The sequence below is a fragment of the Anolis sagrei genome, chromosome 2, assembly GCF_037176765.1.
Source record: "Anolis sagrei isolate rAnoSag1 chromosome 2, rAnoSag1.mat, whole genome shotgun sequence".
Taxonomy (NCBI): Eukaryota; Metazoa; Chordata; class Lepidosauria; order Squamata; family Dactyloidae; genus Anolis; species Anolis sagrei.
Window position 1 is genome coordinate 61,132,734 of NC_090022.1, and position 127,892 is coordinate 61,260,625.

A 127,892-nucleotide genomic window follows, 5' to 3' on the forward strand; every position below is an offset into this window, starting at 1 on the left:
CAAGCATTGGTTTGCTGGCTGATATCTGAATAGAGAATGGGCCAGAGATGTCAATGCCTTCACCCTTTCACTACAGTAGAGTCTCGCTTATCCAATCTTTGTTCAGCCAGTGTTCTGTATTATCCAACACAATCTGCCTCCCGCTCAGATCCACGGAGAAAGAAAGAACCCTTGTCTATTTTGGTGCTGAATTCATATAGTAATTACTACATAATGTTACTGTGTATTGAACTGCTTTTTCTGTCAATTTGTTATAAAACATGATGTTCTAGGGCTTAATTTGTAAAATCATAATGCAATATAATCATATTTTATTTATTTACAGTATTTATATACTGCTTTTCTCATCCTGAGGGGGACTCAACGTTTTTTTGTATAGTTCTAATATTTGCATTTTGTAAGATTTGTAAATTGTATAGCTATTCAGATGGTGAGCCACTCTGGCTCCCTGTTTTGGGAGAAAAGCAGAATACAAATACATAAGATTATTTATTTATTTATCATGTCAGAAGAGAATTGAGAATATAGTTATAAAAAACCCCACAAAGTTGAAAACTTGGGATTTTGCTAAATTTCCTTTGGCCAGACGCTGGCCACTTGGGAGTGCCTCTGGTGTCTCTAGGATAATGATGGTGATGGCGATTATGATGAAAATGGTGATTTTGACGATGGTGACAATAATGAAGGGAAAGCCCCAATCAGCTGCGAGGCGGACCCTCGTTCAGGCTGAGAGCCAAGTGTGGCCGCACTTCCCGCGCGCGGCCTGCAGGGGTCGCTGTTCGGAGCCTCATCCGGCGACGCCGCTCTCGCCCCCGCAGCGCTGCGCCGCCAGCTCCTTCCTCTCCTCCCAAGAATTCCTTCAAGAGGGCAGGGCCGGCTCCCATCGGCTGCGGCTGGCCTCCCTCGCTGTGCATTGTGGGAAGGGTAGTTCCGAGGCCTCGGGATAAGCTCGCCCGCTAAGGAGCGGCGGACTACAACTCCTACAATGCCGCGGGGCCAGCGCCTGGCCGTTCCTTTTGAATGATTTCACTGCGGTTTCCATTCCCAGCGAGAAGCGCCGCAGCAAGGGAAGGAAGCGGGCAGGCAGGCAGGCGCCGCAATCATGCTCTGAGGATCCCGCGGGCCAGCCAGGAAATCCACTCGATCCCTTGAATGGCAGCCTGGGCGAGGAGGGCTAGAGGAAAAGGAGCCATGGCCGCACGAAGACTGGCGCGGCTTTGAAGCCTGCAGAAAATCACACACACACGCACACGCATCCCTATTTTGGTCTATGTGGCCAGCGCGGGCTCCGTCTCGCTCTGCCTGCGCCGCATTCCCTCCCCCGCTGGTGGAGAGCGCCGCCGCCGCTGCTTGCCGCTGAGGGCAGCTCTGCTTGGGCGAAGATGTCGGCGTTGCCGGACGAGGAGGAGTACGCGAGGCTGGTGCGGGAGTCGGGCCCGGAGTGGCTCCGCGCGGAGGTCAAGCGCCTCTTCCAGGAGCTGGGCGAGACCACCCGCGAGAAGATCCAGGCGGCCGAGTACGGGCTGGCCGTGCTGGAGGAGAAGCAGCAGCTCAAGCAGCAGTACGAGGAGCTTGAGCTCGAGTACGAGACCGCCCGCGGGGAGATGGAGCAGCTCAAGGAGGTGAGGGAAGGGAAGGGAAGGGAGGGAAGGGAAGGGAAGGGAGGGAGGAAGAAAGGAGGAAGAAGAAAGGGAAGGGAGGAAGAAGAAAGGGGGGGGGGAGATGGGGGGAGAAAGAGGAAGGGAGGAAGAAGCAGGAGGAAGAAGAAGGGGGAGAGGAGCAAGGGGAGGAGGAAGAGGAGGAGAAGGACAAGAAGAGCGGGGAGGAAGAACAGGAGAAAGGGAGGAAGAAAAGATAGGGGAGGAGGAAGAGGAAGGGAGGAAGAATAGAGGAGGATGAAGAGGTGGGGGAGAAGAGGAGGAAGGAGGGAGAGGAAAAAGAGGAAGAAGAAGGCTCAGGAGCAAGGGGAGGGGGATAAACAGGAGCGAAGAGGAAGCGAATGAGGAGAAGGAAGAAGAAGAAATGGAAGGACAAGAGGAGGAGGAGGAAGAAGAGAAGAAAGGGGGAGGAGGAACATGGGACAGGAGCAAGGCGAAGGGGTGGAAGATAAGGAGGATGAAGTGGTGAATGAGGAAGAGGAGAAAGGAGGGAGGAAGAAGAGAAGAAAAGGGGAGGAAGAAGAAGGGGCAGGAGCAAGGAGAGGGAGAGGAAGAAGAGGGGAGGAGGAGAGGGAAGAAGAAGAAAGGGAAGGCCAAGGAGGAGGAGGAGACAGGGTGAGGCAGAAGAGTCAGGAGCAAGGCGAGGGGAAAGAGAAAGAGATTGAGGAGAAGGAAGAAGAAGAAAGGGAACCATAAGAAGAGGAGGAGGAAGAAGAAAGAGAAGGGCAAGAAGAGGGGGAGGAAGAAAAGAAAGGGGGAGGGAGAAGAAGGGTCAGGAGGAAGCCAAGGAGGAGGAAGAAGAGGAAGAGAATGAGGAGGAGAAGGAAAAAGAAGAAAGGACAAGAAGAAGAGGAGAAAGGGGAGGAAGAAGGGGCAGGAGCAAGAGAAGGAGGAGGGGGAGGAAGAAAAAGTGCTGGGGGAAAGAGGAGAAATAGGAAGAAAAGAGAGGAGGACGGAGGGAAAGACAAGGAAGAAAGGGAGGGGCAGGAAGAAGGGGGTGAGGAAGAGGAAGGGAGGAGGAAGTAGAGGAAGAGAATGAGGTGAAAAGGAAGAGGAAGAAGTATTGGGTGAGAGAGAGGAAGAAGAGGGGGAGGAGTAGAAAGTTGAGAGGAAGGAAAAGGCAGAGTAGAGGAAGAGGTGAAGGAAGAATAGGAGCAGGGGGAGAGAAAGAGAGTGAAGAAGAGGGGAGGAAAGCCTACTTGTCCTCTGGGCCCTGGAAGTGGAATGATGAGTGGGTTGCAAGGCAGGAAATATGTATGCATGCTGGAGAGATACAGATTGCAGGGGGGAACATGGGCTAATGCTTACAGCTCTGCCAGCCTGGAAGAGTCCTGCCAGCCAGGAATTGAGTGAACACTCACACACAGACACACATGTTTCTAAGTAGCAGCTGGTGTGGAGGAAGGCCAGGCCTTCTTGTTTTCCTTTATTCTGGGCCCTTGGGGTGGGCTGGTTGGAATGTAATGTTGTTGGGTTTGTTTTTTTTGCAAGACAGGGCATTCCTGCAGGAGATCTATAGCATGAGCCAGTGTGGATCAGGTCAGGCTGGAATTGAATATGCTGGAGATGTATAGCATGCCAGGGGGTGGGTGGGAAGCACTAGCCACAGTGGTTAGAGCAGCCTGGAATTTAGAGTGTGTATGGCAGGGTTGTTTTGTAGGAAAGACATAGGGACCCCCTTGCACATGCCAGAGACATACAGTGTGTGTGTGGGGAGTATAGGCCAGTGGTTGGAAATCCCCTGGGGATTCTGGCCAGGCAGTCGGACTGTGCACTTGGCTGGTGATGATGGCGAATAATAATAATTAATTTGTTACCGACCTCTCCATAGATAAAAACAAGGCTATTAAAACACATATATTCAAAGACATAGACCTGAGATTAAAACACACTGAAATCACAATTCCTACTAATAAAACGTCAGTTCAAATTCACAAAAATATTAGGCCATTGAAACACACACACACACACACATATATTCAAAGACATAGGTCTAAGATGAAAACCCATTAATATTGGTGTGAATGTGTGTGATGTGGAAAGGAAGCGACTCCTTGCCCACCTTCCCTAGGTTTGCACATTGGCAATAAAGTCACAGGAGAAAGGCGCCTTGGCCTTCCTTGTTTCTGCTGGCGCAGTGCCTTGCCATTCCCTTAAAGGGGCAGCTCAGTGTATTCCCTTAATGCACCGTGCCGGTCCCATGACATCTGCAGCTTTCCTCCACACTGCAGGGAAATGGCCAGGACAGTAGATAGGGTGCATCTATACTGTAGAATGAATGCAATCAGACACCACTTTAATTTCCATGGCTCAATGCTATGAGATCATTGGAGCTGTAGTTTTACAGGTCTTGAGCCTTCTCTGCCTAAGAGTGCTGGTCTCTCACCAAGCTACAGCTTCCAGGATTCATTAGCATTGAGTCATGGAAATTAAAGTGGAGTCAAACTTCATCCACTCAGTTGATGCATTGCCACTAAAGATGCCTCTACACTATAGAATGAATGTAGTTTAACACCACTTTAATGGCCATGGCTCATTACTATGGGATCTTGGGATTGGTAGTTTGGCGAGAGGCAGCTAAAATACCTTGTAAAACTACAGCTTCCGGGATTCCATCGCATTGAGCCATGCATTTAAAATGGCGTAAAACAGCATTATTCCTACACTGTTTATTCAACCAAAGTACTGAGGTTAATAATCAAGTTATTGATTGAAATCTGGTACAGGCATCTACAAGAACTGTCCCCTTCCTGGCCTATTTCAGGTTGGCTCGATGGAATTAGCTACTTAGGTCTAAATTACATTATTTAATTGCCTGCTGCATTGTGTCTTCAGATGCACAATTACTGATATTTGGAGAGTGTGGGAGGCATATTTGCTTAACCAGAGAAATGAGTATGCATTTTCAAACAGCTAATAATTAAGGGTTCCTCGGGGCAGTTTTGTCTGCTGGGAGGTTGCAGTGTTAATGCAAATAGATGAACAGTTTATTGAAAGCAACAGAACAAACTCATGGAAGTTCATGGAAGCTCGGAAGGCAATAACTTTAACTTCTCCCAGTGGTGTAAAAACCATTTCAATTGTTACTCTGGATTCTGGAAAGTGTACACCTGCCTAAGAGTTTGAGATATTATTTCAACTATGTTCAGGACTTTTCTTTTGAAGAAAGAGTCCAAAACAGCCATTGTGTGCTCGTGACTATGAAGTATTTGGTTTTCGTTGAATAGGTCTTATGACCACAGTTTTGCACAGGTAAATTAATTTATTATGAATATTTCCCTTACCAACATAATCATCCATTTTTCCCTGTCCCACAATGTGTGCTATAATAGAAGAATGAGTAGCTATGGTCTCTCTTTATTTGGGTAGGTTTGATCAGGTGACTTACTTAGAGCACATCACCTGATTTTTGCTTTTCTAGGTTTTTAACCTCTCATTTTTGTTTTGTTTTTATCACTCATATACCTGCAGCTGAATTTCTGAATTTTACTGATTTTATCCAATGGGTTTTGTGTAGTGAGATATTCACGTTGGTTGTTATTGTTTGATGTTATTGTTTCTGCAATTTTTGTACTTTATGTGTTTGCACCTCTGGGAGATGGTGGCAGGGTATAAATAAAGTTTATTTTATTATATTAAATTAAATAAAAGGATAAACTAAAACATGGAAGCCCTCTCTTTGGTTTTGATTTGAAGCTGTTTAATTGCAAACAGCAGAACTGTCGCTTGGCAGCTGTGACAGTCTGGATGAGGGCAAACAAATTGAAATTGAATTCAGACAAGACAGAGGAACTCCTGGTCAGTCGTAAGGCCGAAGAGGGTGTAGAGTTACAGCTTGTGCTGGATGGGGTTACACTCCCCCCACAGTTTCGCAGTTTGGGAGTGATCCTGGACTCATTGCTGAGCCTAGAACCCCAGGATTAAGCAATGGCCAGGGGAGCTTTTGCACAATTAAAACTTGTGTGCCAGTTGCGCCCGTATCTTGGGAAGTCAGACTTGGCCACAGTGCTCCACACTCTGGTTACATCGGGAATAGACTACTGAAACATGCTGTACTTGGGGTTGCTCTTGAAGCTTCAAGTAGTCCAACAGGCAGCAAGCAGATTTCTCACCGGAGTGGGGTATGGAGAGCATACAACTTCTTTGTTATGTCAGCTCCAGTGGCTGCCAGTCTGCTATCAAGCACAATTCAAATTTCTGGCTTTAGACTATAAAACCCTAAACGTTCCAGCCCGATTTACCTGTGGGATCCTGCCTGAATGTATCTCCCTCTATGAGCCAGCTAGAAGGTTAAGATCATCTGGGGAGACCCTGCTCTCGGTCCCACCTCCTTTGCAGGCGCGACTGGTAGGGATGACAGGCAGGGGCTTCGCAGTGGTGGCCCTCCCAAATGAAATCAGATCAGCTCCCTCCCTCCTCACCTTCAGGAAAAAGCTAAAAATGTGGATGTGGGATCAAGCATTTGGTTAGTAACCCATTAGAGAATACGGAATAGTGCAATGACAATCTGGAATGGCCATGGATTATGATTTTGGATATTGTGATTTTTAATAAGTGTTTTAAGGTTTGATATGTTTTTAATGACTATTTTAATGTATATGTTTATTTTATTATATATGTATGTTTACATGGCATTGAATTGTTGTCTATATATGTAAGGCGCATTGAGTCCCCTACGGGGTTGAGAAAGGCCGGCTATAAATATGGTACATAAATAAATAAATACATTTAATGGACACAAGAGAAGCTGGTTTTTTAAGGTGGCATAAAACATTACAAATTTGCTAGCCATTGGAACAATAATGCAGGCCCAACTTCAGTATTTACTTAACAGAGGAAAAATGTTTAATTAAATAGTGCAAGTCTTTATGATGGCACGGTTTGTTAATGAAGCCTGTTCTCAACCAAGGTGCTTAATATTATCCTCACCGTTTAATCAAAAGAGTTTTAGGAGGTCACTATTAATTATTTTTCAAGGTCTTCTTTAAATCCAAATCTATCTTAGTTTCTGGGAAGACGTATCTATGGAGTGATGTCCATCGCCTGGAGCAGGCCTTACAAATGGTGTGTTTGAACAGCAGTGTGATGCCTTTGTGCTCACTGTTCTGTGTCCCTCCTCTTCTGTGCCATGTGCAAATGTGACAACTGCAACAATCAGCAACATAAGCACAGATGAAAGGCATTTCTGTGGCTTAACTGGGAAGGAGGTGGGATTTCCAATGATCAGATAAGATGAGAATTCAATACCTTTGGATCTTGTTACCCCTTCCTTTGATTGCAAATGCTAAAATGTTATGCTAAAAATTAAGCAGATGTTCTCTACTTATAATTGGGAATCTATACAAGGAGCAGAATCTATTCCATTTTTCTTTGTGTGGAATGTTTTGAGCTGAAACTACACATCATTGGTAGAGAGCCTGATTACATATGGACTGGATTTGGGAAAATTATAATTCTTTACAACTTTGTTGCTATGGGGAAGTCTGGGTCTCATTAGGGACTTCCTAAATTTTTTGCAGATGTGCAGTGAGCTGCCTGAAAAAAACAACTCTTAAATTGCTGCTTATACACAGAATCACAATGGTTAAGCTTGTTCAGAAGAGTTCTAGTCTTTTCCTATGTTTGGTTTAGTCAGAAATAAGTTCACTGGATCTTGATGGGATTTACAATATAAGCTGTTGGAGCTAGGCTTAAGAAATAGCATATTTTTGTATGCCATCTTTCTCCTGATCAGGGATTTAGGGTGGCTAAATGTATAACCATAGCTTCAGAGCTAGCACATAGTCTTTCTCAAATACAATTCTGCATTGGCTTTTTTTATCAGTATCTAAACAGGTTGTATGTATTAGAATATTTTTCACTCTTATTCTTAGTTACACACACTGATTTGTATCCAGATGAGCCATAAAACAAAAGTCTATGCAAATGTACAGTACTTATAACAGCAGGAACACAGTGATTGCATGTTGCTAATTATTAGCATTTCTGTTTAGGCAAAGGCTGAAAAGGCTGCTTAATATGGGAACATGCTCTTTTTCTTTCCTGTTTCTCTATTCTAAATAGCCAGCTTATTTGAAAGAAAAAATATTGTTATGTGTGAGTCTGTAATGTCATCTCTCCATTTTTGTGCCCACCCTGTTCTGGGATCTAGCATTTTTGGTAAAATATTGAGCTGTCAGAAGAGGTAGAACAATCCTGTGAAACAGATTGCATCTTGATTGTTTGTCAGATAGTGATGAAAAATTGTGTAATGAAGAGGAAATAAACATTGCTCGGAGATGCACAGTTATTGTAATTTTTGCTTCCTGCCATTTTTCTTAGACTAAGTAGAGGGATACAGACAATACCTATTGTCTCCTCCACCTGAATTTATATGGTCAGGTGTGCATCTTAGTTAAGCAATGGGCACAATGCCACATTTATTTATTTATTTATTTATTTATTTCATATACTTCTACCCCGCCCTTCTCAACCCCCGAGGGGGGACTCAGGGCGGCTTACAAAAAGGCACATCTTGGTGCCTGCACAATACAATAACATATAAAACCAGCAATTAAATGGTCAACAATTAAAACAATTAAAACAACAATATATCACACAATCAATAGCCAATCTCAGACACAACGTTCACCAACTCAGAGTTCATATTTCGTTCCACCTCGTCCAATTCCTATCCATCGTCACAGCCTTTATTCATCTGCCAGATTGCCCAAACGCCTGGTCCCACATCCATGTTTTTAATTTCTTTCTGAAGGAAAGGAGGGATGTTGCTGATCTAATCTCCCCGGGGAGTGAATTCCATAGGTGAGGGGGCACCACTGAGAAGGCCCTGCTCCTCGTCCCCGCCAATCTCACTTGTGACAGAGGCGGGGCCGAGAGCAGGGCCTCCCCAGAGGATCTTAGACTCCGAGATGGGACGTAAAGGGAGATGCGTTTGGACAGATACGCTGGGCCGGAACCGTATAGGGTTTTGTAGGTCATGAAAAAGCTTCCATCTCACTGCTTCCAATGTGACTCTTGGAGGAAACGGTTGTTGTGTATTGCTCACCTTGGTGGATGTTTTACACAAAAGAGGTACTGTTTGGTGGATCATAGTGTGTGTGTGTGTGTGTGTGTGTGTGTGTGTGTGTGTGTGTGTGGAGCTGGTGCTCAACCCCTAAGTCAATGGTTCTCAACCTGTGGGTCCCCAGATGTTTTGGCCTTCAACTTCCAGAAATCCTAACAGCGGGTAAACTGGTTGGGATTTCTGGGAGTTGTAGGCCAAAACACTTAGGGACCTACAGGTTGAGAATGACTGCCCTAAGGGGTGTTCCTAGGCATGATACTTATACAATATGATCTCTTTATCTATAGAGTCCATATTCACTGTTTCACTTACCCACACCTCCAAAAACATTCCCTTCCAGAAGTGTTTGTGGATTTTTTAGGTCTTCCACTGTGATGCTATGTTATGCCTCTAGCGCAGGTGTAATCAAGATATAGTGTTTGCAATTGTTGACAATATGTGTGTCTTGGAATTTACTGTGACACTCTTATTTCAGGCATGGGCAAACTTTCTAACTTGGGGCTGCATTGCAGGCTGGAGTCGGGTGGGCGAACTGGAAGGGAGGGGGTTCTCCCCAAGTCACTTCCCTGCCCTTTCTTCCCCTTCTCTTTTGGCGGCAGAAAGTGAAGGAAAGACGGGAAATGTTTGGATCCCAAAAGGGTTGGCCTTCGCCAGGATGAGATGGTGGACGGGAGAGAAAAAAGTGTAGCCATTAGATCCTGTGTTGCCTAATCCTGATATATAATCCTAGAAACCTAGCGCTGGAAGAGACCCCCAAGGGCCATCCAGTCCAACCCCCTGCCATGCAATAAGGCACAATCAAAGCACTCCCAGTAAACAACCTCTGCGGAAAAGCCTCCAGAGGAGGAGACTCCACCACAGTCTGAGGCAGCCTATGCCACTCTCTAGCAGCTCTTACTCTCAGGTAGTTCTTCCTAATCTTTTCAGTTGAATCTCTTTCCCTGCCATTTGAAACCATTGCTCCCTTGTGCCCTGGTCTCTAGAGGAGCAGAAAGTCAGTTTTCCCCCTCCTCCTCAATGGTACACCCTTTAAAATCTTGAAACATTGTTCTCATGTTCCCTGTTTACCTTCTCTTCTCCCAGCTAAACATCCCCCTTAGAAGGAAGGAAAGAGAGAAGGAAGGAAGGAATGGAAGAAGAGAAGGATGGAAGGAAGTGTTGAAGGGAATGGAGGGAAGGAAGGGGAGGGAGGGAGGAAAGTAGGGGAGGGAAGAAAGACAGACAAAAGGAAAGACAAAAGGTAAGGAAGGAAGGAAGAAAGGAAGGAGAAAGAGAGGGAAGGAGGGAGGAAAGAGGGAAGGAAGAACGGAGGAAAGGGTGGAAGGGAAGGAAGGAGGGAGAGAGAAAGAGGGAGGTGAGGTAAGAAAGGGAGCGAGGGAGGAAAGGAGGAAGGAAAGAGAGAAGAAAGGAAGGATAGGATGGTGAGAGAGAGGAGGGCCTGAAAAAAGAGCCTAAGGGGCCGCATCCGACCCCTGGGCCTGGGTTTGCCCATGCCTGCTCTATTCCCTCTTCTGTCCTTTTGACTGTAAATGCTGTCTATCTTGTCAGATGCTTGCAACAAAAGCCTTTCAGTTTAAAAAAATCTTTTCATTTATCATTCTAACTCATACCCAATACCATTATTTCTAGGTGGCATTACCTGTCTATTAAGGAGATATGCACTGGACCACACACGAATCAATATTAGAAAGTTGCTGCATAATTATTGCATCATTCTGATGGAATAATAGTTTTTCTACATTCTTAGTGAGGGATAGGTTGGCAGACAACTAGGAAGAAAGAAAAGACTGGTTTGTGGTGCAGTGTCAGTGTAGTCATTTGAAGAGGGAATGGTGGGACCCAAATGCTATTTGGTATGTTCAGTGGAAATTCCGTCTGAGTTTCTGTTGTTTACTTCTACATAATTCAGACGGTTAAAAACACTATGAATAAAAACAGCAAATGGGAATACATATGTCTTAGCATCATCATCTAAGGACTTCACATATGAACATAAACTATATTAGCCTTGATTAGATTTAGTTGTACCTCATCACCTTTGCTTTTGTTCTTTTGCTTTTGTTTGAATGGAGAATTTGGACTCTCAATAAATCAGCCTTTACCAGAATACACCCAGACATTGGAAATAGTTCTGTTTAAAGCAGCATTACTACTATAAATGAGGATTAGGTATTTAAGGTTTTACCGAGTCAACTTTGGCTTGAAAATGGAGATTGTGTGCATAGCCTAATTGCTGAAGGTTCTTGTAGGGAAAATGAGGTCTACATTACCTACTTCAAAGAAGGTTATCTGCTCTGTATGGTGCTTTGATCTGTGTTTGTGATGTCAGCTAGTTTTATAGTGAGCAAAAAACTGGCTGTTTCATTGGACCTGCTTTCTGATTGGCTCATGAGGCAGTGGCTGTCATTCTTGCAATTAAATTACTTAGTGCAGACAGATCTGAGAGTACCACGAATTATTTATTTGTCTTATGCAAAAGATGTTCCATTCTGTCTGTATGTGCACACGCTCTGGAACCGGTTTTATTTATGTTCCACAGTATATCAAAAGATCTCAGGGTGGCTTAGCATAAAATGAATTTAAGACAATTAATAACAATGATATAGGAGACAACAATGTATTGAAGTATTTTAAACGAAAAGAATTGTTTTGAATTGGCATCAAATTGGTATCTGTTGGATTTCTGAGGTGGCCACAGGGTTATTCCATAACCAGAGTGACCCAGCAAAGATGGCTGTTAGTTGCTGAAAAAGAGTAATTTCTTAAAAACCCAACTTCAACCATCTTTATGCAAAGTTAAGTACATTTGGCTTTGCTAATTGCACAGGAGAAACAGCCGAATAATGTTTAACTGGTCTAATTTTAAAACATTGACCAAAAGATCAATTAGCTAAAGGTTTGGAATCATGTTCAGCAAAGAAATGCAGTAAGAGTTCTTCTAAGACTGAAGATTTATTTCTTAATCCTCTTCCCCAATGTAAAACTGTCAGGCCAAAGCAAATGGTTCTAGACTAGATTGAATTTCATTGAAATAACCCAAGAAAACCAAAACACCTAGTGAAAGCTCCCAAAAAGATTTAGCTGGCAGTTGATAGCAACACCATTGAAAGAAATGGCAGCTTCAGAAGAGCATTATAGAGAAGGGTTGCTTGGTTGATTGTCCTCCATGTTTAGATATGTGTGGAATAATGATTTTAAATATTTTCCAGATTGTTTACAAAATAAATCTCAAGACAGTAACAAAACAATTAATAAACAAACAGTAATCTCAAAAAGGAAAAAAAAATAAAAATAGCAGAAACACAAAATAATATATGAAGAACAGTTGCAATAAAACTAACTGTGAAATGAACCTATTTTATTTTGTCATGCCTTCTCATAATGTGGCCACATTTAGTCATCTTATCTTCTAGGAAGATTTCGGGCTCAGTCTGCTCCAGGACTTAAGTGGTTTGTCTTTTTAGCAGTCCATGGCATCATTCTAACTTCAGTTATATATATTTCCATGTTAGGCTTGTTTAATTCCTTCATAAATGCTCTTTCCAGTCCCATTTTTGTCCTAATACCTTGACCTCAACCTCCATTCTGATTGATGTCAGGGTCTTCTGAAATTCTTTGATGTTTTCCATTATTTCATTCAACCTGTGTTTGCAACATGAGCCTTCATGCCTCTTCCTTTCCTGAACCCACCATGGGCATTGGCGTTTCTGATTCTATATATGTTAAAAATATTTCTTGTATAATTTTGAGCATAACTTTGCTTACATGGGGATGTAATGTAATGGCCCTGTAGGTACTGCAGTGTCTTTCCTAGAGATTTCGAATGTATATTGAGCATTTCTAATATGTGGGCCATTATCTCTTTTTTTCCATTCATTGATTTTAGTTAGAAAAAGAGTAGATTCTGGCTCTGTAACTTGAAGCAGGCCTGCTGTTATACCATCGGTTCCTGGTAATTTATTTCCTCCAGGTGCTCTCAACCTTTCATCTCTTTTATATCAGCAGGGTTTACTCAGGAGAATTCATTGGTGGGCCAGACTGGTGCTGTTTGTGCAAAATTAAAATTGTAATAGTATTTTCCTTTTGTCTTAATTGTTATTGTTCTGTGCCTTCCTGTCATTTCTGACATATGGTGACCCCATCACTGAGTTTTCTTAGCAAAAGTTGTTCAGAAGCATTTTCCCTTGTCTCTGAATTTGTTTCCATATACTTGGTTTCGTTTTTAGAAACCCTTTCTCTTAGGTGCAGATTTATTTCTGGTTTTTCTTGTTGAGAACATTAAGAAGAACCAGCTAGACTGCATAAGAGAACAGCTTTCTTTTACTGTATGCATAAATAACATTCTTGAGCCTGAAATCCTTGCACTTTCTACCCTGGAAGTAAACATCACTGACTGCAGTGGGACTGAATAGATTTGGATATGTTAAGCATGTTAAGATTTTTGAAATCCTGCTCCTCCCTATATTTTTCTCCATCTTCTTTCCCTGTTCCCATCTGTCTTGCCATTCTCAGCTCTGCAGTTGTTCAGAGGTCCAGAGGTGAGACAGACCAGTCCAGAAATCCTTGGAGAGAAGCTGTGGCTGCAACCTGAGCAGCATCAAGAGGAAGTACAGGGAATTTGCACTTGCATTGCAAACATAGTCTCAAGCAGAGTTTTGACACTCATGTTTCATCTGTCATCTGACAAATGCTTGCTATCCCTGCTGTGCTGAGATATTCTGAGTAGCCGCTCAATATCTTATACTCATATTTAAACTCTCCTTCACATAAAACAGGTTGGAGGCTGAATGACAGATCTGTCCCATTTTTTTATCATGTCAGAAGTGAATTAAGTTAAGTTGCTTCTGGTGTGAGAGAATTGGTCATCTGTAAGGACGTTGCCCAGGGGACACCCGGATGTGTTACCATCCTGTGAGGGTTCTCTCATGTCCCTGCATGGGAAGTTGGGGCTGACAGAAGGGAGCTCATCCAGTCTTGCGGATTCGAACTGCCGACCTTCGGATAGCACTTCAGCCGGCACAAATGAAATTCTTTGAACCAAGCCCTGGGTATTGTCAAAATTGCATCTTCAGCTCTCTGCATATTTCTCAAGAGTTGGATTTGACTTTAAGGGGTTACCATTTTTAAATAAGCTAAAATCACATGATTTGAAGACTGTCCTCTCCTTAATAATGGTACAGAGAGGAACTCATTATGCCTGAGTGAATGGCTTCACTGCTTCCTTTTCCTGCTGTACTGTATGTGAGGTTATGACTAATCGGTTACACTGCAGGGCCATAAGGCTACTTCCAGGGGGTGATTCATTCTCCAGGCATTCATCTGCTCTTTCTCTCTCCACTTCTGGCAGGCTGCAGGGACGTATTTGCTGGTAACCGGGCAACCAACGAATCTAAGCCAGGCCATGGAATATGAGCTATGAAAAACTTAACACAGGGGACAAGAGGCACAAATAAACACTGGCATCTAAGTAGTTCTCATAGCTCGGTGCAAAAAGGAAGACGGCTTTTCAGATACAGCAATGTGTATTACTTTTTATTACCTAGGACCCCACTCCTCAACTTGCCTCCTAAGTACAGACTAGAATCTGGTTGTGAAAAGCTGCTGATCTTGTTGTAGAGGAGGGTTTGATGTGGGAGGAGAATTCCTCTCCCTGGGACATTCTTCTTCTGGCCTAGAGGTCTTGCTCTGTCTCATTCTGTTTTGCTGACAGAGTTTTGCCAAAGGCTGATTTGTTGCTTAAATTTTTGTGTTGCGTGAGTGTTGGGGAAGGAGAAGAGATGATGCTTGAATTCCCATTGGATTTTTGCATATGTGCGTCTTATGGGTTGCATGCTAACTTATGGAAACCTCATGAAATCCATAAGATTCAGAGGTGATTTTGCCGGTTAATTTCTATGAAAATATAGACCACTGAACTTGGTATTTGTTGGCCATTTCCCATCCAAGCACTAACCAGGGTTGACCCTCATGGGACATCTTCAAGGTTATTTTACCTTGTGAAATCTAGTACATTATTGTATAATTTTTTTTTTCTGAAAAGCCATTATTAGAAATGTCTGTGCAAAACTGTCAGGAAAATATTTCCATGTAAAACCTAAAGTTGAACCAGTGGGATTTACATATGCATTGAATTGTCAAGACACAATTGATGCAATGGTTGTACTGTAATTTGCATTGGTTTATGCTTAAGGATATATTTGTGCTGTTAGTAATCCCCCTGCCTTTCAATTTGAAGGCCTCAGAAGTGGCTAATAATAATAATAATAATAATAATAATTATTATTATTATTATTATTATTATTTATACCCCACCACCATCTCTCCAAAGGGGACTCGAGGCGACTAACATGAGCCCAAGCCCAAAAAACAACACAGCAAAGTAAAATACACAGAAACACAAATAACATCAAAATTAAAAAATATGAAATAACAAACTAAAATAAACAGTTGCAAAATAACATGGTAAAGAGATAAAGAGATAAAACACAATGGGCGGGCCAAATGTTCAGGATAAAATTGATAAAACCCTGGTTGAGATAGTAGTGGGAGAGTGTTTCTGAGGGAGGAGCTTTTCTTGATTCTTTGTTCATTGATGTACAGACTTTATCCTACCTCCCTTTTTGGTAATTTTTTTCTGAAAATTTGCAATGGAATAATCACAACCAAACAAAAGGTTTATAGCTTGATGGAATACATTTTGAAAAGATGGTTTAATTTTGGAATCTTTATGTTTTTGCAAAATACGGCTGGGTAGGAGTTGTAGGCTCCTAAGCATTGCTGTTCTGTGCCATTCAAGTTGTTTCCAACTTATGGTGACCCCATCGTAAGGTTTTCTTGTCAATATTTGTTCAGGGGTGGGGGTTTCCTTCCCTCTGAGGCTGTGAGATTATGATATGCCCAAGGTCACCCAGTGGTTTGCATGACTGAGTATTCAGATCCATATTCCCAGAGTTATAGTCCAGTGTTCAAACCGCTATATCCCACTGGCTCTCACTCCTAAGCATATTGCATTGCAGTATATTCAATGAGACTTCATCTCTAATAAGTGTGTTTAGGAGTGGAGCTCAAGGGAATTGTTTAAGATTATTTGACATTTCACTTTGACAGACAATAGAATTAGTTTGAAGCAGAAGATACCAGGATGGCGAGTGGCTGTTCATAGTTGAGATGTTACCCTTATAGTCATTATACTTCCCTGACACCAGCGTAGTGTAAGGCTAAGGTTTAAAGACCTGCTCTGCCATGGATATCCACTGGGTGACTCTGAACAAACTTGCTCTGAACAGATCTTTCCAAGAAACACCCCTGATAGGTTCACTTTCAGGGTCACCATAAGTCAGAAATTATTTGAAAGCACATACCAATAAGAATATTTTCCAAACTAAGATATGCCAACAATTACGAAGGGTACTGTGCTACATTTTGTATAGAATGGATGAGCCATTGTTTTTGCAAAATAATGAGCGGATACAAATCTGACACCAGAAATGGCTGTATTTGGGGGGAAAAGTGAAGGGACACTTTACCTTTGGGTGAGCCATCTTGATTCATTAACTTCAAACATAGACCCTAATGGAAAACAGCTGGAAAAGAATACATGAAGTTCAGCTCTTTTTGCCAGTAGTCTGCATAGGGATAAGGGCATTTAATTACAAATAGTTTGGGCAGATCTTATTAGTTACATTCTCCGCCCACCAGACCTAAGATAAACTCTGTTTCTTATAATATGGATTGAACAAAGACTTTTTATTACCATACATGTGCTTATCTGTTTGCTTATGGTCAAACATCCCACCAAATGGGTTGCTGTGAGTTTTCTGGGCAGTATGGCCATGTTCCAGAAGAATTCCCTCCTGACGCTTCGCCCACATCTATGTTAGGCATCCTCAAAGGTTGTGAGGTCTGTTGGAAACTAGGCAAGTGGGGTTTATATATCTGTGGAACATCCAGGGTGTGAGAAAGCACTCTTTTCTGTTGGAGGCAAGTGTGAATGTTGCAATTGGCCACCTTAGTTAGCATTTATGTATTTATTTACTGTATTTGTATACCGCCTTTCTTGCCAATCGGTGACTCATGGCAGTTTCCAACAAATCAGTACACATAAAATCATAATACAGATTAAAACATTAAAACAGTATAAAACACAACAAGAGCAAAAAAAGCACAGAATAGCCTTGCAGCTTCAATGTCTGGCTGTTTCCTGCCTGGGCAATCCTTTATTAGGAGGTGTTAGCTGGCCCTGATTATTTCCTGTCTGGAATTTCCCTGCCCACATTTGCTATCCGAAGAAGCCATGCTTTGAAGAAAACAATGCCAAGACTGAAATCCCATGAACTTGATTTTGATCTTGTGATTCTTTGTCCTTCTCCCAAGATTAAGAAGTGGAGGCTCCCAAATCTTCAGTAACAGGAATTGGACATCTTAGATCTGTCTCACGCTTTGTACCTTAGGATTGGATTAGTATTTAGTTAACATTGCAGTTATGATTTCAAAAGCAACTAATTTCCTTCCCATCATTCCAAAGTAAAATTACTTTTACTTAGGCGATCCCTCGTTGGACGAGTAAGATGGTCTTCCATCATGGGTTTCCTTGTGGGTCCGCATGTGGCTGTGGAGCCCTATTCTTGCTCTGCATCTTCTTCCGCAGTGAGGGCATTGGTTTCCAGGTGGAAGGCGGTCCCGGTCGGGGTTGGCTTGACGCGCCTTCCTCCTGGCACGTTTCTCTCTTTCACCCTCCACTCGTGCCTCCTCGAATTCTGCAGCACTGCTGGTCACAGCTGACCTCCAGCTGGAGCGCTCAAGGGCCAGGGCCTCCCAGTTCTCAGTGTCTATGCCAGAGTTTTTAAGGTTGGCTTTGAGCCCATCTTTAAATCTCTTTTCCTGTCCACCAACATTCCGTTTTCCGTTCTTGAGTTCGGAGTAGAGCAACTGCTTTGGGAGACGGTGGTCAGGCATCCGGACAACGTGGCCTGTCCAGCGGAGTTGATGTTGGAGGACCATTGCTTCAATGCTGGTGGTCTTTGCTTCCTCCAGCACGCTGACGTTTGTCCGCTTGTCTTCCCAGGAGATTTGCAGGATTTTCCGGAGGCAGCGCTGATGGAATCGTTCCAGGAGCTGCATGTGACGTCTGTAGACAGTCCACGTCTCACAGGCATATAGCAGGGTTGGGAGGACAATAGCTTTATAGACAAGCACCTTAGTATCCCTACGGATGTCCCGGTCCTCAAACACTCTCTGCTTCATACGGGAAAATGCTGCACTTGCAGAGCTCAGGCGGTGTTGTATTTCGACGTCAATGTTGACTTTGGTGGAGAGGTGGCTGCCAAGGTAGCGGAAATGGTCGACATTTTCTAATGTTACACCATTAAGCTGTATCTCTGGCATTGGAGAGGGGGCGGCTGGTGACTGCTGGAACAGCACTTTGGTTTTCTCGATGTTCAGTGACAGGCCAAGCTTTGTGTATGCTTCTGCAAAGGTGTTGAGAGTGGCTTGTAGATCTTCTTCTGTATGCGCACAGACGACATTGTCATCAGCATACTGGAGTTCTATAACAGATGTTGTTGTGACCTTGGTTTTGGCTTTCAGTCTGCTGAGGTTAAATAGCTTGCCGTCTGTCCGATAGATGATTTCCACTCCGGTGGGAAGCTTCCCATCAACAAGGTGTAGTATCATGGCGATGAAGATGGAGAATAAAGTTGGGGCAATAACACATCCCTGTTTGACACCCGATTCCACCTTAAATGGGTCACTTTGGGAGCCATTGCTATCCAAGACTGTTGCTGTCATGTCGTCGTGGAGGAGCCGCAGGATGTTCACAAATTTGCTTGGGCACCCGATTTTTTGGAGGATGGTCCAGAGAGCGCTGCGATTCACTGTGTCGAATGCCTTTGCAAGGTCGATGAATGCCATGTACAGAGGTTGATTTTGTTCTCTGCATTTTTCTTGGAGCTGTCGTGCGGTGAAGATCATGTCCACAGTTCCTCTGGAGGGACGGAAGCCGTTCTGGGATTCTGGGAGGGTGTCTTCTGAGAGGGGCAGAAGGCGGTTTGCAAGGATTCTTGCGAGGATTTTCCCAGCGGAGGTTAGAAGGGAGATACCTCGATAGTTTCCGCAGTCTGTTCTTTCCCCTTTTTTGAAGAGGGTGATGATGGTGGCATCCTTGAAGTCTGCTGGGATTTTCTCGGTCACCCACACTTTTTCTATGAGCTGGTGGAGTTGGTGTGTCAGCGCAGGTCCTCCCTCTTACTGTCATGGACAAAGTAAAATACTTGTATCTGAATTACCTAAAGCAACAAACTAAACAAAAACACAATGCTATAAGCTGCTGGACTGTGCTAGAAAAAAATAGTAATGAGGATAAAAGAATCAGACCATGTAAGAGTAACATTATGAAACAATAGTAATTATTCCTCCAGTTAACTTAGATGTATTGTTGTTAAATGTAGCTTGTTATTTGTAATGAGTTAGTCCCAAAATTTGATTATAACAGGCTATTGTCAGTGTGCTCCTTTCAAATCTTTCAGTCTGTATTCACATCTCTTCCTGAAATAGGCAAGACAAAAATCTGGTAATGTGCTCAAGACATGGGAAGCATGAGAACCAATTTGAGAGTGTCACCATCTCTGGACAGGTTCTGCAGGTGTTATAATTAAACAGGGCCCTGAAATACATTTTGGATGAAACAGTTCATAGAATATTTCTGCTTCTTTGTCTAACTTTTGAGAAGTCAATACCCTCAAGAAAAATGTTCATTGCACAATGTTTGCTAAGAACTCTTTTGATTTTTTTGGTTGCAATAGCATGATAAGCTTTGTAATCATAACACTTAATCACACCAACTTCTACCAATATTCTAAAGATCTCTGCTGAATAATAGGGAACTTAGATCTGAATGGATTGTGGTTTCCAAGATAAATAAATGGTGACCTTCCGTACCACTAAATAATACAGACATGCACAAAGGTTTGTTGTACAGTTTTAAAAGTTGTTTTACTGGCCAACATGCTATTTTTATTTGCAAATATTAAAGTACTTCTTTGTTTGTTCATTTTTATATTAGCTGGTTATCTTAGCTGTTAGTTTAGAACACATTCATTTATCCATGTGGTTTTATCCCCTTCCCTAGAATGAATAACCTTTGCTTAAATATATCTGAATTTCAATGTCTATATACTGGTAATAGACTCTGTAAATATGTTAGAGTACTTTAATTTGTGACATCAGAGACTAAAAGACAAACAGACTATAAACACATCTGGTATCAAGTAATATTAGTTTTGTAATGTTGTCATTTAAAAAAATATAAATGGATTCAGCTGCTAGGGAAAGGTGTTGACATACTCTGGGTAAATTGAGATTTGTAGATACCCCAAAAGTCCAAGAGGAACAAGGAAGCACCTGGTGCTTTATTGAGAATCAAGGAATGAATGTTGAATACACTTACGGGGAACTATATATTTAGTGTGTTCGGAGCTGGGGGTGGGATAATACTAGAATAATGTAGTAAATTCAGAGCTCCATATTTCCTAGGGTTAGGGACTCAGAATTCCTGCAGAAGTCAATTAAAAAAACTGTAATATGTTCTCACTTGAAATTTCTATGTTTCAGCACACTTGTATAGCCAACTCTAGATCATAGAATCACACTGGAGAACATACAAATGCCTGGAAAAGTATTCTCTGTAGAAATCTCAAAGGACCTTCAGTACATCTAAGGCAGAAGTTGACCACAGAGTCATGCTGTAGGATCTATAGATTCCTAGAGAGAATGTAGTAATCAAATCTTCAAAACTGAACCCTACAAATTGACTGTAGTTGTAATAATTGTTTATAATAGTTAATATTTGTAGAAATAATTATTATAGCTAACAGCACAACCTACGTATTTCTGCTTCATGATCCAGAATAAAGCTTTGGCTTACATAGCTGGAGTACTCCTGGAAGTATAACAAAACTCTTTAAACTTCCATTAGGTTTTATTTTATTTATGTATTAATCCGAAAAGACAAAGTCTGAGATTGCATTACAATTTGTCCATATGAGTCATTGTGGTGGAGTTGTTTCTTCAGAGCTGAGTCTGAACTCTGGCTAAACCTTTGGTGTAGATGGGAACTTCAGCGCTGGCAGTGGTGCCTCTCACCTCCCACAGAATCTGAGCTGTCCTTGTTTTTAAAGCTTTGTTTTTAAAGCTTGTTTTTAAAGAATGAAAAAGGCATTGTGCCCCAATTACTCACAAAATTAGAGACTTAATGGGAGCACAAACTCTGAAATCTAATGACTTGGAAGGCAGGGTTCATTTATCTTAGATTTTGGCAAATACATCTGTCTTGCCGAGTTGTATGCTGAAACACCATTTCTGTATTCAGTAGATGAGGTGAATAAGTCTCCATGCTTTGGCTGTTTTTGTGTGTGTGTGTGTGTGTGTTTTTTTTTAGGAAAATGCAGTTTTTCAGAATTAAGTCTAATTGGTCTTTAACACAGAAGTTGTTTTTGCTCTGTCCGCTTCTCCCCTCCTCCCACATATAATTCAGCAGCAGATTTTGGACAGGAAATAGGAACTTCTGGTTCATACACACAGCTGGTTTAAATAAATCTTACACTAAAGGAAATGTTGAGAGCAACCCACCCCCAACTCTGTCCAAGAGATGCAGATTATTATACCTTCTACTGGATTATTTGTTAAAGCTGCAGCCCTCCTTGAAGGGTGTTAACATTTTAAATGCTCCTTCCATTTGTAAAAATGACTGCAGTTGTTTCTAAATTATGGACGAAGATAATAGCATGGTGTTAAAACATGACAATTCAAAATTCCTCTGAGAATTTAGAATGATATAAAAAGAATATGGATGCTCTAAAGCAGGCATTGGCAAACTTTGGCCCTCCAGGTGTTTTGGACTTCAACTTCCAGAAATGCCAGCCATCTTACTGACTGTTAGAAATTGTTAGTACTTGAATTGGTAGCTGCTGATGAATTCCAGATGCTTTAGGCTATATTTCAGAAGAAAGAACTGGCAAAACCACCTCTGACTGTTCTTTGCATAAGAAACCGCTATGAAATGATCCACTTCAGAGGTTAAGATCGTCCGGGGAGGCTCTGCTCTTGATCCTGCCACCTTCCCACGTGCTTCTGGCAGGGATGAGGGACAGGGCCTTCTCAGTGGTGCCCCCCCTCCCCGTCTGTGGAACATTCTCCCTAATGAAATCAGGTCAGCTCCCTCTCTCCTATCCAGGAAGAAATTGAAATCATGGCTGTGGGACCGAGCTTTTGAGCAGCAGTAACAATTATAAAGGAATCATGTGATTGACAATGGATTAATTTTGAATTATGACTCTGGACTTCAACTTGGATTTGTCTCTTTTAAATTGTCTTTTAAACTTATGATGGTGTTTTAATTACTGTAACTGTGTTTTTATTATTGCTGTTGGCATCTAATGGTTGCCGGTTGTAAGCCGGCCTGAGTGCCTCTCCGGGAGTGAGAAGGACGGGATATAGTTGTCTGAAATAAATAATAAATAAATTCATGGGTTTGCCGTATTTTGACAGGCGAATTGAGGACACATCTTCCTGGAGGGTATCAACTATGTACCTGATGTGGCCAGAAGCAACATCACCTCACTTTTGGTTTTGCCTTATTTTAGGATTATTTGGGGAAAGGGCTTGGGAGGGTCAGGCATAAGCAGAGGTGCTCCAGTGTTGAGTTGTTTTCAGCTGGTTTCAGCGAAATCACCACTGATTTTTCTTTTTTTTAAGTAGCTCTGTGGAACTTGGGAGATGCAAAATGGGGTCTGTGAACCACACTTTGGTCACCCTTGAGCCAAGACATGAAATAATGTTTCGGCCAAATCACCACTGTTTTTTTAAGTAGCTCTGTGGAGCTTGAGAAATGTAAAGTGGGGCCTGTGGACAACACTTTCCTCATCTTTGAGCGAAGACATGAAATGACTGTGTGCAAACCTGCTGTCCTCCCCCCCCCCCCCTTTTCCTTATGGTGCACTGTAATTAAACCTGAGACTCTCCAAATAATTCTATTTTTGCCTTTTACTGGACTGAAAAGTTTGGCTTGCTGGATCCAGAACAAGTTAGAATCTTAAACCTTAGATTGTAGTTGAACAAAAAGAAAACAAAAATGAAACAATGGTTATTCAGATGCTTCCATGTTTCATTACTGTGCTTCAAGAAGGGTTTGTGTGAACAAATCTTGTTCAACATCATGTGAAGTGAGGATGAGGATGTGGATGATAATAGTGATGAGAGGAAGATGATGGTAATGATAATGATAAAAATATTTATTTATTACCCTCTTCTCTTTGTGACTCAAGGCAGGATACAACATAGTTAAACAGCAAGATAAAACAAAACACTATCAAAATACATATAACAAATGTACACGGATGAAATACAGATTAAACGTCCTGCAAGTTAAAACTCACAACTTAAAATTAACTGGGTAGGCCTGTTCGAATAGATGGAAATAGATGGTAAATAAATTTCAGTTGCTTCTGAAATTCCGACAGCTGGTGTAGTAGCTATTGGAGCTCTTCCAGCAGCTCATTCCACAGTCTTCTTGAGGCAATTTATGAAAGGTCCTCTGAATGACAGTCGCCAGGTTGGAGTAGCTGACCCCCAAAGGACCTAAGTGTGCGGGATGACAATCTTGTAAGTAACCTGGACCCAAACCACGTAGGGCTTTAAAGGTCAAAACCAACACTTTTTTATGGTTTCTGTGTAAGAATATTTAACTGGGTAACCCCCTCAGTCAGCAGTTATGTGGCAACCTCAGCACTGTTGTTATTCATTTATTATTATTTACTTAATTTTTCTCCTCATAAGTACTCAAAGTGGCTAACAACGACATGACAAAATAGAATATAAAAGCAAGGCAAATGCATGTTCCTTATCTGTGTAACATAGTTTTATATCTGTGTCAGCAATGTTAGCAATTCTGCAGGGTAGTGAGTTCACCTCATTAAATCTGCAAGAGTGCAAATGGAAGGAAACCAATTTTGTGTGTGTGGCTGTGCTGGAATTTAATCCTAGATTTCAGATGGTTCATTTAGCTCTTTTGAGAGATTATAATATTTAGGGCGATGAATACCCAAGGAGAGGAGAACTGCATTTGACAGTTGGTTAAAAGCCCTCATTCAGAGCAGAACGTGAGTCAAGAAATGGCATAAATAGCTCTCACTGATTGCCTGAACTGAAGTCTATTATATCAGCTGCTTGGGCGTGTGTGTGTGTGTGTGAAAATGTGCATGTGTGTATTGATCCCCCATGCTCACATCTGTGGTGCATGAAGGCAATTAAACCCTGAGTTGAGAGGCATAGCTAATTTAATGTGACCTTGATGTGAACTACATTAAGAAATCTCTTTGAACACAACATGAAACCCAATCATTTTAAAAGCATCTGTCCCCACTAAACACAACTGGAAAAATGTGTCACTTTAAACATATTGGTGCTGCTGGAGTCTGCAGTTATATAAATGATTTGGAATCTTGCAGCTGGGAAGTACTTATTTGTTTGGAGAATTTTTTATTGTGTTTTGGCAATGTTCCTAGTATTGTGAATGTTCCCTTTAGATGTGGATTCTGAATGAATTTTCTTTTGTTTCTATATATTTTGTGCGGGTGGATAGGGCAGTGGGAGCTATGATGCAAAGCATAAGAATTTTTGTGCAGAGACTTTTGGAGTATTTTAATACATTAGCCTTTTGGGGATTATCCATATTAAAAACTCCTTTCTTTTGAAGTGAAGCTGTTCTAGGGACAATACTCCTCTTACTTTATGGGGTTTTCATACAAATAGGAAGGATATTGAACATAATGTACTGGTTCTAAAGTAGGTGTGTTTCAGATAGATCTGATACTGACTTTTCACTACTGAGTGGGAACAACGCAGAGAGAGTATCTTACAGACTCCTAAATATATAACAGTAACCAGTCCAGTTTTGTGCTGTAGCATACCAGTTTGTCACTTATATTATTTAGATTTATTTCAATTTTCTGCTGGGGCCTGTTTTGACAAGACACTCACATACCCACTTCCTGTCCAAAACAGTGGGTTATTGTATGGAGCTGACACTTGCGGTCAGACATCGTTCCCCTGTTTCACAAAGCGGAAAGGCAATGCCAAGTAAGTATCAGCAAGCACTAAAGTTCATTTCCAGCACAGATTTCTGTGATACTTCTCTGTGTGTGAACTGACCCATCCTGCTACCTTGAAGAGTGAAGAAAGATGCCTTATTTTAGCTTGAATTCTCGACCCCTCCCCCACTTGTCTTGTTTTTGAATCTATTCTTACATCCCCTAACTTTAATTTTCTGTGTATATAATTCATAGGTCCCAGGCTGGGTTGGGATACTACCATAATTAGAGTTTATAAAATGAGAGAGAAAGAGATAGGGCCATAAAAGTAGCTAGAGCACCTCCAATAAAGGCAAGAAATAGAAGAGTTAGAAGCAACCCCATTTAAACCTCTGTAACCTAGCAAAGAAAACTGATAGCCTCAAATATTTTGATTAGCTTGATATTTCACACGTTCCTGTGTAATTTTTATGGTCTAACAGAAAGAAGTGTGGCACAAGTTTAGTTAAGTATTGCTTCTTAGTGTTACCTTACTGTATGATTATTTAGCTGTACACAAATGATAAAGTGGAATCTTTCTCTGTGTGTTTATTTTTACGAGATTTGGTAACACTAATCAGATTACATGATGTTTTCTGTCTAAAATGTGACAGAGTGGTGAATGGGAGGCCAAAGATGCATTTGAAGGAAGTGTAACATCATACATACTCTTGGAGACAGATCAAAGCAAGTGGATCAGGAAGAGATACAAGGGCTGATATTTGCAGACAGAGTGGAATTTTTGGATGGTGGAGGGTGATAAAATCAAAGATCACAAGTAATGATGTATTGCATGAAGCATGGGTGAATTTTACCTGCCTGTGATTTTGTAAATGAAAGTTTTAGCAATGGGGAAAAATAGTTCGATCCTAACAGAACTGATTAGAAAGTTGGTGTTGAAAGAGAAAGAGCAAATGACATGATAATTCTGGTGATGAAAATTCATTTGTATAGTACACAATCAAGCTGAACCTGTAGACACAGAAATGGAGGTGTAATTCAGAATGGATCCTTCCTGAATCCTTCTCAATCACAAATACGTTTTCTCCAAGTGTTTAGAAGGAGAAGTATTTCTCCATTTCCATGTTGATGTTTTCAATAGAAGTCATTCAAGCTGCTACTTTTTTTCTACAGGTTGAAATCTTCTGCACACTTTTTGGGTGGTGGAAAGTGACTTCAAGAGTGTGATGGTCACAAATGTATACATGTTTAAGATATATCTGGGTCCTGAGTCATTTATTCTTCATTAGACACAAGTGTAGGTGATCTGCCTGTCCACATAACAGTGATGATCCCTGTATTGATGGTATGGTCTGGGCAAATAACGCAATGCTGATGTGAAAAATCCACTTTTTAAAAGTTTGCTTTACTGCTTTTTACATTTATTTATTTCTAAATCTGGAGAATTATAGGAAATTGCCATGTAGAACAGTCTTTACCTAGAAGGAGTTACTCTTAAAACCAATGAGATATCAATGTAACGGTGCTGGCTGAATAAAATCAATACCAAAAGCGTAACATCGTATATTGTGCTTGTAATATGGAAAGAGTATATTAGAGTAGGAGAAAAATGAAAGAGTTGTGACATCTCCGTCTGAGGAGTTGTTGCACTGGTAGACCAGGATGTTATTATTGGCACTAATATGTGTTATTGTGGATTAGTTCATGCTTTATTAATTTCCTGATCAGATTCTGTAATGCTTTCTACACAGGATTTTTTATGGACTCCCATCTGATGTCATCAGATGAATGGGAGTGCCACGTAGATTCCCTGTTACAGGGCTTTTTTGATATAACATATGAGAGACATTAATGCTCCTCTGGTTATCACATAGTAAGTATAAAATACAACAACAGGAATCCTATGGGTGAACTACAGTGGCATAAATGTGCCAGTGAAGGTGGTGGTAGTAGGATCACAGGGATAGTGGCCACAAAGGAGGGAAGATACTGATAAGTGTATGGTGTTATTTAGTGTAATTATGTTTCATTTAAGTATTTGTATTTTGTTATTTTTTCTTAGTTATAAGCTTATTGTTGTTACTTTGTATTATTTTGATGTGTGTGAATTTGACTATGGCACTGAATGTTTTCCTTTTTGTGTATGTAAACCGCTCTCAATCCCCTTGGGGTGAGAGGGTAAATAAAGTATTTTAAGATACTGGAGACATAGATTGCTGGACATAAGAGATTCTGTTTGCCTTCTTCACTGCTTTGTAACCCTGGAAAATTGCAACCAGCAGGTCTCTACCCTTTGTCTTGAAGGTGGCCTGGAGGATGGCAACAGCCAACCCATTATAGCAAGGAACTGAGGATTTGTGCCAATCTCTTGTCCCTTTGCTGACAGACTGGTTCCAATATGTTATCATTGTAAACTAGATATATTACTTGTGCTCATGTGGAATGACGTTTGAGAATTCTGTAGAATTTGGGCTTCCTTGGGACAAGGTAGCATGCTAATATATAATGCTTCATTGTTATAATTGTCATTTATTCATATAATGCCATCAAAAACAAATAGCTCAGATACAGATATTCAGAATATAAAGAATTGTAAGGATAAGAATAATTGAAAGTGCCAAAGATACAGAAAGGCTGTTTAACTGAGCAATGTAAAGATCATACAGTGTCACCCATCCATCCATGGGGGATAAGTTCCTGAACTTTCAGTGAAAAGTAGAAACCATGGGTAACAGCAAACACTATTGAAATGAACAACTTTTGGTGGAAGTTATTTAGAGTTGCCTTGGAGGGCCTTGGAGGACATACATTGTCAAATATAGGTAAGCAAAGCAGGTAGTGTTCCTGTGGGGGTTATTTCAGTATATAAATTTTCTTCAGAAAATGTAAATGGCCATTTCATGTTGATGATTTTCCCACTTTATCTTGTTTGAAAATGGCTTTTCCAGTTGGACTTCTAGTGATCGGGTTGTCTTTTCCTACATAACTAACATTTATTTGAAAACAGTAGGGATTTGGAGTATTTCTGTTTTGGATTACTGTCTTTTGGGAGTGCTTTGCTTGCATATTCTTGCATGACGGAAGTTGAACTGGATTACATTTATAGCCTCTTCCAATTCTATGATTCTAGGCCAGAGCTTTCTAAACTGTGTTTCGTGACATGTTAGTGTGTCACACAAATGTAACAGGAAACTTCTGAGTCTATGTGAAATAAGCAAGAAATCAAAATTTTAAGAATATAAGTGAAAAGTTTTTAGTTCTATAGGTGTCCAGATATCTTATAAGGGATTGGTTTAGCATCCAGGTTGCTAGTAAAACTAAATTACCATGTCGCAAAATGATTGATCTAGGCATTCTTATTACCCCTCAGCGATTTTTGGTATTCTTTATGTGTAGGTTGTAATAGCAATTTTCGATTTCTTCTTCTTCTTCAACCTCCATTTAGTCTGGCCTCAAGCTCCTGCTCTCCTTTATCTCCAAGAAGCGTAACAAATTTGCAGTACAGTTGCCTGTGGCTGCAAACTCTTGTTACGTTTGAGAGGGGGAGGAATTGTTTATACCACTGTTCCAAGTCCTGCATCATAAACAAAGTGAGAATCATGACAGGGGTTGGTGACCACAAATCCTCCCAATCCATGAGATCCTGGAAAATTGTAAATTGCCATTTTGCCTCCTGGCTGCCCCACCCCCCAATTTTGAGAGTCTGCAATCTGTTTGATTCCCCCAAATGGCTCAGGGGATTTCCAGAGCCTCCAAGGAAGGGAAAGGTCTGGTGACCTTCTTTATCCTGTAAACATTCCGTCTCCATAGATGAATCAGCTGCCTGGGCCCAAAACAGCTGAGTCTCCAAACGGTCCAAAATGCAGCAGGATAGTCCATAGAACCCTTTAGAGGATTCAATGATGCTCCGGTCCATTTGGAAGCAAAATGTTCAAGACCCTCACAAATATTTGGCAGGGTGGCCCTGGAGGGTCCAAAGGTTATACTTTGTCTACTCCTGCATGTAATGTGATGATCCATGCTTTTGGTTTCTTTATTCCTTGGTACTGTTTATTGATAGCTTATGTGATAATGGTAATAAAATGAAAAAAATATGGCGAGCTTTTGTGAAAATATTTTAAATGAAAGTTATTTACTCTAGTGCACCATTGAATCTAGTGCACAACTCCATTTTCAAGACCTGGAAACCAAAAAGAAAAAAAAGAAAAGAAAAGCATTTGCTGGGAAATGTAATGTGGAGCAGAAAGAGAATGGAAAGAAGGTAAAGAAGGAATGGGAGAAAGAAAAGGTAGAGAGAAGGAAGGATGGAAGGGTGAGAGAAAAAATGAAAAAAGTTCTATGGTGGTAGAGTCAATGCTCCAGTGAACTAGGATGAAGGAGGCTGCCTTCGTCTCCTCCTCATTTTGGGTGAGTGGCTGATGAGGGACCTGGCTCTGGTGAGGCAGCAGCCAAGGTGGAAGATGCTAGCCACTCTCCATAGGCCCCAGGCATCTGTGCAGGCTGTTTGTTGTAGGTCACAGGACCCAGGATGCCTTTGCTAGCTTCTCTTGCTGCTCTCCACAGGGCCCAGGAGTCAAGGAGGCAGCTCCTCTGCCATGACTGTGACCACATTTGCCACTTCCTCCTTTGCTCCTGGGGCCTACAACGAATGGTTGATGAGGGGGCTGGCCCTGGCAATGTGCCAGCCTATGCAAGTCAAGGAGGCCACAGATTGTGGCAAGCAGGGAGGCCTATTATCATATTATGGTAATGGAATGCGCACCCCAATTTTGGCAGGGCCATTTAGCCAAAAAAGGTGTGCATTAGAATCATGTAAATGCGGTATATAGAATTACAAAACATCCATCCTTCCACATTCTAATCACTATTTCACTACACTATTAATACCACATCAGTGTGAAACCATAGAGTTCAATATAGTCACAACTCTAGGATAAAAGATATCTCTCATCCTATTTGTTCTTGTTTTTAGCATCCTTTACCATCTGGCAGATGGTAACAACTCAAAAAGAAGAATATCCAGAGTTAAATGGATCCTTAAGAATACTTTGAGCAGAAATTATAAAGTTCTTCCAAAGGGGGGAGAGAGCAGTAGTGGTAATCCTCTGGAGCACCTCCCTATCTGCCACTGTCCAATTAGCAAACCATTGACAAATGCAATAGGTTAGAACACTATAGCACAGCGGTAGAAAGACACCAGCAGTTTTCCAATTGTTGGTTCCTTAAAAGTCTCAGATAAAACAATCTCTGCTGGGTCCTCTTAACCAATGCTGCAATGTGAACACCCAGGTCAGGTCCTCTTTAACGATAGCATAGCACAGTATGTTCAGATATGCTGAGAGAGAGAGAGAGAGAGAGCTCTGTCCATGCTGCTTGATAAAATATATTATAATTACTTTTTAAATGATTATAAATTATTATTTTAATTAACTAGTCTAATGGGTTTTGCAAGAAAGGTCTGTAATCCAGGTGTCTCAAGTACTCAATAATTTAAGCCCCTTGTATTACTGGGACATATATTTCTCTGAAGATGTCATATTCTGGGCAAGCACATATGTGGGGTGTTTTTCAGATATCAATAAACAATTCATTAGTTTTTAAATGACTTCTTTACCTTGCTTTATTACAGTGATTTTTAAGAATAAATGAGCAGGCAGTTGCTTATTTACTAGTCTCTTAATAGTGTGCATTAGAACTTTTCAAAATGTGGGTTGCAACACATTCATGTGTTGGTATGCAGTGTGTAGGTGTGTCGTGCAATTGCAGAGAGAAATGACAAAATTATTGGAAATGTGTGTTATTATCTTAAAATATAAATGAAAAGCTTGCATGAGATATGATGTGCCCCTATACACTTTGTTATTACAATAAGGGGTTGGTTTAACTTACAGATTGCTAATAAAAGTGAATTACTGTGTCATGAAATGATGTATGTATAAAATGTTTGCCATCAACATGAAATGTTTGGAAAGCTCTGGGTCCATTACGGGTTTGCCTGCACTACTGATGTTTCTTCTTTTTCTACTACTTCAGAAGTCATGTGAGTTAGCATAAAAATTGGTCCAATGTTCCTTCTGACTCTCCTGTTATGTTACCTTGCAGAGAGGACACAGAGGCATGAATATCTTTCTTTTGGGTCAGTGTTCTGGAGGCAGCTGAAGCCTATGGCTTTGAATCCCCTCATCCTTTCTTGGGCCATGTCTCTGGCCAGGCTATAGGAGAGCCTTAGCTTCTGCAATTTGGGAGAACATTTATTGACCTTGCAATCCAGTGTCCTTATTTTTCTCATGAATGCACCTCTATTACTTTTCTTTCACACCACCTTGGTCATACTTCTTTCCCTCCACACCCCACACTGAAACATGTAATACCATTAAGTCTTGAATTGGACTTTTAAGTGCACTTCATAAAAGAATTCCTGCTTTTTCCTCATTCCGTTTCTGTTGTTTCCTTTTGCAGAAGGTTGCCTTAATATGCAGGCAGCCTCTGGCATCTCTTGTTTCCTCCCTCTTTCTCCCCTCTGCTTTTTTTTGCTTTGGGCTTCCAGGCTTGTTTAGTGGAGCCGTGCTGCCTTAGCTTTGTCATAGCTTTGTGGTACTGTACATAATGTTAGCTTTTGTTTGTCAGATATGCGCTTTGCACTTCAGTAAACATTGAAAAGGTCTATTCTCTCGAAGGCATGGAGGCAGTCCAGTGTTTGGGTGATTTTCTTCTCCCCCATTATAGCCCTGCTGAAAAGAGCGAGGGAAGCCTTTCCATTTCGTTTTGAGGAGATTGCAGATTGCATAGCGCAAATTGTTTGTCTGTTTAACGAACGTTCTCTTGTCAGTAGCAATCAGAAGGCTGGAGCTTTTCCCATTGTTTTAAGATAGCTTTGCCTGCCCAAGGTAACCATTGTGAAATGTCATGATAGTCCAGGATAATAACCAGATGTAATTCATCAAATGTATTGTTCTTACTGTATCATTTTCTAAAATGTATACACTATTGTATCTTTAAAGACAGCAACCTAGAAATCTGGAAATATTTGTAAATCTTATAGCTAAGGCAAGGTAGCAAGGTCATGGTCCTTACCCAGGAGATGAAAGAGGAACCTGTGTACTGGGAATAAAAAAAAATCCTGTCACGTTCCTTCCATGAGATATTAGATTAGACATTATGGCTGCCATTGTGCCTGTGGTGGTTAGAATAACTGCTATATGGGGTTCCCTTTGAATTCTGCCTGTGAATGCAAGCTTCACTCTGAGGCACAAAAGCAATGCTTTTTCATAATACAATTTTTCAAGTTGACTGCTTCCTCTCTCTTTCCTGCTCTCTCATATAGTTTTCTGTGTCCTCTCCCACCCCCTTTTAGTTTGGATTTATATCTGTGCTTTGTTCTTCCTTATTGTTCTGAATTATGGAAGGAAAGGGGTATAATTTTATAAGACTGTACTACAGTAGAAAATAAAATAGTATTATGTGTTTTGTTCCGCTTTACACTTAAGAACAATGAGCCTTTCTTCTTCAAAGCCCCATTGCTGGAGAAGCCTTCCTGCTTTGTTTTCAAAGGCCAAATGGTAGATTTGATGTGGGTCTTGCCCTCCTTTGATTTACATGGATAATCAACTAAGCGAGACTATAAGTTCATGTCAGACTAAAACAAATTAAAATGTGTTTATCATTCTTTCAAGTTTCTTCCCTTCATCTCAGACTGATGATTGCAATGTTTTAAATGCACTGAACTGGTAGTATTGTGTAGTGAATATATATCTGTTTAGCTCAGTTTTGAAGTTTTGGGCTCGTAGTGTCTCTACAATACCACAAACAAAAAAGGGTTTTTTGCAGCCTTGCTTCTGATTCACCTGGAAATGCTGTCTTTAGTCAGAAAATGTGAATCAAAAACTCGTGTATGTTAACAGTTGTTCAACAGACTACTTCAAACCGTGTTGAACTCTCATTCTTTGGAGGTTTTTAAAGAGAAGTTTGATGATTACCTTTCAGGTCTACTTTACCAGTGGATTCCTAAACTGGCAGGAGATTGGACTGCACGACTCTTAGAGTCACTTCCAATTATATTGTTTTATGACTGTGTGACAGACACAGTGCCTGCTTGTATTTGCTCGAGCGTAGGCCAGTATCCAGGATTGTGCTAGCATACTTCTGCTAGTGTAACAATTTCCTCTTCTTCCAGCAGCCTTTTGCTCTGCCCTGCAGCTCTCCTTTGGAGGGGTTCCCAGGTCTAAAGAAGCATACGCTGAAGGCATACAGTGGGCTGTGGCTGTGAGGGAGGATGGCTTCTCAAGTGACTTTTGATAGAACTGCTTCTATCAGCAGAATTACAGTCATGGATTCTAGCCTGTGCCAAATGTTTTCCAAATGAATGCAATGCTTCATAAGAGTCAGGAACACCTAAGAAATAGAAACCATAACTTTTGATTAATCATTTGCTCTGGTGGGCCTGAGAAAACAATTTTGATGTGGGTATTTTATATAGTGCTGTTACCCAATGGCTTCTGCTACTGCATTTTGTAGAAATCTGTTGTTGCCTTATCTTGTGTGCTCAGTTCCAATAAAGCATCTGCTTTATTTTTCCTGACTGTTTTCCAACCTTCCCTTTCCCCCTTTCTTTTAAGCTTTCTATTTGCATCACAAGCCCCTCATAGCCTGGAGTTGTTCTTGGTGCAGTTTTGACATCTTCTCTTGTCCTGCATTCTCTTGATTTGCATGCTGATGAATGCAGAGTTTGTGCCCAAAGCAAGATAGGGATGTATATGCAAAACAGCCTGCAGCTGTTCCTAAAGAATTCAGGTTTATTTTCCTCCCTGTGGTGTGTGTGTGCTCCTTGCATGATACACTGGGAGGTGGTTGCAAGGGGACTTCCTGCAGATGATGGGATCCGTAGAAGTTCATTTGGTTTCTCTTCTGGCTGTATTTGTATTTGCCCAGACAGAAAAATCCACTAGATAATAGCTGTTCATTGTTGCCTGTGTCTGCCAGCTTCTGTTGCAATTAAGGGGTAATCTTTTTTAAATGGTGCTAAATTAAGCTTAAATCCCTCTCTCATGCCTCCTAAGAGGATGAATCCCTGGTTTTCTAAAAAGGGCTTATTGTTTCGGACAGTGGCCAATCCAGTAATACAACAATGGTCTTCAATAACTTGCTATGTGGAGTGAATGCTCACTTTTCTTTGTCTTTCAGTTTTAAACTAAGACATGGATGCTATAAAACTACCACTACTACATATGAAAATATTGGTCCCTACTGAAAGATGTCTTTTTTTATTTGTCTCTTACAATTTTCAATGGGGAAGATGGCAACTAGTGGCCTATTGCCATCACTGAATATACCTGTCATCCAGTGCCTAAAAGGGTTACTTAATGAGGCTTCAGTTAGGTATCCTGGTTTGTGAGAAATATAGCTCGACAAAGTTGCACTTCCAAGATTTACTGTCATTTGGTTCAAAATCACCAGCAATAATTTTACTCCCTCCTTTTTGTGAGTACTGGCGTTAATGGAATGCCTATGAGGATGATTTGGGGATGGGGGGACTGACCAAGTCCTAAATGGGTTTCCCATGACTCCCCTCCCCAAACTTTGATTAATAACCCAAATTGAAGGGAAAAAAGCACAGTTCAATGGGTGGTTGTGGTCAGTGAATGGCTGTCTTGTTCGTTAAAAATAAAGCATATACAGTGTACATTTCTGTACAGACTTTAATCCATGCTAATGAGTATGACACTGACACAGCTAATTTGGTATGAACTAAGAATATTTTATTTTGGCAGTTTCCAGGAAGTTTTATAATGGTGAAAACATTAGTGTGAAGTATGTGTATACACTAGGGGTGTGCAAAAATGTAGTTACTCCTCGTAAGTCATATCAAATTTGTTAAAGTAATGCATGCGAATTAATATTAGAAACATGCAGGAAAGGTGGGAGGGGAAATGTAAGAATCGAAACACTCATCACTCATTTTTGTAAATATTCTGTAACATTCAGGTGCCTCCCAGGGTCAGTATAATTTTCAGTAAAAGCATTAAGCAACTTTGGTAAAGCCAAGAGGACATGAAATGTTTTTAAAACCAGGGCTGTTTTTTGGCCCCGTCGCCACAAGGAAAGGCAACTGGGGATGGGACTAGCAGAGTTGGGTTGGAGACTGAGAACTTAGCATTCTGAGAAATGTAGTTTGGAAAGGCGAGGCCCTCTGTGTCAGAAAATGCAAAAAGCCCTGCCCTAAACTACATTTCCCAGAATGCAGTGCTCAGCATCAGACAGCCCAATGATGTCAGCAGTTTAGAGTCAGTCTAATAATAATAATAATAATAATAATAATAATAATGATTGAATCTGCAAAGAGGACTTAAGTAAGTAATAGTATAAAATTGCGAACTTGAAATATATATAGGTTGCGTATTCTGTGAGGAAGCTGGAGTTGTGTAAATATGTGGAGTAATCTCATATATATATATATATATATATATATATATATTTATTTCATGGTGTATGGATGTTTATTATTTACCTGGACAATAGTGTCAAGGAAGTGAACTTGTTGCATTAAATGTCCCTGACCGAGGTTGATGGTAGAATGGAATTTGTTGTAATTCCAGTGAAACTTTTCAAGTTATTACTTTCCATGAGTCCCAGGATAAAGATGCCATCCATGTACCTCAGGTTTCTGACTATATGAGCTGATATAGTTTTGTTCCAGATGAGTCATGAAGATGTCTGCATACAGTGTTGCCGTGCAAGTGTCCATTGTAGTGCTGTTAATTTGAAGGTATTTATTTTTCCCAAAAGTTAAATACTTATGCGTGGATATCAGGAGACTAGATGCACAGTATTCTTGATTTTATTTCATTATTTTTTATATCTTGTCTTTCTCCTTGTGTGTGTGAATAAAACTGCTGTGCTGAGCAGAAGAATCAGGTACCTCTTGTACAAACCTTTCTAGGCTGAGTAAGCATTGACAGTTTAGGATAAGAGGAAGGCAGTAAAGATGGATCTACATTGTAGAATTAATGCAGTGGTATCAAGCCTCATTAATTCTGCAGTGCAGATGTGCACTAAGAAATTTAAAAAAAACTTCTACACAGAAGATAGGTGAGTGTGATGCAGTAGTTATAGATTTGGACTTGGATATGGGTTCTTTCTGGTTTATACCAAACCATTAAATTCACTAGATGACCTTGGGCCAGTGAATCACTTCCTGATTTACTTTTATCCCGATAGACTTCAGATCTGTATAAATTGGGAAAGGGAAAACTGTGCTGCTCATATTGAGCTCATTGGAGCCAAGGATCCATGAATGTAATTGATAAACGCATAAACAAGCCCCATTTTTGCACTGAATTAGTTTTGTGATGTCATTCAGCCAAATCAGGTTGGGTATTGTATCTCTGTGGCCTCATTCCTCAGTTGACTTTGATAGCTTTATGATTGCTTGAAAAAGTACGCATGTTCATATAGATGTCAGAGTAACTCCCAGTTTGGTGGTGCGGAGCCTGCAAACAGGCCCACATTTTTGCAAAATTTAGCCAGAGGTGGTTTAAATCTTGTGAATATCTGGACAAGCAAAGTGTTAAAAGACTGCTGGCATATGGGAAAATGAAAGAGTCTACTTTATATACCATCCCTGGTACTGCTTTTGTACTAGAAATGTTTATGGGAGAGCATTTATATGGAAGACCATGGCTAATACTAAGAAGGAGGAGAAATTAAATTGCCCTGTGTGACACTTCCCAGAGGCTGTCTCCTGAGCTAATTGCAAACCCCAGCCTGCAAAGAGCTGCCTTTGTGTCTGCATCAGCTCTGAGTGCCTGATTCTGAAAACTTTGTTTTTTGAATCTAGATAAGGAACATGAGCAAATCATCCAGATATTGTGAATATGGATATGTCTTTTGGTCTCAATTTTAACCCTCACAATACTGAAAAATACACTAGCATGCCATGTGAATACCTAGCTCGACTGGGAAATAAAGCGATTTGCTTCTTTCTGGAATCCTGGTCGAGTGGTTTGGAATCAGTAACCCCCAGGCTGTGTATGTGTGTTTTGTAATCCTTGTAGTTCTCCTCTAGTTAATTAGGACAAAATTGACACGGGCTTTTTATTAGATGTGCAGTCCAGCCAGCAATGAGGTCCTTAGCAGAATGCTAGGGGTCTTGGGTAAATTTAATTATAAGAAGTTTTCAATTAGTAGCTGCCATCTGTAAGGAGGAGGGGTGGGGGCCAAGTTGAATTGTGTGTGTAGTTTGAGATAATATGTTAACAATCTCTCTCCAATATCCTGTTCAGCTCTTTCTGAAGAACCGGCTGGGTGAGTGGCCTGGTGAAAACGATGCATCAAATATAGGTCACCGTTGCAGTAGGACAGCAGGGCAGCATGCCTTTGAGTAGCTTAGACAAAATAGTTAACTTCCTATTGTTACCAATGGGTATAAAACAGTGGATTAATATGGGAGTCATTTTATCTATCAAAATCTTTATTTTAGATTTTATTTAAAGAGGTTTGCAGGCTGCCTAAAAGATGACTGTTCTCTCAAGGTGACTGTTACAATCTTAGTAGAAGATTAATAAATTATCTTTATGGTAACTTCTAAAAAAAGTCTTAAAATCTATACAAAAGGACTAAAATAAAAAATAATTTGCAGCAATATACCAAAAATAATTTGAAGCAATACACCAGTATACAGTCATTGGCAGTTCGTGGATTTGATTATTTTCACAGATGTGGTTAGTATGTTCACCTTAGTTATCCCTTGGTTTTTCAGAGCAACTCTGTGGTCAACGAGAATTGCACTGAAGGATTTTGAGATTTCTAGAGAGGTGTTCTCTTAGATTTAAAAACTGAGTTTTTTATTTACAATTTTTAACACTTTCACAGTGATCCAGCACATTTAACCCCAGTGAATGTGGATGGACTACTGTAGAGCTGATTCTTCAGCTTAGTTTAAGACTTTAATATATTCCCATGGAAATAGTTACCAAAGTAGGTGATAAAGCCTCCTTTCCTAAGGTGGTGACTTCCATATATAGTGGACTCCAGTTTCCATCAGCCTTGTCCACTTGGCCAGGCAGCAAGGATAATGAGTATTACAGCCCAAACCTTTTGAAAGTCTCCACACTAGACAGCATAGGGCAGTGGTTGTCAGCCTTCCTAATACCATGACCCCTTAATACAGTTCCTCATGTTGTGGTGACCCCCAACCATAAAATTATTTTTGTTGAAACTTCATAACTGTAATTTTGCTGTTGTTGTGAATCGTAATATAAATATTCGAGATGTAGGGTGTATTTTCATTCACTGAACCAGATTTGGCAGAAATATACGATATGCCCGAATTTGAATACTGGTGGGGTTGGGAGGGTGATTGATTTTGTCATTTGGGAGTTGTAGTTGCTGGGATTTATAGTAAACCTACAATCAAAGAGCATTCTGAACTCCACCAATGGTGGAATTGAACCAATATTGGCACATAGAACTCCCATGACCAACAGGAAATACTGGAAGGGTTTGGTGGGTGTTAACCTTCAGTTTTGGAGTTGTAGTTCACTTATATCCAGAGAGCACTGTGGACTCAAACAATGATGGATCTAGACCAAACTTGGCACGAGGCTCAATATGCCCAAATGTGAACACTGGTGGAGTTTGGGAAAAATAGACTTGACTATTGGAAGTTGTCGTTGCTGGGATTTATAGTTCACCTATAATCAAAGAGCATTCTGAACGCCACCAATGATAGAATTGGACCAAACTTCCCGACACATAACCCCCATGACCAACAGAAAATAATGTGTTTTCTTTTGGTCTTTGGTGACCCCTCTGACACTCTCTTGTGACCCCCCCCCCCCAGGGGTCCCGAACCCCAGGTTGAGAAACACTGGCATAGGGATAAAGCAGTTTCTGTATGCCATCCCCATAAGAAGTTTATTGTAATCCACCATCATCTCCAAACAGGAACATACCAAGTTTTGATCCAGTTTTTAAACCCTGGAAAGATATTTGGGGGGGGGGGGGGGTCTGCTTAATGTTTCAAATGTTTTATGTAATCAATCCTCTTTTCTTAGTGAGTCATACCTGAATATATCTCTAAATTTATTTATTTTATTTACCACATTTATATCCCACCTTTCTCAACCCCGAAGGGGACTCAGAGCAGCCTTACAAAGGCAACAATTTAATGCCATATATTAATACATCAGTAAATAAACAAAAACGTTAAAACGAAACCCATTAGAAACATAGTATTAAAACATCAATTAAAATTACATGATTCTTAGTCTGTAGAGTTAATTTGTTCTGATCTCAAAGACCATTTTCTGATCTTCTCTCAAAAGAAAATGCATTTGGTGTGTCTTGAGTTGACCTTAGAAATGAAAGGTTATATTTATATTAGTGAAGTTGTAGAGTCGCCAATGATAAGTGCTGGGTCCCATGCCCAACACTGTATATTTTAGTTTGAACTTTAAATGAGCTGTCAAAAGGGCTGAACCTGGTTTAAGGATGGAGGTTCAGAATTCCTGATATCTCTTCCAAAGTCCATACTAAAATCCAGAGTAGATTCACTGCAGTGTGGCTATTTTAATTATTTGATTATCTTTGAAGTTCAATATAATTACCAACATTACACAAGAGAATTAGATTTATTAAAACGAAGGAATCTCAATATTTTTCAATCTGTAAAACATACCCTACTAATAAGATGATATTAGATGGATTGTAATATTTTAACATATAGTTTCTTCTTTGTGGTCTCTGTGAATCACACAATTGGGTAATCTGTGCAGGCGCAGAGCGCTATTTGGAACTTTCTAGAATCACTAGGCAGACAAAATGTTAGCAGTAACCCTGCCCACCATCCCAAGACTATATTAGGCCTGGTTGTCTCCAAAACCCCTTAGTTCCTTTCGTCTGCACTGCAACTGGTTCAGGAACCTTAGCTATTTGAGTTCAGTAATTCTTTCTAGTTTGGTATTTAATTCTGCTCTACTGCCTGAAAGAATGTACTTCCTTTATCCACCAACTTTCTCTTTCTTAGACAAGAATAAACAAGTAAATCAATAAATGTTAATGTCTTATAATCCTCTCCAAGTGTGGTTATGTTTTTTAAATTTTTATTTTAAAATCAATTTGTAGTACAATGGAAGCTTCTTTGAAGCAAAATCTGTATGCTGTTCTCATTCAGAACTATCTAGATGCTTTGATTACTGTTTGGCTGTGTCTGGGAGGAAGCACAAATTAGGCATTATCTGTAGAAGATGACTTCACCATTGCATAAGCGTTGCCTTGAAACCCTGGCAAGAATGGCTTTGTGTGTACAGTATAAAAATTACATCAGATTAGTGTCGTGAAAGAGAAGAACTGTTCATTTAGCCAGCGTTTTTAATATTCAGAAACAAAGCTCTTCTTCCTTAAATATAAAGGAAAAGCTTTTGCTTCTTAAACTTAGCTGAGAAATTACTCTTTATCAAACATGTAAAGGTATGTGCCTTCAAGTTGCCTGTTGCTGACCCTATGATTTTCATAGGGTTTTCTTAAACAAGTAATAGAGTTGGTTTTGCCAGTTTCTTCCTGTGAAATATAACTACAGTACCTGGTATTCATTGGTGATCTCCCACCCAAGTACTAGCCAGGGTTGAACTTGCTTGGCTTCCAAGATCACACAGAATCTGGACTTATACATTGCTCATTCCTGGTCTTGAATTATAAGTAGAAAGCTGCTTGAGTAGGGTAAAATATCTCTTTAATATACAAATAGGTTTTTAAAAATTGTACATGGAAGAATGCTAGCTTGTCCTGAGGAGCCCAACTCCCAAGCAATTAGAACTGGAATAGCAGCAGGACACCTGTCTCCACAGCAGGGGAATAGTTCTGCTGAACTTGTAATAACTTTAAAATTGCATGCCAGGCTTCTGACCTGAATCATTCGTCTTCGCTCTAAGAGAATGGCAGATCTTTTGTTCAGCATATGCAGCATAAAATAATAATAATAATTAGCATTGCCTTTCATAAATGGCTTATGGTTTTATTTTGTTTTTAAAGCCCAATTTAGCCAGTAAATTGGTACCTTCTTTTTCAGAACCCCTTCCTTACCATTTAGTGGGATGATTTAATTCTGGAAATCAGGAACTTGGATCAGTTGTTGACAGGCTGAAAACCATGTTTTGTGGGATTTGGACAGGTATCAACATATAGCAGTTTTCAGCTTACACACTTACATTTATACAGGTAAAAAGCTGTAGCTCTTGAAGAGTTCATTTAAGGAAATAATGTTAAGTTGTATTTTTGGGACAAGCCTTGAATTCCAGGGCTGTTGAACTTTATTGTTTACCTTATATGTTTGGTTGCTTCTCCCTTGCAACTCACCTTGCTGTTTTTCGCTGCTTCCTAAGCTGCTTATATAGCTCATCAGTTGAGGTGTGGGCATGCTCCAGAGTTTGAAGAGTTTAACTGCCCCCTTTGGACTCTTCTGGAATGATGAAGAGTCACAACTCATCCTTGTAGCAGCTAGAGTAGACAACTGTCCTGCTGTTAGTCTACACTGGGTTTGGGGAAACTTTTTGGGGAGGTGATCCACCAAAACCTAACTGTTTAAAGAATTTTTTAGCCTCTTGGGAGATCCGTGTAGATACTCCATGTTTAAGGAGCTATGTGCAGTCATATGTTTCATGATTCTCACTTCATATTCATCACTTTAAAACATAATTGTGTGGGATCCATTAGCAACTTATCAACTGAAAGTTTGCTCATGCTCTGTTTAGACTGGATGTGAAATAATTCTGATCCACATAACCCAAATACAACCAAGATTGTCATTATGGTCATGCCATAAGGAGAGCATGACTTACTTTTTGAAGGATGAAATGTGGGGAGGTAGAAAATGAAAGAAAAACACTATGACTGGCATGAGAAAAAAGGTTTGCAGATTACTTGTGGCATCAGAATCCTGTTTTTGTGGGTCCTAAAACCCTATGACAGTCTCCCAAAGCTCCTAGACCCCCATAAAAGTTGTTTACAAAAAGAAAAAAGAAAGAAAGAAAAAGAAGTATGACATTTAGATGATTTGTTCCCTGACAGTTGTCCCCACTCTCACCCCATTGACTATACTATTCTTTTGCAAAGATAAAATGATGAAATTTGGAATGCCAACACCTTCATGTAGATCTCAAAATGCTCTGTCTTTTGAATAGGGAGAACTGTGGTTGTGGAACAAAAACAAGGTTGGTGAAAAATCTGACAGGAGCTTTTTTGAGGAGCTTGCTGTCAGCTCTCTAGGGATCCAGAATTGTGACTCCGCTTCAGTTTGTGGCCTGCTTGTAACTAGCAGTGTTGCCAACATATGTTTTATCATTTAAACAAATCATTTGGGTTTCTAAACCATAGAGTGTTCCTGTTGACCAGTTCCCTACACTCTCCCCCTTTCAATGCCTTTTTATTCTTGACAAGTCAAAAATAGCTTTCTGTTGTTAAATAATGTCATATGATCCTTCAATTTGCTCCAACTTGTATGGTTTTTGTGTCTAAAGAAAACCCACTGAGTGTAAATGAGGCCATGTAAAAGAAACAACCACTTCCTGTTTTCCATTTTTTAAGTAATTGTTGGCACGGCTCATTCCTTGGAGACCTCTGTCCAAATTTATCTCTGGAGAGAATTTTCCATTTTAGTTTTGTTTGTTTCTTTGTTCAGAATGACCTTGACTCATGTTTGATCAATGACATCACCAGCAACAAAGCTTTATAATGCAGGCTACAAGTCCTCTCATTCAGTTGCTCCAGATTTTGTTCCTATGTAAGTCATCTTTGCAACCTCCTGGGTGTTTCAGGTCCAGCACACACAACTGCTTGGGATGGTGGCTGCCTGAGTGGCCATGGGCTGACCTCGAAGCTGGCAAGGACATTGGGACAGGCTGAGAGGGTGTATTTTTAAGTGGCATGGGCCACTTAGAAGGAAGCCAGAAAGGAGAGGAATTCTGGGGTCAGAGCAGACGGGCACCAGTGGAGTGCAGAGGCACCAAGCTGGTGCTAAACAGAGTGGTGGACACAAATGAGAGAGAAAGGAGCTACGGCTCAGTAAATCTGGATAGAAAAAAAGCCAGGGAAGTTGAAGGTAACAGTAGATCTGAGGGGAACTGGCAGAAAAAGAGAAAAGGAAAGGAATAGAGGAGGAAAAAAAGAGGGGAAGCCCTACAAGAAACATTATCCAGGTCACATGGCAGTTTGGGACTCAAGAATGAAGAAAAATATGTATTTAAAAGTTCCTTCATTGTAGACTTCCATGAAATGCTTCTTAGTAGCATTTTGCAAAACCTTAGTAATAGATATTTCTTTGGAGAATAATGATGGCATGTTTTGGGCACATTTTTATACGTTTTTCGTCATACATATATGTGTTCTATTCAGAACATGGACAATAGCACTAAAACACCCCAAATTTCCTAGAAAGCAGATACATGCATCACTTTTTGAAGCCTGTTTTTTTTACTGCATTGTAGTTGTGTAAGTCCCCTAAAGGTTCTTGCAGATTAAAATTTACAGCCTTGTTTAACTGAAAGCAGAGTTCATAGGAAATTCAGAAGAAGAGATACTTGTCTGCTTTAAAGCAACACCCAGGACAAGGGCAGATAACAACATTTACGAACCGACCGTCAGGTTTTGTTCTGTGGCAAAGCCAGTTGTCTTAGAGACCCTGCCTTGAACAGCAAGGGACTTAAGGGTGAAGGCCCGTGACTGGCAGACTCTATTGCATTAGTTAGTTCACTGGCACATTATGATGATTTAGGAATCTAGGTTGGGAAGCACTTTCTTTATCCTGACAGATTTCCCAAGAGACATCCAAATGGCCACATCTATTTCTATATGTATATGGGGGAAGGGGTGGAGGGAATGAAAATGCTGTAATTAAATTCAGCAACATACTTTGTTGAGTCTCTAATTTTTCTCCTCCTCTACAGCTACTTTGCAATTTTCTCCAAAGATCTCTGAATGCCTGCCAGATTTTAAAGCCACTTTAAAACATCTCAGGCAGCTGTTGGGTTTAGTAGTTTACTTCCAAGACATCTTTAAGCCCACCAAGAAAGACTTGTTTTCCTCCTTGTGGGTAAAGAGCAACTTCCAGTCTGACTGTCTGATGGCTATCAGTGACTTTGTCTTTCCTTGGGCTCTCCATCTTCCTCATCTTTTTAGCACAACAAAAAAAATAAAATAAATCTTTTTAGCCCCCTTAAAAAAATACAATGCACTAAGGAGCCACTCTGCTTCTTTTGCACCTTGAGTTGAGAAAGTGCCTCATTAAATGCCCAAATGTGTTTTGGCATGGAGGATTCACTTGGCATGTGTGTAGCAAAGATCTTCTTTCCAAGGCTATGAATAATGATTATAGCCTTCACTGTGTGTAACAAAAACCAAATTTTCACTGAGTAGGGCAAAGGTGTCTGATTCCCTGCTTCCTGGTCAAAAGAGTTCACGTTTATTTAAAGCTTGGGGGAAATAGCGGAGGAATAGAGCATCCTTCCTGTCTGTGAAAAATATCCCTTGGCTCTCTTGATACTTTGTAATTAATCTCAGGATCACTGGTTTCCTCTTGTGGAGGAAAATGCATTGCTTGTCAAACACTTTGAAATAATGTTTGTCAAACACTGCAGCTTCTTCCAGTACTTGGGAACAGTTGTTTTAGGGCCACATCTCCCAGAATCTCTTAACCAATATGACCAGATGGAAAGACACATGGAAGATTCTGAGAGTTGTAGCTTTCCCAAACTATGATTTATGCGACATTGTGAGACCCATTCCATCACTTTCAGAATGCTGCAAAAGCTTACTAAAGTTATAGGGGTTGCCATAGGTGACTTGAAGGCACATAGAGACACACACCCTAGCAAAGCTTGAGCAGTTTTTAAAATAAGCCTCCAGCATTTACATTTGATTCTGTGAAGTTTCCCAGGAGGCAAGAAAACAAATAATACACCAGAGCATTGTGTGCTTTCCGAGCTGTATGGCTGTGTTTTAGTAGCATTTTCTCTTGACGTTTTGCCTGCACCTGAGGCTGGCAACTTCAGATCCTCTTTAAACAATACACCAATAGAATTTTTCTACTGTTTTTCATTTGGACGTTTTTTGTCTGAAAATGTTGAATGGTTAAATATGTCCCACATTCTTAAAACTGTCAAAGTTACAAAGTGCTCAGAAAGTCCATATTCATGATAAATGTATTTTAGATTACTGGAAGACTGTACATACATGTGCAGAATTTTTTTGTTTTTGTTTAAAGTGTATCTGAATTCTTAAAACATAGATTATTTTCTCTTACTTTTCTCTTCAACATTTTTGTAAACAGGACTCTAAGTTAGCCTCTATCTCCCTGGAAATTCTCCAGACTGATGTTGAACTATTATTAATACGTATGCCATCCTGGCCTTGAGATTGTTGGGAAGTTAAAAATAGGAATAGATACCACTTGTATTTTTTAAAGCAAAGACAAGAAATACATAAGAATATATATTTAAAATGCATCATTGCTGTCCTGTTTTCCTAACAACTTTGATTTTTTTAAATTAAGGAAAAATGTTTTTAAAAAATCTCATTCGAGAATTTGAATGACAGAGGGTAGCAAATAGAGCTGGCAAGGGTGTTTCACGGAGAAGGATTTATCATAGTGTGATACAGGGAGTGCTATCAATAGAGCATCTTTAGATTATGTCTTTTGTCACATAACTTGAATTAAAGAACTGCATTTAAAAATAAATTACAAAGTTATACAAGGTAAGAGGATGAAGGCACAATATAGTCAATTTCCCATGCAAATTAAGGGTGACCTTCTGCATGCAAGTCAGAGCCATGTGGCAGCTGTTTTAAATTATTCCCCATGGTCTTTATTATAGCCTGACAAGTAATGTGTGGGCAGCAGCACATCATGTGGTCATGGCAGTTCTCTTTTTGCCAAAGCAATCATATTCATTTTAGACATTGGCTCTGGTATGGAGAATTTATGTGCCTCAAGGCCTTGCTTGCAAATAACTGACTGTGTGCCATCAATAGCCACTTAGGAAGATTTCAATATTGTTTTTTTCCTCATAATTGTAACATTTTGGCTATTTCTTAATCTCTTCTTCAAAAGCAGTAGAGAGATTATATGCGCTGCTGTTGTTAACTGCAATCAAGTTAATTTCAATTTGTGGCAACCCCACGAATGTGAGACTTCCAAGTCATCCTGTTATTAACAGCCCTGTTGAGGTCTTGCAAACTCAGAACCATAGCTTCCTTGATTGGGTCTACTCACCTGTGTTGTGATCTTCCTATTTTCCTACTACTTTCTATGTGGTACTTTACCAAGCATTTTCTTACGAATTATATCCAAAGTATGATGGTTTCAGTCATCTTGGCTTCTAGGGAGAGTTCAGGCTTGATTTGCCTTAGGACTTTGATATATTTGATATTGTTTCAAAAGGCAATTTAAAAAAAATCCTTGAGATTATTGACACAAAAAAACATGTGGCTCAATTCTTACTGCCTTCCAAGGCCCCAATACGTTTTCTTTTGGTTCTGGTTGCCTAGAATGAGCACAGTCCCTTGTTAAATTTGAGAGTCAAGGGGAGAGCAAATTCTGACTGTTGTGCCTTTGAACTTGTTTGCATTCAGGCACAGCAGGGAGAGTTTAAGATGTTAATGATTCTTCATATCTTTTCCCAAATCCAGCTGATGAGGTTGGAATTTCATTCTACTAGATTCTATAGTTCCTTTTTCTCTCTCGCCACTTAAAAGCTGATGTTGGACAAAGATCTGCTATTTTAATGAGGCCTTCAAGGATCTAAAATTCAAACAGGGCTGCCTTTCTTTTTAAACCCCTTTCTTCTTCGGCATTGCTTTTTCTGAACATCAGTACCTGATTACTGTTATTTTTTTACTGGAAGAGAATAAAAGCCACATATACACATTTGTTGGTTTCTGAAATGCAGTTTAATTGTGAAGTGAGTTGCTGTACATGGCAATGCAAATGTAATAGGGAGAACCTTGCCCCTTGAACAGCCCTGTGAATAAGCAAGGCAACAGTTAAAGCCTCATATTGGTTCATCTGTTGAGTACAATTAGCTTCATCTATCAGCCTTTCATTTCAGAGAAAAGGGCAGTGTGGCATTTATTAAAGGACTGCCTTGTTTTGCTTGACATTTTGGAGCCACATGTCACTTGAGGGCTTCTGTGAGGAGGGGCAGCTGTAAGGGTGAGTGGCAGGATGACAATGGATTGGGGAAGGGGGCAGAGAATAAAAGCTGGCAACGGTTTGGCAATGGTTTGGCAATGGGGAATTGTGGTCCACTTTTAAAATGTTGTGTGTGTTCTCTAAACACAAACACTTATTTTCCCCTGTTTTTTGTTGTGTACACAGCTTTTCTAAGGAGAGATTTCCCCTCTCGCCTGCTCTCCTCCACCCATCACTCCATGGGCAATTAATTGTGCCCCATCTCAGACTTCCAGCAGAACTGCTTAATTGGGCTCCTGCTGTGAGGAGAGCTCTGCTTCTAGTACACACTTAGATAAAGGTTGCAGCATTTCGCTTCCACTGTGTTTCACTGTGTGAGAGGTTGAGCACTTGCCTTCCCAATGTTGGTTTATCTTTAAATCACTTGTCAGAAGTAGAATTCCTCCCTTTTCAAAACTTTCTGCTCAAAATTGGTTAGTGAAATTTATTCAGGGATGGGAAATGCGTGGCCCTTCAGAGGTTGTTGGACTGTGGCTCCCAGCCAATCACACTATTTGTCTGTGGTTTGGGGATCTGTAGTCCCGATATTATCTGGAGAACATCATAATTTCCAGCTCTTCCCTTCACTACAGAAAAGAATGCTATGGTGTGCAGTTGTATTGTTTTGTCTTAGGGAGACAAAGGTGTAATATAAAAATCACCCCGAAGGACAGAAGTTTATACTTATCATATCAGAAGCGAACTGAGGGTAAAGTTGTAATTATTATTTATTTATTATTATTATTTTATTTCCGGTATTTCTTCTATACCCCAGAAGGGGGACTCAGGACGGCTTACAATTAGTAACGATTCCATGTTGCTACATATAAACAATTACAATGTTCCCACAATAATCAAAATACATAAAACAACAATTAAAGCAGTACATAAGCCATTAATTAAAAGCAATAAACAGTATCATCAGCTGTAGCGCCTGATGATGTAATGTATTTTAAAAACACAATGTTTTTTTAAAAAAACTTGTCATTATGGTAAATATTGTTTAATTGGGCTCCTGCTGGTGTTGCTGTAAGAAGGTCCTCCATTGTGCACGTGGAAGGGCTCAGATTGTATTGTAATAGGTGGTCTGTGGTTTGCTCTTCTCCACACTCGCATGTCGTGGACTCCACTTTGTGGCCCCATTTCTTAAGGTTGACTCTGCATCTCGTGGTGCCAGAGCGCTGTCTGTTTAGCACCTTCCAAGTCACCCAGTCTTCTGTGTGCCCAAGGAGGACTAAAGTAACCTAAAGGCACCGGATCCTGTCTGATCATGTAAGCTGAGTACAGTCAGTTCTGGTTAGTAATTGCATGGTAGAGCACCAATAAACTCCTGGTGTTGTGTAGGCTCTATTTCAGCAGAACTGTCAAAAGTGCCTATGAGTATTCTTTGTGCCAGGAAAACCCTGTGAAATTCATAGAGTTGTCACATGTTAACATGTGACTTGAAGGCATTCATACAGAAATGGCAGCAGGTTCAAAATGAGTAACCTAATGATCGCACTTTTGTTTACCCTTTTCAGTCTAATAAAGATATTTTAAAAAACATGCAAAATACAGTTTCCCATTCCTGCATGGTACTCCTGTGGTTTACATGGGACTCTTGTGCCTGTTCCATGTGAAGTAAAGCAATAACACATCAGGAAATCTGGGGGTGAGAATCATAAAGTTGGAAGAGACCACACGGGCCATCCAGTTCAACTCTATTCTGCCATGCAGAAAAAGCATAATCAAAGCACCCCTAATAGATGGCCATCCAGCCTCTTTTTAAATGCCACCAGAGAAGATTCTGAGAAAGTTTCCGAGCAAAGATTGTTCCCATAATCATGTCTAAATCTTGATCAAAATTATTTTCTTCCTCATTTGAAAAAACGGTGTTCTCCAAAAGTAGCTGGAGTTGATTAGTGACCAATTGCTTGAGCATTTCACCAAGGAATGTGGCAATGTGCTGGTGGTTTATTTGTTTTAATTGTTTGGGCCCAGGCTCATGAAGAGCCTACCCTTCTTTTCCTCAGAAAGACTTGAACAGCCCGCTTGGTTGAAGAGGTTTTTATGGTACCTGGATTCAGACATGTATTGCCTGTGAAGCAAGAGCTGAGCAAACATCTGTTTGGGTGAACATGACCAAGCCCTCTCCTTGCTTCTGGAGGGTTCAAGGACAGGAGGCTTGGTTGCTGTGTGATCGCTATCAGGATTTATGTAGAGCTTTGATTTTAATCGGTTGAGCCAGAAGTGGGCTTTTCTTTAGTTGGAATGTGATAGATATTTATCCTTGCTGTGTCTTAAACATATTACGTTTTTAATGTATAAATTGTAATAATTTTTGTAATGTATAAACTTTTTCAAAATCTTTGTCCTATAAATTGTGTAAACATTTTTTTAACTTGCATTGGAAATAAAATAAAAGGAACAATTTGCCTTTAAAACATGCTAGGAGTTTGGGCTGTAGTGGTGCCACTGAATTTTACCTGTGGGTTTGGCAGAGCGGGTAAAGATGGTGGTTAATGCCTCACTTCGGGAAGGCAATATTCCAGCCATCTTAAAACAAGCTGTTATTAAACCTCTGTTGAAAAAACCATCACTAGACCCCACTCAATTCGTCAACTTTCAGCCAGTTTCCAATCTCCCCTATTTGGGCAAAGTCCTGGAACGTGTGGTTGCCTCGCAACTCCAGAAGTTCCTGGTAGACACGGACTATCTAGATCCGGCGCAGTCTGGCTTTAGGCCGGGACATGGTACTGAGACAGCCTTGGTCCCCTTAGTGGATGATCTTCGCCGGGAACTGGACAGGGGGAGTGTGTCCCTGTTGGTTCTGCTGGATTTCTCTTCGGCCTTCGATACTGTCGACCACGGTATCCTTCTGGGACGCCTCGCGGAAATGGGTCTTGGGGGTACTGCTTTGCAGTGGCTCCGGTCCTTCCTCGAGGGTCGCTCCCAGAAGGTGTCACTAGGGGACTCCTGCTCGACTCCTCGGCCATTGTACTGTGGAGTCCCGCAGGGTTCAGTACTGTCCCCTATGTTGTTTAACATGAAGCCGTTGGGAGAGATCATCCAGAGTTTCGGGGTACGGTGTCGTTTGTACGCAGATGATGTCCAACTCTGTCACTCCTTTCCACCTGCTACTAAGGAGGCTGTCCAAGTCCTGAACCGGTGCTTGGCCGCTGTAACGGACTGGATGAGGGACAACAGATTGAAACGAAATCCAGACAAGACAGAGGTACTCCTGGTCAGTCGAAAGGCCGAACAGGGTATAGGTTTACAGCCTGTGCTGAACGGGGTCACACTCCCCCTGAAGGCGCAGGTTCGCAGTTTGGGAGTTCTCCTAGATTCATCGCTGAGCCTGGAGCCCCAGGTTTCGGCAGTGGTCAGGGGAGCTTTTGCACAATTAAAACTTGTGCGCCAGCTGCGCCCGTACCTTGGGAAGTCTGACTTGGCCACTGTGGTCCACGCTTTGGTTACATCCCGTTTAGACTACTGCAATGCTCTCTACGTGGGGTTGCCTCTGAAGACTGCCCGGAAGCTGCAGCTAGTCCAACGCTCGGCAGCCAGACTACTAACGGGTGCTGGGTACAGGGAGCACACCACTCCGCTGTTACACCAGCTCCGCTGGCTGCCAGTTAGCTTCCAAGCACAATTCAAAGTGCTGGTGTTAACCTATAAAGCCCTAAACGACTCTAGCCCTGTTTACCTCTCCGAACGTATTCTCCCCACCATCAAGATTATTAAGATCGTCTGGAGAGGCCCTGCTCTCGGTCCCACCGGCCTCGCAAGCACGTCTGGTGGGGACGAGGGACAGGGCCTTCTCGGTGGTGGCCCCTCGACTCTGGAACTCTCTCCCACTGGAGATCAGAACCGCCCCTTCTATCCTGACATTTAGGAAACAGGTGAAGACGTGGTTATGGAGACAGGCATTCGATGAGTGAGCCAACACCCTGAGATATGGATGGAGGATGATGAACAACGATTTTAGTGTGACGACTGACCATTGTAGTTATTGAATGTAATTGCTGTTTTAATGTTTTATTGTAATATGCATTATGATGTTTTATTGACTGTATGTAATATTATGGTAGGAAACCTGTCTGAGTCCCTCAAGAGAGGTGAGAAGGTCGGTATACAAAACTTTTAAATAAATAAATAAATAATGATAGCTTGCAGAAGGTGCATTTTGCCCAGCTTGGTCTATTTTTCCTTCAGTGTGCATTGGTACCACATTAAATGACTACAGGAAACTAAAATTCTTCCTTGTTCCCCTATCAAAACTTGAGTTACTCTTGCCCAGTCAATCCTTCTGAAATTAAATCATAAATAAGCCAACCTGGGCATGTTAATATGGCAGAGTCTATTTGTCTTTGTTCTTCAGAATTAAACGTTTTAGGTCTTGTTTTGTGGCTCCATCTGTTTCTTATGACTTGAGGTTACAGAAGTGTAAAAAGATTTTAAATAAATAGTTGATTTTATGTTAGTTAACCCAAAATCTGAATATTCTTTCACAAGTAATGTCTCAATTGTATTAGTGTGTTGTCAAAATGTTAGTGATGAGTGGCATTTTATTTTAGTTTGCTTTCTTATCTTTCTTAAATGATTATATTATTACTTTTTTGTTCTTCACTAGACTATTTCCTGCCATTTCAATCCTGCCAAAGACAGGAAAAGAAAAGAACAACAGTAAACTGCTAGACACATCCTTTGATCAAAACTAGAGTCAGCCCTTGTATCCACGGGCTCAACCATCTATGGCTTGTAAAGATTTCCTTAAAAAACCAAAAAGCAAACTTTGAATTTGCAGTTTTAGTAAGTGGCACTATTTTACTATGGATCTGTATATAATAGGATTTGAGCATCCTTGGATTTTGGTATTCCTGGAATCATATCCCAGGGAATTCCAGGGGTCCACTGTACCTTTGTTTTCATGGGGTTAACTGTACTGTATTTGACTGTTGATAAGCATTTTAGTATTTGCCAGACAATTTTGAACATAAATACTCAGAGCAGTTTTCATTTACATACCTAACTCTACTGAGCACAGCTCATCTTTACTCCCAAGTAGTTATTAGACCAGACAATAAATTTCTTTAGTTACTTGTACCATTTTGTTTTGCTTAATTAATATAAATGTAATAAAAGTTATGCATCCCTTTTTCGGAATTCTGAAATCCAAAATAGTCCAAAATCATCCTTATGGGTTCCTGAGATAATGATACTTTTGTTTTCTGATGGTTCAGTATATACAAACTTTGTATCATGAACAAAATCATTAAAATCTTGTGTATATAATTACTTTTGGGTTATATGTGTAAGGTGTATATGAAACAAAAATGAATTTTGTATTTCGACATGGGTCCCATCTCCAAGATATGTCATCATATACATATATGCAAATACTCTATAATTTATTTTTTTTAAATCTGAACTTTGAGTCATTTCTGGTCCCAAGCATTTTGGATAAGGTATACTCAATCGGTAACAGTGAATCCCCTTATCTCTCTCTGAAGTCATTCTGAGAGCCTTGTCTAGGTGAAATATTCAGGTGGTGTATTTTTAACCAGTGGTAATGAGTGATTAGAAGATACATTTGCAGGGCATACACTAAAGCCTGATTTAACAGCTTGGGATGATTCTTCTCTTGGACGTTACTGTGCCAACCCCAGATTAGTCTTCTGTTTGCAGAGGTGCATGTCATCACACTGTTGACCAGTCTTTGACCCTATAGCAATATCATCCTCTATAACAACTTGCAATCCTTCTGACTATTGGAGTGTTACATCTGGGGATGAGATTAAGGTTATTCAAAACAAGCAAATAAAAAAGCATAATCATTATTGTTAATCTGTTGTGGCAACAAATTCTGAATCGCTTCATTATTGGAGAAAATGTTGACTTTGTATCAGGAAGAATTTTGTTGGCTGATAATGATGATGATGATGATGATGATGATAATAATAATTTTTATTGGCAGGAACCCCCAAAAAATGCTAAAACAAAAACAAAACCCACCTCCAGTAATTTGGGGTCTGTATTATAGGAAACACAAATCACACATCTTAGATTTTAAAATCTGTTCTTAGCAACATACACATGTCTATATTGCCAAAATTGTCATTTTCATTTTCTCACATGAAGAGAGCTGAAATTTGAATTTTCACCAATTACAATTTTGTAATTTCCAAGCCTGAATCTTCTCTTTTGGAGGAATGAAATAGTCTTGAGGACAATCTGGTCTATTTATGTTAGTGTACCTTTCCTTGTTTAGGCCTGAAGATGCAGGCAAAGTTCTTCATCAGACTTGGCTGCTACTTGTATGATAAGTACTTGCCTCCCCTACCTTCCTGCAGCATTTGTTTTGGTGTTAGTACTTCTTTCATCCCTTCTGGATCCTTAAACCAGCATAGGATTGTAGCATTGTACAAATTCATGAGTGGCTACTCTATGGTAGGATATATAACTTGTGTGTGTGTGTGTTTTGATGAGTCCTGTAGAGAAGGATATTTTCCTAATTGTTTAGTTACCTGGTCTTTCTCAAAAGTTTGAGTTGCGATGGCTGAATTTTGCTCATGCCTCCTTCTGCCCTAGGCATCATGAAGCAAATAAAAGCAAACAAATGTAACAGACACTTAGTTTTAAGTTTGTTTGTTTGTTTATTTAAATAGCTAATAAAGTAGACAAGTTACCAAAGGCTGTTTTGCTCAAATCTTTGTGTTGGCCAGAGGCAGGTCCACAAAATGTTCTGCATGGCTTCAGGCAGTGCCGTAGCGAAATCCTTATTTCTTTGCAAGCCAAGAGAGCAAACCACTGCCTCTGTGGCCTCTTCCAATAAGCTTGCCTCACTGAATCTTTTGTTCTCTCATGTGAGAATATGTTACTCAGGATTACGTCTGCAGGCTTTGGCACCAACTTCAAAAACTGGATGACGTCTTAACTTACTGCTGCACGTCCGCAGTTGTGTATTTACAAAAGGATATGCATTCTATTATACTGTCACCCACAGCATTTTTGTATAAATTGCTTTTATCCTAGTTTGCATGAGGAGAGAAAAAACACTTTGTAACCTTCCCTGAGTATCTAGATATAAACATGTGAAAATGAAGAAGTGTATGGTGCTGAAAGTGGTTAGAGCTTGACTTTTCCTCTTTCTCATATATGTGCCTATAAATGTACACACCTTTGATAACTGATGCTGTTCGGATTTCTGCTACAAACTTGTGCTGAAATACTCAATTCTGGGCAGGTGCTGCTATAATGTCCCATACATTTAAAGTAGCTATTCCCATTCCTTGTGCAAAGTAACTTCCTGCAGTCATGTTGGAGGACCTAGAGATTTCTAGAGAAACACCTCTCTAGGAATCTCCAGGTCCTCCAATGTGATTCTGTGGAAACCAAGACGTTTCCAATAGCAATTTCTTTATTTGTGATTTTTCATTTTTCATGGGGGTCCTATGCCCTTGAAAACAGCAAAGGCGGAAGGCTGACTATATATACTTACATAGAGGAAAAAGAGGAATAATAAAATATAAAACTAAATGATACAAAGATATACAAAAATATAATATAAAGCAAACTGATCAATTCATGCAACAGTATGAAAATAAAGTTCCAAAAGTCTTGGAAACACGGGAGGGGGGATGTCAACAAGTACCTGATATGGTATCACACCAGTAAATATTTATGAGATATAATGGTGCAAGCTGGATAAACTACACATCCCAGTTTAGGTCAGGTCCTTACTAGTTGATGCCTTTGTGTTTTGAATGAAAACTGGGTAGTGCTCTCGGGCATCAACTTTGTTTTTAGGTTAGATGTGCTGCGGCTAGCAAGAGTGGACAATTGGGCTGCTCCTGCTCACTGTAATAGCCCAGGTCTGCTTGGCTAGGAGCAGTATTGTCTGGTTTAACCTTAACAAATCATGTGGAGACTGTTTTGCATTATGCCTGACAGCCTGACCCATTTGCTGGCAAATCTGTTTGTAAGGCCGGGCTGGGCCAGTCACGTGCCTGCCTGCCGTCTGTGGGATTGTGTTGGCAAATAAAGCCTTCCAGCCTCTGAGGTGCTGGGAGCACGACTTTCCTTAACAGCACGTCTGTTGTTCAGCCACTAGGAAAGAATTGTCCTGGGATGGGGGTGGGGAAGCGTGCCAGAATTACTCCAAGTAAGAAATCTCTAAAGCCTTCAAGGTGCATGTTCTGTTCAGCTGAAACAGCTATCAAATAGTGGCTCAGATCTCCAGCTTTTGATTTGGGGTTAGCTTCTTTGAAGTGGAGTATATCTGCTGTCAGCACCTACAAAAGTGTTTATTATGTGTGGCAGAAAGAGAGAAGGTGATTGAAAAATGGGGGAGTCAATTGAGTAAGAAAGCATGAGAGAAAAAGAAGGCTAGTATGAAGTTGTTCCGCTCATTAGAATGTTTGGCCACTGTCTTACAGCTTTTTGTGTACATTTTAGCAATATTCTGACATGGCCATTGGGAATTGTTTAGGTTGCTAAGATGTAAAGAACTCTGCAATCACAACTCATGTTCACTGTAACTTGCATATTCCATCTGTGTTATGAGATGTCATCACACACAAGTTAAAGCTGAACCGGTGTAGTCTTGCAGTTTTTTGTGGTATTGCATCGCAAGATGGATAGTGGAATATGCAGCCACAGAGCCACTCTGGAGATTTTTAAACAGAGACTTTTAAAGCACATATGTCAAAAATGCTTTGATTTTGTGTTACTGCATGGCAGAATAGGCTTGGACTGGATGGCCTTCCTGATCTCATCCAACTACATAACTATGAATCAAATGTCTTTGATGAAGGTTCCAGCAATTCTTTTTAGAATATGAGATGAAGCCCTAATTATTGTAGTAATAAGTGTAAAGGCAGGGATCAGGTGGCTATGTGTTATTTCTGTTCAAATTGGTTTGCATTTTGTTAGAAGAGACCCAAAGTAACTATTGTTTGATGAATAGCCCATGAACCAAATGAATAGCTTCAGGGATGTTGGTTGTGGACAGATGTCCACACCGCAACAAACCCTAGGGATTAAATTTAAGAGCAGCCTGACTGTCTGAAGCTTGCTTTATTCAGGTCTGGAGCAATGCCAAGAAAACACAGTAAACCCAAATGACCTAATGATATCACCTCTCTCTCTAATATGGCAAACCTGCAGTCACAAGTTAATTTGACTTTCACATTTAATGCTGTTCTCAGTACTTTTCTTCTACAAGTACAGTAGACTCTCAGTTAAATGGAACACAATCAGAGCTCTCAAGCAACTGCCACAATTGAAGAAATAGTACTTTAAATTAAAATCAAAATTAAATCAGTTTTTAGCAGAAAAGTTACATTAAATAAATTAAGTTTGTCGTTATTTGTTTTAATTTGTTTAATTCCTGTATTTCAGTATTAATATCAAGTCGATACAGAGTTTACAATATGGTAAAGTATAGGATATAGTATTACTTAGATCTATTTTAATAGGAACCCTCAAACAACCCGAAACTACATCAATCCAACATCTACCAATCTCCATGGGTGTAAGTTACAGTACTCTTTTTGAATAGATTATATCCATTAGTTATTATATTCCAGTCATGGAAAACATGACTGGAATATAACACCACATATGTCGTATACCTTTAAAAACATACTTACGTTCCTATACTAGAATATCAAGTTCATCGTATTGAACATTCTCCAGAATTTATCATTGAATCAGTGTTTGAATATTGCCCTTGGCTTTTGTCATTTGAAATCATCCTTTTGCTTCCATGATTTCAACTGTATGATGCATAAGGATTATATGCTGGTCTTTTCATGGTAATAACAACTCACCACCAAATATTCCTTCTTTTTGTAGATACAATTAAACTGGTTATGAGGTAAGATGAAGTGCAAAATATAAGATGAACCCTTGCTTCAATCTTGAAATCTGATAGTAAAATAGACATGTGTACACAAACAGACATGGCTTCAATGATAAAAATTAGTCTTTATGTTCTGGCAGCAATGTGAAAAAGTATTTCTTTTAAAAACTAATTCATCAGTTTTATTGTTAAGAATCTAAATACTCAAAATGCATCAGATCCTGACTGATTTTGGAAGCTAAGCAGGCTCAACCCTGATTGCTTTTTGACATTAACAGCATTGGGTGTTATCCCAAAGGGGACCATGGAGGTAGAGGTACAATTCCTTTCATTTGTAAACATGGTTGCTATTTGTGCTTAATGCTCTGGGGAATTAATCAGTTTTAATGGAAGTGTTGATGGGGAATGGTTTTATCTGTGTGAAAAAGGAAAGCAGAAGTCGAACATAAAAGATATTACTAGCCCAGGAGGAAGGATGTGTCACCTGTCATTGCTTGATGGTGATAGTCTGAATTTAATCTGAGGATTTTCTTTGACACAAAGTATAATGGAGGAAGGATATCTGCATATTTCAAGCTCCAACTGAATAATAGTCCTGTCAAGAAACATATCACTGACATCAGTGTCACAGCAGGATGCATAAAGTATTCATCATCAGACCTTAATTGCTGTGCCAGGAATATTGTTAATATAAGCTTAATAAGAGGTAAGATATTAAAAAAAAAAAAAGAACAATAGTCAATAGTGGAGGAAAATTCTGAGAGTGCCTTGGACCACAAGAAGATCAAACCAGTCCATACTCCAGGAAATAAAGCCTGAATGCTCACTGGAGGGAAGAATATTAGAGGCAAAGATGAAGTACTTTAGTCACATAATGAGAAGACAGGAAAGCCTGGAGAAGACAATGATGATGGGGAAATTGAAGGAAAAGGGAAGAGAGGCCAACCAAGGACAAGGTGGATGGAGTATCCTTGAAATGACTGACTTGACTTTGAAGGAGCTGGGGGTGACCATGGCCATAGGGAGCTCTGACGTGGGCTGGTCCATGAGGTGAAGAAGAGTTGGAAGGAAGTGACTGAACGAATAAACAATTAGTCAACACCATTCCAGTTAATGGTCCAAAATATTCTGAATTGCTGTAGTGTTTAAAAATGTTGGACACATGTCCCATGTTAAATTAATATGCAAGGGTTCCAACCCACAGGCATTTAATTTTATTTACTGGAAAGAAACTTATTTATTTTGTGTCAAAAGCATTGCATAAATAAATTAGTATAAAACTGATAAAATAGAGGGAATGCAAGCAGCTAAATAATTTTAGACCGAAACCAGGCAACCGTGACTGCATTGTCTGTAGCTTCAAACAGTTCTTTCTCTGTGTATGAGGCAGGACATTGTGGTCAAGCTTGCAGGTGTTGAGTTGTTTCTTCTGCTACACAGTCACACAAGATGGAGGATTCTTCTAGGTAGTGCCATTTTGCCAAGATGTCTTTTGATCTGCCAACACCACTTCTGAGTGTGTTCATGGACTTCCATGTTGCCCATCTTTGGTTTGCCCCTGGAGGAAGACCCTTGTGGGGGCCATCCAGTTGGAATTGCCTGATTTTTCTGCCCAGAGGGATACTCTTGCTGATACAGAAGGAATATTAAGGGGAGTGGAAAGAAACTGCAACTGCACCACCAGATGTTCTGAAAATGCCAGACACATATGGAGGTGAAACATCATGAGAAAATGCTGCTAGAACATTGTCATATAGCCCAGAAACCACACAACACTCCAGTGGTTCCTACCGTGAAAGCCTTCGACAATACAAGGAACTGTAGCATTTGAAAGATTCCAAACTAACAATGCACTAAAGTTATTAAATAATACACTAAAGTTTCAATACCAGTGCACATTCGCAAAGTGCAAAATATTAGTGAAAACCTTGAACAAAGAAAGCGATGAAGGCTTTTGTAACTGGCCTATTGATATTTTCAAAATGCATCTATGGAAATGCATGCCTTTCTCCTCAATTCCATCTCTCTGCAAAGTCTTGCCTAGTCAACATAAAACAGTGTATGATGTGTGTCAGGACTTGGATAGGGGCAGGGTTTGGGTACCTGTAGGAAGTAGGCAGCATGACGCAGTAAGACTTATTATTATGTGCCATTGAGTTATTTCCAAACAAAGGTGATCTAAGACAAGCCTATCCCGGGGGAGGGGGGGGGGGGGGGGCTTGGCAAGATTTGTTTGGAGTGGGGTTGTCTTTGCTTTTTTCTAACACAGAAAGAGATTCACCTAGGGAGTTTCCATGGCTGAGTGAATATTCAGACTCTGGTCTCACAGAGTCATAATTCAGTGCTAAAACCGATACCTTATGGTGGCTCCTTCAGTAAGGCAAACCCTTTTTATATTAGAAGCAATTTACACAATTATGTGGCTTTTTGTTATTGGTATATTGAACCTCTGAGATTCAGCTCAGAGGTTGGAGATTCAATTCTAATTTGTAGCAGACATTTTGTTCACATCTGTTGTGTGTATATATATATGTGTGTGTGTGTACACACACACACACACACACACAAATATTTATGCACTTATACTATCATTTTGAACACAATAATGATACCAATGCAACTGACCAGAAGCTTACTTTTTGTGTATAGTGAATATAACAGGAAACGAGCCAAAAGACTTTACATTCGTATAAATCAGTGAAAAAACAGACTGTGTAAATCTTCCCTGTTGTTCAAGGAATCAGAAACTGCAAGAAAAATAAAACCATCTGTTTAGTAAAAGTGCAGCAAGAAATTTGAGACTGCCATATACCACATTGGATAGAAAGACTGGTTGGTGGAAGGCACGAGGGAGCTGGCTTTGTCATGGCAACTGCTCTTTACACATTTTCAAATGGGTTGATACAAATGAGAAAAAACTCTGCTTATGATTAGTATATGATTTATGGGATTAAATGGAGTGGCAGAATTTCAGTCAGTGTGACAGCTTAGAAACTGAGACTCCCAAGTAGCCACACGCAAGGTGCAAAGCCTTTAGATCTATACATTGATTTCACAACAAAGACAACTAGATTTCACAACAAAGACAAAACATAATAGAGGCATTTTCCATACAGATAGATTTTTTTTAGAAATGTGACTGTGTATGCTTTGAAGAGTGTAAAAATACAAAAGCAAAAACCTTTTTGCCTGTCAATTATAACATTTTTTTTCTTTCGCAGTGTGTGTTTGTGTGTATGTTACAACATGAGTCAATTTATATTTACACTTTGGGAAAGCTATGTATTGTATGTGCCGTAATGTTCTGTGTCTCTTAAGCATAGATATTTGTAGCAAAAATATGTTTACCCTGTAAGAAATGGTGGTAATACTTCAAGCATCTTTAATGTTGCTAAGTAATTGGAGATCAAGGATTTGTTCTGAAAGTAGAATAATAAAATCATAAATTTGTAGAGTTGGAAGGGGTCAATCTCCTGATCGGTGTAGGATGTCCAGCTAAAGCATCCTTATTAGGTAGCTGTCTAAGCCTTTTTGAAGTCTTCTAAATGAGGAGACCCTACCACCCTTCTAGGCAATTGGTTCCTTTTCCAAACTGTTCTTCCTGCCAAAAAGTTCATCCTAATGTTCAGACAAAAACTAGCCTTCTGCTCTCTGGGGCAGCAGAGAACAGCCCTTGAGGTACTTAAAGAGTGCAGTCATGTCACCTCCATTTTTTCTTCACCAATCTGACCATGCCCAGATCCCTCAACCTTTCTTCATATGTTTTGTTCTCCATGCCTCTTATCATCCTTCTGCTAAACCCCTCCCATTGCCCATATCCTTTATAGCCTATGTAAAATGTAAGAAACGGTTCATTCAATCATCTGGAACCACTTTGAAAAATTAGCACATACGAAGTCGGTGGTTTTATAAATTAGCTTATTTTTTCAATTGAAAAAGGCCATGGAACATATTCCATATTGCAAAAAATCAACCATGAAAACTGCTAATCTATTGTTCTTGGATCCAGGTTGACAAGTATATACAATGGGCTCCTGGTGTATGTTGGGGTTTGGTTATTCATGGATACCAAAATCGTGCTTGTGAAGCAGGCAGGATCAAGAGCAGGGCCTCCTCAGACTATCTCAAGTTCCTGGAAGGTTCATAGGGAGAGATGCGTTCGGATAGATAAACTGGGCTGGAACCGTTTAGGGCTTTATAGGCTAAAGCCAGCACTTTGAAATGTGCCCAGTAGCAAATTGGCAGCCAGTGGAGCTGATGCAACAGAGGAGTTTATGCTCCCTGAGCGCCGCTCCTGTTAGTAACCTGGCTGCCGCACGCTGGACCATTTGAAGCTTCTGAGCAGTTTTCAAAGGCAACCCCATGTAGAGTGCATTGCAGTAGTCTATACGGGATGTAACCAGAGCGTAGACCACCGAGGCCAAGTCAGACTTCCCAAGGTACGGGTGCAGCTGGCGCACAAGTTTGAACTGTGCAAATACTCCCCTGTTCACCACCATGGATGGTTGAATACATGGATGCAGGATCTGTGGATATGGCAGCCCAGCTGATCAATCCCTTTATTTGTTCACCTTTCTCCAAAAATAGGAAGCAAGGTGGCTGTTATTGCGGTCATCATAGATGGACCAATGACCTTAACTTCTAAACTTTTATAGAACAGCTTTCCTAAACTCAATGTAGTTTTGCAAATGGAAATAATATCACAGCAAAATGTCAACAGTATCAACTGAACAGGAAATTAAGGAGCATTTTTTAAACATGATACATATAGAATGGATTTAAGAGTAAACAATATTTGAGGGGAATCTTTGAAAGTCTTTCTTTGAAGGCTATTCCATAATTTGGAGGCCAACATATAAAACTCCCATCTCCTTGTCCCTGATGACTATAGTGCTGATGAGAAGGGTTTAAAGTTATTAGAGCATAAATTGAGAAATGGTTTGAAGCGATTCTTCAGATAGGCTGGTTCCAGCTTTTGCTAGAGCAAATTCATTTGAAATCAAACTAGACATTCAAAAGTAGCTTGTCCTGCACCAATTAATTGCACTGTGTATATATGTTGCTCTGTCACAGCATAGGCATACTGGTCAGACCTATCATTTCAGATACATGTAATAAATAAGCAACAAGAAAAGTGGAAATCTCATGTCCAATCACCTCGGAATAAGCCCAGTTGAATTTAGTGGGGCTTCATTGTCAGTAGATGTGTACATGATGTATCATAAGTTACTCTTTGTCATTTAATTTTAAGTTGGTATTCAAGCTTTGTTTTCCACTTTGTAGTTTACATATATAGTTGGCCTCATTACAAAAAAAACCAATGGATCTTTTGGGGAGAAAAAGAAAAACTGGTCTGCTGAGGAGAAGCTTGCCTCCCCCTGCCCCCCTTTAACATTTATAGAGGTCTTGGGCATTAGGCTTATAAGCAGCTTTGTACAGCTGAAACTCATTTGACAGCAACTTGCACAGATGGCGTTTTACTTTCTGTCTGAAATGTGACGCTTTTTAATTTCCCTTGGGGCTGCTTTGTGAACCTGTCCAGAATTTCCTCAATGGATATCTGTCTGTGGTTTCTTTGACTTGCTTATCTAAAAATGAATTTGATCTGATAAGAGCAATAAATTACTGCCTTGAATAGAAGATGGAGTAAACAATCATATGTTACAGCCCTTCTTTATTCAATAATTTGTGTATCAGTAGATGTCTCCTACCTCATAAAGTAATGAAATACTGAGGCCTACTTTTGCATTTTGGAAGTAAATTTCCTTCAGTGATGACAGATATGGGCTGAAGGAGGGCAACATAGAATGCCAAATAGAAAACATGACAGATGATTTTACAAGGAGGTTTGTTTGGAGAAGAAAATGAGGCTGACTTGCTCTTGACCTAACAGAAAGCACAGCATTTGTGTTAGCATTTTTTTTGTTCTGTAAAAATGTGTATTTAGTGAAACTGCCATCTTGAACAAATCCATTAATTCAAAATCCCAATTTCTGCCTTAGAAGGCATCGGAATGCAAGCGCAGTAAGCCATCAACTTTCCTACAGATTAAGAATACAGAATCCCTGCAAAAGTGGGCAAACTATGAATATCTGCATGTTTTAGTTCCCTGGCAACATGCATGCTACAGACTCCTTTTCCTCCAAAAATCACAGCATGCAATTCCCTTTCTTGTCTTGGTACCATAATACCTCCACCTCACTCTGAAGCCAATTCTACTGGATTGCTGCCACCTTTACCTGTCTCCAAGTCTGTGTGTCTCTGAGGACTGAAGGTGATTTTTGCAGCAGCCGCATCAGAATAGGCTGGCAGTGGTGGTGTCTCATCAATAGCCCAAGCCTATGCCTCTCTTTCCAGTCCTGGCACCATAGTGCCTTCTTGCTCTCTTTCCAGTCCTGGGGAAAGGTTAGAGGTCATTGTTGACCTCTAACCTTTCCTCCCTGCCTCTTCCCTGTCACCAGGGAGTCAGATGCCACAAGTTTCTATAAATATTGCCTCCTGTCCTATGAGGTGGACGGGCTTGGAGACCTGCAGAAGTGACAGAGGTCTGGCAGAGGGAACCTTGGAGCGAGGTGGAGGAGTCATGATGCCAAGGCAGGAAAGGGAGGCATGGCATGGGGCTGTTGATGGGAAAGAAGACAGACAGGAGGAGAGTAAGAGAAATGGGCAGCCCTGTGGGATTTTTCTAGCTCCGATGGTTGTTATTTAAGCAACTGGCACAAAGTTATAAACAATTGTTGTTGTTCATTCGTTCAGTCGTCTCCGACTCTTCGTGTCCTCATGGACCAGCCCACGCCAGAGCTCCCTGTCGGCCGTTACCACCCCCAGCTCCCTCAAGGTCAGTCCAGTCACTTCAAGGATGCCATCCATCCATCTTGTCCTTGGTCGGCCCCTCTTCCTTTTGCCTTCCACTTTCCCCAGCATAATTGTCTTCTCTAGGCTTTCCTGTCTCCTCATGATGTGACCAAAGTACTTCAACTTTGTCTCTAGTATCTTTCCCTCCAATGAGCAGTCGGGCTTTATTTCCTGGAGGATGGACTGGTTGGATCTTCTCGCAGTCCAAGGCACTCTCAGAACTTTCCTCCAACACCACAGCTCAAAAGCATCGATCTTCCTTCGCTCAGCCTTCCCTAAGGTCCAGCTCTCACATCCGTAGGTGACTACAGGGAATACCATGGCTTTGACTAGGCGGATCTTTGTTGCCAGTCTGATGTCTCTACTCTTTACTATTTTATCGAGATTGGACATTGCTCTCCTCCCAAGAAGTAAGTGTCTTCTGATTTCCTGGCCACAGTCTGCATCTGCAGTAATCTTTGCACCTAGAAATACAAAGTCTGTCACGGCCTCCACGGTTTCTCCCTCTATTTTCCAGTTGTCAATCATTCTTGTTGCCATAATCTTGGTTTTTTTGACGTTTAGCTGCAACCCAGCTTCTGCGCCCTCTTCCTTCACCTTGACCAGAAGGCTCCTCAGCTCCTCCTCGCCCTCGGCCATCAGAGTGGTGTCATCTGCATAAACAATTAGATCTGTAGAAATTAAACCTGTGAACGTGGAGGCCACCTGTACCTTTGGTGGGCATGGGGGAGATCTCCTTCTGGGCTTAAAGCAACACAGGGCAAAAGTGGCTTGCAGGGGGGATTTTGATTTTATTTTTTTTAAGTAAAATCAATGGGAGGGGGTGGTGATTCTGGCAGGAGTTCTCTGAGTTCTAGTAAGGAATTTGATGAGTAGTAGTTGCTCAAGTAGATCCAGGCATAGTTTTCCTCACAATCCCCTGAAGTCCCCATATTCCTTCTTCTCTTGTTAGTATTTGTAACTAGGTACATTTCCTTCCAGTCACTTCTCATCTAAAGTCTCTATCGGTGTAATACGTAATGGAAATACAATTCTTTCTTCCAGAACAACTCTACAAATACAAGGTGGCAGTTTCTCTAAATATAAGGAAAGGATATGTAGACAAAGAAGCCTTTCTGAAAAGAAACACTCAAGACTACAAGGTGGCAGTTTCTCTAAATATAAGGAAAGGATATGGAGACAAAGAAGCATTTTTGAAAAGGAACACTCAAGAATATGTTTCCGATCAGCAGAACAGTATTACTTTCCCTCCCTTTCTTCCTCTTAAGTTGCTGAGAAAGATATCCAGAAGCCATATATGTGCAGATCAAATTAAACTCTCTTTAAGCAGAGCAGCATTCCTCAAAGTTATAATTCCATACCAGGTGGAGGCAATACATCTCATAAATACTTACAGAATTTAATAACAGCAGTGACTCAGTGCTGATACTGATCATTGCAAATGTCTATAGTAATCATCATCATCATCTTTATTTATTATCCCTAAATCAATCTCCTAAAAATTAGAGGAGCCTCTATATTTTGCTTGAGATTGATTTTTGTACTCATGGTGCTGCTTTAGGAAATAGTGATGAATTTGCAAAAAATGCTGCTTTTGAGGGGGGAAACTCACAGGTAAAATTCTCTTCCAACTCCTGCAAAATGGTTTTTATGCCTTAAAATAAAAAAAACAACAACAACATTGTTCCTAGCTTGCTGATGTTTCCTGATATTGTTACATATCAAAGGCTTATTCACTGTGTGATTGCATCCATGTCACTTTAGTGAATGAGATGAAATCATTGCATAACAAACCCAATGAGACTTGTCTGGAGAATTATGTCATTTGAAGCCTTGCATTTCTTTCAGCCTAGATGGCGCAGGGGGAAGGAAGATATTCCCTTTACTCTGAGAACAGGACTGTCATTCTTTGTCTTTCTGCTGTCCTGCTGATTTTGCTGACAACCCTACTGTACTACAGTACTGTCACTTCCCTTCTGGTGTCTCATAAGCGCTTTCCTCTTCATTAAGGAGTAATAGTAGGACACCTGGCTGTGAAGCAGTCTGCCTGGCTTTGGCCCCAGGACTTTGCATACCGACTGGAAGGGAGGACCCATCTATATTTAATGGAAGGTTTGCCTCTTGGAGTTGATTATGGATGAAACTGCTAATCTCTCAGAACATTCTGTCAAAAGTAATACAATAGCGGTGGCCATCTATGGTCAAATGCTGATGTTGTCATTCTGCACTTTATTACTCTGAGGGTAGTTCTACACAGGCACTATAATCCAGCTTGAATCTGGCTAGAGGGTGGAGTATTCACCAAACATACACCTCAATGTACATTGTAGCATGCATTAAATTAGAGACAGAGCATTAAAAGAATTCATCGGAAACTCCAGAGTAAATCAAATAAATCTGCTGCAGCTGATGAGAGTGTATCCCATGCAGGGCTCAAATCAGAGACAGAAAAAATGTGGAGTCAGCTGATTCTGTTTAGCCCCCTCATCCCCCATCACCCAAAACACAACTGACTGGAAGGTGAATAATCACTCCCACAGGAAACCCCATCATTCCCTTGGGAATGCTAGCTTTACATTCCTTATTTTGTTTTCCTGTACCCTACCACATTCCAGCACTAATCTCGAATGGACATGGATATGCTCAATGGACTAGGTAAGGGGGGAAAAAATCCTGGGTTCCACAATCATTGGATACTGTATCCACCGTCCCAGCATCAAACCAGTTCATGGGGCGATTGTGTAGGCACTTTGCTGTGGAACCAGATCCTTCTAATCCATATCCTCACTTGAATTTAGTGCTTGTGTAGAACTGCCCCTAGTGAGATGTACATTCACTGTGCTCTCAGTTTTGAGTATTTGTCTATGTATGATCTCCCTTGAGTGATTGTGATGTTGGTTAGTGATGTGTGACTGGTTAGATTGTTGTCTAACTTCTTCACCTGAATTTTGTTGTTGGGTACCTTAAGGTCATTTCCAATTTACAGCAGTCCTAAGGCAAATCTATCATGGGGGGGATGGGCGGGGGGACTGAATTTGTGTGACTTACCTGAGGTCACTCAGTGGTTTTCCATGACTTAGTGGTAACTTAAATGCTGATCTGACTGTCTTATACATAATTTTACAAACTGTTGTGGAATAAAAGGGGGTATATTCCAAGGAAGGTTTTTTGTAAAAATGAGTAATATCAAATTAATATAAGAGAAGTTCGTGTCCAAACTTGTAAAAATTGCAATAGTTTTATTGTCTATGCTATTTTAACTTCTAAAAATGCCCTCCATTATCTTTGTTGGCCTCCTGATAATTGTAATGAGAGATAGGAAGTTAGTGAAAATGTGCCATTATTTTCTGTTTACAAGGCAAATATTAGAAATTTTATTAATTTGTAATCTTCTGTTAAATTATTTCCTCCTAAATATGAGATTTAAATAATATTAGTACACAGTGAGGTCTGATATCTTGCAATAATAAGTAAAATGAAAAATACAGCACCACATGCAGAGGCTGAAATGCTAAGTTTCTCAGCCTGTTAACCAGTATATTCTTGATTAACTGGTTCATTTTATTAAGCAGATTTTGAGTGGAGATGTTTAATAGAAAATTTGGCTTCTTTTCTAGGCTTTTGGCCAGGCTCACACCAACCACAAGAAAGTCGCAGCAGATGGAGAGAGCAGGGAAGAGACCTTGATTCAGGAGTCTGCCACAAAGGAAGAGTACTACATGAAAAAAGTCATGGAATTGCAGACAGAACTAAAGCAAATGAAGAATGTCCTTGCCAACACACAGTCTGAAAATGAACGCTTGAATTCTGTGGCCCAGGAACTGCGAGAGGTGAGGTGTCTTATGTGATGATATAATGCCTGAAAACAGCTATGAAACCATGTTACAATTCATTGAAAAGACCATGGGTACTTACATGGTAGACATGTCTTCAATTAGATATATTTGGGACTATTCATTGGCATTACTTTGTTTATTTCTTTTGTACAGTCTGCTTTTCAGTCTGGAAGTTCCTCCAAAACACAGCTATATTAAAAGTATAAATATTAGGACTGTGCAAAACTTCGTTTGTAAATCGTTTGTTGGATCTATTTCTTAAGATCCGTACATACAATGCGATATTTAGAAACACATGGGGTGGCCATGCAAAACACTTAAGATTCAAAACACAGACCGATGACTTGCGAGTTATGTAAGTCTAGTAAGTGGCTCCAGGTGTCTGTCGCGGGAGCCACTTCTTCCCCAAAAGAGCCGGGTTTGGTTCCCCCAAAGGGTCCTTAGAAGGATGGTGAGGCAGGAGTGGAGGGAGGAGCCCTTCTCTTTCCCCAAAGTGGGCAGCAAGGGATGGAGTGATGCCTGGCAGGATGGCTGGGCAAAGAAGAAGCCCCTCCAGCACATAGCTGGCCCAGAGAGAGACAGGTAGAGAACACACTCACATTGAGTCTTGAACGAAAATAGAAAATCAAGGAGATAGTTTTTTAAAAAATGTTGTTCATAAAAACTCTAAATAATTCCTCCAAAGCAGTGAATGACTAAAACATTCTGAAATGGGGGGGGGGGGGGGGCAGTGGTAAATGTGTTCTCCCATTGTAACAGGAAAGGCGGAGAAATGAGCCCTGGAAACCTCCCTCTCCTGCACAATTACTTAATGAAAAAGTAATGAAAGTTTTGTTATATCGTTATAGTTACGATACAGACCCCTAATGCTATTTTAGAAACACTTTCAAAACTATTCACCTCCTCTCCACCGCAATTTAGTAATGAGTATTGAAACATTTTTTCATCGATCACACAGGCCTAATAAATATTAAACACTTATCAGAAGAAAAAAAATCACAAAACAGCTAGTGATAAATATTATTTAAAATCCTATGTATAAGTCTAAAGTTGAAAAAATACTAAGGCCGACTTCCCTAAAGGCTTTGAAGAATAGCAATAAAATGCAATTGTTTCTTGTAACAAAAGCAAACAAAAATAAGGGAATGAGTAATATATGTCCCATCTGCAAGGAAGTCCTGTTTTTCATTTTCATTTCAGTTTGGCACTGATGCCCAGGCAAAGTTTTTTAGGAGCCAGACATATGAGGACATTTTCCTCTCTGAAATATTTCTGCATAACTCAGTTTGTCTTGTTTCATAGTTAGCAAATGTAGTTAATTCCAAGAGAAAGCAATAGTTGATTACAAAGGAAAGTACTAAAGGCTATATATTGTAGACGCATCTCTTATATTTTCACAGTGTGTTGGTCGCAAAACATATCCAGCTGTTTTGTAGCAAGAACTTTTAAGAGAGATAGCTGTGTTGAAAAAGATATATAAACATTGTTCTAACTGACATCCATAACCAAACTTTTGACTTCCTGTGGTTAGGGACTTGCTACCCTGGAAAAGCTAGGAAAACACTAACATTAAATTATCCAGCAATAATGTAAAACTGAAAGTGCAGACAGTGGTTCAAGGTAATACTAATACTGTATGACTCAAACCAGAATTTGCCTAGTAAAGGCAAAAAAATGGAAATTGTATTGTTTTAGGCTTTCACCGCCAGAATTACTGAAGTGTTGTGTGTTGTGTGGTTTCTGAGCTGTATGGCCGTGTTCTAGCAGCATTTTCTCTTGTTGTTTTGCCTGCATCTGTGGCTGGCATCTTCAGAGAATCCAGAGGAACTTTTGCACAGTTAAAGCTTGTGCGCTAGCTGTGCCTGTACTTTGGGAAGTCTGACTTGGCCATGGTGGTCCACGCTCTGGTTACATCCTGTATAGACTACTGCAATGCTCTCTACGTGGGGTTGCCTCTGAAGATTGTCCGGAAGCTGCAACGCTTGGCAGCCAGATTACTAACGGGAGCGGGGTACAGGGAGCGCACAACTCCCTTGTTGTGCCAGCTCCACTGGCTGCCAAGTAGCTTCCGAGCACAATTCAAAGTGCTGGTTTTAACCTATAAAACCCTATAAGGTTCCGGCCCGGTTTACCTGTCCAAACGTATTCTCCCCTATGAACCATCAAGGCTGTTAAGATCTTCTGGTGGGGCCCTGCTCTCGGTCCCACCACTTTCGCAATCGTGTCTGGTGGGAACGAGAGATAGGGCCTTTTCTGTGGTAGCCCTTCGACTATGGAACTCTCTCACGATTGAGAGCAGATTTGCCCCTTCCCTCCTGTACTTCAGGAGGCTAGTGAAAACCTGGCTATGGAACAAAGCATTTCCAGAATAATGGCTGAGACTCGCTACAGACTAAGTTATCGACCACACGCAGACTGAGTTGGATATGATTTTATTTTGGTGATTTGGCTTATATATATTTTATGCTATTTGTATTTTTTGTTATATGATGTTTTAGATTGTATTATTTCATTGAATCCTTGCTGAGAGCCTGTCTGAGTCCCTCTACGGAGGTAGAGAAGATCGGGATATAAACGTTTTAAATAAATAAATAAATACATATTCCTCTGAAGATGCCAGCCACAGATACAGGTGAAGCACCAGGAGACAAGGCTGCTAGAAAACTTCCATACAGCCCAGAAACTATAAACAATCCAATGGAAATTGTGTTTCTGGATTTTGGAGGAACTCACTAGAGCTGAATACCTAAACAGTAAATGTTATTTGAGTGAAATGCACTTCCTTATAAAACTGAAAACCTTGTTTCCTGCAGGTCATTATGCCCCGTTAATTCTGCCCTCTGCTTGCATGTCATTGGAACACTTAAGTGGCCTACTGAAACACTCAGTCCTGAAAGGTGGACTGCCTCTAATGAAACTGCAGGGTAAATGTGTAATCTCCTTAGGAATGGAAAATTGCTAGCTCAAGAGTTGTCTCGAAATACACACAGCTCTGACTCAGTACTTAAATCTCACAGTGGTGTGTACAATTGAATCATTTTAGCACAGAGTAGGGTAAATGGCCCATGGAATTCTTGAGCCCTACTTTTTCTTGACAGTTCCTCAAAGCCATTGAATCCTTCAAGTTTTAAAAAAAAAGCCCAATTCTAGATCTACCTGAAACTGTCTGTATCAGAGATGTGGCCAATTGCTGTTTTATGTGTAGGCCTTGAACAGGTCATTCCTCAATGGAAAAAGATGGGGTTTGGCTGTAGATGGGTTGTGGTGGAATTGTTAAATCGGTGGTTCTCAACCTGTGGGTCCCCAGATGTTCTGGCCTTCAACTCACAGAAATCCTAACAGCTGGTAAACTGGCTGGGATTTCTGGGAGTTGTTGGCCAAAATATCTGGGGGCTCACAGGTTGAGAATCACTGTGTAAAGTGTAATTTCAGGTAGATGGGAAAGCACTGGCATGGCCTGGAGGAATTATCTTCCTTCCCCATGTAAAGTTGCCCTTCCTCTTGCACAGTTTTAGCAGGTGGGGTAAGATTTTAATTATTTGTTATTTTATTTATTTAGTGCACTAGAAGGACACCTTTATCCCAGAGTGGGAACCAAGGTGGCTTTGAAAACCACTTTTAATTAAAAATTCACAATTAAAATGTAAAACACAATTAAAACCATACAAACACTATAAAACATTTTTTTTAAAAAAACAAACACAAGTTTTTAAATAAGCTACCTCTATTAAAAGATTGTCTGCTCAGATGTTCAAAAGCTAGCTAGGAATGTCTTTGCCTATTGGCAAAAGCTGGAGAAGAACATTCCAGAGGTTGGGAACAGCCACTGAAAATGCTCTGTGTCTCATGTCCTCAGTATACTGTAATAGTGGTGGTATTGAAAGAAAGCCTATAATATATCCAGCTTTAATTTGGGGGAAAAACATAAGAAGCAACACTGACCATGGTGGTTGTCAGAACCCTAAGGATAATCGCTAATTTTAGTAAACATACTGGATTGCTCATATGGTACTCAGTTGTTTTACAGATATCAACTGGTGTGTAATCACAAGTTAAATTTGTGGAGAATAGGCATTTTGTGACAAGCGATGGCTGGGAAATTATGTCTGCAAAGTTTTGATGGTGGCAGAAAATTTGAAAAGGTAGAAAGGACGCAATCAAACCGCGACAAGTAAAGTTGCATGCCAAGCAAACATAGCTTTAAAAAAAAGATGGCAAATGTAAAAGATATTGAGTTCACAACAGGTGGTGACACAATTGCTATTACAAAGCTTTCTTCATTTGCTTTTTGAAATATTTTCCCTTGGATACAGATGAAGACCAAAATGTCGAGGAAGGGTGACTACTGTCTTTTTGTCTAACATCTATCTGTCTTACTTTATTATTATTTCATCCAAACTGCTATTTTATTCTTTAAACTTTTGTATGATTTTAAAAAGCTCTTAGCTGGATTTTGAGCCAGCATAGTATTTATAATCAGAAAATGTTCTGGGAAACTGAAAAAGGAACCCTTAAATCTTGCTGTTTCTGTGAAATTGAAGTGGCCTAGCAAATTGGACTTAGCCTTTTCTTCTTCAGTACAAATTACTGGGCGTTATCAAAGAAAAGTAGCCTTAACTTTTCTCTGGCTTCTTCTGTGACAAGGCTGCCATGCTATTAATACTGGAGCCAAACTGTGCTCTTTGTGTTAGAGCAAAGTGAGAAGGGAGAGCTGGTCTCTTGGAGCAGTTTTGCCTGATCTTACTGTGCATTTGATTACTTGCCATTAAAAAGAGTTAGAAATGTTCCCCATTTATACAAACCAGTGCCAATCATTGCTCCCACCAAGTGTTTGTGCTGTTTATTTTCTTTTTCTTTTTTTGCATTGGTAAAGAGGCTCTGATGAAGGACAGAATGTGAATGGAAGATAATGCAGCCTTTCCCCATTGCAAGTGCAGGCAGCCCACAAGTTATAAACATCCAACTTACAAATGACTAACAGTTAAGAACTGGGGTGAGACAAGAGGAAGTGAGAGAAATCTACCTTTAATAAGGAAAATTCACTCCTGAAACAGTTATCACGCAGAGGAAGTATCTCAGCTAAAGTTTATCACTATTCCTTGTTTCCCCAACAATCCAGTCGTTCGTCCGCCCCCCCCCCCCCCCCCCCCCCCCCCCCCACACACAAATTCAGTTATCACAGGGAGAGAAACTGAGGAGAAATCTTCTGAACATGGTCACAAACAGCCAAAAAAGCACCACAGGGGTGTTTACCCTTCTCTATGCTGTCCAAAGCTTGTGTGTGTGTATGTGGCTGGAGTTACACTTCAAAAATGTACCTGTTCCGACATACAAAATCAATATAAGAACAAACCTATAGAACCTATCTTGTTTGTAATTTGGGGACTACCTGTACTCAGATTGTAATGGACTGCAACTTTCATCACCCACATCCAGCTGATCAGTAGGCATGAAAGAGATTTGTAGGACAAGTCCTGGTTAGAACTCGACTAGGAGACCACCAATGAATATTACGTGCTGTGGGCTATATTTCAGAGGATGGAACCGGCATAAGCATCTGAATATTCTTCTTCCCCAAAGGAAACACTATGAAATTAATGGGGTTGCAGTAAGTCAACAGTCAACTTGAAGGCACACACTGGCTGCCAGTCTGCTACCAAGCACAATTCAAAGTACTGGCTTTAGCCTCTAAAACACTAAACAGCCCAGACTATGGCTTTGGATAATGTGGTTAACAGTGAATGCACTGATGTTTTAAATGTTTTAATGTGTTTTATAATTCTATTTAAATTGTTTTTAATTGTATACTGTCTTTTGAAGGCACTGAATAGTTGCCTAAGTGTAGGCCATCTTGAATGTCGTCCGTCCCTGTCCCTGTTCCCCCCCCCCCCCCAGGGTGGAGAAAGGTGGAGTAGAAATGTTCTAAATAAATACATTTGTACCAATCAGACTGGTCAAGAATTCTAAAACTTGACACATTTGTGTCACTTCAGTTATTTTAATATTTTTATTACTTTTCTGAATATTTTAAATACCCTGTTCTTGCAATTGAAATATCATATTCCAGCCCAAATCCGCATATACTTGTATGCTTAAGGAGCAGTGTGAATTTACTTCAAGCAGAGTCACTTTTTGTATAAGCTACCTGGCATGATATAAGAGTCTGGAGTTGCTGAATTTATCAACTCCTGAGGAAGGGGATTGCTTTCCCCGAAACTGGGTATAAAAATACCCGGGCACCCCTGTTGAATGCCATTGGGACCTTTCTTTGAAGACTTATTTTGAGAAGCAGTGCTCCATTTTTCACTGGACTTGAGTTGGATCTTTTCCATGAAGATTGTTTTGAGGGTGGCGCTTTATCTTCATTATTGTCTTCAGTTTACATATAGCCTCATGACTCAATGCTTACTTTGTTTATATGACTTTTCTCATTGAATGTATCCCTGAAGCCTATACACAGTGGAATCCCTATCCAAACCCAGAACTGTTACGTTTGAGAGCGGTTGCTCCTTTTGATTTCTGTGTACCACTGAATTGAGCTTTGTACTGGGGATTTTGGTAAACAGAATATTATATGTTTTCGTGATAATACACTTTGACATTACGCATAGATTGTTTTGTGTTTGTACTGATATCTTACAAGTACTCTGGGATATTGTGTAGTGGCACTGAATAGTTGCCTAAGTGTAGGCCATCTTGAATGTCGTCCGTCCCTGTCCCCATCCCCCCCCCCCCCCGGGGTGGAGAAAGGTGGAGTAGAAATGTTCTAAATAAATACATTTGTACCAATCAGACTGGTCAAGAATTCTAAAACTTGACACATTTGTGTCACTTCAGTTATTTTAATATTTTTATTACTTTTTTGAATATTTTAAATACTCTGTTCTTGCAATTGAAATATCATATTCCAGCCCAAATCCGCATATACTTGTATGCTTAAGGAGCTCTATGAACCCTTGGCTTTTTTCAAGGGTCATTACATACTCATTAGTGGAGTACAGTAGTTGACATTGGTTTTACTCAGCACTGGGTCAAAAAAGTTACAGAAAATTCAGGCCTAGGCAAGATGATTATCTTTATATATTTGATGTTGCTGAAAGCATGTTTCTTTATTTCAGTTTGTTAAATACTTACAACTAGATGCCGTACTAAAACAAAGGAACTGATGGATCAATGCTACCTCTTTGCCTTGTGCCCATTTTTGAAAAGTATGACACAGAGATATTTTTATTTTATTTTTTTGTTGAATATCTACATAATTAATAAAAGTGTTGAAAGGGAAATCTTTTAGGTACAAGCACATGGTGTACAAATGGTGTGACATTGTGTGTTTGCTGCCCAGTTAATTCTGGGGAAAATCAGCCATGTGAAGTGACCCTTAAGATGGGACTTGAGAGACACATTTTATTGAAAGTCTAAAGTCTAGGTATGTTTCTTTGTGAGAGGAAGGTGGGCTCACTGTGCATTTTATTTTATTCATACAGTGTTCAAAGTTAATTTTTCCCATGACAAGACATATATCTGACTTATATAGAACTATAAGTATTGAAAAAAAATCTAGTTAATTGCTTCACCTTTTTTCTGATAGTGTAAAAATCAAAAGAGCAAGAGTGTAATGTGAAATCAAAATCTGATCCTTGACACCAACCTTTTTCAATCCTTGTACATCATCAGTGTTTTTAGCTATTTCTTTTTCTAGCTTACTGTACCTCTGAGCATTGCTTGCCTTAAAGAATCCATGAAATTCACGGGATCACAATTACTCGTCAGGCAACTTGAACACACACACACTGCACTCTGTATGTGAAATCATTCATGAGAGTTATTTTAACCCATTTGGTGTGATGTCTGAATGTAGGCTATATTTAACTTTGTGGGTATTTCTGCTCGAAAAGATCTGGAAGCTGTGGACCTTAAAAGAGTTCCAATCCTTCAACTTCCCTTTGCATCATTTCTGGCAGCAAACCACTGCTGCTCTTGTTAAATGAAATTAGAGGGCATCCTCCTAGGAAGGAAGAGTGTGAAGCATAGTCCCAATTGATTTGTTAGACACACTGGGTTGGAGGAGTATTTTCAGTATTTTTGCTTTGCAAAGTGAGGTTGAACTGTAGGAAGCTATTGGCACACTGTGTGAAGTCTCACTTCATCAGGCTGCGGAGAATAGTCTGTATAATGCAAACAGAAGTCTCTTGGTGGAAGAGCTGCAAGACTGGAGAGTAGAATAGCTCCCAGTTCACTGACCAGCTTGGGAAAATTACATGCTTTCTGATCTACGACTACTCGAATTCTGCCAGCTGGCAGATTCTTGGAGGTAAAGTCTGGAAATAGCAATTTCCCTGAACTGTAGAACAGTGGTTCTCAACTTTTGGTCTTCAAATGTTTTGGACAGTAATTGCAGCAATCTCCAACAGGCTTGGACAATGGTCAGAGATTTTGGCATCTGGAGTTCAAAGTATCTGAAAAAAAACCCCAAAAGAAAGTATTTCCAAGTCTGCAGTTGACTATGCTAGAGACCAGAAGCTATCTTTTTCTGTCTTCTATATTTTATCCACCAATTCTTATTTATCAGGATATATATCATTCTAGTTAGACTTACAGACACTTTGCTTGTGTGTGTGTGTGTGTGTGTGTGTAGCTTTCTTGTTGTGGGAGGGAACAATACCGTTAGTACTCTATACCTGCTGGAGTTAGGGGCCCAACTCCTGTGAATAGTTTTTCTCTTTTCAATTTTAACCCCTATGAATTTCTATGTCTTCCAGCATGACAGTGCTGTCAGCTTCTACTAGAAGCTGATCACAAAATCACACTGAAGGACATAGAGATTACTTGAGAAATGTTTTCTCAGGTAAAACAAGTGTTTTAATAATATCCATGTATAACCAAATCTGCAAAATTCAAAACCAAAAAAGTGGAGGAATTACTCTAGTGTCTAGCCTCGGATTATGTTTCATTTCTTGCTGATGCTGCATCTAAGACCTGTACCTTCAAATATTGGCTAAGGATACAAGTGCATTAATGCTCAGTCAACTATGTATGATTAGATTGGAGGACAGCAACACCCTCCCAATATCCCAGTCTGCCTGCTATATTTTTTTCCACATGATGGGGATTGTTTTCAATACCATTTAGTACAATTTTTTCATCAATAGAAGTTGTCCTGTCAAAAGAGATAACCTTACATAGCATTTCAAAAAGTGAAGACCTAAAACAAGGGAAGGCATTTGTCTCAGCTACTGGGCTTTGTAGATGTTTTTAAAGGCCTAGTAGGCCTGTCTGTCTGTTATTATGTTTGGCAATAGAAAGCTTGAAGGTCTGTTTTTCAGAGGGAGATGACTAACTTGTGAAAACAAGACAAGACTGGGCAAGGGGAGCATGAAGAAAAAAGTGTGACTAAACCAGCACAAATTAGGAAATAGCATCATGAATGCCAGGACTCCTTTCTTTGAAGTATCAGACAGCACTTTTCTGTTTGATATGAGCTACCTAGAATTCTAAGTAGGATCCTGATGAAAGTTTCTTTTCATTTGACATTCTGCTCTCCACAATGGCCTATCAAAAGCCTACGCATAAGCAGAAGTATTCAGTGGCAGGACCATAACTAGGTTGCTGTCTGAGGTCCATTCACATTCCACCTGCAGAAGTCAACTAGACATAAGAATTGAATCTCATTTTAAAATTGATGGTGTAACAGCATGTTCTATGCCAACAGCATAAGAAGATGGAAGACAAGGCCTCAAAAACAACATGCAGACAAGGCAATCAACAACACATTTGAGTCTCAGTGAAAACAATTGTGAGGGGTGCAGCTGTTCAATAGCAGCGGATTTATGTTATGAATGAGAACCACCAGTGAGTGACCACTAGATGTGTGGGTGAGCACCTCCGAGCCACAGTAGTGGCTTTGGGACAAGGTGGAAAAGACAGGAGTGGAAGACTGTGCATGAAGTAAAGGGGAATGGGAGTAGTTCTTCCACTCCTGTGGCTGATTAAGAAGTCCTCATACTGGGCAGTTCAGCTTCCTTCCCTGGCCCACCAAGAAGCGGTTTTGGGCTCTTGGCAGACAACTAAAAAGGTCTTTATAAAAGATTTCAAATTTTGAATATTATTTTCTTTGAAATGCATTAATTTTACAATGAATGTGAAGAGCAATTGATAAATGAAGGATGAATATCTCTCATCTGGAAATCTGAAATGCTCCCAAATCTAAAATTGTCCCTGCGATTGGCTGAGATTGTGACACTTATACGCTCTGAGGATTCAATGTTACAGAAACTTTGTATCATCAATAAAAATATTTTAAAATACTGTATATAAAACTACCTTCATGCTGTGTATAAAAATCAGAAATGAATTTCATGTATAGACTTGGCGTTATTACATATATGCAAATATTCCAAAATTAAAAAAGACTGAATTCCCTAAACATTTTTGTCCCAAGTATTTCAGATAAGGGATGCTCTACTCACAATGGCCAAAATGTATGCAACAAAAGCATATGCAACACAGTTGGCCCCGAGACCTGCTTCTGAAACTCTGAGCCATGGTAGTATGTGACAGCTCCACTGCCACCACCATCGTCAGCTGTGCAAGCATAGGTCTGAAGTTTCACTTTGCCTAATAGATGGTATATAACCCCAGGTTCAACTCATGGTGTATATATCAAAGAGAAGGTATGTATACCATATATAGATTCACAGCAATCCTGAACCTTGGGGATGGATACATCAGCAGTACATTTTTGTATCCACAGGCTGTAGACAAAATCCCAAACTCAGCTATTCCTGGTTGAGGCATGCAAATCATATGAAGAAAGGTCTTTTGACATCATATGTATCACATGTGGGACAAAGAAAGCAATGATTTTGTTGGTTCCTTTTTTTCTGTGACAAACTGAGTTCTCATTCTGGGCTAGCAAGCTTAAGAAATGGAATACCTCTGAGGTTAAGCTTCCCTTTCTACTATCAAAATGAATAGAAATGCAAACATTTGGAACATCTATTTGGGATCATAAGATTATGAGCAGGAGAAGGGTATCCCAACAGTAAGATCAAATGGTCTGTAGTCAACTTTACAAGATGGCTGTTGGGGCACAGAAAAGAGGAATTTTGTGGCATTTGTGATCATATTACCTGCACTGAATGTACTTTCTAGGAATCTCTCCTAGAGTGAATGCTACAGAACTACTATTATTGAACGATTTTTTTAGTTTTATTTTCAACAAGAAGTACCACTTCTCTGTGGAGATTATTATTCTTAGCCATGTGTACGTGCATGGGGAAAATCAGGCCCATTTCCAAGAACATCTATTACAGCATACAACACAAATCTTGTGATTGCATGCATTATGGCTTGTTTTGGACAACTGCTCAGTTTTCAAGTTTCTTCCTGTCAAGGCATGCTGATAGAGTGGTTTTTGAATGTGAGCCTAGTTGTTGCCACAGGCAAGCTCAGCAGATTCTGTCTCTTTGAGGGCATCTTGATGCAAATAGGGAGGGCCATGGCTTAATGGTAGATCACATTAGTTCTTTACATAAAAAGACTTTGTGTTCAGTTCCTGGTATCTCAAGGCAGGCAGGGAAACATTCCTCCCTGAAGAAATGTAGTCAGTCAGTATGGACTGAGGTGAGCAATTCTGGCAGGATTCAGATGTAGCCTTCTATCCCTGGAGCTTTCTAGGGGCTCAGTATTCCAAAAATAGAAAGATGACATTGAGAAATGGCAGAACTTCACTTCTGGTTTTTGCAAATGTGGGATTTTGAAAGAAAACACTAAGCTATGTCAGGAGGAACTGAAACTGATTTAAAAGATGAATTGTTATTCCCAGAGGCTTCCATAAGAGGCAGTCCACTCTCTCTTTCTTTAGTCAGAAGAAAAGACAAGTTGCTGGGATATATCAACTAATTAGTGATTTTAACTAATGTTTTATAATGCTTACTGTTTAATTTTTGTTTACTCGTTCTTCGACTTATCTTGTTTTGTATTATATTGATCTGATATGTTATCATTTTGTTTATTTTTATTTTCTATGTATTTTTATTGTATTTATCCATGTTGTAAGCTGTCCTGAGTCCCTTTGGGGAGATGGGGTGGAGTATAAATGATGATGATGATGATGATGATGATGATGATGATCATCATCATCATCATCATCATCATCGAAAAACACTGACCCTGGTGTAGGCTGTGTTGGTTTTTTTATTCAATACCAGATCATGTCCTTTGTTTTCCGCTTCTAATCGGAAACAGTATTAATGGAATGATTCCTATTCCTTAAACTGAACCATTTGCTTTTTTAGCTTTTAGGCTTTAAAGCCTCCATTTAGAACGAAATGGAAAACTTCATCATTGTGCAATTTATATAATCTGTTAAGCAGGTGTTAACTCCAGATGAATTTCTCAGTGCAAATACACTTAATTTATTTAATTTATTTTGCTCACTCCACAAGTTATTGTTTATGCCTTAGACTGAGGAAAGTTGAAAGATGCAAAGCAAGAAAGAAGAGCCATAACTGTTGTCTTTCCACAAATACATATTTCAAATTCCCCATAAATGTGTAGCTCTGGGGACGTTTTATTGTTTATTGGATTGTTAATAAAAACTATGGAAGAAGGAGATGAGACAAGGCATTACTGCAAGTATTATAATCAGAAAAGTGTCAAGTTGTGGAATAATTTGTGGTTTGCTTACCCAGCCCAGCCCTGATGAAGGATAATGCAGATTCAAGTAATAAACTTCCCTCAAAGCAGCCTCAGGAAAAGTACTCCCATCATTTATTATTATTATTTTAAGTACAAATTGCTCACACCTTCTTGATAACAGAGATGAGTTCAGAATTCTCTTTTTCAAGATCTGATTTAACCAATGATTAGAGCACCTTTCTTACATTTCTAGTAATACTTGTTTTCCTTAGCCTTCTTCTGAACTGTTGAAGTACAGAGTTTATCCATTCCTCAAACATATTCCTTGTATTATCTTATTTTTTTGTCTGCTTCTGCTGGTTTGAATAGCCTCTAATATTAGTTTCGTACCATTAATTTGTGTGAATACTAGACCTTGTTTGCACAGTTTGTTTAACAGTCTTGAATAAAATGCATTGCCTTCGAAAGACAACAAAGCAGAAGTTCTTTCAACATGGTTTGCTAGTTCTTCTTTTCACAAAACATGTTGTCCTTCCTCTCTTCTAGCATTAATGCTAGCAGAGACAAGAGATTATGGCACAGTTCTGCCATAGAATTTCTTCCCTGGGATTGAAGCTGGTGGTCTTGTTTCTTCTAGCTCACTTGGCTGCTGCCCACACTGTGATAAGGCAGTGATGATATGCTTGGTTTTTGATTCTTGAGTCTTTTTGTCTTCATATGTCTCTCAGTCCATGCTCATTCTCTCACTCTATAAAATGCATTGAGTGACCCTTGGCCCAGGCCCTTGCACACTCTCCCTGACTTGCCTCATGGGGCTAATGTGAAGATAAAGGGGGGGGGGGCAGCCATGGATCCTTGCCTTGAGCCCAATGCAGGAAATGTTGAATATCAAGGTAATTTTTAAAGCAATTCTTGGTTGTGTTTTCTTCAGACATGTGGGGCTTAACGAATCCAAGGCTGGAGTTAAAATTGCTGGAAGAAACATTAACAACCTTAGATATACAGATGATACCACTTTGATGGCCAAAAGTGAGGAGAAGTTGAGGAGCCTTCTAACCAAGGTGAAAGAAGAAAGTGAAAAAGCTGGCTTGCAGTTAAACATAAAAAAACCCAAGATTATGGCAACCAGACTGATAGTTGGCAAAGAGAGGGAGAAAATACGGAAGCAGTGACAGACTTTTTATTTCTAGGTACAAAGATTACTGCAGACGCAGATTGTAGCCAGGAAATCAGAAGATGTTTACTTGGGAGGAGAGCAATTTATTTATTTATTTCATATCAAAAGCATTGCACAAATTAGTATAAAACTGATAAAATAGAAGGTGTGCAGACAGCTAAAAATATTATGACCAAAAACGGGCAACAGCAACGGCATTGTCTGTAGCCTCCAACAATTCATCCTCTGTACATGAGGCAGGGAGGAGAGCAATGACCAATCTCGATAAAATAGTGAAGAGTAGAGACATCACACTGGCAACAAAGATTCTCATAGTGGTAACCTATGGATATGAGAGCTGGACCATGAGGAAGGCTGAACAAAAAAAGATAGACGTTTTTGAACTGTGGTGCTGGAGGAAAATTCTGAGAGTGCCTTGGACCGCAAGAAAATCAAACCAATCCATACTCCAGGAAACAAAGCCCAACTGTTCACTGGAGGGAATGATATTAGAGGCAAAGAAGAAGTACTTTGATCACATAATAAGAAGACAGGAAAGCTTGAAGAAGAGAATTATGCTGGGGGAAAAGGAAGAGGGGCCGACCAAGGACAAGACAAATGGATAGTATCCTTGAAGTGACTGGCTTGACTTTGAAGGAACTGGAGCTGGCCACAGCTGACAGGGATCTCTCGCGTGGGCTGGTCTATGTGGTCATGAAGAGTTGGAAACAACTGAACGAATAAACAACAACAAAAATAAAATAAAAGGCATTTTAAAGTAAATGTCGGGTGTCCAAATTCACTCCCAGTTCTAGCTTTTAGACACCTAACCGAAACGAACATTGATTCAGATTGGAAGCTTACACTCCTTAAAGCTAACATATAATGTATGCAAACATATTTGTGTCTCTGAATTTATTCCCTCTTTTTAAAAATGGCACTTTATCCTCCTTCTGTATGTTAGAATTGTTCATAACAAAGTACAATCTTCCACTCATTAACCTTTTGAATAATAAGAAGGACACTCAGTAGGACTTCCTTTTGAAATGTCTTGGGAAATGTGTGACTGAGAAAAAAAATGGGTTATGGCCTGTTCATCAAGATTTATTTGCCTGTCTACAAGACTTTTCCCTTGTCCCCTCCCCAGCACTAGCTCTTTCATCTTCCCTCCACCTCCCCAATTTTACTCCTGTTATTTCCATCAAGGGTTCATTTTTAGGTGCCAGGGCTGTCACCATAGTAGCCAGCTAAGCTTGTTGTTAGCCCCCATCTGCCTACTTTGGCTCTGTCTGGTGCTCTTTTCTACATCCTCACAGTAGCCTAATTGTTCCAGATTTCGAAGTTCCCATAAGCACCTGCCTTAACATCATTACTGAGGGCAGGGTATTCCCAAAGTCAGGACACACTTCTGTCCCCAATAGGATTTATAGCTGAAATGCAGATTAGTCCTTTGTGTATCTTTATCCTCTTGTCCTTGCTCTCCCTCGGAAACCTGCTAAACAAGTTAAATAGAAGGGACACATTTTGTGACTGAGGTTTCCTAAAGCTTGTAATGTTAAGTCATGTGTTCTATTTTTGCCCCGCTGATTGTTCTTGTTTTAAAAGAACAGGGAAAAGAAGAAGCTGCTTTATATTTGTGTCATATAGGGTGTGACCAGACACAACTTTGGTGAATTTGGCTATTGTGAAAGAAGAATTTGTACCGTATGATATGAAGCACTCTGCAGTGACTTATTAAGTGCATGATATACTGTTCCAAAAGGGCTTTTCCCCTGTCATTTTTGATGCTGTCAGGAGGATGAACAAATTGGAAAAAGGATGACTTGAAAGGATGTGAAACAATTTTGATTCACTTCCCTGACAGCACAGAATAAAAGCTCAGACCTGTCATAATGGCAGCGCAGCAAGAGGGAGTCTAAGAAATGCACAAATCACATGTTCAAAGTGATGTCTGTGCTCACGGAGGACATCCCCACTCCCTCTTCTAAAAATGCTACCAAAAAAGAAGTAATAGAGAGGACTAGATAATACACTCTATAAACATACACAGGTGGTTTGGGGAAGTTTTATATATATATATATATATATATATATATATATTTAAAGAAAACGATCCTGTCTCTTTGAGATAATTTTAAAACGTATTTACAGACAGTAGTGTAAGGAATAAAGAAAAGGGAGAGGTAGAAACTCCAAAATGGGGTTTCAGCAAGAATTGAAAAAGGTTCTTTACAAGGATTGTAACTTCAGGCTTATTAGCAAGTAACCCTCGGATGACATTTTGTTCATGCTAATACATGTAAATAAGCAATATCTGAATACTTAAAAAGTGAGTGAGTTCAGCATGAACAGTAGCATGGAGTAAACCCACAACAGAAAGATACTGGTAAGCCAAAAGAGGAGGCCCAGTATTTATTCCTGGAAGATTCCACACAAATGCTATAAAATTGCATTGAAAGGTCACCATCCAAAAGGCAAAGGTCTCTGTTGTAAGACCACCCCCAGAAGAAGGTTTGGGGGAATCAGAAATGTCATTTATTCCAAAGCTTCAGATGAACAGCCCTTGAAACTACAAGCAAGGGGAAACTAGGCCCGAGCTTCTGCAAAGAATCAAAGGGCCATTACTTCCCAGTAACTGCGGGTTAGGAACACACACACACTGTTATGGTAGGGTTGGGGATAGAAATTGAAGCTAGAAATTGAAGCTAAGAAAGCATTGAACTGGCAATAAGATCACATTGTGTGCTGCCCATCCTATGCATCCCAAAGTGAAGAAAATTATCCCAGGTATATCAGGAAATTTGATAAAGACAATGAGCCAAAGAGATATCTTTCAGAAACCAGGAGTGGGAGATCCTTGATAATTAGGCCATGTTTGTGGAAGTTGTAGTACAAAACACCTAGAAGGTTTCCTTTCCATGCATTAAACTAAACATTGGCAAACAGATATAATCCTAAAACTCGGTCTTCAGTTCTAGGAACCCTGCATAAACTTATTTGCACTTTCTAAAGGAAATGACTGATATGTTATACGTTCCTATGTTCTTATTTAAGACATAGTGGATAAAGAGTTCTCTGGTAGTTGGGAGTGTCTTCTTTTAAAGTTCATTCAGCGTATATTGTTTTAATTGCTAAATGTCTCAAATCTCAAGAGGACTCTGAAATCTCATGATGAATGTTTGTCTAGAAATCTTCCTTTGTCCAAGTTTGGCTGTCAGAGCCATTTGTAATGCATGCTAGAAATAAACATGGTGTCCCAAAGGTGCTTCTGTCAAATGGACTTGCCTTCTTTCCTCAACCATAGACCAGATGGGGTCAGTGTCATGTACCTGACAAAGCTCCTCCTCCTCCTATTTCCATTTTGATTTGCTCCTAGAAATAAACAAAAAACAGCAGGACAAACAGATCCAGCAAAAATGCTTTTCTACTGTTTGCAAGAATATTCAGATGTAGAGAAAGATATTAATCAAGCCAACTGCTAGTGCTGAGCACCATACTGAGGGTTCCTGCAGATGGCAGCTGTTGGGTTTCCACCTTTTATATCTATCAAAGCTGATTTTAAACTGGCAGCTTGTTACTTTGTCTTGCTCCTCCTAAATAATTATACAAATTTTGTATTTTACTCCACAAAAAGGCTATAATTTATCATTTTTAGCTCTGTGAAAGCCTTTAATGAAGAAAGCATTCCAAGATGATTAATTGTAATGAAAATGCAATCAGATTGCCCTGCGTATTCTTGAGGGCGGCATCTGTTCCTGATTAACCCCATTGTTGTGCATTGATCATATCTGAAAGAAAGATGCGAAAAAGAAGTGTATATTTTTTGTTCAGGCATCTGTCGGAAGTCAGCCTCCAGCTAATTCAAAAATCCAAGGATACATTCTGATTTAAAATATACACTGTTTTCAGAAAACATTCCTTTTGAAATACACGTTGTGTCTAATGTTTCAGTGTTATTAAATGTTTTACCTGAATATTTTAAAGGTGTACTGTGCTGTCTGGAAGTTATTGTTCTTAACCTGCATGAGTGAAGATGTATCCCATCACTTAACTTTTAATTAAACCATTATGTGACCATAAGCCTCATCTTGGTAGGAGGAGAAATGTTCTCCAAGCCACGTGTCAAAAAATAGTGACTTGCTTTGACTTTGATTTTGACCTTCAGTCTGCTTTTATAAGAAAAGGTGTAGAAATAGAAATTGTTGATTCATTTGCAAGATATATTGTTGCAAAGTTTCTTACCAATTTGGGATTATCTTGAAGGGTGTTAACAACCCTTTCAAATGGCCAATTCTGTCACACCAGAAGCGACTTGCAGTATATTCTCAATTTGCTTCTGTTGTGATAAAATTCAGTATTAATTGATTTATATTAAATTGCATTGACAGTAACTGACTGGATTTCAAAACATAGGTTTCCAGGATACAAAGGGGGCCAACCACTACGATAAGGCTATTATTTAATTTTTATAAGAGATAGTAAAGATCCAAGTAAATGTTTATAACTGTTTTAAACTGTTGTTTTCATTGTAACTGTTTATTTTAATGTATGTATTTGGCATCTAATAGTTGTCTGTTGTAAAGTCGCCCCGAGTCCGCCTCTGGGAGACAGGGTACAAATGCATAAAATAAATATAATATAATATGTGTGTCATCCTCACATAACCTGAATCAAAATTATTTTTTAGAGTTTTTAATTATATTTTAATTATAAAGTATCCTAAAAAATGAGTTTGTTCTTTTATTAAAATACTAATACGACATTAATTTTAGTTGTATACAGTAATAATATTGAAACTTCTATTATATTTTCAAGCTACTAAAAGGTCATCAATATTTTTAACATATTGTCTAGTGTTTATCAGGCATTCTGACACCCGGCCCAGTCCTCCACTGTGCAGCGATATATTTATCTATAATATATTTATATTTATTATTTATTATGTAATTTATTGTTTAATTAATAATACATTAATAAGTCATGTAATATTACTTGAATATTAATAAATTAATATATGCAATGGTTGTGATTGCTAAATATTGAGAAGTGCCAGTTTGGTGAAGTGATCCATTAATTGAATGGGGACTTTGCAAATCCATTGAACCATGAAACCCAGTGATTACTTGGGTGAGTTATTGTCAGTGTGATCTACCTCACAAATAGACAACCATGGATATTACCTTAGATATATTGAAGAAGAAGTGAGTTATGTAAATAACCAAGCACCCAATGCTCTCTTATGGATGTTTCAGATCATGGTTGTTAACATTTTACACTTAGATATGAAAGTGAAAGAATAACATGCAATTGTGGGTGTCTAACAGTAAAGCATCATAATAATTGTGATTCCTAATTATAACCAAGGAAGCCTAGAAACAGACCTTGCATTTATTCATATCCTTCGTGTTTATTCATATCCTTTTCACAAGTCTACACCTCAGCATCTGTGATTTCTTCAGAAGCAGTTCTTGCTAGAAAACTTATGCTAATTAATTTGACAAGAAAAAGAGTCCCTTGGAAAAAATATATATCTAGAGACAATGTGATGGCTGTCCAAATTATCCTCGCTCCACATTTGTTTCAGTAAATTACATGCTAGCTCAAAGGCATTGTTTGTGCTTCAAGTGCATGGAAAACCACAGATTCATCATAATGGATGCAAACTCATAATAATTAATGCTGTGTTTTATTTCACAGAATCATGAATACATGTAGTTCCTAAAGCAGCAACAACAACTTGCAAAGGAATGGCAGGATGAAATTTGATGACAATCAGACATAGCGTTTCCAGACATAACTTTTAATTTTAGATATACTGTCTACACAGAAATATTCTCAGATTGTAGTGACAGATCTGTTGATTATTTTTGGCAAGGATTAGCCAAGTTTATGCTTGGATCCCATTTCCAGAATGAATAACCTTTCCAAATTTAAGGGTCACAGCTGTGGTTGTTACTGTGGCGAGAAATTCTAACAGATGTCAACAACAATGCAAGTGTGAATTGAATGTGACAGGGACGGTCTTGGTTTTTTGTTTTTTTTTTAAAGGAGAGACAACCATACTCTGAATTTAGTTATAGCGATGAGACCATAGATCAGGGGTCCACAAACCTTTTAAACAGAGGGTCAGGTCACAGTCCCTCAAACTGTTGGAGGGCCGGATTATAATTTGGGGGGGAAAAACATTAACTCCTATGTACGCTGCACATATCTTATTTGTAGTGTAAAAAACACTTAAAAACAATACAATAATTAAAATGAGGAACAATGTTAACAAATATAAACTTATTAGTATTTCAATGGGAAAGGTGGACCTGCTTTTGGCTGATGAGATAGGATTTTCGTTGTTATGTGATTTCAAGTCGTTTTAGACTTCGGTTGACCCTGAGCAATGGCCGGGTAAATGACCTTGGAGGGCCGCATCCGGCCCCCGGGCCTTAGTTTGAGGACCCCTGCCATAGATTTATCAATGCGTCCTGATTCCACAGATACAACATGTATTTCTACTTGCTTAAATGGATTCTATTCCACCCGTCATTTTTTGCTACCATTTTTCATGGGACTTAAAACAAGAAAACAACTACCACTACAGCAGTATAAGGCAGGCAGTAAATACAGCTGATGGCAACCAATTTAAGAAAAATCATCTCTAAATACCTGATCAAGGAAATAGGTTTTGTCCCAAAGAGGAAAAGAATATAATTTTTTTACTACTCATATTTTGATGGGGAAGTGTTGTCCTTAGGGAGGTTACCCTAAACCAGAAGGCCCTCTTTGTTGTTGTCACACAATATACTTCTGGTGCTTTCAGATTGCCAGTCTCCAATTCTCTTGAAGTCCATGCAAAGGTAACCAAACCTTTATGCATGTGAACTATGCTCACACTGGAAGAGCATGCATCTCTAACAGGCAACAGTACACCTCCCCACACACTTTCTGCCTATATCTCTACCACAGTAAAAGCTGCTCTTTCAGTAGGTATGAACAATTCATAGCATAGTTTTGCAAAAACCAGGGCAGCGAAAAGATATTTGTGATTCATAAGCTAAGCTCTGCGAATAAATATTTAAGCATTTGTTTTATTTATGAAGCACTTCAAGGCAAAACCTGTATAAAACTGCCGAGTGTGTATTTTTATAAAGGATGCTTGTTTTTATATCATGTTTAAAAACAGGCCTTTAAAAAATCTTGTATTAATAAATTTCATAGAAGAATAATTTTCTGTGTGTCACTCCTAATAGTAGAAGACTGAAGTCTTCAACCAACCAAACAGATGAAGAATGGCACAAGGTGGTGAAGAAACAGAATATGAATTGAAATAAAATTACTAAAACTGGTTTACGTAAGAATGTTTAGTCATAACATTAAAGAGAGGACATAAATATTCTTAAAGGTCTGTGACTAACAGCTTCAGCTATAATCAAGGTATAATACAGCAGCCCCCGCCATATTTGCAGAGGTTGAGTTCGAGGACTCCACATGGATATGAATAAAAAACAGAAGATCACAACCCATATTATTAAATGGTGGCAATGTGAATATGCATGCTCCAGTGTATCTGTGCTCATATTGCCACCATTTATAATATGGTATGTGACGGTTCGTAGAAATCACAGATCCCAGAGCCTGTGGATTTAGGGATTCTATTGTATTAGCCAACCTCCAATTTGACCATGCTATCTGTGGGTGATGGAAACTGTAGTTTTAAACATCTGGAAGGTTCTGAGTTAAGGAAGATTGATCTGGTGAACTGTAAATTTAGGAGAGTTCCTAAAAGATTTCTTCCTACTACATGAACCTTAGTGGTATAGAAAGTATTGTTTGATGGATTTCTCTATGTCCCTGTCACCATCAGAAATAATGGTGAGTACTTTGTTTTGGCTGTATGGCCATTTTCCAATAGCATTCTCACCTAACATTACACCTGTATCTGTTGTTGGCATCTTCAGAGGTTCTGTTGTCAGTGAGGCAAGTGGAGTGTATGGAATGTCTGTGGAATGTCTAGGGTGGGGAAAAGAACCCTTGTTTGTTTAAAGAAAGTGTGAATGAGGTAATTAGTAAGTTTAAATTAGCATTTGAGTAGCCATCAAGTATGCAGAGTCAGTCAGTGAGGGTGTCTGCATAGAGGCAGCCTGACCTTTGTTGCCTAGAGGCAGCTCTGTTTTGGAGGTGTTAACTGGCCCTTGATTGTTTATTGTCTGGGGCTCTTCTGATTCTGATTGGTGTTCATTATTTACTATCTTGAATCTCCAGGTTTTTTTAATACTGGTAAACAGATTTTGTTCATTTTCACAGTTTCCTCCTTTCTGTTGAAATTGTCCACATGCTTGTGGATTTCAGTGGGGATCCCCATAACCCAATGCTGTTTTTATTTGTATTGAGTTTCCTTGGACCACTTTTTTCCAACCAGAAATATGTTTTGTTTTATTTTTATTTATTTATTGGCTGTTTACAAGGGAGAAGTGTAGGTGGTAATGTGGGAAACTGAAGACACATGTGGTCCCATAGGGCATGAAATTTCCACCCTCGAATCTAAAATATGAAACTTGGATTCAAAGGTATAAGTAATGAACATTGCAATGCTAAACACAATATGGAGTCTGGGGAAGGTAGTTTGGGGAAAGCATTTCTCCTTAAAAGTACCCTTTCTATTTCAGTATAAAGAAGTAAGTCCCACCCTGCAACTCCATCTGTTAATGCTAAAATAACACTTTTAGGCAGGTATTTTAATGCCCTTATAAGTCCATGATCTTAGACTTCGAGAAATAGATACTGACTGCACTCTGTTCCAAAATACTTTTTTCTTGCATGAGAGAACAAAATCCATATTAGAACTTCTTGATCACAGGAAATTAATGAGAAATGACAGCTGGTGGACTCTAAAAGCGTGAACAAGATTGGTAACAACATACAGTTTTGCTCACCCACCACAGAATCTAATGATGTGATCTATCTGACAGCCTCCCATCCAGACTAGCTCATGTTATTTCTTACATTCAGTTTTTTTTAAAAAAAAATGGATTGGGAATTCAAAATGAACTATTTTAAGGTTGGGCAAGTTATTTCTTTCCTCAATGTCTTCATCCAGACTCTGTTTTTAAAAATGTTGCAACGAGCAATTCTTTTTCTCAATAAATTGTCTTAGTTTGCTTTTTTCCTGCCTTTAAGGACTGAAAACAGTTGCTAATTAATCTCTTCTGAGAAATTATATGTTGCATAACATATAAACAGCTGTAGGGATGAATTTCAATTTGTTATATTCATGGAGAATCATGAAATAGCAAGGGTATACTTCATTTGTATCATAGAAATGTCACTTTTTGTGAGTATTTGAGTAGAGTCTCTGGTGTATCTCTGTTGGGAATGGTGTTTCTTGCATTTTACATAATTTATCTGGAGTTGGTGAGGAGAGAGATGTCCTAAATTATAATTTTTAAAAAGACAGCAAAGAGTTTGAGAAGTATCTCTCAACACAAAATAGCCTCCGAATGGAAGATCTGAATCAATATAAAACAGTGATGGCTGGTTTTTCCATATCATATGTACACTTACCATCGCTTTCTCAAATCTGCTCCCTCCAAGTTTAATATTTTTTCCTTCTTTAGTTTTATCCAATCAATAATCCATGTTAGGGCACAAGCTTTGAAATATAAATTTAGATCCAGCATGGCTAGTCCTCCCCTCCTTTTCTCATCTGTCATGTTTTTAAATTTTATCCTTGGATTTTCCCCTCGCCAAATGTACTTTTTAATGTCTTTGTTCCATTCCTTTAGTTTTTTTTGGTTCCTTATTATTGGTAAGTTTTGAAACAGAAAGATCATCTTTGGTAATATATTCATTTTTATACTCGCGATCCTGCCCAAAAAGGATAGCTTTAAATTTTTCCATTTTTCCAAATCATTTTTAATCTCTTTCCACTTTTCCCCATAGTTATTTTGTAACAGTTGAGCATTCTTTGGAGTGATGATAATATCAAGATATTTTATCTTGGAAACTATCTGAATATTCCATTATTCTTTTAGTAATTGTAACTTTTTCTTTTTGATGTTTTTTTTGTAATTGCTTTTGTTTTTTCCATATTTAATTTGAATCCTGCTACCTCCCCAAATTCATTTATTGTTTCCAACCAATTCTTTAGTTTTTTATTTGGCTCTTCAATTATGCAAATTATATCATCAGCGAAAGCCCTGCATTTATACGATTGATCATTTATTATTGTGCCCTTTAATTCCTTTTCTCCTCTTATTTTATTCAATAATACTTCAAGTGTTAATATAAATATCAACGGTGATAGGGGGCACCCTTGTCTTGTTACTTTCCTTATCTCAATTGTTTTGCTTTCTTGTCCGTTAATTATTATTTTTGCTTGCTGATTTTTGTAAATTGCCTCAATTGCGTTTTGGAAATAATATCCTATATCTATCTCTTTCATTAGCAGTTTGAAAAAATCCCAGTTAACATTATCAAATGCTTTCTCTGCGTCCAGGGCCAAAAACATTACTTCTTTTTGGATATTTCTTTCATAGTTTTTTATCCAGGGGTCCCCAAACTACGGCCTGCGGGCCATATGCGGCCCGTCAAGGGCATTTCTCCGGCCCGTGTGGCCTGGCCTGGCCTGGCCACGACTACCCGGCGCCGCTCCACCCATCGCGGGAATCCTCTGCTCCGGCCCTTATGCTCCTGTGGGAGGGAGAAGCCTTTTGTAGTTTACCTGCCTCCTTGGAGACCAGAGCGGCTGGAGCAGAGGGTTCCTGCGAAGGCCGGAGCGGTGGCGGGTGGGCGTGGCCAGCGGCGGCAGGTGGGAACGCTGGCGTTCTCTGGCCACGCCCACCCGGCGCCGCTCCGACCATCGCTGGAACCCTCTGCTCCGGCCGCTCTGGTCTCCAAGGAGGCAGGTAAACTACAACTCCAAAACCAAAGGACACTGCCCACCAAACCCTTCCAGTATTTTCCGTTGGTCATGGGAGAACTGTGTGCCAAGTTGATGGGGTTCAGAATGCTCTTTGATTGTAGGTGAACTATAAATCCCAGCAACTACAACTCTCAAACGTCAAGATTCTATTTCCCCCATACTCCACAAGTGTTCACATTTGGGCATATGGAATATCAGTGCCAAGTTTGGTCCAGATCTATCATTAATTCCACAGTGATTGATGGAGGCAGGTGAACTACAACTCCAAAACCAAAGGACACTGCCCACCAAACCCTTCCAGTATTTTCTGTTGGTCATGGGAGAACTGTGTGCCAAGTTTGGTTCAATTCCACCGTTGATGGGGTTCAGAATGCTCTTTGATTGTAGGTGAACTATAAATCCCAGCAACTACAACTCCCAAGTGTCAAGATTCTATTTTCCCCCAAACTCCACCAGTGTTCACATTTGGGCATATTGAGTATTTGTGCCAAGTTTGATCCCGATCCATCATTGTTTGTGTCCACAATGATCTCTGAATGTAGGTGAACTACAACTCCAAAACCAAAGGACACTGCCCACCAAACCCTTCCACTATTTTCAGTTGGTCATGGTAGAAATGTGTGCCAAGTTTGGTTCAATTCCATCGTTGGTGGGGTTCAGAATACTCTTTGATTGTAGGTGAACTATAAATCCCAGCAACTACAACTCCCAAATGACAAAATCATTTTTTTTGAGTGAAGGACATACATTGGGTTGTTAGGTGTCTTGTGTCTAAAATTGGTGTCAATTCGTCCAGTGGTTTTTGAGTTCTGTTAACCCCACAAACAAACATTACATTTTTATTTATATAGAAGTGTGGGTCTTTTTTTGGGGGGGGGAGGGGGTTTGCACTGCAAATAATATATGTGCAGAGTGCATAGGAATTCATTCATGTTTTTTTTTCAAATTATAATCCGGCCCCCCAACAGTTTGCGGGACTGTGACCCGGCCCTCTGTTCAAAAAGTTTGGGGGGCCCTGCTTTTATCAGATCGATAATTGTTCTTATATTTTCTCTCTGGTGTCTGTCACAAAAGAAAGAAAAGGAAGAATCCCTCCTTGAAGCAACCCAGAAGTAGGACCGAAGACATAATCTTATTCCCCCCTTTCTCTTTCCTTCTTTCTCTCCTCCTCTTTCATTTTTCTTGTTTCACAATCTATTTCTTACTATATTCACTTTACTCTGTTATTCTTGTTTATTTTCTCTCTTGCTATATCATATTTTTCCCTCTTTTTCTCTCTCTTCGCTACTTTTCTCTTTCCCTATACTTGATTTTAAACTTGCTACTATTTAATATTATCATGTATTATGAAAATATCTAATAAAGATTATTTCAAAAAAACAGTGATGGCTGGTGGATTGCATGTCAGCAGAGTGGTAAATCCACTCCAGACTTTAAAGGAACTGACTTGTGTGCTGAACCTTTTCTCCACAATAGTTTCAGCATGTTGGATCGCCCACACAAAGACCCAGCACAAATCTCTCATCCTACTGATAGGGAAGCCATTGGCCACCACAAATGTAAAAGGATGGATTTGTAGTTATACACCTTCAGGTTATTTTCAATCTATGGTGACCCTGAGATTAATAATGTGTGTTCAGTGGAGTTTTGCCTTTGCCTTCAGAGGCTGAGCAAATATCAAATATGACTTGCCCAGGATCACCTAGTGGGTAATAACTGAGAGAAATATAAAATGAGATCCAATCTTAAGCTACTTAGTATTATGCTATTGATAATTTTTCCTGTCCTTCTTCCATTACAGGTTTACTATACCTTGCAATGAAAAAGCAACCAGAGTTTTGTTAGATTTGGTTAGATCTGCAGTAATGCCCTTGTTCAACTGAGATCTTGTGATGCTTCTGGCCTCCAACTTCAATTTGCCTTAGCCAGCATAATGGTGAAGGATTGTGGGAGCTATAGTCCAAAAATATCTAGAGGGACCACTGTTGCTCACCCTGTGCTAGTCAAGTGTGCAATTTGTACGAACTCCACATATTAAAAATCTCAGTTGGACTACATGTTTTTTATCTTTAAGACCCTTCAAGATATGATTCAGATTACACTTCCCTTTCATTAACAGTATATATTACATGGCTTGTTGCTCGATCTATGATAATTCACATTGTGATCCTCTGTTTTCAACTTGCTTGGGGCAAGCAACATGGACTTGTATAGTTTAATCTGTGCCTGAGTGATAGCTGTTATTGGCTTTATTGGATTTGCTGTTCAGGTGATTCTGCTTACTGCACTGAATGACAAAAGACTTTGGGGCACTCTGCCTTGCAAACAAACATGCTTTCATTGTATCCTTTCCTTTCTTATTAAGGCATACTTGAGAGCTGTGCTATGTTATCTTATCAAGATTGTCATGATAATCCATACATAAAAAAGAGGAGGGGTGGGTGAAGATCAAATTTTATTTGTCTGTTTTATACTTGGGATATTGCTATATTTTTGTCTATGAATGTGTACCACGTGGGAAATCCATTCTGGAGTAGAATGGTGGTGTGTGTAGGTGTGGTTTCAAGTCAACTGTTGACATAATGAAAATGGCAAGGAATGCTCAGAGGTGGGTTTGCCAATTTCTTCCTCTGGAATATACCCTGCAACGCCCGGTATTTGTATATACCCTGCTAGGCTACACATAAAGCCTGTGTAGGCCATTATTTTCGATTCTTGCATTGGCAAAGCAGATTCCTACATCACATTTCATTTCAGTTGTTAGGCCTATATTTTATATAAACCTGGGATTTATAGCATATGTTTGCTGAGCAATTGATTTAGACAGGGCACAGGAATTGTGACAAATGCTTTGGCTGCTAATCCAATGGAAAATGTTTCTCCGTTTTAATTCCTTTCCTTCTCAGACTACTGGGATTAGCTGTTGCAAAGTGTGCAGTTACAAGCATATTTGGCTGTTTCTTTCTGATTGAAATGATATAACAACTTTATTTTCTGATTTTTTTCTCACCTTCCAGTGATTGTAAGATTTAACAAGAGCGGAAGAACATTTATTGTAGCATTATTGATCATTGACCCATATCTGTAGATGAATAGTGCCTTATACATGTTCATCTAGTCTGCTTTTTAACCTTGGGGGGGGGGGGGACTGCATCTCCTCCATTCATTTTTTCCTTTTTAGAAATGGCAAACAAATCCTGCTCACTTCCAAAACAATATTATTATTATTATTATTATTATTATTATTATTATTATTACTTTATTTGTACCCCGCTAGCATCTCCCGAAGGACTCGATGCGGCTTACACAGGCCAAGGCCTCAAAACACAATACAACATTACAATACCTAAAGCAAATTAAAAACAGTTAAGCAGAATAAACAACAAACAGTAAACAATACATCAAGACACTATAAAACTGGGCCAGGCCAAAGTAATGGGTACAAGATTAAAAGTGCTGATGTGGTAGGAGGTATGTAGGATTATAAAGTAAGTGCAATGTGCGGTGTGCAATAATCTTAGCTCTACTAAAGTGCTTCTAGGACTTGGTATTGGAGGTTCCTAATCTGAGAAGGCACATCGGAACAGCCAGGTCTTCCAAGTTCTTTCTGCCATCCATCCTAGTTCTGCTTTGCTCCAGTTAAGAAAAGTCCTCAAGTGTGGGCTTGATCTTTTGAAATCAATGATTGTAAAACAGATTAATTAAAATAAATTATTTTGTATTTTTGCAGATAAATCAGAATGTGGAAATCCAGAGGGGTCGTTTGCGAGATGATATAAAAGAATATAAATTCCGAGAGGCTCGTTTGCTCCAAGATTATACTGAACTTGAAGAGGAGAACATCTGCCTGCAAAAACAAGTATCTGTTCTGAAGCAGAATCAGGTAAGGGTTGGAGCATCCTTGGGTACATCTAGAAACAACGCAGTTAGACACCACTTTAACTGCTATGGCTTAATTCTGTGGAATCACTAGAGTTGTAGTTTTGCAAGGTCTTTTGCTGTCTCTACCAAAGTGTTATGGTGCATCAGCAAATTTTATATCTCAGGTTTCAATAGCATTGAGTCATGGTGGTTAAAGTGGTGTCGGCCTGCATTAATTCTACAGTGTAGATAGATATACCTTTTGTCTTCACATCACATTAGTTGGGTATGTGGACAGCTTGTAGTTTGCCTCTGATGCCACAGATTTCAGTCCTCAAAATCCTATGATTTTGTTTGTTTTCTTTCCTTCATAATAATGCCTGTCTTTGATGTTGTGGGGTTCGTCCCTTTTTTAAAAAAAATTAACATGCTCTTGGCTTGCTTTGCTCAGCAATGCAAGATGAGTTTTGCAGAAGAGGAGTTGTATTAGTCTCTTGCAGTGGATACATCACTGACTAGGCAACCTTACAGACCTAATATGGCATAGGTTTTCATCAGATATAACTGAAATATTTCAGTTGGCAAGCCTATAGTGATGGATTACTTTCATATTTGACTAAACATGTGTCAGTTTTATTCGTTATACAGGTTCCATACTTTTGGGGAAGGAATAAATATTAACCTCAAATTTGATATCTGTCTGATGTTGAAAAATTATATATGCCAACTAACACCTGCAACATCAACAACAATGGTAGCTTCAATCCAGGTTAAGGGTTCATTGTGTGTATATTGAAGTGTACAGCATCTTACAGTATTGCCATCTTAAGAGGAAAATCAAGATGAGAAAACTTTAAACTTTCCTGGATAAAAGAGTTCATATTAGCTTTCAGCTTCTCGCATAAAGAACTCATTGACGTTCTTTGTGTCACTTTCATTATTAACCCTTATTTCGCCTTTGCATGTCAAGGATTCTAGTGATTCTGTTTCTGTCACAGGTGGAATTTGAAGGGCTGAAACATGAAATCAAGAGGCTTGAAGAAGTTACTGAATTCCTCAACAGCCAACTAGAAGATGCAATCAGGTTGAAAGAAATATCGGAACGCCAACTTGAAGAGTCCTTAGAAACCCTGAAAACAGAACGTGAACAGAAGAATAACCTTCGGAAGGAGTTGTCTCATTATATGAACATCAACGACTCTATGTATACCAGCCATTTGAACATCTCTTTGGATGGACTGAAGTTCAGTGATGAAACCACAGAGCCTAATAATGATGAAATAGTGAATGGCTTTGAACAGAACTGCCTGAGCAAAATCAATGGCAATAATAAAGCATCAACCCCTAAGAAAAATGAGGGCTTCCCTCCAGCCCCTAGTCTTGTGTCTGATCTCTTAAGTGAGCTGAATATATCTGAAATCCAGAAGTTGAAACAGCAACTTATGCAGGTAAATATTTCTTAAATATGTTTTATATTAGCTACATGAAATTAACTATTTCCCAAAATGTATGTTACTTTTAGATTCTGTTTGAATACCATGAGTTACTTATTGCTACAGTTGGATACTATATTGAAGTATTATTTAGTTTATCTTGTGACACCTTTCTGAGGCTTAGTCATAAGACTAATTCTGTTTTAGAGATGAATTTAAAAAACCAAAAGGAAAATTTGGGGTGCCATAAAAAGTGAGCATAAGTGAGAGAATTTAATTCATCTGTTTCCTTTGGGTGCCAGACTTTTCTGGGGTACTTTTTTACTCATCTAGACTGACACCTTCTCCTATTGCACAGTCTATAATTATTTTAAACAGCATGGTTTTAGTCACAACACATTATAAGTAATCTGATAATTTGAAGTGTTCTTTTTGTTCCAAAATAACTGGATTCCTTGGATAGTCCTGATATCATATTTAGAAATTGTACAGCAATGTATACATTTGAAATAGATTATTTCTCTTCCACTTTTCTATTTTTCAAGAATTGTTTTCATTCTTAGTCTCTTGAATGTGGCCCTGAGGCCTTTTACATATTGGAAATTTGTCTACAAAAAAACAAACCTCTTCCTCTCTCTTTGACCTTGAAAACAGGCATGTTACCTTTGCCACAGAGGAGATATTTAGAATTTAGGATCAAAAAATCACAATTTGGTTCACACACCAGCGTTTCAGTTTAAATTTGGTCTTGCATTTGGGCAATACTGCTATTCCACCAATGCAAAAAGACATTCTTCTCTCCTTTCCTTACTGCTGCAGCCCTCTGTGCAAAGCAAATGCCTACGTGGAATATTTGCTTGCTATCCAGAACCAGTTTGGGGGTATTCAAATGTAAACTGCATGAAACAATCAGCACTCATAATTTGAATGCATTAACAGCCCCAGTTAAGCATCAGTGAAGACCCCAACTAGCCAAGAATTAATGTCAATTATCTGAGATGTCAGCTTTTGAAACTCTATTCCTAAGTGTGTTCAATCTTCTCACAAAGAAGGGAATGGGTTCATCATTCTGCCATCTCTTCTGTCTCTGTCTTCGTATAGACAATGAAAAGATTTAATAGGAGAGCTTCACCTACATGTGGATGCTGTCTGTGTGATTCAGAACACTGATTTTTAAAAACTACTCACAGTTGCATATAAAGCATGCCAATATACGGGAAGGTCTGCTTATTTCAACCTGTCACTATTTCAACTAGGGAGAGTGGAGATAAGGCTATTGCTCTGCTCTTTTCATGTGTTGATGGAATACATTTACTTATATGTCTGCATAGAACCTAGATCTAAATGTCAGCTGCCTCTGTATGTATACATATGAAGCATGTTTGCTCTACCAAAGTGCCATAGATCCTTTATGGCAGTTGTGAAAACAGTGATGTTTAGAAAGATGAATGTTTAACTTGTCTCTTTTATAGATGGAAAGAGAAAAAATGAACTTGTTGTCTACACTCCAAGAATCTCAGAAGCAATTGGAGAACACCCGGGGAGCACTTTCTGAGCAGCATGAGAAAGTTGGTAGACTCACGGAGAATCTCAATGCTATGAAAAAGCTCCAGGTCAGCAAGGAACGCCAGTCCGCTCTTGACAATGAAAAGGAACGTGACAGCCATGAGGATGGAGATTATTATGAAGTTGACATCAATGGCCCGGAGATTCTGGAATGCAAGTATAAAGTGGCTGTAGCGGAGATTAGTGACTTGAAAGATGAGCTTAAAGGCCTTAAGGTCAAATATGAAGAGTGTGACTCCAAATACGAAGAGGAGAAGAACAGGTATGAGACAGAAACGCAAGCTCTGACAGAAACGATCACTTCATTGGAAAAATCTAGTAGGCAAGATAGGGAACAGGTAGTCCGCCTGGAGAAGGAACTCAAGAAAGTCAGTGATGTTGCTGGGGAAACGCAAGGCAGCCTCACTGTAGCCCAGGATGAACTGGTCACCTTCAGCGAGGAACTGGCCAACTTGTACCATCATGTCTGCATGTGCAACAATGAAACTCCAAACAGGGTAATGCTGGATTACTACAAAGAAGGCAAAGGGGGGCGCACCAGTCCAGAGGGCAAAGGCCACAGATCACCCATCCTGCTCTCTAAAGGTTTATTATCTATAGACTTGGGAAAATCAGATAATGGGAGTGGGGAAAGTAGTCCTTCACCAGTTTCATCTCTCCCATCACCAGTATCCGATCCCCGAAAAGAACCCATGAACATTTACAACCTGATTGCCATAATCCGTGATCAGATCAAGCATCTGCAGGCAGCGGTAGATAGAACAACAGAGCTTTCTCGGCAGCGAGTGACTACCCAGGAACTTGGGCCAGTAGTGGACAAGGACAAAGAGGCTCTTATGGAGGAAATCCTGAAGCTGAAGTCTCTGCTAAGTACCAAGAGGGAGCAGATAGCAACTCTGAGAACTGTGCTTAAGGCCAACAAACAGGTGAGCATGTTTGCTTTTTGGGGGGTGGAAATGGGAGGGACTGCTGATCTACAGTTTTACAGAGATTGGCATCATAAATACTAAAGATTTAGCAAATCCATTTTCTTATTCCAGTTATGTAAAGGCTATTCCCACAAGCTTGCTCAGTCCATTCTGCTTATTAACCCTCACATTAATTCGTAAGAAGAGCCTTACTAGATCAGATTAAAGCCATTTAGGATAAGGCCATACCAAATCATTTTGTTCCAGTAAATGCCAACTTTTTGATAGCCTCTTTATCCCCCCTCCTGGAATCAAATTCCTCTATCTATCAAGCTACTTCTTGGCGTGATCTTGCAACTCCTTAACTTCAACTCCATCCTTGCTGTTGGCTGGTCTGACTATTGAAATTACTTCCTGGTAGATTTGGGACCTAAAATCCAGTTAACCACAGGACTTTATTTCTTTCTTTTGATCATGCTTCTGGTCAAAGCCCTGTACTAAGTGGTGGCTTCTTTATTGTGGTGAAGGATATGGGTCAAAATATTAGCATTCCTTCTTTTACCTACAATGAACGCCAATGCTACTATTATTTTTGCTCTTCATTCTGCCCAGTCAGTAGAGAATTTAAGATCTATGTATCACATTGAGGTGATTGCTGAGGTAAGGGGAAGAATTCTTATTGAAATGGTGGGGCAAACCTTTAGACTGCAGGTGGAGCATTCATAGGAGAAAATTTAAAAGATATTATCACTCACCTAGGCTTGAAACTAGTGCAGCCCATTTAGCAATTTCATTTCACAGTGTGCATAGATTATGGCTTCAGTCTCTGTCATCCCTGTATCTGGGATGCTGCAGACTTCTGTCTGCTCTTGCTGGCATAGCCTTGATCTTTTGTATATGCAAAGTACTTTAGCCAATGAGTTCATTTAACATTTAGTTCATTGTGAAAATGTTCTTCTGCTCTTTTTCATAAACAAAAAGACTGCAGAGGTTGCCCTTGCCAACTTGAAGAGCAAGTATGAAAATGAAAAGGCCATGGTTACAGAGACGATGATGAAGCTGCGCAATGAACTGAAGGCTTTAAAAGAAGATGCTGCTACCTTTTCTTCTCTGAGGGCCATGTTTGCTACCAGGTAAAACACATTATAAACAAGATTTTCATGGGGAAAACAAATGAAACTTAAGGTGTTGCATTATCAGATTTGGAAAGGTAAAGATAGAGTAGTTACTCAGTCTTGTGTGTTTGAGTCAGTGTGTGTGAGAGAGTTTACTTTGCACATTAAAGTGCAAGTTTACTGGTTCAAAAAACATGATGAACATTCTGTTTAACTGCATAAATTTTATATACTATATACACACGAAATTTCCAAGTTAAATATGTGTGTTCTTCATAACAAGAAGGAATTAGTCATGGCAATCAATGTTGCTACCTGAATGTGGAATTCTTTACATTAAAGAAGCTATAAAGTGACAATTTTCACAGTGCACCTAGAATGTGTTCCCTTCTTCTCATCCCCAGCTGTCATTGCAAATAGTGGTGGATTATGTAAATCATAGTCCAATAACATCTGGATAGTCAGATGTTTCTGATCCCTGATTTAAAGCATTATGAAGAAGAAGCTATAATTCAGCAGTGATTAATCATACACAACCTTTAATATTTTGGAGGGCAAATGCTAAGAGTGGATGGCAACTGACAGTATTAAGAAAATGTGTCTTGGAGGTACTGATTCATACAGCTCCCATGTGCTCAAGCGAGGTTAACAACAATTAACTACAAAAGAATGTGTCTACCTTGTCATTTAGTTTAGTAGTTAAATTATTGTGTAACAGTGTGTGAAAGTTTGTTTCTCTTATTCTTGCATGTTCCATTGTTGGGGGATATGCGATTATTTATATCAGGTCATAAAAGATTATCAGTTCCTTGTCTGCATCTTGCAAATCTTTACCTGTAATAAGCTTCCTTTATCATGTCAACATTATGGGTACAAAGTATCATGAGAATAGAGAAGACTGTTTTTTTCCCATGCCATTCATCTGAAAAATACGTGTTATGAGAAATTATTCTGGAAATATAATCTGTAGGTAAGAAATTTGAGACTCACGGACTAACATAAAACAAAACAATGAAGTGACTCTTTTGCAAGAGGGGCTGGACAGATGTTAGTTATGACTGTCATAAGATATAACTAGGAAGTCTACATGTCAAACTTCCATAATTTTCACAATTGCCATGGGAAGCATAGGGTGTAGGGAGGAAAACAACTTAGTGAACTTTGAAGACACTGCTTGCCTCTTTTTCTTGTGTGAGAAACACCTAATATTTCTGTTGCTATTTAATATAGGATTTTTTAATTCTTTATCTTAGAGTTACTTTCAGAGTAAATCAGAAATTGAAAATCACAGCTGCCATTTCCTTGAGTTCTTTCGGCGATGCAGTTGCAGGTTTTCTACCTTCCCTCTTCTGTAGCTTGAGTGTTGCACTAACATCTGTCAGTATTAGGGCTCTTTCTATTTCTCCCGTAGAGTAACGTGTAATGAAATCTACAAAGATAAATTTTCAATGGGAAATCCCCATTCCTCAATGCCAGAATGTGTTTCACACCATGCCCATGTTTCCCCATCTTGGTGAGCTGAATAGGCTTTTCTTGGAAAGGCAGTCAGTCTTTCCAGGACAAAAACTTTCTAATGAACATACCTGAACAACAATTACATAACTAACTACACAATTTCTCTTATCAGCATTTCTGCTCTAATCGCAGGTAGCTTTAAAATACAAACATACATATATGCATTAGTTTTAAAAGAGAATTTCTTGCTTCCCTTTACTTGGTTTCTCTATTGTTACACTTTTTTCTTCCACCCTATATCTGGCAAGTTACGGACTTCTGATTGTTTGTACATTAAGAAATGAATACCCCAACATTTTATATCTCCAAATCTGTGCAAAACGTCTTTTCATCTCTCTCAGATATATATTGATACAAAAGATTCCGTTCTTTTAAGAATGTCTCCAATGATTTATCATTCATCAAAATTGTTAACTCGACAATTTCTATTAATTTCCACATCTTTACTTTGGATCCATATCTTCCTGGAAATAAAGAAGCAAATTCTGACTTTGCTGTCTGGGTTTAAATATAATAAGATTTATGGGGGGGGGGGGGGTATAACTGATGACCCAAATCAACAAAGTTATATGGTCATTGATGATTTACATGCACCTTACATATAATTTTGTTATTTGAATGCAGGAATGTTGGCTGATCAGATTATTCTACCCAGATTGGTGTGTATTCATATCATCAATAAGACAAGTTATTAGCAGCATACTTACTCAACTGTCAACTAGGTTTTAACAGATCTGTTCATCGCCAGAACTGTCACACTGTACTTGTGCAGGTGTAAATAGCAGCCAGGTCTTTTAACCTACCCACCTTTTAACCTCCAGAGATGGGTGAGAATTGTCCAAGACAGCTACTTGGTGATCTCTGCTCTTTACCCTACAGCACAGTGCAAAACAAGCTGTTTGGGAGAGAAGTGGGGAGATTTCATGACAGCAAAACTACCATGTAGCTTCAGTTGCTTTGCCTGTTCTACAGCAGGAAAAGCAGATAAGGAAAGCATTAGACAAAGGAGAGGCAAGTTCAGTAGGTTTGGGGACTGATTTAATGTTTCTCTGGGGCCAATCTCAACCTACTGTTGTCATCCCAGAGTTGCACAGATTTTGATAAATGTTAAAAAAAATCCAAACCAAAAGTGGAATCCACGTTTGGCTTTGAAAGTGGGTATTTTTCACGTTAAGGTGTGCATGATATCATGCCCAAGATACTGCTTCAGTTGAATTGGTTTGTCCCATTTTATTAACACGTGGCTCCATTTTAAACAAACCAGCTGTAAGTTGCCACATTGAGCATGAGTGAAACTTCAAAGGCTAGATGGGAATAATTAATGGCATATGCCCCTTTCAAGTAACAATCATGCCTTGTGCGATGTCCTAATGAAATGCAGACTGGAAAATACCCTGGGATTAATTAACCATTTTAGCTAGTATGCTATAGAATTACAGAATATTTAAATTGCAGTATGCAGAGAAATGGTAAGTGACACTTAAAATAAGCCAGGCTAATTCTGTGCTACTTTTGAAACAGTGATATAATCACTAACATATTTATTTCTGGCATATTTCCAAAAAGAATGAAATGGTCACTGCCAAATTTTTAAGCTTTGACCTGCCCTCAGTGTTTCTACTTCTCCTAATATATTAAGCCTTCTCCAAAAACAAACCTTAATATTTTTCTGCATTTCTTATATAAAACATGATAAATTAATGACATATTTCAAAATCCCCTTTAATCCTTGAAGATAAGACCTTACTTGATATCAAAGCGGTTGTCCAACATTTATTTTTTTAATGTATAAGAGTAAAGATTAACTAGTAATTGCCTGTACAACCCAATGAATGCTTCATTATAATGTATTCTGTTTCTGTAATGGTGGAACAGATTAATAAATTGCCTTTACTCCTACTATAAGAAGAAATTTTGAGTTAGATTTTTTCTATATACTAGCTATTAGGCTTGTGCAAAAATTTCTAAAGTTTCAGAAGTCAGAAGAAATTTGAAAGTTTTATAAGTTGGAAGCCAGATCCGAAGCGTTTGTGTGGCCCACCCCAAAGACTTCAGAATCAAAACCTACCTAAAACATTTTCATTTGTATTTTGTAAATCTCAGAACGCTCCCTCCCAAGATCTTGATCGTCATTTTCATGGAAAGCAATTAAGCAAAGTGAAAAAAGCTTCCATTCCTCTGTAAATTAATGGAGAAATTAACGGGAAAAAGAGGGAACAGTGTTTGCAGTGAACAACACAGAACTCTGGGGAAAGTAGTTTGGGAAGGGGGGAGCCCTATGACAGAGAATTCAAAAGGCCTTCCCTAAACTACATTTCCCAGAATGCAGTGCATTGCTCAGCATCAGAGAGATTTGTCCTTCCGCATCCAGCCAGGGTTACAATAAATTTAATATTCTACACTATGATTTTTGTTCCTGGGTTATAAATGTCATTTCCTAATTAGTTCTATCATAAAAACATGGTGAAAGTTTATTAAACTGCAAAAAGTCTTTCCATGAGGGGCATTGTGTTATAACACATTTTGCTGTAGTATACTATCCAGTCCACCAATTTGACATCATTATCCAGCGATTTAACAAAGTATTTGGCGCAAAAACAAAGCTCCTGGAGTAGAACTCCTACTTTCAAATAAAGGGTTATACAACAGGAGATAACGCTTCCAAACTAGGAACATGTTGTTGTTAGGCTGGGTTGCCATCTCTCGGGGGTGTTTGATGCTTTCTGTACGCTGGTTTTTGTTCCTGGTTTATACATGTCATTTCCTAATTGGGTCTATCATAAAAACATGGTGAATGTTTATTAATCTGCAAAACCTTTGTCTTTGCATGAGGGACATTGTGCTATAGTACAATTTGTTATCCAGTCCTCCAATTTAACATAGCCATTCATTCATTTAACAAAGTTTTTGCCACAAAAACAAAGTTCCCGGAGTAGAACCACTACTTTCAAAGTATGGACTACACAATTGAACAGGAAATAATACTGTCAAATTAGGAACATATTTTTATTATTTTAAAATGCTGTTTATAAAACCTTCTCCAAAACTCCATGGATAAGTTGAACATTCTGAAATTTGGTGGGCTATGAGTGGTAAATGTGTTCTATGATTGTAACGAGTTTCACCAGATTAGCTGTAAAAATGAAGGAGAAAGAAGCCCCTGAAGTTTCCCCAATTATAGTAATTATGTGCAATTACTATAACAAAATAATAACAAAATTTTGTTAATCTCATTAACAAATTTTCACTAACGACTTTTGAACTATTTTTAATGGATTGCATATGCATATTGCTATGCATAAAGTGCTAAACCAATATTCTCAAAAGCCTGGATTATGCAGAATCCAGCTTTTGGAAACAAGCTGTGTGTTAAATAGTTTGCATGCTGGTAACATTTTAAAAATAGCTTTGCTAATAGATTTTCTGTACAAACACCAATTTTGGTGGAGAATGTTGAAGGAAGTCCACCATGTTATTTGAGACTTATCATCTATCTTGATGCTATAAAATAACAACCTCTTGTGAAATATGGCCTCCCTGGTGTACTGTGTGTTGTGAATTCCCTTTTTATATGTATATGAAAATCAAAGATGGATCTGTCTTCAGTTATTGCAGGATATGCTGCAAAACAATTGGTAAGATCTGTAACAAGCCTTGGAATGACTCAACGTGCTCTTCTTATATAACTTTTCTGTGTTTCCATAGAATATAGTAATCATACCTTCTGGCAAGGAAAAGCCAATGAACATTAATTACAATGTCCTCCACCAGTTAATGAGGTTGAGCAGAGCACAGTTAAATGATAGCTATGATCTGACAGCTTTGTTCCTTAGGTCCTCAGGGTGAATAGAAGGCAATGTATGCAGACAAAGAAAACCCATCTTTCTATACAAAAACGACCCCATTTTGAGATGTGCAGTCACTTTCAGAATGAAATGCTTTGGTAGAAGCAAGAATCTAAACTTCAATAGTATACATTTTGACTTCACCTGTTATATTGATGGCCATCTAAGTCCATTAGAAAACCCCCTCAAAGTCAGGTCATGATGATAGGGCTTTTTAAAGGTCTACTAAACATGTCATAAAGTTATGAAGATTTGTTTTCTTTTCTCCATGACATTTCATATTGGATGTTATAGATAGTGTGTGTGTGCACATGCATGCATGCATGTAGATATTTTGCAGTTCATGACGTGCTTCAAATGGATTGAAAGTATGGATAGATCTGTTTATTGATTAGTCCACTGATCATATCAACAGTAAAAGACAAAACCAAATAGAAACTAATCACTTTGCTAAAACTTGTGTAAAAGAGTCAGTCGGAGAATTTAGATAAATTAATCACCATGACAAAGGGATTTCTGTGAGAGAAAGAGATCTCTCAGGTGGGTAACTTTCAATAAACAGATCTATCTATATATACAATCCATTTAAAGCATGTCATGAACTGCAAGATTTGGGTGCAATGTCCTGCCCGATATTGTGCGTATAAGTTTAGCCTTGTTAAGTGCCAGGGAGACTAAAGCATGCATTGGGATGAAGATACAAAAGAGAGTTGTCCTCTACTTTTGAAAATACATTACAATCTCCATATCTGTGAGACTGGTATCTGTGATTCAACAAAATAGGTCCTCTTTAGGCATTTTCTGTGCTCTCCAGCACAACTCTATAATGGCCATGGGACAGAAATCCTCAATTTCAATAGGGTTTGTTATTATCTGTAGTTTTGTGTATCAACATAAAGTCCAGAATTGTATCCTCTGCAAATGTGGGAATTATACTGTATATACAATCTAGTAGTTACAGAGTTCTGTCGGCCCATCCTGGCCAGATACGCTTTCATATTACACAATTAAAGCACTGTGGTTCCTTTTTAAATGTCATGGCTCCATCCTATTGAGAAAAAAAATTCAGGTCCTTTGTGATTCAGAGTACAGAACTAAAGAAAAGCATGAACAATCTTTTTTTGGGAGCTAAACATTGAAATTAACCGTAAGTAGTGTAAGAAAACCTTAAGAAATTAGCGGATTTTCTTGCACATACATTGGAGTTTTGAAGGCACAGTGCAATAGTTAAATCAACTTGGATAATTTTACCTTGTGGTTGAAAGATACACCACACTCCCAGTATGTTGGTTCATTTATTTGGGAGTGAGTTTATGTGAGTTTTACTGTATTGTAAAATTGTCCAAATCTCCTAAGCCCACTAAACACAAGGATTTTGGAAGTGATTATTTGCAACTACTTCTGCACAGAGCTTGGAAAAGATACTTTCTGGATTATCACTCCCAGAGTCCTCTAGCCAGTATAGCCAGTATTGTCAAAAAGGAAGTATTTCAAGTTCTGCTTCTGCAAGTCTGGAAGCTATATGTTCTGCTGTAAAACATAAGCCAGAAGCACCTGGATAGCTATTTTCAAGAGATCTACAAGCTGCCCCTGTAGAAATCAGTTCAATTAAAAGAAACCTATGAAATAATTCTTGGATACTGATGGTCAAATACTTTTAATTGCAGATGCGATGAGTATGTCACCCAGTTGGATGAAATGCAACGCCAGCTTGCTGCAGCTGAAGATGAGAAGAAGACGTTGAACTCCTTGCTCCGTATGGCCATTCAGCAAAAGCTGGCTTTGACCCAGCGCCTTGAGCATCTTGAGCTGGACCACGAGCAGTCCAAACGGGTGCGCACAAAATCTGCTTCCAAAGCCAAGAGTAGTAACCCCAGCGTAAGTCATATACGGTCATGCGGAGACAGGTCGGAAGGGTCTGTGCTTAACAACAACCAGGTGTTTTGCAGTGAGAAATATAAGATATATTGTGATTGAGAAGGCAAATAGGAGGCCATATATATGCATCTGATGTTTGTGCTGTTGAATGTCAGCATAAATCCCCACTATATTAATGTTGCAGTGATGAGTGGATTTGTACTAGTATGTTGTTAAACCATGTAATACAGGTTGTATTATAGTGGTCTTAACTGTACCTGGTTCACAAGCATGGGGAGGGGAGATGCTGGCAACAAGTTTAATGGTGGAGAAGCACTTGGCTCTCTCTACCATGAACAACTTGGATTTTGCTGTTGGTTGATAAGTGTTAAAGGTGCATCCCAGGTATGCTGCACCAGGTGTTACTAATTGTAGCTTGCAAAACACAAATGTGGTCCTTTTCCCCGGGTGACAGGTCTTCTTCACATCATGGAGAGAGCGCCTCTGACAAAACCTTTGTGTTCAAAATGTTTGAGACGTGGCGAAATGCATCCTTGAAAATTAGATATGTAATATGAAGAAACCAACCTGCTGTGGCTGTTAGTTGCTCTCGCAATCACCATTTACTAATTGCAAAAAGCTTTCTTGTAAGCTATAAATGCTGGAACAGCCTAATTGGAAGGATATCTTCTCAAGCCCTCTGTTTGCAGCCCATGCTTAATATCAGAGAGAAAATTGCACACTTACAAAAATAATAATCAATGAGATATGCAATATTGCATGTCCCGAAACAAACATAATGCTAAAAGAAAACAAAATTCGAATCTTCAGAGCCATTATGTTGGGAGGAAGTACATATACTACAAATGTTTCTGTAGTATCATGTTGTTGCTTCTAACAGTGTAATACATCAGAAGGGTGTATTGCACAGTGGGCATCATATAGCCAAAGTTAAATTTATTAAAAAATCTCCTTGATTTTGGTGGGAAAGTTAAACAAGTGTTGTTTTCTCCCACTGCAATCAATGGAATTTTTAAAGTGCTTAAGCTCATGCCCTTTATTACTGTAACTGCACAGTATACATGTATAAAATTAATAGAAGTATGTTCTAGTATTGTCAAGTTGCAATGCAGCTGTACTTAACTGTCAGTATTAACTCTTAATAGGTTAGTGTTATAGAGCTCTGAGATTTTTTTAAGTAAAAAGACATTGCATTTCTTATGCAAGCACACATTTTACAGGGCTCTACATTCTAGGCACCAGAAATTAAGTGATCTGTTTCTTGCTAATGCATAATTACGAAGTAGAATAGCATATACAGATTAATCTGTTTCACAAAAAAGTTGTCCACTATTGAACATTTAAGAGGCCTTTTAGCCACTTAATTTCAATATGTTCGATAATTTTTTTGAAAAAAGTGTACTTCATAATTGGTGCCTATAGAATGCTACAAGACTGGGGGGAAATGTTGCTTTTGAAATTGTGATAAATTTAAGGAGCACAATAAGGCACATTTTAAAAAAACGAAAGAAGAAACAAAAGGAATCAAAAGTGCCTAGCCTCAAACATTATTTTAATGTAAAGCCCTGTTCATTTTGTACTCTTTTCAAAGACCTTTGTATGCTTAGAATATTATTACTAAGAAGTCATGCAGGACTGCACAGCTGTGTCTTCAGATAGTAGTAATATTTTCCCCTGCCCTAAAGCCATGCTAATAATAATCTTGGTGTTGTACTGCCTCGTCTCATATTACTCTTCCTTTTAGATGATCAGCAGCTTGCTTCTTCTCTCTTGCCACTCTGCCTATAAAGTAGTTAGGAGATACAGCAATTTTACTGTAAGTCTAATAAGGAGACGTGCTGCCTGCTTTCGGAGCAAAAGGAAGCTAAGTGAGAACGGGACCTATGAGACTAGGAACAAAAACTGTTCACAATGACAACAATACAAATATGAAAAAAATGAAATCAGATTGAAAATTTCTAAAGTAGAGAATCTGGTATCTAGAAATTAGAGAAATAAAGCCCTAGGAATGGTCCAGTTTAATACAGAAAGTGGAGGGTCAGCAAATGTGAATGGTCTGTTTTTTCAGTTGGTTGATGACTGATTGACAGCACAAAATGCCTCGCTTTATTATGACATTTGCAGAAAACACTGTATTCTCTTGAATCTGAGCTTTAATATTGGTATTTGGCAGGTTTTGGTAGTTTTAGAAACATACCTTTTAACAAAAGGGTTGATCCTGCTTTTCTCCTTTTTAATGCACAATAATCCAGAAGGCCTTCTCCACCCTACTATCTTACTATTTTTATTTTTACAAAATGCCTTGAGAATAACTAGGCATTTAGATTGATACACTACTTTGCTCTGTTAGAAGCAGCAAACTCTTTTGCTTCCACGTTGACAGGGGGTTGTTGCTTAAAATGCTAAAGGTATCCTTTCCTCTGCTGGGCTTTGTGACCCAACACACACCAGGGAAGGATATTTGAAAGAAATCAATTGCTTTGGCAGGCTTTCCAGGTAACTGAAAGGAAATAGGGACATTTCAGTGTTGTACATGTGTCAGTTCACTTCGCTGGTTATAACATATTTACGGTTATGTTCTGTGTTGAGTTATTGAAAAGGCGGAGATTTGAGCAAACTTATTACTTTCTGTTGTTATCTCAACCTCTGTTCTACACACAAACACATAGAGAGCCTTCAGACTTGCACCATTTTTGGTCGCTCCAGATCAAAAATGGTGCTCCAACCTATAATAGCTAAGTAGCAAGCCCTGCAGCACTTATCCACTGGTCAGCTGTAGAGGTTGGCTGGTTTTAAACACAACTAGCAAAGGAAATTCTGAAGACTCCCCAAAGGTGATATACTGTTGTATATAAATTTAAGACAGGCTGTCTGGACAGGCTTGTTGCACCGGTTGACTGACTAGCTTCCTAAAACTAACTTTTGCTATAATATTCTCATTTTTGCTTTCATTGAGTTGGCGATCCAACATGGAAAACCCACTAAGCCATCACTTACCTCTGCGAGTGGAACGGTTTTCCTGAATGATTTTACTGACCTCTACCATGGCTGGCATGACTGACCTGCATGTTTCTGGAGAGGCTCCTGCAAGACCTCTTTCCTACTCACTGCCGTTTACTTCTGCTTGAGCAGCGTAGCTTGATTCAGGACTTGTAAGACACTTTTTCTTCCTGCACAGCTTTTGCTAACAGGCCATGCGTCAAAGCATTGTTCCAGATGCTTTTGAAAAGCACCCATGAGCTACATTGGCTGCTTTTCCCCCCTTTACAAAAACTAACCGATGCCCCCTCCCCTCATCAGACTCCTGTACTAAGGGACCTCTTGCAGCACACTTTTGTGTGTGCATGTGTGTGTTCTTGTTTTCCTTTCTTGAACTGAAAAAGAAAAGAAATCCCGCCCAGTTCTAATGTGTTCACTTTTGTGTTTTTTTACTTTTCACTTTCCAGCTGTAGAGTAGTCCCCGGAGAAGGCCAGTGCAACTTCGTCCCTTCTTAGCCTGTGGCACAAAGAATGGAAACCACTGATAATGAACCTTCCCCCCAACCCTTTTCCTCAAACAAAACCACGTAACTTTCAATCTGCAATCCCTGTTTGTAGTTTTTTGGTTCTCCTTTTGCTTTTTGACACATTATGTATCAATACAAACAAAGCTTTATCCTTTTAAAATGCTGCTGCAGGAAGAAAACTTACAAATGCTGAAGAAACCTACTTCAACATGTAATAATTGCCATGGTAGCTTATGGCTTATTAGAAATGTTCTGGTTGGTATCTCACCCCTCCCTTTTATTTCATTATAGAGTGTTTTTTTATTTTAAGAAAACAACAGTGATTGTTTAAACCTGTGCACTTTTAATATTTTGATATTTACTTTGACGTCTTTTTATTCTTTTTGTAGAAGAGTTTATATTAAAGAACAAAATCCAGTGACTTATGTTTATAGGCTGTCTCCATCTGAGGCTTCTGCTTGATGTTCTCCCCTCTGCATATCGCAGAGTTTTATTATTGCTATTTTTCTCTGCATCATGTTTAGAAAAAGAGCTTCAGTGCAAACCAGGATTTCTGCTAAACTATATATATGCTGTGCATCAGCATCTTTTTTCCTTTCCTTTTTTAATTATAAAATATTAAGCTTTATCTGTTTGAAATTACTGATTTTTAACTGCCATGTTAATTGAGAAATCCAGGGTATTCAAATTCTGGGGTTTTTTCATATTGTATTATTATTCTTAGGAATAGTTCAATGTAACAAGAAGAAAACTTGACTTTGCTCTGGTTTAAAACAGTTATAGGCACTTGAAAATAAATATTAGTGTTACCTATAAATTCCAGAATGTCTGGGTTTTAGGAAAATCTTATGGCGTATGATTGATTAACAGAATTTTATACAACTATACCACTGAAATTCCAAATTGGAATTGGTTTTTGTTACTACTTTTTTATTGTGCCAAATTGTGGTACATTTTAGAAGGAAAAATTCTAAAGTTATCCGTGCTAGGGTGTTCGATTTCAGCGCCTTTTTTGTCATTTAATTGTTGCCAGTAGTGCCTTTCATAATTTCAAAGGGAGGAGCTTAGGCTAGCTTAGTCTGTCCAAGACATGGTTTGGGAACTTAGAGGTGATGTGGAGCAATAAGTGCAAAGCAAACTCCCCTTCGACACATTTTGTAACGGCTAGACCCGCTAGAGAGGTGAGATATGCGCAAAATTGTAAAAAATTCTGTTAGTCAATGATACTTCATCATGCAAATTCAGGGGCACAGAAGAAAAAAGAAGCAGACAAGCAAACACAAGAAGCAAAACCAGAATATACTTTGCAAACCAAAATATGGATGTTGTTGAATAAAATAATAAGCAAGATGTATTAACACATTTGTGGTTGCAGTACAGAGGGTGTTTTGGAAATATTGGTGTTCTGGTAGATATGTATGGTGGTGGATCCAGTTAACCATAGTATTGTTTGCAAATGTGAAGATGAAAAAGGAGACATTTAATATTTTTCTCTTGCATGTTATATCTAATCCAATGTGATTTCAGGAAACAGAAACACAGGTGTGCATCAACAAGGTGTACCTGCTGGTGCTAATTGTTGAGGCCAAAGTCTGAATGATTGAATTTGGTACTTCTTGGTGGGAGGGTGGAGATCACCTTCCTCTAAAATAAAAAGAGTAGAAATTTTGATAATAATGTCGTGGGGAAAAAGCTTTCTGTTTGCTGGAAGAAACGTTATTATTCCTAGAAGGTGGGGACTTATATTTTCATCATCTTGGTTACAGTATTGACTCATGGTTACATTTAAATCACATCTCTATGTGGGTATTTATTTGAAATGTCAAAGTACTGTATTATGTTATTATGTGCATTACTTTTTAGTGGTGGATTGGTCTCCATTTTATTGTCATATGCATGTACTATTGCCAAGTAACCTTTACACAGTCAGTGAGGGGAAAGGAGTCAATGTAATGGCTTAAAAGGAAGATGTGGAAATTGATTACGGTCCAACTTTTGTGTTCATTTGATAATTTTAGGAGGTGTAGAGGAAAAAAAGAAGAGTTCAAATTAATCCTAAAAGAGTGCATGTTGTGTAGGACAGCATCTACCTGTGTAAAGGTAGTCACATTGGCAGTATCAATAAAAGAGAAAGAAGAGCTTTTGGCTGGTTCTGTTTTATTTTTGAAATGGTTTTAAAATGCAAAGCATGCTGTGCTGCCCTTTAAGGCTTCTGTACACATTATAGGCATGATCCAACACAGCTTTTAAATCCCATTGATTTCAGTGGAAATGGTCCAGACATGAATACATTACTCTGTCATTGAAATCAGTGATGCTTAGATGTGATTTAACTAATGATGCTTAGATGTTATTTAAGCGCATCCCTAAAAATGTGCTATCTTAGTGCAACAAATATTAATGCACACTCTTTGGGGAACTGGAATTTTCCAGGTGCACTTGGTAGTGAATTCCTGTTTGTTATTTTACAGTCATGAAATGACAGAGGCAAGTCACAGTTTTAAATTCAAGGTAATCAGATTTTGTCACAATTGAAAAAGATAGGTAAGTATATATAATTCCCTCCTTCTATATACTGCCAGACTCCCTTTATGATATAAAAAGATAATCAGTTTAGAACATCATTTTTCTCTTGGAAGTAGAAATATTGCATTTCATAAGAACCTATTTACTTCTTCGACCAAATAAGAAAGGAAAAGGACAATCCTCTACTTTTTAAAAGAATTTATCAGCCTGCCAGAATGTTTGTCAGATTTGCATTTTGTCTTCCATACAACTTACTCAAAAGCAGCGAAATGGTGAGTGTCTATTTCCCCCCCAAAAAAATTACTTTGGATTAAGAGGCACCGTTCATCACTGAGTTCAGGACTGAGTTGTTTGAAGCCTTAGGTCTTAAGCCCAAGCGTCATCAATCCTGCTGACTGACCAGAGCTTGCTTTGAACAACTCTCTGATATTCAAGATAAGATTTACAAGGATACTAGTAGGCCCCCGGTGGCGCAGTGGGTTAAGATGCTGAGCTTGTTGACCGAAAGGTCACAGGTTTGAATCCGAGGAGCGGCGTGAGCTTCCACTGTCAGCCCCAGCTTCTGCCAACCTAGCAGTTTGAAAACATACAAATGTGAGTAGATCAACTTACATTCCCCTGATCTATGAGATGTTGCAGACAGTAGAATATTTGCTGATAGCTGAAGAAGAGGAGAAGGGAACTGACTTGCTCATCATATGATAAAGAAACAGGAATTAGAGTCAGAAGATATGTAGGCCACAAGGTTAAAGTCTGCATTATAGAGGATATTTTGGACAGGAAGAAAGTGCCAAATTCCCAAAGAAGAGCAAGACCTAGGCTTGTAGATGGTTCCACCTAGGTCCTTCTAGGTAATACTATATATTACCATTTACCTCCGATTCCTATAATTAATGATGCCACAGGACTGAATATGAAACCTTTATGAAGGACTTAAAGCTTTACCACTATTCTGCATTCTCCCTGTAATTGCATATTAGAATAAAGGCTTCATCTAAGAAATGTCCCAGGTTCAGTCTCCCAGAATCTCTGGTTGAGGAATTTCAGACAACAAAGCTGGAAAAAGGCCACACCTAGGAATAAAATAGCCCTCATCAATCACAACAGAAGGGACAAAATTAGAAGACAATGCCTCCCCACACACAAACAATGCTGTACAAGACAGGTTTATATGAAATCTACACAACAGGGTTTTTAAAAAACTGAAACACTTAAGTCCTTTTTCTTGATACAATGGATTGATAAGCCTTATTCCCCCACTCCTGGGAAGCAACAGTAAACATGTAGAACACAACAATAAAAGACATTGTGTGACTTGTAACTTTAGTGGGTCTCAGATTTTGGTCCTCCATATGTTTAGAACTTCCAACCTTTGGCTATGCTAGCTGATAAAGCTGGGATTCAAAGTTCAAACCATCAGGAGGGCCAAAAATTACTTGTATCCTTCCATTCTAAATTGAAGTGCTTCTAATGCAGCTTCCAGATCACGGGAAGATATGTTTAAAAATTACAAGAAGCATCCCAAGGAGCCATCCCATGGAACAGCGGATAACTTATTTTATGTGACCAATTACCATGGTCTTGTTTTCTTGTGACATACCAGTAAATCAAGGACCACCTGCAGCACTGTTAAAATCCACTTCCCGGAGCAGTTTTATTTCTAGTAGCATTGACAAATGTCATTAAGTGTCATTATCGTCCTCTGTAGACTTACTGGCAGTTCTGGAGAGTATGACCGAACTACATCCTGATATCTCTTTCTGCTACTGCTGTTGACAGCAAGGCTGTCCAAGGAATATGATATCCAGGAGCTTCCGCTGTGCCAGCCTTCCTTCCTCTGTGTCTTATTTGCTGCTTACTCTGATTTCATTCTGGCTTGCTTTTTTCAAGATATTTTTAGTTGGAGATTGCTGCGGAGCGTTGTGTTTGTTTACACATATGCATTTATTTTGGAGTTATACTTTTCATTTTAGAAAGTAGTCAAGAAACAAGCACAGGTGCCAGCGTTATCCTATCCAGATGGGGATTGAGGTGAGGAGATACTATTCACACATAAGATAGAAAACGTATCTTAATTATTTAGTCCTAGCAGTAGGACATAAATTCTAAAGAAAAGTGCCTAATTTTGATCTGAATAAAAATGGTATACAGCAGAAATTAAACTCCACATAATCCACTTACTTCTTCCTGACAAGAAATCTGATCATACAAAACTACCAATTAACCTCTTTCTACTTGGTAAGTAGGAGTGAATGTGACCCAAGGAAGAGGCCGAGTTTGGCTTTTGAAGAGGAATCCAAGGTTATCTGTGAAAAGTGAGTGTTCCCGTTTCTCCCTGAGGAACGGACAAAGGAGCCAGCCATGGAAGAGCCTGCATTAAATAACAGCCTCCATCAGCAACTCACAAGGCTCAGAATGGCACTGATCTCGATGCATGGAAGTGATTGACTTGGTCCTTGGAGGGTATTCATATCTGGCTGGCTGTTATCTCCTCTGTTTAGTGTTTCTATAATGGATAAAGTTGCATTTGCTGGTTTTCTGCATCCAGCCACAAATGTTGCAAGCTCAGAAAGACCTTCAGAAAGAAGATGGAGAACAGTTACCAGTGTGAGGTGCTTTCTTCCTCGCACAAATACTAAAGAGAAAAATCCAACCTTTCTGCAGATGGATACAATTAGGAGACATGCAATGAATCATCCACTAGGTGGTAGTACTGCACAAAATGATATGAAGTAGAAGCCTAAATAGTAATGTCCTGAAAACACAACATCTTTAGGAAACTAAGCAGGATCAGCCGTAGTTAGTATATGGATGGGAGACTATCATTGAATACCAAGTGCTGTAGGCTATCTTTCGAAGGAGGAAACTGGTGAAATCACCCTTAAATATTCCTTGCCTAAGAATACCTTCTGAAATTTATGGCGTTGCCACAAGGTGGCACAAAGACACATATACACACAATAGAATTATATAACAATGTCATACAGTACCAGACACCAATGCTTGATAATTGCCCTTTCCACAACACATGTTTTTGTATATTTGACAAAATGTTTGCAAAATAGTTCTCTAACCGGTTTATTTTGAAATTGGATGATGTGATCATATGAATGCAGTACATCTATCTGACTCTGACAACGGTTTGTAGCATTGAGTCTAGTGTTGCAACAGTTGTGCAAACCAAGGATGGTTGTCAATACAAGGGTACATTAGAGTCTTAAATCATACTCAGCAGGGGTTAGAAAGAAACATAAGTCCTAACATGGCTGGCTGAACATTCCTACTCAAGGTGCAGATGGTGTTCTTTAGGTTTTCAGTGAAAGGGGAGTCTGGATCTCCATGTCTAGCATATGGCCAAGCTTTCCTAGGAACCATGGGACAAGTGGCACTTCCCCTACTTTTCCATCAGTCCCAAAATCTCTCAATCCCTCTTTTGTCCCACATGGCACTGTGTTTACTGTTTTTATTGACTCTCAGCTTGGAAGCATCACAAATCTTCTGCACTTCTCACAAACTTGTAATCTTCATTGGACAATTATCTCTCATAATTACATTGGGGAGGGGGGTCATACTGCTGACCTTCAATCAATGTAATCTAAAAGCATTGTATCATTAGTAATTTGTTTACTTGGAGGAGAAACTACACCTCTCAGCTGTGTTGCCTAAATCATGGGAGAGCCCATGACCATAGGGTAACACCAGGAGTTGTAGTTCAAAAGTGAAACGTTCATCACCTTAAGTGGCATTGCCTGACATGTAGAGTGAATTGTATCCTGTGGGTGCCAGATAGAAGTGATGAGGGTGCCGCATCCTGGGCCCGGTTCTGTTTAACATCTTTATTAATGGCTTAGATGAAGGGTTAGAAGGCATGACCATCAAGTTTGCAGATGACACCAAATTGGGAGAGATAGCCAATACTCCAGAAAACACAAGCAGAATTCAAACCGATCTGAACAGATTAGAGAGATGATTGGCCAAAACTAAGAAAATGAAGTTCAACGGGGGCAAATGCAAGAGATTCTGAAAATGAAATGCAAATATACATAATGAGGGATGTCTGGGTTGACAGCAGTACGTGTGAAAAGATCTTGGAGTCCTCACGGACAGGAAGGTGAACATGAGCTAACAATATGATGCGATGGCTAAAAATACCAATGGGATTTTGGCCCACATAAATAGGAGTATGGTGTCTCGATCCAAGGAAGTCATGCAACCCCTCTATTCTGCCTTTGTCAGAAACACCTGGAATCACACTGTGTCCAGTTCTGGGCACCGCAGTTGAAACGAGATGCTGACAGGCTGTAATGTGTCCAGAGGAGAGCAGCTAAAATGATCTGGAGAAAAAACCATATGAAGAACCAGTATTTCTTGTCAAACAACAACAACATTATTTCTGACTTTGATTCTTTGCTAATAAATTCAGCTATAAGCGAGAGTGACGTTGCTTATTTTATGTCTCCCTTTATATTCCTCCTAATAATCATGCATAAATACTATTTGCCTCCAGGGTATAGAAAATCAGCTGTACTTTGTAGCTTCTACTTTTGAATGCTACAGAACCCAGAGGGCTTTTTAAAAAGATCGGTAGGTTATCACAGGGTAGGGTACATATGGACGTCTAAATTGTTCAACAACTTCCATCAGCTTTAGGCAGTATTACTAAAGGAAGATGGGAGCTACATTCCAATGACATCTGAAGAGCCACACATTCCTCATGTCCATCAGAATTCCCATGTGTCTTACATATCATTTGAGAGGAATGGAGGCCTCAGATCAGATTTATAAATTAAACAGTGTGGCAACGGCACTTTTTGCAAATCTACAACTGGCCCTCCACATTTTCAGGTTTGGCTATTGCAAACTTGATTATTCATGGGTGTGATTAAGACATCTCCAGGGATTTCTAGGTCCTCCAGCATGACTATGGCCAAGCTGATCATAGAGGCATGCTGGAAGACATAGCTATTCCTAGAGAGAACACCCCCTAGGAATCTTTAGCCCTCTTCCCAGAGTAGCCCTACATTTAAATTTCATTGTGTGATAGTAGAATGACAATGAAGCCATTCCATTCTATTCTATTCCTTCAGTGAGATTCTATGATCACCTTCCAGCAGATGTTGACTATAAAGTTGTACTGGAGGGTTTAGAGATTCCAAGAGAGATGTTCTATCATCTAAAAAAATAGAATTGTTAAAATGTCATCTCCCCCCCCCCCCCCACACACACACACACATACACATACACACACACACACCAACTTAACAAATATGGAGGGCTGGCTGTACTTTCTCCTAGCCCTCCAGGAAAACAAATTTCTGATTAACATTTAATAAACATGTTAAGGATGAAATTCCTAGCACCTAGCAAGGTGTAAATCTCTCTGAATAAAATGGGACAAATTTCCAAATAAGTCTGCATAGGACCATTCTTTTTGTCCCTTTTCAGTGATGAAGGACAGGCTCAGAAACAACTCATAGTGTCGTCTGGTACTAGGAGCTGTGCCAAGGATGAAGGGATCCCATCTGCCTTTTTCCTCAGTGGTTCAGCTGGAGGGCACTACCAGCCATCACTCTTAGTAGCCATCTCTGTCAGCTAAATTATATTTCTCTGACCACCTGTTTTGGACTCAGAAGCAGTAGATTGGCTGGAACATTACTGTCATTCTGAAGACTAGAGGCAATCATAGTGACAGATGGCCAAATATTTGCTTTGGTGATAAAATGGGTGATAAACCCCACCCTGTCTCTCTTTTCACATACATGTACACACACAATTTTGACACCTGTCAGGCATGTTTCCACCAATAAAGTAACAGCAGAAGTGCAATGCCCGATGGAATTTCTTAAGACAACATGAAATTTCACACCATTGTTAGAGGGGAAAGAACCATTTTCACAGCATTATGGCATAATTGTTATTAAGGGAGATTGATATTATCGCACAAACTACCCCTTTATGTTTGTATTCCAGTTGCAGAAAGCTTATTCTGTGCATGCATGCATGTGTGTGTGCCTTCAAGTTTTCTTGTCAATTTACATTGACCCAATGCATTTCATAGGGTTTTCTTAGGCAAAGCTTACTCAAAGGTGACTTTCCCTGTTCCTTTCTCTGAAACATAACCTACAGAACCTGGTACTTACACTGGTGATCTCTTATCCATGTACCACCTACAGCTAACCCTGTTTAGCTGCCAAAATCAGATAGGATCTGATGCTTTTAGCAGTGGTTCTCAACCTGTGGGTCCCCAGGTGTTTTGGACTACAACTCCCAGAAATCCCAGTGGGTTTACCAGCTGTTAGGATTTCTGGGAGTTGAAGGCCAAAACATCTGGGGACCCACAGCTTGGGAACCACTGCTTTAGGGAAATTAGATTATACATGGAGTTGAATAAACTGCAATGGGATTTGACCATGTCATGAGAAATATATGACTCACTAGAAAAGTGATTAATACTTGGGAAGGTAGAAGGAGTAGGAAAAGAGGAAGACCACATCCCAATGGATTAACTCTATCTCGAAAACTACAGGACAAGTCTGCAAGATCTGAATAGGTAAATTGAGAATAGGATGACGTGAAGATCATTCATTGATAGGATTGCCATAAATTGACGTCAACTTGATGGTAGTTAACAACAAACTACTGTCTGTTAAGTATAATCATAAGTGACCAGGCAATGACTATGGCATTAATGAAAATACCTATCTTGCTTGTCTCTTAATTGATCTTATCAGCATCAAATTACATTTATGCCAGCAAGACAGCAATATCAGGATTACAAGTAGGACCCCTTTCACCCTGTTCAATTATACCCTATTATTCTAGTTGGAACCTTGGTGAGGCTCCAGAAATGTCTGGTTCGGAATTCTAGGCACCCTTCCCTAAAATATAAGTGTTGCTATGACAATGAACGTGGAATCATAGTGCTGTAATTGTGTTGAAAGGGCCCTAGGTTCAAATAGCCACTTGCCTACAACGACTACTATAAGAATGAATGTTTCTTTTCTGAGTAATTTACCTCATAATAGTTATTGTTAAGCTCAAAGATTGCCTCTATCCAGAGAAGAAAGGATTGCATAAACATGCCATTAAAGCAAATGAACAGGCCACATACACAAGAAAAGCCACAAGCAAGCTCTTTGAACTGAGCTTTTAATAAAGAGATAGCTACTCAGGGTGCCTTTAAAAATCTACCTAGTTCTTTAAAAGGTAGTCAATTTAAAAATCTAAACAAGTCTTTTTTACATTAAAATTTGAGTCTTGTAGAATACAAAACTATTGAGTTAATTTTGAAACATTGCCACCTAGCGTTTAAAATAAAAAATAATGCTAGGGAGAAATTCATTAGTATAGTAGACTCTCGGTTAACTGGAACTCTCAAGCAACTGGCAAATCATGCCCTATGAGGAGCAGCTTGAATAGCTGGGTCTGTTTAGCCTGCAGAAGAGTAGGTTGAGAGGAGACAGGATCACTATGTTCAAATATTTGAAAGGAAGTGATAAGGAAGAGGGAGCTGCTCTGGAGACGAGGACTGGGGTTCTCAATGGGTTCAAATTACATGAAAGGATTTTCCACTTGAACATTAGGAAGAACTTCCTGGCTGCGAGAGCTTTTCAACAGTAGCATTCTCTGCCTCGGAGTGTGCTGGAGGCTCCTTCTTTGGAAGCTCTTAAACTGAGTCTGGATGGATTTGATTGGCCATGTGGTCTCTTCCAACTCTGATTCTATAATATAGTAAAACAGTAAAACTATGTTAATATAAGTTAAGTTTTTCTTTATTTTTCTTTATTTGATTTTAACCACATTACTTCAATATTAATATAAAACTGATAAGAGTTTACAGTATGGTACAGTAGGAGGTATAGTATTAGTCCTATTTTTAATACTAACACTCAAGCAACTAAAACCTACATTTGTCTGACATCTACCAAATCCCACTGATGGGACCAACTTCTGGGGCGGGTGGAGGGGGGGCATGTACAGGAGAAAATTTGACAGAATAGCATGCCATAAAAAGCTGCTTATCAATAGTTCATTTTCTAATTGCTTTCAGATATCTAAGAATTAATTTTATTTTTATTCCTAAATGCAAGATCCAAATTGCTTAGATAAACTAAGCTGTTTCAAATTACATTTCATGAAGCAGCATGATGCAAATTTTAAAGTTACTCCACCTAAAATATAATCTCATTCTCTAGAAATGTGCCCATACCCCGAACCATTGACACAATCACAAATGCCCCACCCAAGCCCACCTTAAAATCCAGCCAGCAGCACTGAGAGGCTACGATTTGCAGTGTTGCTGAAGACCTCATCAGATGCAGGATCCCCTCCATTTCTGCACACTTTAAAATGTTTTTAAAAAGAGTCCAACAGAACCCACCCATTCTTAAAATGGGTGTAGAAGTGTGTAGAGATAAAAGTTTTTGAAGTTGAGAAGCAATCGTCTACAGACACAGATAGATATCTACATAAAAACTCCAACCATCACCCAAGTCAAAAAAGAAGCACCATTAAAGCCTTGGCAGACCATGCAAAAAGAATCTGCGAACCCCACCTCCTCCAAGATGAACTGAACCACCTCAACTGGGCTCTACAGGCCAATGGATACTCTACCTCAGACATCAGAAGAGCTGCAAGACCGAGAACAATAAAGACGAAGATCCACCCAGAGGAAAAGTGTTCTTGCCATATATCAAGGGAACCACTGACCGCATAGGGAAGCTGATGAGGAAACACAACATACAAACTATCTACAGACCCACCAAGAAAATCCAACAAATGCTACGTTCAGCAAAGGACAGGAGGGATACTCTCACTTCTGCAGGAGTCTACCGTATACCATGCAGCTCTGGACAAGTCTACATAGGGACCACCAAACGCAGCACCCAAACACGAATCAAGGAACACAAAAGGCACTGCAGACTACTTCAACCAGAGAAGTCAGCCATAGCAGAGCACCTGATGAACCAACCTGGACACAGCATATTATTTGAGAACACAGAAATGCTGGACCACTCTAACAACCACCATGTCAGACTACACAGAGAAACCACTGAAATCCACAAACACGTGGACAATTTCAACAGAAAGGAGGAAACCATGAAATGAACAAAATCTGGCTACCAGTATTAAAAAAACTCTAAAATTACAACAGCAAAACAACAGAGAAGAAACAATCAAGGACATCTAAACATCTCTCAACAAAAGATTGCCCCAGGCACTGCCAGGCCATTATATGCTAATCAAGGTGTTCAGTTGAAACATTCACACCTAGCTCCAACAGACAAGAGTTCTTTGTCCCACCCTGGTCATTCCACAGATATATAGATCCATTTTCCTAGTTCCAACAGATCTCACTGAGGATGCTTGCCATAGATGAAGGCGAAACTTCAGGAGAGAATGCCTATAGACCATGGCCATATAGCCCGAAAAAACCTACAACAACCCAATCATCTACAGAGCTCTCAATTTGCACAGAATTGGCTAAAAGAGCTTATTGTTGTAGTGATGTCAAAGTGTGGTCATTCCTGTGAGCAGTCTCTAAATGTGCCTCGATCCTCCTTTTCTCACCATTAATCCTGTTGCATTAAACTTTAATTGTAATTTATTATTTGGGAATTATGCAATTTCGATCATCAGTTTTCTGTAGTGACGTTTTCCCCTCCCCTTTTTCAACCTGGGATTTTCCAACTTCAACTTCAGACTTCTTCAATTAAGAAGTTTCCCTTTTTAATAAAAAAAAATGTGGAATGAGCGAGGAATACACTTCCTTTGTGATAGCTCAGAACACAGAGGATTTGTTTAGAAACTGACGAAGTACATCCTGTGTGATGCGGGTGAATGTATTATCCATTTTTCTTATAAACGGAAAGAAATGGAATGCTACAGTAAGAAGACAATTTTCCCCACTTTCTGCCACAAATGGGATGAAGTCCTGAATGAGTAGCACTCTATCCCACCCCCATGTGGTCCTTTCAACTCAATTGTAATACTGCTTGATAGAGGCTGTAAAAGTGTCATCCCCCCCAAAAAAACTCATTTAGAATCTGCCATATTCTTTCCCCATATTCAATTTCTTCTTGATCTCAACCTTTGCCAATGTGGCCAACTTTGCTTGTGGGCCCTGTTCTAGTTTTGCTGAAGTTACATCCCAGTTAGCCTTTGATGATCTTTCCTACCTTTCTCCTGTACCTCCACCATTATTGTTGCTTTGAACTTCCTTTTGAAATCTATCTGCCATCTTGGTTTAAGGTGTCACATTTTCCAAATAAGTCATAGGGGACCTTCCTGCCATCCAGAAGAAAGAATATTTGCAATTGAAGAGTTCACATTGAAAGTATATGCACTACTTTAGGGATATGAATGTTATTATGTAGTATGAATTAGACTTAAATCATGCTGCATTCTCTCTCAGCTATTTAGGTAGTTAGGTTTACTTAAAAAATAACTTCTTCTAGCCTGACTCTTCCTTCTCAACCTGATGGAAATGCCATTCAACTGTGCTCCAATCCCTGGCAGAATGCACCACCTTCTTCCAATGCAGTTGATGCCCAGTAAGGTGGGTTGGGAAAAAAGTAATGAATGTGGCTACGGTGTGAAATGTTTGCCATAAGTAGAAACTGTGAATACAGAACAGCTACCAATCTAGATAACTGTTACTCACAATTGCTACTTGGTGATAAGTTTGACACTATTGCCAAACAAAGAAGTTACTTTGTTAAGTATACCCAAGTAGCTGATATAGAATTGCAGCCTAAATTTGATACACTGAAATGATACTTTATTCAAACAATATCTGTATTTGAATTTGCTTTCTATTTGCCTTAAAACTGACTTTGACTTACAGTGACTCTATGAATGAGAAACCTCCAAGATCTCCAGGTACCAATTGACCTGCTCCGGTCTCTCACTCATACTACTTCTGGAATGTGGTCTTCCTCCTTTCCTACTGCTTTCTACCATATCAAGAATTATTGGGGGGGTTTTGTATGCATTTTTCTCTGCCTGATTTTTTTTTCATGGTCTTGCTTTTATACTCATATATAGAAATCAAGAATACAATGGCAACTCTGATTCTGCTATCAAATGACAGCACTCTACCTTTCCATGATGGAGGGCCCATATACTACAGTGAAGCTGCTGCTAGCATCTCCTATATCAGACAGGTTTTGCTGAGGAGGAGCCAAACTAAATGTGCCAAACATCTACTGGGCAGCAGTTGTGATAGTGATGGTGGTGGTGAGGGTGACAGTGACACTGGCAGATAATCTCTCAGAGGCAGCAGTAGCACTATAGATAACTCTAAAGGAATTGATACTGTGCAGAAGGTGACAACAGCAAACCATTCTCAAATGCCTTTTGCCTTGAAAACCATATGATGAGATAAGCCAACCTACATTTGGTTGTACATTCACTGGTCTGTAGTCAGTGCCATCAAAATATGTTGTGTTTGAGCTTCTAAATCATTATATATATGACCTAAATATCCAAAGCAATATCTTCTGGCCTCCCCTAACTCCATGCCATTAACCCTACATCAAAAAACACAATATCCTCCATTTTATCACATCAGAAGAACACACTGGAATATGATTCTGGAAACAGGGTTTGAATCCCATTTGGCCATAAAATGCTTTGGGTGACCTTAGGCAATTCACACTGTCTCAGTCTCAGGGAAAGGCAATGGCAAACCCTTTTTGAAAAACTCCAGCCAAAGAAACCCTGTGATAGACCTTAGAGTCAACGTAGGTCAGAAATGGTTTAAAGGCTCACAATAAGAACAACAACAACAACAACAACAACAACAACAACAGAAGAAGAAGAGGAGGAGGAGGAGGAGGAGGAGTAGAAGATGCCTGTAGGTGTGCTTGCATTGTTCATAAAAAGTCATTCCCAGGAGCCTGTATCTGCCACGAGAATTGGATCCAATGATATTGAATAAAACACCATATATTGAAATCAGATATTGCAAGACCTGTCTCTTGCTCTAGAGAGCTTACCTTGAAGTAATCTCCTTCAGTAAAATTTCATCTTCTGGCATTACTCTAAGCAGATGAACTGCAAAGGCATTCCTGCCCAGGACCCTAATTATCCTGAACACAGTATTATTGATGTCTCATCTGACCCTTTGTTGAAACATTCATGGTTGAAATTAAATAATGGATTTTACAACCAGCTTTCTATTATGCTGAAGCTGTGACAACAGGACATAGAGACATAGCTTCCTTAATGTACATTTAGAATTCCTGCCAGGTGAGCTGAATTCAATGAATTACTTGTGTCCATGTGTACCAGATCCATGAATTCAAATTAACAGGTAAAGAGCTCCCTGTCTTTGTCTCACTGTTGCTTCTTCATTCAGGGGGAAAGAGTTTTCTCTGTATGTAATTGTTTGTGTGTTGGATTAGGGCCCCAACTACACTGACCATTGAATGTAGTTTCAGATAGGTATTATATAATGTGGTTTTGTTGTGCAAACAATTACATAGGAAATCCTGAAATCAAGAAACCAGTTTGAGGCCCAATATTTCTTGAGGTCAACTTCTGCTAGTGTGACACAAACCATAGAGAACAGATACACATAAAGGGCTTTCTTTAATGTGCTTTTGTGACTTTTGTCAAGCCACCACAATTTGAAACAGGCTTTAGATTGGATTAACTGGCTAGCATAGATGGTGCCTAGGACATTGGAAGACCAGGTCTCACATCCCCACTCAGACCAAGGAAACCCATTGGGTAACCTTGGACAAGTCACATTCCTTCAGGCTTAGAGAAAGGCCAAAACAAAATAAAACAAAACAACCCTCTGAACAAATTCTATCAAGAAAACCTGGCCTTAGGATTGCCATATGTTTGCAATGACTTGAAAGACTACAGCAACAAGGTACAAGAAACCTTCAAAGTAAACAACAGCAGTGGCATTTTTTCTTTGCTCTTTTAGCCCCAGTCATAGCTGCTTCCTGGAGTACAGAATCATTCAAACGGGTTAATATAAACACATACTGAAAGTTCCCTTTCAGTTGCTTTCAACACTCTGTAGCCAGAATAACAAAAGAAAGTTAGGTGTTTATATGACTGTATTTCCCATTTGCAGCACAACAACATAATAATTCTATAACTTACAGGTTCGGTCTGAAAATTATATACATAGCTATGCTGCGAATATTTGAACCTATCTTCTTTTAAATAGAAAAACAAGTTTTAATCTAACAGCCTACAACTCGCAGAGAGGCAGCATTTGCACAAAAGAACTACTTTGTACATTCAGTGGAGTATATCATATGATGGCAAAAGCACATGAGGATCACCCTGACGATGATATCATTCAGCCAAAAGTTAAACACATATCTCTTATACGAAATGTTATGCCAGGAGAAGTTATTTTCTTTCAAATGTGGTGGTTTATAGACTCAAAGGTCCTGTAAAATAACAAAGAATAAATCTAAAGGTTTATCTATCAAGGAGATATTTGGGGA

The 127,892-nt window shown here is 39.4% G+C and overlaps 1 protein-coding gene across 3 annotated transcripts; it reads left to right on the forward strand.

Annotated features, from left to right (window-relative positions):
• Window positions 1-901: 901 nt before the first annotated feature.
• Window positions 902-114,029, forward strand: BICD2 (BICD cargo adaptor 2). Of its 3 annotated transcripts, none has more exons than XM_060766028.2 (8): window positions 903-1,622; window positions 67,339-67,551; window positions 95,995-96,147; window positions 97,124-97,573; window positions 99,031-100,050; window positions 101,014-101,165; window positions 108,175-108,385; window positions 111,832-114,029. In XM_060766028.2, exons 1-8 carry the CDS (start codon window positions 1,383-1,385, stop codon window positions 111,835-111,837), a joined length of 2,445 nt encoding a protein of 814 aa, XP_060622011.2. In that variant the 5' UTR covers window positions 903-1,382; the 3' UTR covers window positions 111,838-114,029. The 3 variants fall into 3 exon arrangements, with proteins under 3 accessions (XP_060622010.2, XP_060622011.2, XP_067319658.1); XM_067463557.1 differs by having other exon boundaries at window positions 108,175-108,340; XM_060766027.2 differs by having other exon boundaries at window positions 902-1,622; window positions 108,175-114,029.
• The last annotated feature ends 13,863 nt before the right edge of the window (window positions 114,030-127,892 follow it).

Coding starts and splice junctions, on each gene's coding strand:
- BICD2 (XM_060766027.2), top strand. CDS start 1,383: ATGTCGGCGTTGCCGGACGAGGAGGAGTACGCGAGGCTGGTGCGGGAG. Junction 1,623..67,338: donor AGATGGAGCAGCTCAAGGAG/GTGAGGGAAGGG, acceptor CTTCTTTTCTAG/GCTTTTGGCCAGGCTCACAC. Junction 96,148..97,123: donor CTGTTCTGAAGCAGAATCAG/GTAAGGGTTGGA, acceptor TTTCTGTCACAG/GTGGAATTTGAAGGGCTGAA.